General features: G+C 37.0%; 8 protein-coding genes and 1 long non-coding RNA gene across 16 annotated transcripts in view; 4 read left to right on the forward strand and 5 right to left on the reverse strand.

Annotated features, from left to right (window-relative positions):
• LOC130216499 (uncharacterized) overlaps nt 1-1,977 on the reverse strand; it is a 12,295-nt gene extending 10,318 nt beyond the window's left edge. For all 3 annotated transcript variants that reach the window (XR_008835809.1, XM_056448399.1, XM_056448398.1), the window contains exons 1-2: nt 1,551-1,977; nt 182-517 (exon numbers count right to left, since the gene is read on the reverse strand). Coding sequence is in view for 2 of the 3 variants with exons in the window: in XM_056448399.1 (XP_056304374.1) it covers nt 182-517; nt 1,551-1,596 (382 nt within the window). In the remaining variant the exon portion in view is untranslated. The remainder of the gene's footprint in view (nt 1-181; nt 518-1,550) is intronic.
• Nucleotides 1,978-13,016: 11,039 nt separating this feature from the next.
• Nucleotides 13,017-15,052, forward strand: si:ch73-27e22.7 (Immunoglobulin domain-containing protein). Its single transcript, XM_056448400.1, has 3 exons — nt 13,017-13,130; nt 13,260-13,574; nt 14,756-15,052. The coding sequence occupies exons 1-3, from the start codon at nt 13,064-13,066 to the stop codon at nt 14,911-14,913; spliced, it is 540 nt and encodes a 179-aa protein (XP_056304375.1). The 5' UTR covers nt 13,017-13,063; the 3' UTR covers nt 14,914-15,052.
• A 2,465-nt stretch (nt 15,053-17,517) lies between these two features.
• Nucleotides 17,518-47,423, reverse strand: LOC130216498 (uncharacterized). Of its 3 annotated transcripts, XM_056448395.1 has the most exons (14): nt 47,186-47,423; nt 45,568-45,879; nt 40,966-41,274; nt 39,446-39,559; nt 39,034-39,084; nt 37,715-37,759; nt 36,130-36,438; nt 32,465-32,773; nt 31,209-31,517; nt 29,873-30,181; nt 24,285-24,584; nt 23,646-23,948; nt 22,897-23,199; nt 17,518-21,864 (listed from the first exon to the last, which is right to left on the reverse strand). In XM_056448395.1, the coding sequence occupies exons 1-14, from the start codon at nt 47,229-47,231 to the stop codon at nt 21,542-21,544; spliced, it is 3,342 nt and encodes a 1,113-aa protein (XP_056304370.1). In that variant the 5' UTR covers nt 47,232-47,423; the 3' UTR covers nt 17,518-21,541. The 3 variants fall into 3 exon arrangements, with proteins under 3 accessions (XP_056304370.1, XP_056304371.1, XP_056304372.1); XM_056448396.1 differs by lacking the exon at nt 39,446-39,559; XM_056448397.1 differs by lacking the exon at nt 31,209-31,517.
• Nucleotides 47,424-48,252: 829 nt separating this feature from the next.
• LOC130216323 (uncharacterized) lies at nt 48,253-50,204 on the reverse strand. Of its 3 annotated transcripts, XR_008835787.1 has the most exons (7): nt 50,175-50,204; nt 49,878-50,007; nt 49,422-49,480; nt 49,269-49,328; nt 48,954-49,064; nt 48,812-48,876; nt 48,253-48,369 (listed from the first exon to the last, which is right to left on the reverse strand). It is a non-coding gene; the product is annotated as an uncharacterized LOC130216323 (long non-coding RNA). The 3 variants fall into 3 exon arrangements; XR_008835789.1 differs by lacking the exon at nt 50,175-50,204 and having other exon boundaries at nt 48,954-49,039; nt 49,878-49,984; XR_008835788.1 differs by lacking the exon at nt 50,175-50,204 and having other exon boundaries at nt 48,954-49,042; nt 49,878-49,984.
• A 7,400-nt stretch (nt 50,205-57,604) lies between these two features.
• On the forward strand, nt 57,605-65,044 carry LOC130216638 (SLAM family member 5-like). The gene is made up of 4 exons (XM_056448526.1): nt 57,605-57,668; nt 57,799-58,101; nt 64,481-64,768; nt 64,863-65,044. The coding sequence occupies exons 1-4, from the start codon at nt 57,623-57,625 to the stop codon at nt 65,042-65,044; spliced, it is 819 nt and encodes a 272-aa protein (XP_056304501.1). The 5' UTR covers nt 57,605-57,622.
• An 11,853-nt stretch (nt 65,045-76,897) lies between these two features.
• On the reverse strand, nt 76,898-87,001 carry LOC130216296 (uncharacterized). Of its 2 annotated transcripts, none has more exons than XM_056448195.1 (7): nt 85,829-87,001; nt 84,587-84,922; nt 83,730-84,053; nt 83,529-83,654; nt 81,672-81,983; nt 81,196-81,486; nt 76,898-79,164 (listed from the first exon to the last, which is right to left on the reverse strand). In XM_056448195.1, the coding sequence occupies exons 1-7, from the start codon at nt 85,881-85,883 to the stop codon at nt 79,070-79,072; spliced, it is 1,539 nt and encodes a 512-aa protein (XP_056304170.1). In that variant the 5' UTR covers nt 85,884-87,001; the 3' UTR covers nt 76,898-79,069. The 2 variants fall into 2 exon arrangements, with proteins under 2 accessions (XP_056304170.1, XP_056304171.1); XM_056448196.1 differs by having other exon boundaries at nt 85,727-87,000.
• A 597-nt stretch (nt 87,002-87,598) lies between these two features.
• On the forward strand, nt 87,599-90,347 carry zmp:0000000652 (Immunoglobulin domain-containing protein). The gene is made up of 4 exons (XM_056448209.1): nt 87,599-87,676; nt 88,246-88,560; nt 88,684-88,818; nt 89,400-90,347. Exons 1-4 carry the CDS (start codon nt 87,628-87,630, stop codon nt 89,618-89,620), a joined length of 720 nt encoding a protein of 239 aa, XP_056304184.1. The 5' UTR covers nt 87,599-87,627; the 3' UTR covers nt 89,621-90,347.
• A 1,112-nt stretch (nt 90,348-91,459) lies between these two features.
• On the forward strand, nt 91,460-93,024 carry LOC130216699 (uncharacterized). Its single transcript, XM_056448579.1, has 3 exons — nt 91,460-91,802; nt 91,920-92,054; nt 92,649-93,024. The coding sequence occupies exons 1-3, from the start codon at nt 91,520-91,522 to the stop codon at nt 92,867-92,869; spliced, it is 639 nt and encodes a 212-aa protein (XP_056304554.1). The 5' UTR covers nt 91,460-91,519; the 3' UTR covers nt 92,870-93,024.
• Nucleotides 93,025-98,326: 5,302 nt separating this feature from the next.
• On the reverse strand, nt 98,327-120,659 carry si:dkey-182g1.3 (uncharacterized). Its single transcript, XM_056448232.1, has 7 exons — nt 120,299-120,659; nt 114,296-114,619; nt 112,727-113,053; nt 109,180-109,311; nt 106,291-106,590; nt 103,491-103,778; nt 98,327-101,251 (listed from the first exon to the last, which is right to left on the reverse strand). Exons 1-7 carry the CDS (start codon nt 120,339-120,341, stop codon nt 101,172-101,174), a joined length of 1,494 nt encoding a protein of 497 aa, XP_056304207.1. The 5' UTR covers nt 120,342-120,659; the 3' UTR covers nt 98,327-101,171.
• Between the last annotated feature and the right edge of the window lie 4,309 nt (nt 120,660-124,968).

Raw genomic sequence — 124,968 nt, forward strand, 5'->3', positions numbered from 1 at the left:
ACATTTACCTCTCTCAAGTGTTAACAAACAAGCTTTAGCCTTTACAATATGGCAGATAGTGTATTGGTTTATAAATTCATCTCTGTAAGAGTGTTGAACACAGTATAATTAAAATTCACTGGTTGAAGTTTTGTTTAATTTTGTTTAACAAAGCAAAACAATTAAATAAATTTATCCTTACCATTGACTGTAACTTTGAAGAAAAAAATTAAATTCAAATTATTACTGTTGATCTCTGCTTTATAAAGTCCAGCATCTGAGGTTTTAATGTTCATGATGGTCAGAGATCCGGTCTGATTGTCCAGCTTCAGTCTGCCTCTGAATATCTCAGTGCCATTGGGAGGATAGGTGATTCCATTTCCACTGATTTTAGCGATTAGTTTATTTCCATTTTTTAAAAACCTCCATATCAGTCGATTGATTTCCTTTATATCAGTAGTGTTAAGGTCCACAGTAAGAGTCGCAGACTGTCCCCCTATTACTGACATTGACACATTCCTTTCAGCACTAAACACACCTGCAGAACAAACAAGAATCCGTGATTGAAACACTATGTTAGTAGGACACATTTTGTCTTGTCTTATAAACATATTGAACTGAATTTTTGGTTTTGGTTTCTGTTTACTTGACATTCATCTGTGAGAGTCTGCGGCTGCATGTTTGTTTTCCGTTTAATCATCAGTTAACCTCCTTTTTAATGTCTTGAAAGCCGTCAACTTCTTTCCAATAGTGTTTTAACAAAATTATTAGAAATAGCAAGATTAAAAAAAAAACAATTGTCAAATGCAAATTTTTTGAAGTAGACATTTACAAAAAAAAACAGCTTTATATAAATACATTTCGATTCAACATACAATTTTTATACCAAAATGTAGATTACAAATGCCACACATTGCCATGCAAAACAAACAACAACAAAAAACGCTTTAAACATATTAGTTTTTGACCATTTTCTGCTGCTCCAGAACAATTTAGTTACCAACATTCTTCAAAATATAGATTAATTTCTGCAAAACATTTGCCAGAATACATTTGCCATACCAATGAAAATATTTGAAAAACATCTATATATAATGATGCAATATTTTAAATCATATATCATGAGCATGGCAGAATTCAATAGAGGTAAAATCATATCTTAAATTATTATGTTTAACTGATGTGATTACATGTTTACATGTTAGTAAAGTATTACATTTTAATTGATGTGAAGGGAGAAAAAAAACAGTAATACTGGTGACACAAATGAATCACCAGTGAGAAACACAGTGATCTTCAGTGGTTTGAAAAGTAACACCAGTGACAATTTTCATGAAAAATGCATTTTATAAAAATGTGTGCTCCAAGGTATCGAACCAGATGTTAAAAATAATTACTCATTAAATTAACTAAATTAATCCACTTATATTGTATTTTATACTCCTTGTACTTTATAAAGGAGGTCACACCAACAAGCTTCATGAAATCATGAGATGACACATTGCTGATAACTGACACAAATAAAAGTGAAAGCGAAAGAAGGCCTAAATGAAGATAAATCACACACTTACCGCATGTCGGTAGTAGAAACAGAATGATCTTTAAAACGATCTTCATATTGTTGCCGATTGCAGCTGAAACTGATTTCTAATAATAGTTTAAAAGTTTTTCCTGAGCCACATAGCACGCTCTGACAGCAACAAACCTGGAGATTTAAGAAAAGACTCAATAAATTAACTTAAAGACAAAATATAAGAAGTTAAATTATAAACTTGAGTTCATCGCAACTTTTTACAGTCAATGACTACAACGCAAAACTTTTGTCCCTCCCACAAAAATAGGCTGAACCGTTCAAAAAAGTTAACGTCTCGAGTAAGTATCCACAAGTTACTAAAGCTACTAAACCTGACAGCAACTACGACTCAGAAAAAAAGCTAGTATCCCGCAAAATATGCTAATCTAATTTGTAGTAAGACATGCCCCTCCACGCCATCTTCTTTCGGGCTGGTCTGTGGATACAGAGCATGCGCCGAGGGAAAAAAAAGCACGCAACAGCTGACATTTACTTTCGGGGATGACTGGACAAATGGGAAAAATCGGGGGTTTCTGAGTTGGTTCATGCGTGTCTATGCCCGCTGTCGTTTGCTTTTATGGGGGAAAATAAGTCCAGAATAGATTCATGTCTAAGAAAAGCAATAACAAAATTAGGCATTTCAGAGAAACTGATTTTAACAAAATCCCCTTTGATTATTGTTTAATATAAGAGGTAAAACATAAATGGGACAATCAATCAGTCAAGTGACAAAAAACCTTGTGAAAGAATTATCAATATCTAAATAATAAAAAGTAGGCTAAAGCATATAGGCATATACAGGAGTGAAATTATAAAACATGTGCACACACACACACGCACGCACGCACGCACGCACACACACACACAATCACAAAAAAAATGACATAAAAGAAAAGTACAATTATTTACTAAGGCCTTTCTGGTGAAAATGAAAATTTTAGAGATGCATGATTTATAAAAGTGCAGAAGTGTGGAGTTATTGTTTTTATAAGTTATTGTATAACGATGGTTTGTTCTGTAGACTATCGAAAAAAAAAATATAGCTTAAAGAAGCTAATAATTTTGACCTTAAAATGGCTTTTTAAAAGTTTAAAACTGCATTTATTTTAGCTGAAATAAAACAAATAAGACTTTCTCCAGAAGAAAAAATATTATCAGACATACTGTGAAAATTTCCTTGCTCTGTTAAATATTTGCTCTGGAAATATTTAAAAAAGAAAAAGAAATTCAAAGGGGGGCTAATAATTCTGACTTCAACTGTATATATATATATATATATATATATATATATATATATATATATATATATATATATATATATATATATATCCCCATGTTTGTGTGGGTTTCTTCAGGGTGCTCCAGTTTCCCCACAAGTCCAAAAACATGTGGTATAGGTGAATTGGGTAAGCTAAACCGTCCGTATAGTGTATTTGTGTGTGAATGAGTGTGTAGCATGAGGAGAAGCACTGTAGCATCGAGAGCAACACCGAGTAAGTACATTTAGACCTGTTTTCAGTTGCTGTGTTTGGTTAGAGAACGCTTAGACTTGTTTCAGCTGGTTGTGTATTGGTTGTTGGACATTTAAAATTGTTTTCAGCTATCTGTGTTTAGTGTTTGGTTAGAGAACAGTTAGACTTGTTTCAGCTGGTTGTGTATTGGTTGTTGGACATTTAAAATTGTTTTTCAGCTATCTGTGTTTAGTACTAGCAAGTTTTAGCCACTGTTTCCTTTTGTTTACTGTAAGAGCTTGCGTGCAGAGCCGGAGGTTTTTTCGCGCGCCCCCGCGGCCGCAGTTTCGGGTGTTTTTACTCTCGAGGCGTGTCCACCTGAGCTCAATCAGCAAAGCGCTCGGGGTGTATATAAGCGACTAGTCTCACCGCGGCAGCGGTCGCGGCAGCCTCGTGTGAAGACCGGCGAGGGTAAAGACCATCGACTCTACCTGTGCGACTCCACCGAGCAAAGACACCGACAAAGCACTTGAGTACTTCTTACTTTATTTTTTTTCCCTTTTCTCTGCACTCATTATTGTTTTGCTTGCACTTTATTATGTGTTTACTAATTCCTGTTGTTACTAATACTCGCAGAGCACGGGAGGTACGCTGCAGGCGCAACCCTCACAACCTTCGATCAATTCATGTATCCTCTATTTCACAACTCTCTCTCTCTGTGGGCCTCTGGAATTGTCAATCTGCTGTTAACAAAGCAGATTTTATTACCTCCATAGCCACTCATTCTGACTTTAGTCTCATGGCTCTAACTGAAACCTGGCTGAGACCGGAGGACACTGCTACACATGCAGCTCTTTCTACTAATTTCTCTCTTTCCCACACCCCTCGTCAGACAGGGAGAGGGGGTGGGACTGGACTACTGATTTCCAAGGAATGGAAATTCACTCAGAGACCGTCCCTGCCAAAAATCAGCTCTTTTGAATTCCATGCAGTCACCATTATCCACCCCTTTCGCATAAATGTGGTTGTCATCTACCGCCCACCGGGTACATTAGGTCACTTCTTGGATGAACTGGATGTTCTTCTCTCATCTTTTTCTGATTATGACACTCCCTTGTTGGTGCTAGGTGACTTCAACATCCACATAGAAAGACCTCAAGCTGCTGACTTCCAGACTCTGCTTGCATCTTTCGACCTCAAAAGAGCACCTACTTCTGCTACTCACAATTCAGGTAATCAACTAGACCTTATTTACACTCGACAATGCCTCGCTGACCAAACACTAGTAACTCCACTACAAACATCGGATCATTTCCTTCTCTCTCTCAACATCCACATTACTCCTGAGCCGCCACACACTCCTACTCTAGTTGCCTTTCGCAGAAACCTACGCTCTCTCTCACCCAACAGACTATCCACCATTGTTTCTAACTCTCTTCCTCCATCTTGCAAACTCTCTGCACTTTATACGAACAGTGCAACTGATACACTCTGCTCCACGCTAACATCATGTCTAGACAGACTATGCCCTCTGACATCCAGACCAACCCGAGCCAGTCCTCCTGCACCCTGGCTCTCTGATGTTCTCCGTGAGCATCGCTCAAAACTTCGGGCTGCTGAGAGAAGCTGGCGAAAAACAAAAAATCCTGAACAGCTCATAACATACCAAACTCTTCTGTCTTCTTTCTCGACTGAGGTTACTTCTGCAAAGCAGACATACTTCCGTCAGAAAGTCAACAGTGCCACCAATCCTCGCTTGCTTTTTAAAACATTTTCATCCCTCCTTCACCCTCCTCCTCCACCCGCATCCTCCACACTCACTACTGATGACTTTGCTACATTCTTTATACCAAAACTGCAAAAATCAGTGCTCAATTTGCTGCACCTACAACAAACACGCAAGATACACCACCAACACCACACACGCTCACCTCTTTCTCCCAGCTCTCTGAGTCTGAGGTGTCCAATCTCGTGCTATCAAGCCATGCAACCACCTGTCCGCTAGATCCCATTCCCTCTCATCTCCTGCAAGCCATTTCTCCTGCAGTCATACCAACACTGACTCACATAATTAACACATCTCTTGACTCTGGTCTATTCCCTACTTCATTTAAGCAGGCTAGGGTAACCCCTCTGCTAAAGAAACCCAACCTGGATCAAACGCTACTTGAAAACTACCGACCGGTATCCCTGCTTCCATTCATGGCCAAGATTTTGGAGAAAGTAGTGTTCAATCAAGTCCTAGACTTTCTTACTCAAAACAACCTCATGGACAACAAGCAATCTGGTTTTAAGAAAGGCCACTCAACTGAGACTGCCCTGCTCTCGGTCGTGGAGGACCTCAGACTGGCTAAAGCAGACTCTAAATCATCTGTCCTCATCTTGCTGGATTTATCAGCTGCTTTTGACACTGTAAACCACCAGATCCTGCTATCTACGCTTGAGTCACTGGGCGTCACAGGCACTGTTATTCAATGGTTCAGTTCCTACCTCTCGGACAGGTCATTCAGGGTGTCGTGGAGGGGAGAGGTGTCCAACCTACAGCATCTATACACTGGGGTACCTCAGGGCTCTGTGCTTGGACCACTTCTCTTCTCTATCTACACGGCATCTTTAGGAACAGTCATCCAGAAACATGGTTTTTCCTACCACTGCTATGCTGATGACACCCAGCTATACCTCTCTTTCCACCCTGATGATCCCTCGGTTCCAGCTCGCATTTCAGCCTGCCTGTCAGACATTTCACTCTGGATGCAAGATCATCATCTCCAGCTTAACCTCATGAAAACGGAAATGCTTGAAGTCTCTGCCAACCCGACCCTTCACCATAACTTTTCAATCCAGATGGATGGAGCAACCATCACTGCATCCAAAATGGTAAAAAGCCTTGGAGTTACGATTGATGACCAACTGAACTTCTCTGACCACATTTCTAGAACTGCCCGATCTTGCAGATTCGCACTCTACAACATCAGAAAGGTCCGACCCTTCCTATCTGAACATACAGCTCAACTCATTGTTCAAGCTCTTGTCCTCTCCAAACTGGACTATTGCAACTCGCTGCTAGCCGGGCTACCAGCTAGTTCTATCAAACCTCTTCAGCTGCTTCAGAACGCAGCAGCACGAGTGGTCTTTGATGAACCCAAAAGAGCACATGTCACTCCGCTACTCACCCGTTTGCACTGGCTTCCAGTTGCTGCCCGCATCAAATTCAAAGCTCTGATGTTTGCTTACAAAGTGACCTCTAGCTGTGCTCCTTCGTATCTGCTCTCACTCCTGCAGATATATGTGCCCTCCAGAAACTTGCGTTCTGTGAATGAACGTCGCCTCGTTGTTCCATCCCAAAGAGGGAAGAAATCACTTTCCCGAACTCTCACATTCAATCTGCCCAGTTGGTGGAATGAACTCCCTAACTACATCAGAACAGCCGAGTCACTTGCTGTCTTCAAGAAACGACTAAAAACGCAACTGTTTAGTCTCCACTTTTCCTCCTAATCTGCAATTGCCTCTCTGGCTATACCACTAACTGAGCCCTCTTTCTCTCTCTCTCTCTCTCTCTCTCTCTCTCTCTCTCTCTCTCTCTCTCTCTCTCTATTAAAAAAAAAAAAAAAAAAAAAAAAAAAAAAAAAAATTCTACTAATGTTTTTGCTTCTTAGACTTTTACACGCCTGAAACTTGTCTATAGCGCTTGTTCACTGCTGCTCTTATAGTTGTGTAAATTGCTTCCTTGTCCTCATTTGTAAGTCGCTTTGGATAAAAGCGTCTGCTAAATGACTAAATGTAAATGTAAATGTAAATGTAAATGTATAGATGTTTCCCTGTGATGGGTTGCAGCTGGAAGGACATCAGCTGCCTCAAACATATGTTGGATAAGTTGGTGGTTCTTTCCACTGTGGCGACCCCAGATTAATAAAGGGGCTAAGCCGAAAAGAAAATGAATGAATGAATGGATATATACTGTACAGTTGAAGTCAGCATTATTAGCCCCTAGTTTATTTTTTCCCCCAATTTCTATTTAATGGAGAGCAGATTTTTTTCAGCACGTTTCTAAACATAATAGTTTTAATAACTCATTTCTAATAACTGATTTATTTTATCTTTGCCATGATGACAGTAAATAATATTTGACTAGATATTTTTCAAGACACTTCTATACAGCTTAAAGTGACATTTAAAGGCTTAACTAGGTTAATTAGGTTAATTAGGCAGGTTAGGGTAATTAGGCAAGTTATTGTATAATGACATTTTGTACTGTAGAATAGTGAAAAAAATAGCTTAAAGTGGCTAATAATTTTGACCTTAAAATGGTTTTCAAAAATATTATCAGACATACTGTGAAAATGACCTTGCTCTGTTAAACATAATGTGGGAAATATTTAAAAATGAAATAAAATTCAAAGGAGGGCTAATAATTCGACTTCAGCTGTATATATATATATATATATATATATATATATATAAGCATCACACAAGTAGCAGTGTGATGTGGCTGTATATCAGCACACTGGTGTATGGCTGTATATTGGCACACCAGTGGCTATATACAGCCACCTCGCACTGCTACGAGTGTGATATTGCGTTTATACAACAGTTCGAGGGCATAATCGTGTGTAAAAAAAACATGCATGAAGAGTCTCAAAACCCTTTTTTAAGAGGAACTTCTTCTCCCATTCTTTCAGATATGTAGCTGATGTCAGAACAGCAGAAACCTGTATGTCTATGATATTAAGATGAAGGGTGTAGGAGTCAAAAAAGCTTAATGAGACTATCATAGCGGTGTGACTACATTGCACCTTTTGCGCATTAGTTGACACCCACAAAGCACACATTTTACCCATGTAATGCACTTTTATCCAAATATTATATACATTATACTGATATATGCACCTTTTGAAAGAATGTGTGTGAAGACATTTGTCACTTGTTTTTTTTTTCATCCTGTGCATCGTCATTGTTTTGGAATGATTTAAGTTTATATTGCTGTTCCAAGGTTAATATTAATAGTTTTCTGAAAACAAAAACAAGTCATTAAAAGCCAATGTGAACTTTTTTATACTTGCTGGGAAATTTTACTTTCACAAATAGAGTTTCCTTTAAAAAGTCCAATCTTTATAGACTTCCTATGTGAAATAGAACATTTTAATTAAAGCACTTAGATTAATTGAAAATAAGAAATGTGCTCTTTCTTGAGTAAATATGACTCATATTTTCATGCTACTTGAATATTTATTTTTTATTACATTATTTCTTTAAATTAGTTTTGCTCTTTATCTTGTGTATCTAATGTAAATATTGTGTAAAAGCACTGTTCTCTTTTACTGTATTATAAGTTGTATTATACAGTTTCTTGAAATTAATAAAAAAAACCTTTGACAATGAACATTTTTCAGGCTGTGCCTTTATTTATTTATTTTTTTATGTTTGCATGTATTATAGTTTTCCTTTATTTTATCATTATTTTATTTATAACTCTTTGTTTTTTATTTATAAATTTGCTCATAAATATTACACTACTTGCCTAGAAAAATACCATATTTACAATTATTTATGAAATGATAGTCCAGTGTTGCAGCGGGTAGCATGATCGCCTCACAGCAAGAAGGTCGCTGGTTCAAGCCTCGGCTGGCTCAGTTGGCATTTTTGTGTGGAGTTTGCATGTTCTTCTCGTGTTGGCGTGAGTTTTTATTGGGTGCTCCGTAGTTTTCATTTCCTGACTTCAACTTGTGGCAGCTGATATTAACAGGTGGAGTTTAGTGGAATTCTTCACTTGTCAATCATTCTCCAGTCCTCTATTGGCCACACCCATACACGCATCCTCTTTTTCTATGAATTCTCTGAACACCATTAAAATTCTAAGCTTTTTTCAACTGCACATATTCTGTGTTCAGTTTTAACTTATTTCTGCTGACAGGAAGTTTAGCTGCAAAGCTTAAGTTTTAGCCAATCAGGCCTGTGCATCTCCATCAGCTCCATCTACTTCTGCAAAAAATGCTTCATTAGTATGCAAAGCATATCACATTCATACAGAAGTTCAGTTGATATATGACCTTTAAGCAAGACAAATACAATTGTTTTATGAAAAAGAAAAAGAGACAAAAAATATATTTTTAAAAATTCTTTTTAAAACACTACCTGTTATGATGAGTGTGAACAAAAGTAGTAAAATTTCCAAATGCAGCTTGATTTAAGCAAAGGATGGTCATAACAGGCGAAGACAGAAAAACGTGGTTACTTTCATAACCCTTGTTACCCGAAGGAGGTAATGAAGACATTATGTTGAAAACATTATGAGGAAGCGGCAGATGACCAATCACTCTGAAGAGTAAGAAAACAGGCCTTTCTTCAGGGAACGAGGGTTACGACAGCAACTGAGACATTCACTCTCAGGTCAGAAACGGCAGCATTATGTTAAAAACATTATGGGGAAACGCGTGGAAGGCGCCACAGTAGCTGTTACACATAGCGTCTAGACACATAGAGTCACATAGACCATACACATAGAGTCTGTTACACATAGCTGAATCAGTTACAACCAGGAATGAGGGCTGCTTTATGTTACAAATAACTACTAGCAAAACATAACATCTAAGGTTTCTAAAATACACACTGATGTCTATGGAGATGGCAATAATAATACCTTTTAAATATAACTAGATTTAGCTTTATGCTATATGCCAAATGTACGCAACATCGGTTGTCTTTGTATAACAATGTCAAGTGTATTGTCCCTGCTAAATAAGCAAATAAAAAAGAATAAATACAAATTTGGTGAGGAGCTTGCCAAGCAAATAGTGTTTTCGCACGTCACCAAGGGAGCAACATTCCAATGTCCCCTTATATCACCAGAATCTGGGAATAGAATTTTCAAGGGGGGGTCGAAAATGCTTTGAACCTAGTAATATGCTAGGATTTTTTTAGTATACGACAGCTCAGTCTTGAAGTGGGAGGGCGCTGCGGAGGCCACTGTCTAGCCGAATGGGGCTGAGGATTTGGAGATGTGTTATCGCGTTCAGTGGCAGATGTGATCTGCAGAGTGTCTTTTAATGGGTCTGGTGGGCACTCAACTTAGTAACCATGGCATTACTTAGTTATTAATAAATCCTTTTCACATGACTCCACGTAGTGTATCTTCCAACACAGGCTCATTATGAAAAGTAGCCCTATAGATGTTTCTGGAGACCGTGAATTATGTAGCCAGAGGTACGTATGGCTCATTTTTAAACAAACGCTGCAGGGTGGTATGACGCCATTCCTTTTCACGCTTAGCTGAGCGCTTACCTTCGTATGGACTGCTTTCCTGCTGTAGCCAGTTTGTCCCCTAGCTTGCCATGTACGTTGGCAGACTTGAGACGCAGATAGGAATTGACCATGACGACGAGGTTTGAGTCCGGTGGAGATAAATAAAATCAATAAAGTTGGTTGGGTTTAGGGAAGGAGGAGGGTGGGTCAGTCAGTCAAACAGTCAGTCAAACAGTCAGTTGACAGCGGCCTCTGGTGGGTTTACGCGAGAAAAGCAGACACGAATAGCACAAATGAGAGAAATTGGAGATCTCAAAAAGCATACACAGCGGCCTCTCGTGGATTCGAGAAAACAAAAACTGCAAAAAAAACTTACACCCCGGGACATATTTCACGATCTCCAGAAACGTCTATAGGGCTACATTTTCAGAATGGTATCTTTACTTCCCCTACACTCAACTCCCCATAGAGAACTCACCCAGTCAGCTGTATATTTACTACAGATATGGTTAGATGATGACTACGGCTGTTTTCTGTTGACTGCATTCAGGGTAAGAAGTCAGACTGTCATGGTTGCAGGTTTGTGCGCTTTCCGGAGTATCTGTTTTGTCACATGGGTTTGTGTTGTTTGTTTTTCCATGTGTATTTGTTTGGTCACGTGTTATGACGGCACTCAGCTGTTTGATTGATCACCAGCTGAGGTCATATATATATATATATATATATATATATATATATATATATATATATGTATATATATATATATATAGTGTATATATATATATGTATATGTGTATATATATATGTATATGTATATATATATATATATATATATATATATATATATATGTATATGTGTATATATATGTGTATGTGTATGTGTATATATATATATATGTGTATGTGTATGTGTATGTGTATATATATATATATATATATATATATATATATATATATATATGTGTGTATATATATATATATATATATATATATATATATATATATATATATATATATATATATGTGTGTGTGTGTGTATATATATATATATATATATATATATATATATATATATATAATATATATATATATATATATATATATATATATATATATATATATACACACATATACATATATATATACATATTACTCATATACATATATACACATATATATATATGTGTGTATATATGTGTGTATAGCTGTTTGATTGATCACCAGCTGAGGTTCATTATTGTGCCTATATCTGGGCTACGTTTCTATGTCTCTTTGTCAGTTCGTTGTGTTTGCTTATGTGTATCTGTGTTGTGCTCAGGACTAGAAGAGGGACTGCTGGTCTTCGTTTCGTCCTTCTGTTCCTGCCCCAGTGTTCCAGTGTCCTCACCCTCTTTTTGTAGCCCTGTTGGCTTATTTTCACTGTGACCATTAAAATCTCACTTGCATTTTGGATCCATCTCTGTACTCTTATTTTACACGTGACACAGACACCAAAATAAAAAAACCTACAGGTCAGCCAGACTTTAGCTTGAACAGAGAAAATGGGACTTTAAACTGAGTGTATTGGTTTGTGCTGCTGTCTTCTCTGCAGATGAAGTCGGTTTGTATTTGTCAGTATTTGTCAAATAAAGATTTCAGATGTTTACAGGGGTGCTGAACATTTTATTTTTATGTCAAATTTATTTTTAATACTTTTTTGTGTCCTGAAGAATAAGTGATTAATAAAACTGGGTTGTTTACAGTGGACAGCTGATTCACCAACACATTATTTACATTCTACTGCTCAGTTCTCTGACCTTTTTTTCTATACAGTATATGGGTGTTTTAATATTATTTTAGGTCTATTTAATATTCAAATGACATGAAATACAATAAACAAAATTGTATGTGACTCCTAATAATCAAACAAAATGATTCTAAAAACTTTTTTTAAGATCTACAGTAACTTTGCAGTGGATAGATGGACCTAAGTGTTGTTAGAAAGTAGAATTAAAGTATTTACCCTGTATTTTCAATTGCAAAAATAAAACAAAGAAGAATGTAATGTAGTTTCGGGGTCTGTATGTTCTCAGAAGATAACATTAGCCTAAATTATATTTTGTATGTGTTTTTTTAAAGGAGGTAAATCAAGGTGTAGGTTATATGGTGTGTTGTTAATTGCAGAGCTTCTCTATTTTAAAAAGTAGAACATAAAACCCTGAAGTTCTGAAAGAGATCAAGCCTCAGCAAATATCAGGATAGGTAACTCAAAAGTAATGTAACACATTAACATAAAAGGTAACTAAGTAACACACCTACTTACTTTTTTAGGGATTAACTCAACATTGCAATGCATTACTTTCGAAAATAACTTTCCCCAGCATTCCTGATTAGCTATTTTCCTGTAAAATCCTCCTGCCTAGTTATAATAAGGTAGTTTGCACTGTATAATCATGCTGTATCTTTATGTTTATCTTTACATTTATATTTCACACTGATAGGACAATGCAATGAAATAAGAATATTCGGGAACATCACAAACACAAAAGCAGAAGCGCACTGTAGGATTTTTTGATAAGGTATAAGATGAACTGATAGATGCAGCTATAATTTTGTGCTATGGTGGAAAATTCTGACTGTTTAGGACAAATTGATATAACACTAGTACGGAAATATGCAGAAACACTAAGACTAAATAAGACAAGACTTTGACAGGAGGTGCTTAGGGGTATTTTTTCACACATCACTTTCATATCTATTTCAGCCAGGGCCCATTTCTCTGTTTGCCACAACTGATCTCCGGCTTCACAACTGAAATCTTCCATTTTATAAATTTGCTCTGATGCTCAAACTGCTGAAGAAAATGATTCACTTGATGGTCTACAGTTTGACCCTATTGCACCTGTTTGGTAAGTTATACATTTGTACAGTGGTGTTGAAATCAGCGAAGTTCTTTGAAAAAGTCAACTTCAGGCAAGTGTGCATTAGTTACATTTTCTTAAAGATATTATCAAACTATCATTATTTTTATTCTCCAGGTGAGTCTGGTGCTGTTATAGTGCAGACAGTGTCAGTGGTGGATGGAGATTCGATCACTTTAGAAATACAAAGAAACAGGGACATCGAGTGGAAGTTTGGACCTCAGAAGATTCTTATAGCTGAGATCAGCAGTGGTCCGTTTAAAATCACATTGCATGAAGACGCTCTTGATGGGAGTTTCAGAGGCAGACTGAAGCTGGATCAGACTGGATCTCTGACCATTAACAACATCAGAACAACAGACTCTGGAGATTATAACGTATTCGACACCAACACAGAAATGCTACTCAACACATTCAAGCTGACTGTGCAAGGTGAGAACACCCTGTCTGATATATATATTCACATTTAAATACTGTAAATCAGGGTTGGAATAAGTCTAAATGACTCAAACCCACTAAGGGCATGTTTACACATCCTCCGAAGTAAAAACTATATGAAAGCGTCAGTCCAAACTGTAGTGCTTAAAACTTGCCAATTTGATAGGCCATTTAAATTGATACAACTGATGGACACTTCATGATCCATTGAGCAATACATGACGATGTCTTTTGTAAAAGTCTTGAAGTCCATCATTGGTCTAATACACTGTGTTTAATTCAAAATAACTCATCCCTATGCTCTGATCCCTTCAGAGGGATCTTGGGGAGGGATTAGGGCAGAGGGATGAGTACTTCCGAATGGAACCCAGTGCAATCACACTGGTGTGATTAGGACGTTTAGAGCGCACAGCATCAATTTCTCAATTCAAATCTGACAACATGCACTGAGACATATACACAGATGCACGATGCAAGTCAAAAAATTGCAATTTATCAGTGTTTACAAACAAATAACATTAATTTTAGGTTTCATACATTTAAATACAAGTAACTACTAGCGAAACATAACATCTAAGGTTTCTAAAATACATACTGAAGTCTATGGAGATGGCAATAATAATACCTTTTAAATATAACTAGATGATGTGCTTTATTCACATAATATACAAACTGTTTATATTACTAGAATATTTACCCCATTAATCTTCCAGTTAAACAGCCACTTTTAAAGTTTAGAAGAAAATTATGGATTAACATAATGTAAAACCAACAGCTCTGACCGCTTCAGCAGTGTAGACCAAACATGGCCGGTCTTGTCACTCAGTTAGTCACTTAAAATTTAAAATTAAACTTCTAATCATCTACACAAATAAACTTCTCCCAGCTTTCCCTTCATTTAAATCTGCTTAATCTAACTATACCCTTAATGTACATACTATATTTGGGGAATAAATGTGATCCTTTGAGCAGAAAAATTGCTTTTTACCCGCTTCTTGGTCTCATTGTACCTTCTTTTGTTAACCCTCATCAAAGTTGATCAGGCCAGAGAGTGTATTCTTTATTTAAATCAAATTTATTTGTAATTTTTTTCTAGTTAGTTGGAGTAAATTCTACAAAAAAAATAATAATCAAAGATTTTAACACTGCTAACAGTTTAACACTTCATCCCTCAGAAGATGGCCTCCCTAGTGGCGCTGTGATCCTTTTGGCTCTGACTGCTGTGGTGGGCGTGGCAGCAGTGGCTATACTAGTTTACGAGTTCAGATCCAGAAGTCTTCAAAAGAAGAGGCATGTGCAAAAACAAGCAGACAGCAGCCCTATTCAACTGTAGATGTTCTTGAATGATTCCAGGCATTGGGGTAAACATCATATAGCGAACTCATTCACAGTTTACAGATTATTTTTCTTGATACCACTTGAGGTAACCTTAACCCTTGACGTAAAAGACTAACCAAATGACTAATGTTGAAGTGCAGTAAATATTAAAACTTTTTGTTAGAAACCAGTTTGTTTCATATTAATATTTTACAATTATTTTATTTTGTTATGGGTTTTTTAAGTGTGTAGCTTAACCAAAAAAAAAAAATGTAATTATAAAACATCATAAATTGGGAACCATTCGTCACTGACTTAATTATCTCAACTGATTAGAATCTGTGAATCAAGCCAAACAAACAACAATAAAAATATCTCAAATTTTATTGTCATTATTTTCTGCTCTTTTGCCATTTTTGCAAAAACTGCTTTGTGAACTAGTCCTAGACTTTTTGTCCAATCTGGACCAAACTAGTGCTAAAATATTTGGTGCATTCCAAATGCAATATTTCACCCTCTGAAGGGCACTTCAAAGTGAAAACAAAAATAACTTCCATATTGAAGTGTCGTTCCAAACTGAATTGCCTAGAACTGGCCACTTTAAAGGGCCCTTCTATATGACGGATTTTGAAGGGTGCACTTCAGGCATCCATGATCCTTTATGTTGAGAATTTTTATTTATTTCTATTTGTACAACAGTGAACATACTGAGGTGGGGCAATGAAACTGAAACACTGGTCATTTTAGAGCTGAAGGTTTCATGGCTAAATTTGAGCAGCCTGGTGATCAATCTTCATTGATTGCACGTTCCACCAGTAAGAGCAGATTGTGAAGGTTTAATTAGCAGAGTAACAGCACAGTTTTGCTTCAAATATTGCAATGCACACAACATTATGTGTGACATATCAGATTTCAAAAGAAAACAAACTGTTGACGTATGCCTAGCTGGCACATCTGTGACCAAGGCAGCAAGCCTTTGTGATTGTCAAGAGCCACAATATCCAGGTGAATGTCACTATACCAAGAGAAAAGAGAAAGAAAAAGCTGTCTGAAAGTGTTGTCTGGGTGTTAACCCAGATTGTATCCAAAACACATAAAAGAACAGCTGCCCAACTCACTGCAGAATTAAATGTGCACCTCAACTCTCCTGTTTCCACCAAAACTGTTCACCGGGAGCTCGACAGGGTCAATATACATGGCTGATGCGCATCAGTTTCAATGGTGCCAGCAGTGACAATCTTGGGCCGTGGACAATGTGAAACATGTATTGTTCTCTGATGAGACCACCTTCACAGTGTTTCCCACATTCATTAGAGTTACGATGTGGAGAAGCCCCAAAGGAGCGTACCAACCGAAACTGTTGCATGCTCAGAGTGAAGCAAGGGGGTGGATGAGTGATGGTTTGGGCTGCAATATCATAGCATGTGTGATAGATGGGTGGATACTGCCAAGGACGACCGAACCATACTGGAGAACCACATGCACCCAGTGGTTCAAACATTGAATCCTGAAGGCGGCACTGCGTATCAGGATGATAGTGCACCAGTACACACAGCAAGACTGGTGACTGAGTAGTTTGATGAACATGAAAGTGAAGTTGAACATCGGCTTGCACAGTCACCAGATCTGAATATTATTGAGCCACTTTGGGGTGTTTTGGAGGAGCGAGTCAGGGAACGTTTTCCTCCAGCAGTATCACGTAGAGTCCTAGCCACTATTCTAAGAAAAGAATGGCTCAGCCACTGCGCAGGACTTGTATCATTTCAAAGAATTGATGCTGTATAGGCTGCAAAAGGAGGCCCTACAAAATACTAATGAGTTAGTTCTCTAAAACCAGGCGTTTCGGTTTCATTGTCCAACCCAGATACAACAGCAATGACAGAAACTCTAGTAAAATGACATGTACTTTAGTAAAATAAAAGAAAATATAAAGACATGACAAATCCATTTTCAAATTTAGGTGCAAATAGAACCAAATTACTTCAAAAATAAGTTTAAAGCGTCAAAATAATGTATTTTTCTGTTTTATTATTTGGTGTTTTTATGTATAAAGGTTGTGATTCATTTCAATCTTAAAATGAGCAAAAAGCAGGGACAAACCTTGACAACCAAGTTTAGGTTTTCAATTCCTTTATATGCTTTCTTAGTCAAATTTTTAGACTATACAGTATGTGTGGGGATGTTTTAGTGTAAACTGAATTTTAAATGTCTGCTTTTAAAAAATAAACTGTACCATTTTAATGTATTTGTATTTTATCTTAGACAAGACTTGTGTTATTAATTTAATGTCATGTGCTCTTAATGTTATTATTAAATTAATATTAATAATTACTAAGAATTTACTACATGTCTCTCTCTTTTGCTGTGAAGGTGACATCCAAGATATCTTTTATTCAATTGCATAGGCATTCAATTGTTATTTGTTACATTATTAAATAAACTTGCTTTCATTTTAATTCTTGTGCCTCATACTTTACTTTGGGGGAAAACATAAGGTTTGCAAATACAATAATTCAGCTCTGCTTTGGGTTCATTTTACAACTTTAGACTGTCAGTCAGCACATAACAGCTTTGCAAGTTTGCATGTGTTAACTGGAAATAAAAGATGCACAATAATAGATATTTTTAAAAAGACTTTATTATTGTCTCTGAAAACATTTTTAAGTTAGCGCACACTTTATTTACATCAAGAAAACCAATTCTAAAGATGGTACCTGGCCATTAAAAATAAAGTAAAATAAACCATTGATGGAAAGAAACCTGTTTAAAGCGGTCATATCTTAATAGATGTGGCTGTGTTTGTTAAAACAGCATTCTGGGAAGCTGCTGACCTCTAGATCATAACAGCACTGAGGGTAAAATTAGTCAAAAGGAAAACTGAGCACACTCACAAAAATAAATATGCGCACACACCTCAAAATATATTCATGCTAATCTTCTTCTGGTCTGCATGCAGCAAAACTATATTCATGCATATTTAGTTTCAACATAGAAGCTCTTAGCGATGCTGATGTGTGCATCAAATTCTGACTCTCTATATAAATGTCGCAGAAATTGAGATTTAATTAACATTTAGCGCACTCTAAAAATGCTGGGTGTCATAACACAACATTGGGTCAAATATATGGGTTAAATATATTGGGTTAAACAGTGTCATTTTTATTTTTTTATTGCAATTACAACACACAAACCTACAGCATAAATGATCTCATACGTTTATATCTTGTAGTCAACAACTTACAAAAGAAAAAACTAAATAGCAAGGAAAATAAAGACAAATAAAAATAACAACATGTGTGCTGTCCACATACATAAATAAAATAAAATATAAAAAATTGCTTAAATAAAATTGTTTTAAAATAAAATAAAAAAAAAATAGTAATAAGTTGAGCCACCTATTACAAAACATGGTCGCCATTTTTCACCAACAGTACATATCTTCTATTTTCTCATCAGGTATATCCCTGCTATTTTCTTTTTTGAAATAAGACATAAAAAGGTTCCAAGCATCTTCAAAAACCTCTTCTTTAATAGTATATGTAATAGTAAATTATCTTTAATAATATATGTAATTATCTCTAGTGACATATTTACTGCGATCTCCTTAAACCACCTCTCTACACTTGGAGCCTCCAAATTTTTCCAATAAAGTGCTAGAAATTGTTTAGCTTAACAAATATATATATATATATTCTCTTCTCAAATAATGTAATATATAACTTTTTGGTTCAAGAGGGATAGTGACATTCATTATTTTATTATGCACTCCTTTCCAGAAAATCAGGATCTCTTTACACTGCCACACAATGAAAGAGCGTTCCTTTACCTGAATGCCATTTAGGAGTGATCAACGATATTGTCATTGAATTTTAGTAACAGTGGGGTTATATAAACCCGCATTAGCCAGTTATGTGTTCATTTCAATCTTACTGTGTTCAGAGTTTGTGTCTGAGCCTCTCTACAGGCTTTCTAAATGAAAGTTCCTGATTGAGATCTTTTTTCCATGCTTCTGACAGAGTTTGCAGATTCCTGAGATCCTTCAACACATGTTATATTGTAAAATGTGTAACTTAACAATAAAGTGTCTGGGTTGTCTATATTTGACCCAGCGTTGTGTGGTGAACAGACAGAAAGTCACTGGTGGAGCATCAACTATACTTTTGCTTAATTCACTGATATGTGAAAACTTTATAACTGAAATACAAATAATTTAACACGCACATTTTATTAAATCACACTTCACGATATAGCAAACCTATTTAATGAACATTTCAACTAGTAATTTAAAGGGACATTTCACCCAAAAATGACAATTCTGTCATCATTTACTCTGCCTTCACTTGTCACACATCTGTTAGATTTATTTCTTCTGTTGAAAACAAAAGACATTTTGAAGAAATGTTGGATATCTCTATCAGCTTTTCCTATAATGGAAGTCAATGTTTTCAGCTTTCCAACATTTTTCATGGACAAAGGGAAATCAATAAAGGTTTGTGACCACTTGAGGATGAGTAAATGTGAATTTTTGTGGGGTAAACGGTCTCTTCAATAGCCATCCATGTAATGTAACACATATCAAACATTGAGATCACAGCCAAAGTTGTTTACAACCCAAAAAAAGAACAGACCTTTAAGGCCCTCTGCTGAATAAATAGTCAAAACACTTTTTCTCAAACTTACAAACCTGCCAATAGCTGCACTCGCATCCTACGGTATTGACCAATGATTGCACATCAATAACATGCACAGGTTTAACTACACTGCAAAAAAAGGCTTTTCTTACTTAAGATTTTTTGCCTTATTTCTAGATTTCTTTCTTATTTCTATCTAAAAACAAACAAACAAAAAAATCCCCAAAATGTTTTTTCCACTGTATCAAATCTAAAGTTTTCAAAGCGATTATGAATTTTCAGGAAGGTCTGTTTAACTCACAAATTACTCAGGATTTCTAGATCTGTATTTTAACTGATTCATTCAGTGCGTTTCTGCTGTCATCTGGAAAAAAAATCTGACAAAAAGGGAGAAGATCTTCATCTATTCTGTAGTTACCTACATTAATGTAGTACATTATCAATATCACTTCTGATAGAGACAAGTAACCTTGTCACAGTTGTGTCCTTAATTATTGTTTTTACTGGACTCAATTTAGTCAGGGAATTTGTACTTTTACTCAAGTGTTTGATTATTAAATTTCATCCACACTGCTAATATATGAGAGCAGAGCACACAACCAGAAGTTGCACAGATACATTTAACAATTCATAAATGATCTTTTAAAAATGATGCAAATTTCTTACCATAAATATATTAAAATAATTTGTAATATGTGTTACTAAGAATTTAATTTTAAAGATGATTTTTCTCAATATTTCAGATTTCAGATTAATTTTTAAATACTTGAATATCTGACTAATATTTTCCAACAAACCATACATCAATGCAATGTTTATTCAGCTTTCAGATAATTCATCCCAGGTTTTTGTTTTTAAATAGGCGTTTAATGACTGGTTTTGTTGTCCAGGGTCCGTATTTATCAAGCTTCTGTGAATTACTCATAATCAGATGTACTTTAAGTGAAGTGTAGTAAATATTAAGCATCAGTTTTAAAGGTGACTTAGATATTGCTTAATAATATTAGCAAGTTTGGCATGTTGTCCTTGGAGAGAACCCTGAGCTCGGAGATAATTGAGCACAGGGCTGCCTGGTCGAAAAGCATGTAAGGGGGTACGTGATCAGGTAGTTCTCGAGAGTTCCCCCTGGTAAAAGAGGGAAGATGGGGTGGATGCGGGATTCTTTGAAAAATTAAGATAAGTGAGTAATGATAGACGGGCTACTTACAGTGAGTGTGGATTAATCTGATTGGCTTACTAATGATTGGATGGGAGACCAGCTTTAAATGTGCAACTTCACTTCGCTGTGCCACAACTGTGATTTTGGATAATGACATAGAAATAGAAAAATCTAAAATAGCCAAATATAAATTATTAAAAACAAAACAACTGTTATTTATCTGGTGCACTAAAGCAACATGGACAACTACTGTAGCACAAGGCTGTACTTTTATATTCCGGCTTCCAGCAAATCACTGGAAAGAGCTGTTAGTATTTGTGGTGACAATCAAGCAGGGACACATAAAAAAAATAATCTGTTTCACAAGGTTCAGATTTTTTTCAAACTGCAAGTTAACTCACGTGTACCACTCATCTTACTCTCTTAGCGCATCACTATTCAGTCAACAAGATCACTGAAAAATATGCATTGTGCAGTTGTCTACTCTACAGCCCCAACACAAACCCTTACTACCAACTCCAAACCACTTGAGAGAGCGGACTAAATAACTGGAAGTGGAAGAGTCATTAGCTTTAAGAAATGTGATAACTTGCTTTTATACTTACTGTACGTGGTGCGAATTCATGAATTTACTTTCAAACTTAAGACTAAAATGGCACTTTGAGAAGCTTGATAAATACAGCCCCAGGGTCACAAATGTAGTGAGATCTTCCAGGCCCTGTTTAGATCCGTTAAGATGCAGATTGTCATTTCAAGGCTTTAGTTGAGCAAATATGTTAGAAAATTTGATTTTAGCACTTTTTAAAAAACCAATAATAGATTTGAGTATCATTTAAAAGTTAATTAGAGTTAAGTTACCCACCAGAAACGGTAACATTGACTTTCAAGCAAACGTTTTTCTTGTGTCTATTCCAGAGTTTTAGCTGATAAACTCCAGAGTGATATCTTCTGGTGTTTTTCACGGTCAGAGATGCGGTTTGATGGTGCAGCTCCAGCCTGCCTCTGAATCTCTCATCATCCCCGTATGAAGTCTTACTGACGTCTCCGTTCATTCCAGATGCTAGCGTCACACCTTCAAATGTCCACTGCAGTTGGTCATCTCGCTCTACATTAAAATTAGTGATCAAAATTAAGCTTTCTTCCGCCGTCACAGACACCGTGTTTGGATCAGAATAATCTGGAGAACAAACAGAGAAAGTTACTCATATTGAGAAAAAAATAAAGATATACTATCTCTTCGCATAGGACGGTGTGTCCTTCAGTATATCTCCTTTGTTTTCAAAAACGTAGACAAAACATGCGGTTAGTTTTTTTAAACCCACATGAGTCATGTAGATTTTAAAATACACATCGCTCCAAGCGGAGAACCATTGATTTTTCAAAATATTATAACATAACAAAGGCCCATTTACTGAAATTATGTAACCTTGCCAGTAAAGCTTCATGAAGCACTGCTTAGAAAGCAGCCATCACTATTTAGTAATATGAAGTAACATGACAGGCGGCTCAGTGGATAGGACGGTTGCCTCACAGAAAAAAAAAAAAAATTTAAATCACTGGTTTCTGTGTGGGGTTTACATGTTCTGGTTGGGTGCTCCATGTTGTATGTGTATGTGTATGTGTGTGTGTTAATGAGAGAGTGAATGGGTGTTTCTCAGCAGTGGTTTTGGTGTACTCTCAGTGATGGTTTTGCAGCTGGACGGCATTTGCCACATAAAACATATGCCAGAGTAATTGGTGGTTCATTCCACTGTGGCAACCACTGATAAATCTGTGACTAAGCCGAAGGAAAGTGAGTGAGTGAAGTAACGAGACTAAAGGCTAATTTCTTTACACATAATTAGACCTATAGATTAATTATCAATGAGCTGTTGGCTCCTAATAACATTCTTGTTTTTCAGGTTTTAAAACAAAATATTTCTTACATTGTAATCAGGATCATAAGATTGCTTGAATACCGTCATTACACTGCATGACTATTTAAACCCGGAAATGAAAATTTCTGCAATATGGACATTTCTTTGACATTATATAACATTGATAAACACAAGGCATCACTCTAAATTTAAATAAGTACCATACTTTTTGTCTATAATTGAGCTTTTAAGTGATTTGCATCATGAAAACTGCTATACAAATCAATTTGAATTTAACCTAATTTGCCAATGTTGTATTTTGATAGTAAAGTCCGTTAAGCTGGAGCACTCACCACACACAAAAATTCTGAATGTGCTGTGCGTGGACTTTTTGCTGCTGACGATGTGTAGTTTATAAGCTCCAGAGTGTTCGTTTCTCGCGTTTCTGATGGTCAGAGATCCAGTCTTCTCGTCCAGCAGCAGTTTGTTTCTGAATCTCTCGTCTTCAGTAAATGTGGTCTCTTTGGTTTCTCCATTCATTTGAGCTATGAGATTGTTTTCGTCTTCAAACATCCACAGGATCAGATCATCTCTTTGTAATTCAGCCTGAACATTCAGAGTGATGTTGTTTCCCTCCTTTTCTAATATCATCCTCGCTTAGAAACAAACAAACAAAAAAAAGTTGAAATTAGATCAAGTCACAATGGGAAACTAAATGTTGACTGTAAAAGACTGGAGGTAATAATACTGAACCACTGTGATGACAGACTTTGGGTAAAGCATTTTAGTATGACCAAAACAACATTTTAGATCCTTTACAATTTGGTTAGTCTGCTGGTTTGTCTATTATTGTGTCACTAAAATGCCATTTATCTTATCACATGATATGTTAAAACAAAATCTCATACATATTTGATGCATATACTGTGCGCATGCATGTTTCCATCATAGTTAATGTAAAATGTTTCCTATTGGAAAAAAAGTTTATCCTATTCAGTTGTCCACATACATTTATGGACATTTGCAAAATTCATGTGATTTTAGGATTTCCATTAGGTATGTTTCAGTTTTCATCCAGAGAGGAAGTCTGAACATGACTCACCTCTGACAAACATTGAGAAGTGTTTGTAGGAGGTCCCTTTGCTGCTGTTGATCTTTAGTGTATAAAGTCCAGCGTGATCGGGTCTGGTGTTCTTGATGGTCAGAGATCCAGTCTTGTCATCCACCATCAGTCTGTCTTTAAATCTCCCACCTCCAACATAATTTTTATCTCTGCCCCTTCGCTTCATTTCAGCTATAAGAGTGTTTTCTTCTTCGTACAGCCACTGTATCTCATCTTTTTTATCAATTTCAACATGAACCTTTAGCGTGACAGGGTTTCCCTCCATCACTGACACTTTCTCGACTTTGTTGAAAAAGCACACAAAAAAATTGATCGTCAGTCACTTGACAAAGGGGAAAAAAAAAAAATCTATTATAATACAGTTACAATTATCAAATTACTTTCTAAAAGCAAAATAATATTTTAAGTGCTTTCTGAATGAAAATAACGCCAAACAAAGCCAGAAGGGAACATTTATGCGGCACTAAAACAGACACACACATTACTTTTTTATTATTAACAAAAATCCCCCAAAAATATTGAGTCAGTTAATATTACAATGCACACATATTGTGATTCCATGATAATATTACATTACATGCTTGCATTTCAACGCATCAACATCACTAAAATACTCACAGTTTACCAGCACTTTGAAGGTCTTGTTTGTGGTCGCCCTGCTGCTGTTGCTGATCTGTAGTTTGTACAGTCCTGCGTGATACTCTTTGATATCTTTGATGGTCAGAGATCCAGTTTTCTTGTCAGAGATCAGTCTGTTTGTAAATATCGCATCAGGACCATCGAATGTCTTTTTCATTTCAGCTATCTTTATCTGACTATCATCCTCTCCAAACATCCACAGGATCAAATCGCCTTTCTGTATTTCAGTGTCAGGGTTTAAAGTGACAGAACTTCCCTCTGTCACTAAAATCCCATCCTCTTCATTTGTGACAGAAGCACATAGAAACAGAGAAATACAAATACAAATTTAATTCAGATGCTCTTTATCAAAACTGAACAAAAACAATGAATTGATTAAATTAGTTTGTGGCAGTTAAAAAAAAAATGCGGCAGTAAATATTTAATGGCTATTAAAAAAAAATAGTACCACTAAAGCGATTATGAAAACTCTTTAAAGACTGAGTTGAAAGATTCAATTTTACCCGTCACATAAGCATTAGGAATACACAAATAAAATGAAGTGGATCTGAAAAGCATGGGTGTAATTATTAAAAGTTTCAAATTTGACCTCTATAGGTTTATCAATAAATTATTTAAGAACAAGGAAAAACATTAATTATTGCACTCATGTGATAAAAAAATGAATGTTTTCTTTGCGGTTATAAGAGTTTTAAAACTAGGTATGTAAAAATGTGCTGTAAAATGTACTCGTCAATTTGCTTTGCATAAGGTTGAGGTCATCTAACAAAGGCAAATATTTATGCAATGTTATTTTTTCCACAAGATATTTTGAGCTGAACAGTTCTTACTAACATGTTTAATATTACTAAAAGGTAACAGTTATTACAGGGTTCTTGCACCATTTTAAAGTTAAAATTTTATGCTTTTTAAGACCTCAACAAATATAATTTAAGACCCAAAAATTTCATAATTTCTTTGGAATAGGCTACTCAATTAAATGTCCTCATTAGATTTAAATTAATTGTGCGTCATCACAGTATAAATAACCGACAGTACCTGTCTTTTGGGTGTCTGGCGGTGGAATGAAACTGTTATAGCTGACTGTGAGGTGGCGTCTGAACTAGAGCTGTAATCGGGCCATAAAAGTTAGGCTCGATAGGGCCTGAGCCAGACAAGTACATTTTGATTGACAGCTTTTAAAAAGCCCGAACCCGTTTATAGCTCGACATTATTGCACATGCACACAGCTCTTTTGCCTTTTTTCATGAATGAGTCGTTTATACGTGTTAACATTACTTATTCAGAACATAGCCTATAGGCCACATGGAAGTTGGAAGATTAAGACTCATGAAAATTTGGCTATGTATTTTTGTGGGGGAACATCATTGAATTCACTGTAAATGGCTTTCGTGCAGTCCTGCGCTCACTGAGCATTATTGACCTGGCTAATTTAGCATGTTTTGGGTATGGCTAAGATTGTTTGTTCATCTTCCACCAGTCAAGAACATTCATTTCATCTTCCCTGTCAGCTCGCTGTACATTGCCGTTTAGTGCTCTACTGTAATACGCAGTGTATGAGCGACCGCTGAAATACCTTGGTGGCTAGAATGACTGTTCATATTGAACTAGCAGCTGGCCTGACCGCAGTCAAAATTCATTCTTTTTGGCTTCTCCGTCATCATTTGTTTCACCTTTGCAGGGATGGATTTTAATGTTGTAACAAACGATTTGATTACTGTCGCGCTAATCGAAATGCATTACATGACTGTTCATTTACTGCCCAAGCCCACCCGGCCCGACCCTGTCTAAAATGATAGAAATTAAGTCTGAACCCATCCGTCGGGTTCGGAGAAATTATATCTTCAGCTCTAGTCTGAACTAGTAACATTGTTAGGTCTAGCTACAAACAATGCAGGGATTAACCTGGACCCGCTATGACTAGCTGTTGCAATGTAAGTTACCGCTGGTGTTTTCCTCCTTTCATGTGCGACTCGACGGCTTTGAGCCCCATGGTCTCTAACGAAAAAGTGTTTTTGCAGAATTTACACAATGCCTAATTGCCACGTCGTTAAATTTACACTTTCCCATCTTTGCATTTTGAACCTGACCTCGACAACTGCGTAATGTCAGCACGCAGGTGCAGATCGACGTAAGTGTCTGTAGCCGACCTACTGCAATAAGCTAATAAATCACGGAGACTGTCATTTCTCTCCTGTTTCACACATATTAAATTAATCAACTATTAGATAATTTTCGGTGGACCACTGTGCTTCCCTATCGTCATAGAGTGGAGGAACTATGACGTCAATTTGTGTGCAAAAACCCGGAAGCAAGTTAGCATTTTAGCAGTTCCGGTTGCCTCATCCCAAAGTCAATTGGTTTTTTTCAATGGGATTTTAGTAAAATCGCTTAAATAAGGTTCTTGGCTAACACAAACTCAAGATACTTTCATATTTTATTCTACGACATGAAACACATCATTTACATAACACTCTTGATTTTTTAAATGGGTTACGCTTCTTTAAAAAGATGGTTGCTATCTAGTTGCTAAATGGCACTACAGGCGGTGTCGGAGACATTATACGTCATCGAGCTGAACTGGTCTGGAGCGCAGCCCGCTTGTGTTGGGCATTTGGATTAGTCTTTTATTTAAGTATTTTCATGAATAGTATTTTATAGTTTGTAGTATTTTTCTAATTGGGAATTCATATTGTGTGTAGATAATGCCTTCACTTGTAAAGACTGTCAAGACAGATTCATTTGTTGATCCTTTATTTTAATTAAACAATATTATGAAGATACAGCTTATCAGTGCAGCCTGTCTCTTTCCTGCTCTCAGTAATGCAAATATGTGAATAAATGTGTAAAAATACATACATATTATCTGTCATTTTAACGTGATCAATACATTTTTTCAACGGGTTTTTTTCTTCATCTAAACACATTTATCTCTGTCATAACTGCAGTATTTACGCTACTCCCTAAAATGTATAGCAGATGTGATTGTATGGGCTGCTTTTCGCTGTACTTCGTGACAAAAAAAGAATACTGAATGTTGTTCTGTGTCCATGATGGAACTTGCAGGCATATAGACTTGTCCCTCACGCCTCATCTCTGTCGTCTAAGGTAAGCGAGCTGTATGCACATGAGCGATACACTTATTTAAATGTCTTTAAATGCCATCTGAGTTTTAATAGTCATATCAAAGCAGTTAGTAAATCAGCATACTATCATCCCAAAAACATTGCAAGAATTAGATGCTTTGTTTCCAGTGAGGACTTAGAGAAACTTGTTCATGCTTTTATCAGCAGCAGGGTGGATTACTGTAATGGCCTCCTCACTGGCCTTCCCAAAAAGACAGTCAGACAGTTGCAGCTCATCCAGAACGCTGCGGCCAGACTTCTGACCAGAACCAGGAAATAAGAGCACATCACACCTGTCCTCAGGTCTTTACACTGGCTCCCAGTTACATTCAGAATAGAGTTTAAAGTATTATTACTGGTCTATAAATCACTAAATGGCCTAGGACCTCAATACATTACAGATATGCTCACTGAATACAAACCTAACAGATCACTCAGATCTTTAGGATCAAATAGATTAGAAATCCCAAGAGTTCAGTCAAAGCAGGGTGAATCGGCTTTCAGCTACTACGCCCCTCGCTGCTGGAATCAGCTTCCAGAAATGATCAGATGTGCTCCAACATTAGGCACATTCAAATCAAGACTGAAAACACATCTGTTTAGCTGTGCCTATACTGAATGAGCACTGTGCTACGTCCGACAGATCGAACTACTATGTTTTTCTCTTCTTTTTAATTCTTTTATAACACATTTTATCAGCTTTTATTTATTTTATTTTATTTTTATTCTTACCATTTTTATGTTTGTTTTATTTCTCTTATAATTGTTTCTTTTATTCCTGTTTATGTAAAGCACTTTGAATTGCCACTGTGTATGAAATGTGCTATAGAAATAAACTTGCCTTGCCTTGCCTTGCCTTTAAATGTACATACAGTTTTAAAACTTTTACAACAACCGTAAAGCAAAACAAAACGTATTTCCCACGTAAAAACTATCCAAAAGGCACGTAGGTTTACGTGTATTTGCGTATTTATTTGTTTATAATATATAGCGTGGATTATAATATAATAAACCAAGAGAGTAAATCTGTCATGGACCTTATTTATAAAAATAAGCTTGAGAAGTTGTCAGAAGCAGGGTGGTGCTGACGTCACAGACGAGCGCCCTGAAAGCACTGTAGTCCGTTTATAGCCTAATGTTAGCTTTTCAGTTCTTGCGTTTGCATTTAGCACTTTTGGATCTTAAAAGTTGTATTTTTGTGTGAGGATTATCCGGCTGGACAAAACGTGTAAGTGTAATGAACTGTGTTTAAACACAGAGCTTACAGATCTTATTATTTTCAATCTTCAAAAAGCCTATGGGAAAATCCTATGGGGATTTTATCGACTGAACCAGTTTTATGCTAGCAGCCGATTCACCTACAAGGTGACATCATAGTTCCTCCACTCTATTAAGGACACCGGCTAAAAATTTTATACCCAACAGCCACTTTACGATAAATTTAAGACAATTGAAGATCTTAATTTCCAGGATTTAAATTTTTAAGACTTTTTAAGGACACGCGAGATTCAATGATTCAATGCATGTGATTGACTGTTTGCTCCTGATGTCCCATCTTAATGTGCACACACTTTAACAGAGTTAACAGAGAAAGTTGTCAATCACGGTCATGGTACAAATAAAGCCTGATTGTACTGGTTTGGTTTGGTTTAGTAAACCCCTAATCCTATAACTCTGAGCCCTGTTTACATTAATATGTTTTAGTTTTAAAACGCATAAGCTCTGCGACGGTTACGCCATACATCCACACTACGCTGGAGTTTTCGAGCGCCGAAAACAGAGTTTTTTGAAAATGCTAAAGAGGCCGTATTCATTCTAAAACACTGCTGCTCCGTGTGAGTGTGGATGTGGAAAAACGGAGACATCTGAAAACGGAGGCGGGGCTGCAGACATTCGCCTCTCTGATTGGGGCTTTTTCCTGAATATTAAGTAGCCTACACACAGTTCAGTCCTGCATCCTCTCCTTGTAAGTTCAGACTTCGCAAGTTTGAGATGGAAAACAAACTCCTGAGAACTGTGTGCATATTTATAACAAAACTGAGCCTAACATCACTGCTTCCTTTCATTTTCAATGTTTTAATAAGCAATAATGGCCATTATAAAAGTATAACGTACATCAAGTCTATACTTTATAGGAAATAAAGGCAAGCAATTGGTCAAATGTGCAGTTACTATTGTAAGAAAATATCATTAGTTGGTACATACTGTACATTCAATAACACCTTCGTTTCAAATGACACAATCTAATACTGTTAATATGAAATAAGCCTGCTGCTCCTGAGCAGATTTGAGCTACCAGAACTGTTGGTATAACAACAACTCTCAGATCAATTCAAATCATCAATAACCAGATCAAGCTAAATGAGTAATCCACATATGAAGAACGGACCCCTGAGTTTTCAACACTGACATTCATTTCATTTAAAGACTTGAGATACTCACGTATGAGAGTAAAAATGAAAGTTTGGTATGAGGTCCCCGTGTTGCTGATGATCTTCAGTTTATAGACTCCAACATATTTGCTTGTTGTGTTTGTTATTGTTATAGATCCAGTTGTAGCGTCCAGCCTCAGTTTGTCTCTGAATCTCCCATCAGCACCATCACCTGTGGAGATCTCTCTGGTATTGAATTCATTGATACGAGTCTCTTGAGGTCCAAACGTCCACAGTATCTGATCGTTTCTCTGAATTACAGCATCAGGCTTTAGAGTGACAGATTGTCCCTCCTTCACAGACATCATCCTTGCTTCATCTGTCACAGCAGCACATAAACATGGTCAAATGTGGATATTATGAATTAATCTTATTTAGCATTTGATTAAATGTTAAACTAAAACCAATGACCAATAATGCTACATGAACTGACTTGCTAGTAGAGATGAAGACATTCCAATTCTCCTGCTTTTACTGCTGAAATTTGAGTGTAATGCACTGCGTGAGCACTAATCTTCCTTTATATGGAAGTGCTCCGGTACTTAGACTGCTGATCTAGTGGATGATCAGTAACATAAAATGTGCAGCACACTGCTCTTTACTAATGTCAACAAAAGGCAGTGCAGTGCATCTTGCTTATGAGCCTTTAGGTATTGAAAGAAGACAATTAAAAATAAATGTATTTCCAATCTGACATGTAATGGGGAGAGAGGACGAAAAATGAGTTAAGCAGATGGAGGATTCAAACAGTTGATAATTGATTACGTCAAAACATGTTGCTGTGCCCTTTACGAGCTACGCCACTCAGACTGCTGTTAGTGGTGCTCTTTAGTTATAATGTCTCTGTTAATCAGAGATTGAAGGATGGGAATCATGTAAATAGTTTATTCCAACGAGGTGCGCTATTTGCAATTAGCCTAAATAGACACTCTGAAATTTTCCCCCCTTGCAGGGGCTCCAAGGGCGCACAGGCCCCTGGGTCCATTCCCATGATGCCCATTGTTTAATCCGGCCATGGATAGGGGTAAGTGGAAGGGCTAAGTGATACAATTGGGATTGGGCCATAATTTTTGCTTGTAAACCGAGCTGTCAATCACAGTATCTTTTGTTTCAAGGCACGTGATGCACACACTCATGAACTCCAAATCAAATTTTGAGTTAACAGAGAAAGTTAATCAGGGTCACGGTACAAACAAAACCAGACAGCACTGGTTTGATTTAGTTTAGTAAACTTAAAAGTAATCATCCTGAGATTTTTTAGCCACCAGCATGGAACAAGCACCTAACCATCACCTCTGAGTTTTCAACACTCACTATTATATCAGTTAAAGACTTGAGATACTCACATGTGAGAGTAAGTATGAATGTTTGGTATGAGGTCCCTGTGCTGCTGATGATCTTCAGTTTATAGTCTCCAACATGTTTGCTTGTTGCGTTTCTTATTGTTAATGATCCCATCATAGAGTCCAGCATCAGCCTGTCTCTGAATCTCCCATCAGCACCATCACCTTTGGAGATCTCTCTGGTATCGACTTCATTGATATGAGTCTCTTGTGGTCCAAACGTCCACAGTATCTGATCGTCTCTCTGAATTACAGCATCAGGCTTTAGAGTGACAGATTCTCCCTCCTTCACCGACAACATCCTTGCTTCATCTGTCACAGCAGCACATAAACATGGTGAAATGTGGATATTATGAATTAATCTTATTTAGCATTTGATTAAATGTTAAACTAAAACCAATAACCAATAATGGTACATGAACTGACTTGTTAGTAGAGATGAAGACAATTCAATTCTCCTGCTTTTACTGCTGAAATTGGAGTGTAATGCACTGCGTGAGCACTAATCTTTATTTATATGGAAGTGCTCCGGAACAAAGACTGCTGATCCAGTGGATGATCAGTAACACAAAATGTGCAGCACACTGCTCTTTACTAATGTCAACAAAAGGCAGTGCAGTGCATCTTGCTTACGAGCCTCTAGGTATAGTTAGAAGCACAAAACTGTACTTTGTATTTTCACTATTCTCATATGTAAGCATCCACAAGAATACAAGATTAACATACCAGACATGCTGTAGAAAGCATTTTCACAGTCTCCAGGCTTTTCTGACAGACAGCCTAGGACATTTCTCAAACCTCTTCGTTTGTAGTGTGGTGTTGAAAAATCTTTGTTTATAGGGCTACATGGCCCTTACCCCTACACCTTCAAGCAGTGGAGAATCAAGACACCACTACTCCTTCACATGAATGTGCGAAACAAGAGGTAGAGGTGAGTGGAAGGGCTAAGTGTTAGAATTATGACTGGGCAATAATTTTTGCTTGTAAACCGAACTGTCAATCACAGTCTCTTTTGTTTCAAGGCACGTGATGCATACGCTCATGGACTCCAGATCAAATTCTGAGTTAACAGAGAAAGTTGATAATCAGGTTAATGGTACTAAATTAGCCCGACAGCACTGGTTTGATTTGGTTTAGTAAACTTAAAAAGTAATCATAACCTGAGTTTGTTTAGCCACCAGCATGGAACAGTCACCTAATCATCACTTCTGAGTTTTCAACACTCACCATTATATCAGTTAAAGACTTGAGATACTCACATGTGAGAGTAAGAATGAATGTTTGGTATGAGGTCCCTGTGCTGCTGATGACCTTCAGTTTATAGACTCCAACATGTTCGCTTGCTGTGTTTGTTATTGTTACAGATCCAGTCGTAGGGTCCAGTTTCAGTCTGTCTCTACATCTCCCTTCAGCACCATCACCTTTGGAGATCTCTCTGGTATTGACTTCACTGATACGAGTCTCTTGTGGTCCAAACGTCCACAGTATCTGATCGTTTCTCTGAATTACAGCATCAGGCCTAAGAGTGACAGATTCTCCCTCCTTCACCGACATCATCTTTGCTTCATCTGTCACAGCAGCACATGAACATGGTGAAATGTGGATATGAATTAATCTTATTTAGTATTTGATAAAATATAGTTGAACTTAAACCAATAACCAATAATGCTACATGAACTGACTTGTTAGTAGAGATGAAGACATTCCAATTCTCCTGCTTTTACTGCTGAAATTTGAGTGTAATGCACTGCGTGAGCAATAATCTTCCTTTATATGGAAGTGCTCTGGCACTAAGACTGCTGATCTAGTGGATGATCAGTAACATAAAATGTGCAGCACACTGCTCTTTACTAATGTCAACAAAAGGCAGTGCAGTGCATCTTGCTTACGAGCCTCTAGGCATTGCTAGAAGCACAAAACTGTACTTTGTATTTTCACTATTCTCATATTTATCTGAGATTATCATTATTCACCGCTTCTACGTAAATGTGGTTGTCATCTACCGCCCACTGGGTACATTAGGTCACTTCTTAGATGAACTGGATGTTCTTCTCTCATCTTTTTCTAATTATGACACTCCCTTGTTGGTCCTAGGTGACTTCAACATTCACATTGAAAGACCTCAAGCTGCTGACTTCCAGACTCTGCTTGCCTCTTATGCCCTCAAAAGAGCACCTACTTCTGCTACTCACAAATCAGGTAATTAGCTAGACCTTATTTACACTCGACATTGCTTTGCAGATCAAACACTAGTAACTCCACTACAAACATCGGATCATTTCCTTCTGTCTCTCAACATCCACATTACTCCTGAGCCACCACACACTCCAACTCTAGTTGCCTTTCGCAGAAACCTATGCTCTCTCTCACCCAATAGACTATCCACCATTGTTTCAGACTCTCTTCCTCCATCTTGCAAACTCTTTGCACTTGATACGAACAGTGCCACTGATACACTCTGCTCCACACTAGCATCATGTCTAGACAAAATATGTCCTCTTACATCCAGGCCAGCCCGTGCCAGTCCTCCTGCACCCTGGCTCTCTGATGTTCTCTGTGAGCATCACTCAAAACTTCGGGCTGCAGAGAGAATTGGGCAAAAAACTAAAAATCCTGAACAGCTCATAACATACCAAATTCATCTGTACTCTTTCTCGTCTGAGGTTACTTCTGCAAAGCAGACATACTTCCGTCAGAAAATCAACAGTGCCACCAATCCTCGCTCACTTTTAAAAACATTTTCCTCCCTCCTCTATCCTCCTCCTCCACCCGCATCCTCCACACTCACTACTGATGACTTTGCTACATTCTTTTGCACCAAAACTGCAAAAATCAGTGCTCAAATTGCTGCACCTACAACAAACGCAAGATACACCACCAACACCACACACACTCACCTCTTTTTCTCAGCTCTCTGAGTCTGAGGTGTCCAAACTCGTGCTATCTAGCCATGCAACCACCTGTCCGCTTGATCCCATTCCCTCTCATCTCTTGCAAGCCATTTCTCTTGCAGTCATACCAACACTGACTCACATAATTAACACATCTCTTGACTCTGGTTTATTCCCCACTTCATTTAAGCAGGCTAGGGTAACCCCACTGCTAAAGAAACAAACCTGGATCAAACGCTACTTGAAAACTACAGACCGGTATCCCTGCTTCCATTCATGGCCAAGATTCTGGAGAAAGTAGTGTTCAATCAAGTCCTGGACTTTCTTACTCAAAACAACCTCATGGACAACAAGCAATCTGGCTTTAAGAAAGGCCACTCAACTGAGACTGCCCTGCTCTCGGTTGTGGAGGATCTCAGACTGGCTAAAGCAGACTCTAAATCATCTGTCCTCATCTTGCAGGATTTATCAGCTGCTTTTGACACTGCAAACCACCAGATCCTGCTATCTACGCTTGAGTCACTGGGCGTTGCAGGCACTGTTATTCAATGGTTCAGATCTTACCTCTCTGACAGGTCATTCAGGGTGTCTAGGAGGGGAGAGGTGTCCAACTTACAGCATCTAAACACTTGGGGTATGAGTGATGACCAACTAAACTTCTCTGACCACATTTCTAGAACTGCTCGATCTTGCAGATTCGCACTCTATAACATCAGAAAGGTCCGACCCTTCCTATCTGAACATGCAGCTCAACTCATTGTTCAAGCTCTTGTTCTCTCCAAACTGGACTACTGCAACTCTCTACTAGCCGGGCTTCCAGCTAACTCTGTCAAACCTCTTCAGCTGATTCAGAACGCAGCAGCACGAGTGGTCTTTGATGAACCCAAAAGAGCACGTCACTCCGCTACTCACCCGTTTGCACTGGCTGGCAGTTGCTGCTCGCATCAAATTCAAAGCTCTGATGTTTGCTTACAAAGCGACCTCTGGCTTTGCTCCTTCTTATCTGCTCTCAGTTCTGCAGATTTATGTGCCCTCCAGAAACTTGCGTTCTGTGAATGAACGTTGCCTCATGTTTCCATCCCTAAGAGGGAAGAAATCCCTTTCCCGAACTCTCGCATTCAATCTGCCCAGTTGGTGGAATGAACTCCCTAACTGCATCAGAATTGCAGAGTCACTTGCTGTCTTCAAGAAATGACTAAAAACTAAACTATTTAGTCTCCACTTTCCTTCCTAATCTGTAACTGCCTCTCTGACTATACCACTAACTGTACTCTCTCTTTCAAAAAAACATTTTACATTACTAATGCTTTGCTTCTTAGACTTTACACACCTGAAACTTGCCTATAACACTTATTCACTGTTGCTCTTATGGTTGTGTAAATTGCTTCCTTGTCCTCATTTGTAAGTCGCTTTGGATAAAAGCATCTGCTAAATGACTAAATGTAAATGACTAAATGTCATGCAAGTAGACATGCTATAGAAAGCATTTTCACAGTCTCCAGACTTTTCTGACAGACAGCCTAGGACATTTCTCAAACCTCTTCGTTTGTAGTGTGGTGCTGAAAAATCTTTGTTTATAGGGCTGCATGGCCCTTACCCCTACACCTCCAAAGAAGTAGAGAATCAGGACACCACTACCCCTTCACATGAATGTGTAAAACAAGAGGTAGAGGTGAGTGGAAGGGCTAAGTGTTAGAACTGGGATTGGGCCATAATTTTTGCTTGTAAACTGAGGTGTCAACCACAATATCTTTTGTTTCAATGCACGTGATTGGCTGTTTACTCCTGTTGTCCTGCCAACCTGTGCACACACTCATGAACTCCAGATCAAATTCTGAGTTAACAGAGAAAGTTGATAATCAGGTTCATGGTACAAAATTAGCCCGACAGCACTGGTTTGATTTGGTTTAGTAAACTTAAAAAGTAATCATATCCTGAGTTTGTTTAGCCAGCAGCATGGAACAGGCACATAATCATCACTTCTGAGTTTTCAACACTCACCATTATATCAGTTAAAGACTTGAGGTACTCACGTATGAGAGTAAGAATGAATGTTTGGCATGAGGTCCCTGTGCTGCTGATGATCTTCAGTTTATAGACTCCAACATGTTCGCTTGCTGTGTTTGTTATTGTTACTGATCCAGTCATAGAGTCCAGCGTCAGTCTGTCTCTGAATCTCCCATCAGCACCATCACCTGTGGAGATCTCTCTGGTATTGACTTCAGCGATAACAGTCTCTTCAGGTCCAAACGTCCACAGTATCTGATCGTCTCTCTGAATTACAGCATCAGGCTTTAGAGTGACAGATTGTCCCTTCTTCACAGACACTATCTTCTCTTCATCTGTCACAGCAGTACATAAACATTGTGACGTGAATATTATTAATTAATTTCATTTAGTATTTGATTGAATGTTAATGAAATAAAACTAATAACCAATAATGCTACATGAACTGACTTGTTAGTAGAGATGCAGACACTCTCATTCGCCTGTTTTACTGCTTTTATCTGAAAACCAAACATCCAGTGCTGTTAATGTCAGGGAAAACTCTGGCAGGCAGTATGTTATAGAAAAAGGGTAACAAAAACACAAGAAATCCCAAGGCCAAACAAAAACCTGGCAAAAACTAGACCACAATGAGCAAGCAACAAAGAAAACTAGGAATGCACTAGAATGAAAATTTAAGGTCAGAAACCCAGTGTTCTGGATGCACTTTGCCCAATATCAAAACTGCTTTAAACTCATCTAGATAACTTAAATTCTGACACTGATTAAAAAAAGGCAATAAAATAATTACAATTTACGAGAGGTGTCATTTTACCAATGTTGCCATGTCAGAAAGGTAGCACTACTGCGAGCAGCAGGAACAAGCATACAACATAGAAATGTCCTGTCAGTGCATTATTTGAGCAGACTTTGCTTTTCCAGTGAGCATGTAACACTCATGCATAGTTAAGTATATGTGTACAAGAGCGGAATATCCAAAGTGTGGTATAGAGTTATTTTAAATCGTCAAGCTTGTGCAAGCTAGTTAACAATACACTCTGTTGTTCTCGTGGTTTGATCAGCGCAATAATAAACCAGCATTGTGTTGCACACATCCTAAAAATGAATGGATCTCAAAATCCCAGCACTTTTCACGTCCAGGGTAAAAGCTGTTTCAAATGGACATTAATTATGGACATACTAAAAAGCAAAAACTAATATGTACACAGGGAACAGCTGGAGATGATCAGACTGTGATAGGTGCAGTGGTATATGAGATATGCAGTTTGGAAACACACAACCAGAATGCCCTCTAGTGGCCATAAATGGCAAGACTAGAGGTGACTGTAACAGTTAAGAAGATGAATAAAACCACATACAGTGGCACAAACAAAAAGATGCAAGTCAGACTGATCAAATATACACAAACTAATCGAATTTGTCAATATCATGCAGGTCAACACTGAACAATCACAGACTTCAGTTATTACTTCTCAAAGCCAATTTCAACAGAGCTGGTGTTAAAAATAGTTTATACTGACTATGAAATCTTCAATGTGACGCCTCTGCTGTAGGACAATGAAGTACACCACACACAGCTCCATACTTTACATAGGGTATTTTAATACTTGCTTTTCAGACTTTGCTGTTCGGGGATCTCCACTTCATGCAGCTCCACTTTTTAGCAGCACAAAGAAACAGAAGTATTATAAATACTTGAAAAAACTTATGCATTTGGACTAATCAGACAGAACACATTTTGAACACGGTATAGCTTTAAACGAAATAGAGAGACTGCTTGATAAATCTAAAAAGTATCTATGGACAATTATGTAAAACATTTGTTTTATTGTAAACTACAAATGACATTTCTTCCAAATTTCAAATATTGTTGTCACTTAAATCCTTTTCATTTGTAATTTTTTTGGCATCAAATGACAAAATGACCAATGTTTTAACTTTAAGAAATCAGTATTTGGTGGAATAATCTTGATTTTCAATCACAACAAATAAAGGAAATAAACATACATTTTCTAATGACAACAATAAAATGACAAATTATATTTGAAATTCAGAATAAAGCTAATTTTGCTGTAAATGTGAAAAATATGTATTAATCTAATAAATGCTTGAAATTATGCAATGCAATGATAATTGCTGAATGTTTTGGATAACAGACCTGATGATACTGATAAAAGTACTGTACTAAACATTATTTGTTTTATATTTAATATATTTAAGTGATCAGAAATCTCAAATTCATATAAAAATCAAAGCCATGAAAAACACAATGATTATGGTTCTCAATTTAGATTTTTGTTTACGTTAAAATCTATTCTTTCAGAAACCCACAAATTGCTGTCACTGAATATCTTGTCTATCACAAAACAGTTACCAAATTTGAAACTTTAACCATCAAGATTTTTTATATACTTTCTCAGGATTAGAAAATATTTGATTTATAAAATATTAAACACAATATATGAAATATGTAAATATGAATCTCAACATCATAACTATATACGACCCCAAAGAAAAAGTTGGGACAGGATGGAAAGCAAATAAAAAAAGAAAGTAGTGATTTTTAAATTTACTTTGACTTGTATTTCAGAGTTCAATACAGCAATATTGTTCATTTCAATATTGTTCTCATTAAATCTTTTTTTATTTAGTAATTTTTGGGCATTAAATGACAACATGACCAATGTTTTAACTTCTGAAAACAAAATCAGTGTTTGGTGGAATAACCTTGATTTTTAATCACAACAAATTAAGGAAATAAATGTACATTTTGTAATGACATTAAAAAAATACAATTTATTATAGAAATTAGAATAAAAAATAAAGCAAAGGTTAACACTGTACTCAAACCCAGACCTGAAAATATGAAATATAAAATATGTCTTAAACTAATAAATGCTTGTACTTCATGGTAGTTTTGGATAACATACCTGGTCTTGTGTTAAAGATTCCACACAGCGTATTATCAGCAGAGAGAAAGCCTGAGAAGGCAAAATAGTAGAATTCTGCTCTAAAATATAAGTACTGTACTAAACATTATATATTTTATATGAAATAAAATTATTTAAATAATCAGCAATCTGAAATTAATTTAAAATCAAAGCCATGAAAACCACTAGGATTAAAGATCTCATTTTAGAATTTAGATTTTAGAATTTTAGATTTAGACAAATTTTTGTCACTGAATATCATGTCTATCACAAAACAGATATGGAACTTTAACTGTCAGGATTTTTATATACTTTACAGAATTAGAAAATATTTGATTTGATTTATGATTATACAAACTTTCCTGTAATACAATACTTAATTTTCTCCTGTTGTCTTGACTGTTATACTCACGTCTTATATCAGGTAATTTATGGCGATAGTAAAACGCAAAAGCCGCTGCTCCTGCAAACACCAGCAGAACAATGACAGATATTCCTGCCGCAGCACCTGGAGATAAACCTGAACCTGATCAAGAAAAACAATCAGAAATAAACATCGTGAAAATCAACGGCACCATAAAGTGTAGTAGACAAGACTACACTACTACAACAGTGTAGTAAAAAGAGAGATGAAGGTGTCTGTAATTTAAATCAGCTTCAAACAAATTAATGTATCCGTCATCATGAAATGATCAGATTGTCAGCAGTCACTGTAAATTTTCAGGGTAAAATTCTCCTTTACGGTTTTATTTTTTAACATGCTAGTTAAGGTGAAATGTATTGCATTTGTTTAGCAAAATAATCTACTGAAGTTTATTCAGATACACACATGCGTTCAATCAAGTGTTAACAAACAAGCTTTGGCCTTTACAATATGACAGGCAGTGGATGTATAAAAAGCTCACAGAAACAGCCTCTAATAATGCATGGTTTCCGCTACATTCATTCTGCCATGGCGGGGCACCACACCAGAATTCATCCCGCCACGGCTACATTACAGCTTCTCATTCAAAACATTCAGTCATTGTTGTTGTTGTTGTTTTTTTTATAGCGGGTTATAATCGCACCAAAACGCATTAAAAGGTAAGTGAATTATAACAGCACAAACTTTTCTGTAACCGTAGTAGTGCAATGCATTATTTGTTTAACCCTTTAAGGTGGCGTCCTGACTGACTGACAGGTGCGTGATGCGTGAGGCCAGCAAACACGACGTAGCTTTCAGTTAAGATGAACACGGTTTCCATAATTATACTTTATTTATAGATAAAGGTCTGTGGCTCTGCATACAATGACTTTTTATCTTGCTGGAGTTTATAGCCGTTTCACTTTACTTCAGGACGTGCTAATGCCGCTCTGTAGGTCTATTGGAGACATTCACAAATATTCCTATCAAACCGTATAAATGTTGGAGACATACTTGTTACATAAACGCACTTCAGCAGTGTTTATTTGAGAGCGCACAAGAAGATCTGTGCTTAAGCAGTGTATATTTGAGGGCGTGCAGTGCAAGAAATTTTGTGCACAAGCAGAAGAAATAAGCGTGCAAGCAAAGAGATTCGCATGCTCGTATTACATAAATGTGATCTCGACTTGTAATACTGCACTCACGACATTTCTATATTTGTCATTGAAAATAACGCCATAGGTAGTTGGTAGATTTGTAAAAAAGACCTGCCGCCACAGCTGGAAAAAATCCTAGAGGAAACACTGTAATGCATTCGTTTGTAAATACATTTATGGAAAACATCAGTATATGTTGAAGCAAATTCTATGACTAATGTTGTGAAACTAACTTTGTATAAGTGTCCAAAACAGTATAACTAAAATTCAGTTAAATTTGTAAAACATAAAACATGTATATATATATATATATATATATATATATATATATATATATATATATATATATATATATATATAAAATATCCTTACCATTGACAGTAACATTGAATAACCACTCTGAAGTCCCATAATGGTGGTTGATTTCTGCTTTATAAACTCCAGTGTCTGTGGTTTTGATGTCCATGATGGTCAGAGATCCAGTCTGATTGTTCAGCTCCAGTCCATCTTTGAATTTGTCCCTGGTGATCTCACTTCCATTGGATATAGCAATTAAAAACGACTTATTTTTAAACCACCTCATTCGAATTATTCTCTTCATATCAGTAAAATTGGTGTTAAGAGTCACAGTCTGTCCCTCAATCACGGACACTGACACGTTAATTTCAGCACCAAACACACCTGCAGAACAAACAGAAACAGCATCTCAGAGACTGAAACACTTCTGGGAATGTTATAGAAAAAGAACTTAAAGAGAGAATTTAGTCTTGCCTTATGAACATAATAAACATAAGTGTAATTTTTCAGCTAATAATCATGTTGTATTTTGACCGATACAATGAAAAAAAAAAGTATATTATATGCACTCATGTAATTCATAAAAATAACTTCTGGGCTATGTACGTAACCCTCGTCCCCCAAAAGAGGGAACGAAGATGTTTATGTCAAATTGTTCGACTAGGGGATTCGTTTAGAAGCACTAATCACTCTAATTTTATAAAAACAGACCAATGGAATGCCCATGAAATTGGCAAGTGCAACTCTCACAGGTGTAGCCACTCCGCTATTAGGCATATAAAGGTCTGACCTTGCACAGCGTCTGTGCGAAAGGACTCACTGGGATAAAAGTGTATTCTTCCGCATGCTTGCTTTCACAGTTTCCAGCTGTGAACCAGTGCACCCATGCCAAGTGACCAGGGAAGACACAGCTGGAAGTGGGTGGATTTCTAGAAAACACACAGGGTGACCTGGGTTTTCCTGAATCATGCCCATAGCAACAGGACCGCACCAGGGGGGGGCCACCATTCTGCTGGTACCACAAGCTGCTGTGAGAGCATGTAGGCTACGCGTTGAGCTAACCCGGAACGGTATATGTCCCAATCAGAGAGGCACATAGTGCCTGCGGACGTCATACCAACGGATTATACCAACAGGTCAGCACTGACACGGGGGCCCACCGACATACCGTTTTAGTTCAGCTCCATCCCAAGAAAAGATCAACTCCACACGAAAGGGAGAGGACTCTTTTTTTCAGTTGACCTGAATGTGATACCGGAGCATCATGTCTCTGTGCTTCCTCGTTCAGACCTGAAAACGAGCTTGAACAGCCAGTCATTGGGATAATCAAGACAGTGGATGTCTGCAACCACAGAGGTAACAGTGCATTTTCACAAAATCTTTGTGATGACCCGTGGGACGGAGAGAGGTTGACTCTCTGTACTGAAATGTTCGACCATCGAGCGCAGACAGAGGCACGTGGTGTCGAGACATAAGCACATGCCCTCAGGTCAGATGCTGCAGACCAATCCTGAGGATGGACACATCCAGGAATGTGCTATTGCACAGGCTTAGGGCGTACTCACACTATGTACAGTTGCCTTGAACCGGGCCGAAGAACACTTGTCCCCTCTCCCGTCTCCCCTGATGGCCCGCACTCAAATGGCATTCGGGCCTGAGCACGCTTACATCATCGATGTAAGATGGAGATTTCTTTATTTATATCGTTTTAGTGGTTTGGGATGCAGTGATACACAGTCAAATATATCGTCGAAAACTTTTGATGCTCATAAACAATCATAAAGTCCTCGTGCTGCAGGAATTAGGAGGTTTGCTGAAGGTGCAACTGTTGTGCAGTGAGGGGTTGCGTCTTTAATAAACTACGATAGATTGCGTTTATTAAACAGTAAGAATGAGTATTAAACACATATGAAACGGTCCATTAAAAGTCAGGTCTCGCCTTCAATTTCGGACTCAGTCATGCTTTTAGTGCTCAATCACACTAAAGCGTACAGCGTCAATGCCCAAGTAAACCACGCTCTGGCACACCTCTTCCAACCGGGCCAGAGCCGGCCAAATGAACCTTGCCTGAGCCCAATTCAGAGCACTCACACCTCTCAAACTATCTGGGAAACGGGCCTGGGCACGGTTGGAATAGCATAGTGTGAGTACGCCCTAAGTGAATGGCCACTTGCGAAGAAGATAACCATTCAAAAAGGGCACAGAACCAGGATCGGCCATTAGCCACTACCCTTATGGGATGCAATGAAGAAAGGTTAAGAAACACACACTCCATCTTGGCTGGAGGAGAGGCTTGATTGTGTCCTTTGCCAAAGAACAGCAATTCCTTTACAAGACAGAGGCAGCTGCGGATTTTAGCTACACTAATTTCGCATAGTCGAGTCTGATCGTCCCAATGAGCCACTATGCCAAGCTGAGCAGTGCTAAACAGGCTGACATAGCCAGTGCCAGTGACACCATCTGAGCTCGGGTGGGAGTACCCACTTTGGAAAACAGCATGTCCTGAGGAAGAGTATGCAAGCGTGTTGCTACGCTCACCTGCTCCGAGCGTCCCGTACGCAACCTCCTGGCCATTGGCGAAGTATTGTGTCAAGGCTGAAAGCTGGAACGCAGTGCGTCCCCGGCTCCCAGCACTCGAGGGTTCACACCCAGTGGGAAAGAAACTGCTTGCATGGGTGTGGGACATAAACTCATAGTGATCAACTGAGGGGGAACTAACGTCTGATTACAAGTATATCAAAAAGTAGCTTTTAAAAAATATTTAATAATGTAAAAATAGACTACAAATAAATCTATTATTTCGAACTTTCTTTTTTATTAAAGAATCCTAAAAAGTAAAAAAGTTTCATAGTTTTCTCAATACTATGAAGCAAGAAAAATATACTTTCAGCACTGCTAAATTGTAAGAATCATTATATCTGCTTTAGTGTTCAACAGAAATTCAAACTGGTTTGAAACAAGAGGAGTACATGGTAGCAGAATAGTAAACTATCCCTTCAAATATTTTATTCTGAGACTTTTATTCATATTTTTCTTGTCTTTTGTCATATTGTTTTTCTACCTCAGATTGTGATGGACCTGGAATGCGACACCAGTTAAGACTGATTTATACTTCTGCGTCAAGCGCACGCGGACGTGCACTTCTCAAAAAATGTAGTAGCACGTAGCGCAAGCTCTGTGATTGGTCAGCTTGGTAGCGCTTACGAGAGTAGGCAGAGGTGATAGCCCAAAGCAACGAGCACAATGCAACTTATGTTTACAAGTGTGGAGACCCGTGAAGGAGCTCTAGATGGAGACTGTTGTTTTGTTTATCTTATGATTAAAGTTGTTGCAGGTCTGCCGATTCCCGCCTCAAAATGAGCGAGTTTGAGCCACTGGTACATTAAGGGTGCTTTCACACCTAGACTTTTGTTTTGGAACCAGTCTCGTTTCCCCAATTAGCATGGTTTGTTTGGCATATGTGAAACCAGAAATCGTGGTCGGATCTGCGCCAAAACAATCGGTCCGAGATCGCCTGAATGAGGTGGTCTTGGCTCGATTGAAACGATCTCTGGAGCAGATCGATTGTAGTGAGAAAGCGATACGATCAAAGCCCCGCTATATCACAGTGTATTATGGATGTGTCATAGGCATATGGCTATATGAAGAGAGAATTATGAGCAGGGCGGGAGGTCATTCCAACTGGTAAATGTGCGTTTTAAGTAAAATACGAAAGTGAAAGCATGTTAACTATTAATGAGAGCTGTTTATCCATTAGGAAAGTTGACTGAACAGCAGTCTTGGTTCATCTGCTATTTCTCACTATAATGTAAAGCCTATAATGCATTAGCCAACTGCTATTTATGAGAAAGTCTTACCTCTGCTCTATATTTAGTGACGACATCTGTGGGTGTCACCATTCAAAATGAAAGCGCAGCTTTTGCTTATTTTGTCTTATTGCTCATCGTTACATATTAAAATAAGGATGCATGACAGCTGAGCGGGACAAAATAAACCGTGAAACTCTGACCAATGTGAGGAGGAGGTTTACTCACACATGACTTGTTTTAGCTATTTTGGTCCGTTTAGAAACTTTGCCATGTGAAAGTGAACCGTATCAAGAACAAAGAGCAACATTGTAACAAGTTTAATCCCTGTTTCGGAACAAATAAATCGATTCACAGGTGTGAAAGCACCCTAAGGTAGCATTCAGAAAAAACACCAGCGAAGAAACTCGATACAGAGGAAGATAAATCACTGCCAGATAGTGTTCGGAAGGGTTACTGCAGAGCAACCGAAACAGCGCAAAAGTATAAATGCACGGCTACGCGCATTGCATGCGCCGCGGGTTACACCGATCACTTGACAATCTCACTGTAGAATTACAATTAATGACAAAAATAACGTTTGGAAATGTAAATTGATATTTTAAACTCTCTACATGCTACATAAAAATATAGACATAACCATCTTTAAACCTTTTTCTGGTGAATATTAGTGGCCTTAGACTTTTGCACAGTACCCTATATACTACTGAAAAATTCAGATGGCATTTAGAGGTTTTTGCATCTGCACTCTTCAAATAGTCATGGAGTATAACAGCACTGAACAACTGTGATATTATAAAAATAAAATCTCTAATTCAGTTTAATTTGTAATAAAAACAAACAAACATGAAAACAATTTTAAAAAACTCACTATAGACGGTAACGTTGAATAACGTATATGAGGTCCTGTGGTTGATCTCTGCTTTATAAAGTCCAGTATGATTGGTTGTCAAGTTCTTGATGGTCAGAGATCCATTCTGATTTTCCAGCATTAATATATCTCTGAATATCTCTGTTTCATTGTTATATGAGGTGTAATTTCCAGCCAATTTAGCAATGATTAGATCTTCAAAAATCCACTGTATAACATTGATATTATCTATTTGAGTATGATGAGGTTTTAGAGTCACATAATTTCCCTTCTTCACTGGCAATATCTGCACTTCATCAGCAGCAAACACACCTGCAGACAAAGAGACACAGTCAATAACAGATTCAACTCGCTGCTTTAATAGTTAGAAATCATTTAGAAAGAGATCATTTAGTGCTTATTTAAAAAATGTATTGAACCTTATATCTCTTTGTATGTTTAAAATGTAGTTAAATAAAGAATGTTGCCAGATTTAAAGGTTTTGGAAATCATCCACTAACACTTAAGTTAAAGCAAAAGTTGTTCACAGTTAAGTTAGTGTAATTCACAAACGCAAAGGTTCACTGTTTTCGCGCATTAAATTGTAAATTGTTCTGTTGGTTCTAAAAAAAGAATTTCACATTTAAAGAATAAGATGATAAAGAGTAGCATTTCTTTTTACAAATGTAAGAAAAGTGGGCACCATTATGCATATCTTTAGGCCTGTAAACAAGCTCTGGGAGTTCTCTGTGATGGAAATGGAGAGAAAATTTGACAAGACCCCTGTAATATATCTCTTTGGGATGGAATTAAAGTCTAAATTGAAAGTGAAATTAAAATTGATAAGATATTCGATCCCTGTATTTAACAAAATTATAGGTTTTATTTCTTATGCATCTAATGTACTCTATTAAATTGGTACCCTCCAACATTTGCTCAATCTCAACATATCATAAAATGATACATTGCATGTGGGATATTTAACCTATAGTAAAAAAAAAATACCCCAGTTTCTTCAAGAGCTGGCATATTATGTTTTAAATCCTTACCTATTGACACAGTAACACAAATGAATCACGAGTGGGAAACAATCCTGATACTCACTAAATTAGGAATTAATCCATTTATATAAATATATATTTATTTTTATTTTTTTTTAATTCCTCAGCAAAAATAACAAGGTCACAGACAAACTAAAGGCTTCATATCTTACCTTAACTCTTAAGATAAAAGATATTTCTAAAAATGACAATGGAGTTACAATGAGCCTATCTTCATAGATATTTAAGAAATAGAAATTAAGTCAATTTATATCAAAAGAGTGATTTTTATTATTATTATTACCAATATGTATTATGACCAATGTTATGGACAGAATGAATTCTATAGATTGTGTACCTGTATGAAATTATTTTTAAAAAATCATAATCTAGAGCCAGAATAAACATCTCTGTAGAATGACCCGTAAATTTGTCAGTCATGAAACAATACAGCATTACCCTATTGGTTTAAAATGCTTTTTAAGACTTTTTCAACTTGTGTTTTCCCTTAAATAGAACATCAAAAACAACTTTTCGGGGTCAACGTAAAACCTAATGTAGGCTATTAATAAAGAGAGAAAGAAAAATCACACACTTACCGTATGTTGGTAACAAAAAAAGGATGATCTCTAAAATGTTCTTCATATTATTGCAGACCTAACGTTACATATACTTTATAAAAACAGCCACGTCCAACGCGTTCAGACAGTCAACAAACTTGGAGATTCGTGAAGACGGGACTTCATTTATTATAGTATATAGTTTAAGTATAAGAAGTATAAGAAAAGTTTGTTAACAAATCGAAGTCCACTGAAACGTTTAAAAGCTGCTATCTCATTCCTTTTTCTTCTTGTTGTTGTTGTAGTGTTACTGGCGGCAGACCAACTTACATGGTGCATTCCGCCACCTACTGGATAGGAGTGTGGCGCGCATAATGTAGAAAAAGCACGAGATCATAGATAGATGATAAGAATGGAGGGGATGAGATTACCAGAGGGAAGAGAGAACAGGGAGGAGGAAAAAAAACATTTTAATACCTAAATAAATTTACAATTCCTTTATTTTGATAAACCATTCTTAAATTATATTAATCAATTTTATTTCTTTAAGTACTTAATTAATTGCAGTATTATTTTAACTTGATTTGAACCATTCCCAGCAAACATTTGGACGTCCGATTACCGTTGAAAAGACGTCGCTCCGCCACGTTGCGTCCTGGTTGAAAAGTAGTGCCAAAATGAAAATCCAACCGACGTCTTTTACGTCTTCTGGCCGTGAATCGCACGTCTTTTCTACACGGTCCCTGCACGTCAAAATATGTCATGTTCTGGACGTTTTCTGGCTGTTTTTAAAACGTGTTATTTCTTTATAATAAGTGTTTTAATAGCCTAATTATACATATAAAACAATCTAACTTATTATTTAAAGCTGTGAAATGCAATCAGGTCCAATTTCAGACCAGTTATACCTGAACGTCTTTATAGCATTGTAATCACGTGAAAATCATAATTAATACATTATGTAAGGATGCAATAGTGTTACGATTAAGCAAATTATTTATTGTGCATATAGTAACATAGTAACAGATGTACATCACTGTTGAACAGACACGTCTAATAAGAATAAACAAAGCAACAACACAGAAATATGGACAACACAAGTGAAATGTTATTTTAGAGTCTTTATTTCTAATATTCTTCAGCTCTTCCTGGAAGGTGCTTGCTGTGTTCCTCCATTGCAGCATCTTTTTCTGTGTCTAGCATCTGGACTCACTTCACAGCATCTGAGGGAGGAGAATATGATTTTGTATTATCCTACAACTAAAAACGTACAATATATCAAGAATTACTGTCATGTTTTGTGAATGAACAGCAATGCACCGAGCAGTATCTAATGTCAATACATACACATTCCCTACTACTCATCATTTTACAACTGTCCATATCCACACATCCACAGTTTTGTGACAAGCAAAGACTGTCATTCATGGCTTACACTAAAATTATAATTTAATATTTTTAGTCTGCTTGACAGCCTGAGTCTGTACAAACATTTTAAAACATCTTATAGACATGCCTAATGTTCAGGAGACGTACAATGATGAATAACAGATGAAATCTATAGTTTAAATAATATAACATACGGGGTTAATTGTTGGGGTAGTAAAACATATTTTCCTGAAATATTGTGCAGAAATAAACAAACAATGCAAGATAACTATGTACCTGTTTATCAATATTTTAAATCAGGCTCGGACAGAACATCCACCAACTCCGGACAGTTGCTGAACCTAAATGTGACACCAAAATCACAGTCAGAGCGATCCAGACAGACAGAGACACACATTCTTTCACATTTCAAACTTACACAAATGCAGTTCTTCTCTTCAGCTTTGATGAACACTTCACAGGATCTCGCTCTCAGAATCCAGTCTCTTAACTTAACATGTAGACCTGCTGGAGTCCACAATGACAATTACTGTAACAGAGCAATAGCTAACATCAGGCTTATGATGACGTTAACGTTTCTAGTTGCAATTATTTACTAAAGCGTTTATCAGGATACGCAGTAATAAGATCACAATACTCACCACAGGTATAAAACTAGCTCTAGGTTTGCAAATGTGAACTCATACACATTATACACCTAAATACACTTTTAAGCAGTCAACAAGTTTCTCACCTACTCTGGAGTGTCCTCAGGGAGTGGGATGACAAAGGATCATTTGCACTGGAGACAATTCTACAGACAAACAAAACAACAGTGAGAAAGGTAATAATGAAATTATTTAATGAACAGCAAATAAATAAATGCAAAGCCTTATATGATTCTTACAGTTGGCCTGGAGAAAGAGTATTGAATTCTGTCTGACAGATGACTGACTGTTATTCACCCTGCAAGACAAATTTGAACCTTAATGCAGTTTAATTAATTACAGTACAAAAACTATTTTACAGGAGCAGTTAAAAGAAAAGTGGTTAGACTTTACCTGTTAAATCTCCACATGAGCTAATAACACCTACATGCATTTATTTACCATTTAATGTTAGTGTAAAATATTAAGTAAATAACTTTTTTATATACATGCTGATAAGTTTTGCTCTTATTGTTAATGACAGCCTATTAATGTAGGCTAAACTAAATCATTAATACTGGTATGGTAATAAATGCTGGAGACATATCTACAATAGAATGATAGTATATAGCTTTTTGTTAGCTTTTCTAACAAATTTGTGCATTATTATCATTATTAAATTGTTTTATTTATACACCATTCCACTCCAAACTCACCTGAAATGGTCATTTTCAGCTCTGACTGAACACACAGCAGGTGGATGATGGACAGAGATGCTGGAAAACATGTTGACCAGCTGTCTTCGAGGACCAGTGTAGGGAACCCCTGATAAACTGCGCCAGATTCCTGTAATAACATGACATATTGCTCAAACGCGACTTACTTTTAGCATAACGGCTAATTTTAGCCAAATCAAAGCAACTCCACATCGCTACTGGCAATGTGCATCATTTATTTCAGTTCCTTCGTGTAAAACTCAATAATTTTATTAAACGAATACAAACTGTACTTACACGGTAGAAGTCTTGTGATCATTGTCCAACTTTTCGCCGCGTCCTCATGTTCTCGTGGTGCTGGACAAAACCGGAAGAAAATTAAATTTGAAAACAGTGCCCTAGAATCCCGCGGCTGCGGGATTATGTTAGTCATATCGCGAGATTTGTTAGCGTTAGGTGCAAAAAAATTAATAAAATTGCATTATGGTTTTAGAAACAGTGACTTTACTATCCTTTCACCGCACAGGACACTTTATGAATGTAATTGGTCAGTTGACAAGATGTAAATAAAAGTAATTTCTGTATTTCATAAAGATAAATCTGTTTTTAATGAGTTTAGATGCCTGAAATCTGTCCACGTACCCACTTGGGACACACATATATTAAGTGTATACCCAGATGTAAGTGCAATACTTTTTAATATTTCATAATTTCAGCAAGGGTATATGATGGACTATAAATGCACATGTAAAGGACGTCATTTGTGGACTTAATCAGGACATGGTATATATTAAACTACATGTACATAAAATCGTAAATACACGCAACCCCAATATAAATAGACACGTTTAAATGTTTACAAGCATATATTAATGCATTTTAGGACATGTTGTGCATTGGTGCCGTGCGGTCGCGACGAATTTTGGCTGTGGAAAGCACGTCGCTTTCAGACCATCAGTACACAATTGATGCCGTCGCGGAGCGACATCTTTTGGCCGGGGAAATCACGTCGTCGTCCGACCAATGTTTGCTGGGTTTCCTAATAAAGTCTGAAGTGACAGATTATTTATCCCGTATAAGTTTAAGACTTGAACTAAACTCTTTGTTTTTCATATGCAACACATTCTGTAATTACATGTTCTATCATTTCTGTTTTTCCGCATTTATCACAACAGCCTGTCTCGTGCTTTCCTATTCTGTGTGTGGAAATATACATTTTTATAATCTAGTTTCCAATGAATAATAATCTACATATAACTGAAAAGTTATATTCTTTGGTTCTTTCTGACTACTGGCTAAACTAAAGTGATGCAAATGCTCCTGGCAGGCTTTTAACGACTCTGCCTTTGTCTTCGGGTGATATTTCAGGCCAAAGAAACCCCATTTGTCGATTAACTTGTGTGGTCAGTAGCTGGGCAGGTTTCTAACACCTATATGCAGGTTCTCATGCTGACTCCAATACTTAATTTGCATGCTTTGTTTAGCCATCTCCCCTCCTCCTAAGAAGACATCAAAGACAGGACATCTTTTTGTCCCAAATCAGACTTTGATAAAACTCGCAGACCTCCAATAGGCTCTGCAGACACATGCACTTCTTGAAGACACTATATGACGGCAGATTAACCAACACGGTTCAATAAAAGAATTCTGCTTGTTTCAAGTCTCCTGAACTGAGTTCTCTTCTCTCTCTTCACTAATTAATTTTTTTACAACATGTACCTATAATGATTTAACAAACAATGACCAACACGCAACCTAGGTCTCACCACATCATTCCTTACTGAACTTATTTCTAATACCACCTATATCCTTGAATATAATGCATATGCCTTTTCTCCATTATCCCACTCCCTCTGCCATTTCCTACCTATTTCCTTTGCAATCATGTCTTTCACCTCTGACTTATTGTGATTTTAATCTCTATTTGAGAAATGTTGTAATGCTTTGTGAGTTGATCTGCCTCTTCATTGCCTACTACTCCCATGTGACCAAGAATCCACAAGTTCACAAAAAGTCCACACTGTCTTATTCTAAATAAACTTTGCATCACCTCATTCACCATGTCCTGTCTTGCTATAAGTGTTCCACTAATTAAGCTATTTAGTACTCACAGAGAGTCTGTGTTATGGAAGCAGACGGACAATCAAGGTGAGTAAGTATTTAACGATGTTTATTCCAACAGTAGAGCATATAAGGATAATTTATGAGAACTGAATGGAGTTCAGTGGAACTGATGATCCTTTGTGGCAGGTGGGATGACAGACACGGAGGATGACCGAATGTACACACCAGAGGGCAAGACAAACTGACAATACACACAACGCTGACAGGACACCGGGAACACTGGACAGACTGGAAGGAAACAGAGTTTAGGTAAGTACAAATGCTGAGATCGAAGGGTAGTGATAACCAGGAGGTGTTCACTCAGAGTCCGCTTCGTTGGAACGAGACCGGACAATGAGTGAGGTGAGGTGTGCGCTTATAAAGTGTGTTTGCGTGATTGGGTGCAGCTGTGCGTGATTAATACTCAGGTGAAGGTGCTCGTTGCATGATGCTGGTGGAAGAGCCTGGCCAATCCATGACAGTCTGTGCATATTACTGATCCTGAAGGTGCGGTCACACTTGACTTTTCTTCCCATAGACTTCCATTCATACGCACGCGAATGCGTCAGACCGGAGACGCGGGGTCATGCGTTAAGTTTCGCAGGTTGCTGCGGTGCAAAGTTCAAGCTTGGTGAACTCTAAAGCTACGGTCACACCGGGCTTTGTGTGTGCGAAATTCTGTCGTGCGGCGCTGCGAAAATTGGCGGGATTAAACAAGATGATTAGACATTAAAAAAGCGAGCGATTGCTCCATGTTTAAAATTTCTGTCCAGAGAGGTCCTGTTTTGATAAATATGGGTCTCACGCAGTCAAATGATGCGATTTCGCAGGTCAGAGTTCACCAAGCTTGAACTTTGCACCGCAGCAACCTGCGAAACTTAACGCATGACCCCGCGTTTCCGGTCTGACGCATTCGCGTGCGTATGAATGGAAGTCTATGGGAGGAAAAGCCCAGTGTGACCGCAGTTTGAAGCTACGGTCACACTTGACTTTTCCTCCCATTGACTTCCATTCATACGCACGCGAATGCGTCAGACCGGAGACGCGGGGTCATGCTTCGAGTTTTGCAGGTTGCTGCAGTGCAAAGTTCAAGCTTAGTGAACTCTGACCTGCGAAATTGCATCACTTGACTGCGTGAGACCAATCGAGGATCAAAACACGACCTCTCTGGACAGAAATGTTAAACAGGGAGCAATCGCTAGCTTTTTTTAATGTTTAATAAGCTTGTTTAATCCCGCCCCTTTTCGCAGCGCCGCACGACATAATTTCGCACACACAAAGCCCAGTGTGACCGTAGCTTAAAGGTTGCACTTCCTCTATCCACTGAAGAGCGAGAATCATAGCTACTATTTCTGTAGTGAAAACAGATGGACAGTCCGAAATTCTTTTTGATATTTTAACTCAAAATTTTGGGATGTTTACTGCTACTGTGGTTTTCTCAGATTTTGGATCTTTTGAACCATGTGTATGTGTCTGTACATAGTTGTAAAATGATTGATTTATGTGTTGTTGCAGTGCTAATTCATTTAACATATTTATTTTCCAAGTTGTGTTTTTCATCATATAAATATAAATCAACTACTGGCATATTTGATTTGATTTGATTTGATTTATTTATTTTCGAACAAAGTATCATACATAAAATATCATTAACAAAAGAATACATTTCAACATGGTCGAAAATGGAGTGGGATGAAGCACAAGCTTATTATTTTCCCACCCCATTACCACATACATCATTCGTCTATTACTTAAACTTATTTCTTCCTTTACTTATCTCGTCCTTTCACATGAACACATTCTATCCTTTTGGCATATCCGACATACTATATGTTTGCTTCCATTTTGTACCCGTATACCTTGTAACATAAACCCAGAGAAAAAAACAAAAAAAAAAAACCTAGTACTGCAAATATCCATTAATTAAAATTAAAATTTCATCATACCTTTCTCTTTTTATACCTTTTCAATCACCTTCATCGTTATACTCCTTTAATAACATATATTTATACAACTTTTTAAATTGAATAATTAATATGAAAAAAGCCAAGGAGGAATTGCAGAAGTTAGCACAGCAGGGGCTATATTGATGCCACATTAAGCTGTTATCACATCTCGCTTGGATTTTTGCAATTCTCTGTTCGGAGGGCTACCAGCTAATTCTCTCAAGATTTTACAATACATCCAAAACTCTGCTGCACGTGTGTTGACACATACATTATCTCGGTCTCACATCACTCCTGTACTCCAACAGCTTCACTGGCTGTCCGTCAAGTCTCGTATTGATTTTAAGACATTGATTTTAACACATAAAGCGGTTCATGGTTCTGCTCCAGGTTACATTTGTGACTTGATATCTAATTCCTCTGCCTCTCACTGTCTACGCTTTGCCTCTTTTCCTACGCTGTTTCAGCCTCGCTGCAGACTCAGCACCATGGGAGGTAGGGCGTTCTCTTTCCATGCACTCAAACTGTGGAATGCTCTTCCCACTAACATTAGGAATTAAGAATCTGCTTAAAACTCATCTTTTTAGGACTGTTTTTAATTTGTGATATCTCTTTTATTCTTACTGTATTTTTTGTATTTTTTTATTGTTTTACTGTGCTTTGCTGTTTTTACTTTCTTGTAAGCGCTTTGGGTTTTAGAAAAGCGTGTTATAAATAAAATGTATTATTATTATTATTATTATTATTATTACATAAACCCATATTTTAAGCCTCCTCATTTGCTGTCCATCCAAAACCATACATCTTTTTATGGACATATTCCCAGCATTCCTTCAATACTGTCTTTAATGGATGACTCTCTGCTTGGCTTTTTATTTTTACCCAATATCTAATCTTTATCTTAAGCCTTCGAATTTTAGAGGTATTTCACCCATCTCTACTTGTATTGCTGTTATAAGTGTTGTTCTTAATGCTACGCAGCATATTCTCAATGCTGGAGACTGAATTGCTTTAATTCTCAACAATTGAGATTTGGCTGCTGAACTATATACCATACATCCATAATTGATAGTTGATCTTACCAGTGCTTATATATATTCTTATATATAAGAGGGGGGGGGGGGGGGGGGGGGGGGGGGGCAGCTGTATGAAATCCAAAGGTTTACATTCTAAATCACCTGTTACTAAATGGTCTGTCTCAAAAAGTGCGGGGGATGTATCCCCCTCGTCCTCCCCGGTTGCTACGCCCTTGCATACTAATCCCCCGTTCTCCTTCTTTCTTCTTACTTGTTTTAAGTTGGATCGCAACCAACTTGTTAAGGAGCACGCTACCACCCACTGTACACAAATTAAGCCCTGATTCTATGCTTTAGCCCTGTATCTCTAAAGAAGTTTAAAATAGCCTTACTAGTTTCCTACATGTTCTTAACTGCCCCAATAGTCCTTTCAAGCTCCATTGTTGTTCTAATTTATACATTCTTTCCTTCAAGATTTTTCTTTCTATGTTATAGTATTTTATACATTTTATAAGCATATGCTCTACATTTTCTGATACATTTCACACATCACACTTATCTGATCAACATTTTCCCATTAAAGCAGGAGTGGATTTTAAACCAGTATCCTAATCTTAATCTTGTTATTATCACTTCTCTTCTGCATTTGCCTTTATAAATCTTTTCTACCTTTGCTATTTTAATCCCATTTTTCTGCCATATTTCTTTTAACCGGTTCTTTTAAGTGAACAGTTCACCAAAACTGTCTGAATTGTTCAAATGATTTGATCCTCGAGTCAGTAGGCTACTACACATTCAAGTTACTAAAGTTTGTCACTTTAAGATGAACCTGACAGTCGCTTCGACTCAAGACAAACTAGTATTCAAGAAAATATGCCTAATCTGCCATGCTGAGATGACTGATGAACTGATTTCATTTCCTTCGGACTGGTCATACGCAGCATGCGCCGAAGAACAGCTGGCATTGGAGTCATCGGGGGATTTCCTGGTGCCATAATTATCCAGCTATCCTGTTTCTCTATGTGTAAAAAAATAAATAAATACAGAATAGGGTCACGGTTTTAAAAAAGTTTATAAAAAAAATAAGCATTTCAGGGGACCGAATGGCTATTTTTAATATACACACAACACACAATCAATTTATGTGACAAAAAATTTTGATAGAAGGACCCATATCTAAATAGCCTAATGCTAATGCTAAAAGCATTGGCAAAATAGGAGTGAGAACAGATCGAAAAATAAAGTTTTTCTACTATAAGGCCTTTCTGACATTGAGAGACGCATGTTGTGATTTCGAAAGCGCACTGAATCATGTGTTATCATTATGTCATGTCCCAGATATCAAACCACACTCTGCCCATTTCCAGCAAGACAGCCAGCTGTTTTTCTAAATTTGTGAGGTTGTCACAGACACCCAATAGTATCTGGATGCAGATTTGGATTTGCACGCTGAGATTGTCAGACACAATGCCAAGGGACTCAAACCAGCGACCTTCTCGCTGTGATTTTTGTATTACTGGACTCCCATCACTCTTTGCTCCTCTGATCATTTCATTGTCTACAGAGGTTTGGTTTATTTAAGTGAGACACCCAATAGTGGATGCATCTAAAAATAATCTAAAGGCATGATTTTTTATTTTATTTTTCATTCATTTTATTTTATATTCAGACTAGTCCCTGGGGTCGCCACAGCGGAATGAACCGCCAATTCAATTCAATTCACCTTTATTTGTATAGCGCTTATACAATGTAGATTGTGTCAAAGCAACTTCACATAAAAGGTCATAGTAAATTGGAACAGTGTAGTTCAGTTTGTAGTGTTTAAGTTCAGTTCAGTTTACTAAAGATTGTCACTTTAAGATGAACCTGACAGTCGCTTCGACTCAAGACAAACTATTATTCAAGAAAATATGCCTAATCTGCCATGCTGAGATGACTGATGAACTGATTTCACTTCCTTCGGACTGGTCATACGCAGCATGCGCCGAAGAAGCATGCAACAGCTGGCATTGGAGTCATCGGGGGATTTCCTGGTGCCATAATTATCCAGCTACTTTATTTTCTGTTTCTCTATGTGTAAAAAATAAATAAATACAGAATAGGGTCACGGTTTTAAAAAAGTAATTCAGCATATGTTTTACGCAGCAACCCATCACTGGAAAACACCCATACACACTCATTCACACACATACACTACGGCTAATTAAGCTTACCCAATTCACCTATAGCGCATGTCTTTGGACTTGTGGGGAAAACTGGAGCACTCTGAGGAAACCCACGCGAACGCAGGAAGAACATGCAAACTCCACACAGAAATGTCAACTGACCCAGCCGAGGCTCAAACCAGCGACCTTCTTGCTGTGAGGCGATCGTGCTACCCACTGACTGCGTCACCGCCACGTCCTTTTTATATCTTACTGTTGTCATGTCGTTTATAAAGGAACACAAACTGGTACTGAAATATCACAATACAGAAACAGAGACATCACCCTTGCTAAATAAGACAAGGTGAGAAGACAAAGACGCTCTGACAGGGGGTGCTGCTCGGATGTATTTTCTTACACAGCACTTTCATATCCGTTTCATTCAGGACATATTTCTCTGCTACAGTTACCAATCTCTCACTTTGTACAGCTGAAATCTTCTGTTTTTATCTATTCTCATTCTCAAACTGAAGGAAATGATTCACCTGACTGTCTTCAGTTGGACACTATTGCATCTATTTGGTAAGTTATACATTTATACAGTGGTGTTGAAATCAGTGAGATTATTTTACAATGTCACCTTAATGTGCAAATTAGTTTATTTTATTATTTAAAAAAACAGTATCAATTTATCATTCTCTTTATTCTCCAGGTATGTTTGATGCTGTAACAGTGAAGCCAGTGATGGTTGGAGAATCAGTCACTCTAGAAATACAGAGAGACGGGGACATCGAGTGGAAGTTTGGATATCAGAAGACTCTCATAGCTCAGATCGGCAACAATAAAATCACATTGCATGAAGAAGTTCTCGATGGGAGTTTCAAAGGCAGACTGAAGCTGGATCAGACTGGATCTCTGACCATTAACAACATCAGAACAACAGACTCTGGAGATTATAACGTAATCGACACCAACACAGAAATGCCACTCAACACATTCAAGCTGACTGTCTATGGTGAGAACACCCTGTCTGATTTATATATTCACATTTAAATGCTGTTATGATTAGAATTAGACTGATGATGACTTTTTTTTGTAAATTGACAAATTTGTGTACATTTTGTTATGGAAACTTAAACTGTTATTTATGTTAGAAATAATATTATCATATAATGAAATATAAAATAGATCAGAAAATTGTATATATATATAAAAAACTCTTATTCACAGATCCACAGAAAGTCATTCAAATTGTTTTGTACATATATATTTGTATATATATTTGTATATATATATAAATATATATATATATATATATATATATATATATATATATATATATATATATATATATATATATATATATATAATATATATATATATATATATATATATATATATATATATATATATATATATATAGAAAAGGGGGCAAATCCTATAACAACTAAAAATACTGTGGACAACAGAAAAAAGCAAAACAAAAAGGGAAACAATGCGTGTTGCCGTGCGTTCATACTTCTGCGTGATGTTTATGTTGCTCTGCAATAACACTTCTTAAACACTAGCTGGCCTCTGTGTCAAGTTTCTTCGCTGGTGTTTTGTATTTTTCTGAACACTACCTTAATAAGTGGCTCAAACTTGCTAATTTTGAGGCTGGAATCGGCAGACATGCAACAACTTTAATCAAAAGGTAAACACAAAACAACAGTTTCCATCTGGAGCTCCTTCATGGGACTCCACACTTCCCACTCACCTCACTCTCACCTCATCATCACCACACTCATCAGCGCTACCAAGTCACACAGCTTGCGCTACGCATCGTTGCGACGTGTAGTTACATTTTTTGAGAAGTGCGCATCAGTGTCACGACGGCCACGTCGAAGGCTATGCGTCCATGCATAGGCTGCGCCGTAGCATACGTGTGTGGTTGACGCAGAAGTATAAATCAGCCTTAAGATTCACATAGTTATCGATTTTAAAGCTTTAACATTCCTTTGTGTGGTCACATACCCCTCGCCGTGGTCGTCGCCGACTCTGATTCAAACCTCTGAAAAAATGTAGCTACATATCGCAATGACACATAGCACGAACTCTATGATTGGTCAGTTTGGTAGCGCTGATGAGTGTGGGCGGAGGTGAGAGTCGTGCAAACACATTGGAGCGAGTGTTCACAAGTGTGGAGTCCCGTGAAGGAGCTCCAGATGGAAACTGTTGTTTTGTGTTTACCTTATTATTAAAGTTGTTGCACGTCCGCCGGCTCCTGCCTCTGATTGAGTGAGTTTGAGCCACTCGTACATTAAAGTAGCATTCAGAAAAAACACCATTGGAGAAACTCGACAGAGGAACATAAACACCTACTGCCAACCAGCATTTCGGAAGTGTTATTGCAGGGTAACATAAACAGCACACAGAAGTAAAAATGCACCACAACGCGCAAGCCATGTGCCGTGGGTCACGCCGATCACTCGACGCAGAAGTATAAACCAGGCCTAGGGCTGATTTATACTTACTTCTGTCAAGCATACGCGTATAATACAAATAATGTGCTAACTCATATGTGACGGCTACATACATTTTGTCACCACGCTACAGACTGCAGAGAGTGGTGTCTCCGAAGATGATTAAATTTGCTGTATTTTGCATGCCAGGCCAGTAGGTGGCAATGACACTTTGCAAAGAAACACACTAGGTGCGTCCCAAATCGCATACTTATTTACTATTTTACGCCATTTCATAGTATAAATAGTGTAAGTAGTGCGTTCACACTGAAAACTCTAAAAATAATAAGTGCGCTTTAATTACCCGGATGATGCCCTTAATCAACTGGTATAATGAAGTGTGGCATGATGGACACTTCACACATTCACTCAACACATTCAAGGAGAGTGATTATAGCGCCTACCGATGGAGAATGCGGTTATACTCATGGCAGGTATTATTTGGTAATTTATTTCACTAATTTGGCCACCGTCAAACATAATCAGGGAAACGATTTGAAGTTACGCTTAGTAAAAGAACCATTAGTGTTCCATTTGAGACAACACTACATGCTGTGCATAAGTGCATAGTGTATAGTGTGCCATTTGGGACGCAGCAGTCTGTTACAGTCTGTTAGTCCTCTATTGTCATTTTGGTTGTGGAGCACTCACAAATGCCCGCTCACAAAATTTTATACACATGGAAATGAACGTATTTGTGAAGTCTTTATTTTCTGTTTTTTTTTTTTTGTAAATATATCAAGACAAAATATGGTTCTCAAAAATGTGCAGTTTGGGAATGTTTACACCACAATGATTTCAACTAGTTTGTTAAATGTGTTTTGCCCATTCATTTTCACAACAACAAATTTTTGAGGGCCTGAAAACCCAACCATTAGTCTCAAGTGCCGAATGGTTCTCGTTCCAGTCAGTAGGCTACAGGAAGGTTTAATTTTATACTGTGGTGCTGATAATGGAACTCCAGAATGTAATGCAAATCTGCCAGTTGTTGCCTTGGTAACGCAAGTGTAATGTAAACTGTAATGTAGTTAATGAACAGATATTTATATTTTTAGGAAACGATTAGCCAGCTAAGGAGAAACTGGCAGCCAGCCAACAGAGTTGCAACCTTAGGCTATGTTTACACTGAATTTAAAAACAGCATTTTTGACTAAAAACTCTCCATATCTACTCTATCGATTTCAATTCTTTCTGTCATTCACACTAAAGCGACTGAAATGCTTTTGTTCATGTACTGTGTAGGCGCACAGACACAAGATGTTTTAATCTGCATCATATGTGTTTATTTACTTTCCGTCTCTTTGAAACATTGCGGCAAAATGTCACAACTGTGGTCTGCTTCTGCCACTGAAAAACAGCTCCCAGTAAACAGAGAGGGGTCTGGATGCAGAACTGGTGCAGTGCAATCTGAGCTGCATCCAATGCTTTTTAATACGCTCACCTTACCCCACCCCTAACCCTACCGGTCACAGTGACGTCACTCACTCCATTGAGTGCATTGTGTCTGACATTGCATCGCTGAGGGATGCAATCTCAGCTTGCATCCAGATACTATTGAGTAAACATGCCATGTCTTTTAAGAGAGGCAATATGGAGCAAACTGACATAAATCTTTAATAAAACTGTCAAAATAGACAGCATGCAAAACATCTTCTCCACCTGAATTGCTGAACTGTGTCACATATCGAAGGCACATATCTTCAACAGACAGTGGATGGAAGGCTAAAGAGGAGAGAAAAATATGCATTTTTAAACTAAAATATATTATTGTGAACATAGCCTTACTCACACACTCACTCCACCAGCACAGTTCAGCACAGACAGAGAATGGTTTGTAATCGTGCCATACTGTACCAGGTTCACATGGAAATACAACTGGAATCACACCTGACTGTTTTAAGAAGAGTTTGGCACAATAGAAAAGTGGCTATATTTGTCTCTGTGAAATCTACAAAAATATGATTGTTGTTTATGACATGTATAGTATAATAAAGGTTGAATCTATAGGCAATCCTCTGGCCTCGCATGCATAATACTTCTTTCAGCCATTTTTGTAAATCTGCATGAATGGGGATCATGTTGACAATGCTGTGTGTAATCTCTGTACAGAGAACCAAACGAATAATCTTCTAATCTTCAGTTTTTAAATAAATTGTTGACATGAAATAAAAAAATTAAAAAGTGTATTTTCCAGGCATGCAAAAAAATTTTTTTTATTGCTGAACAGTCATATTTAGGTTTCAAATTCACTGTCAAAATATTCAGTCTTGTCACTTCGTCAAGTTTCACCCAGCTTTCAAACTTGTCCCAGCTTTCAAATTCATCTAATCATACTATTCCCTTAAAATATATACTCCTTTTGTAAATAAAAATAGCAATCTTTTAAGCAGAAAAAAAACATTCCCCTTTAGAGGAAACTTCGACTTGTGTCTGAGACCCTTTGGGAGTGCGCTATAGCACCAGTTACTCTGAAGAGTAAGAAAATGGGCCAATGAATTCCTATGAGTTGGCAAAGCTACTCCACAGGTGCTGGTGATTAATCATTAGTAGAGTATATATAACCAGCACGTGCAGAGAGATCTTTAGACTTTTTGCTTCAGTGCCTCACAAGAGACTGAAGAGAGTATTCTACAAGACTGACTTCCAGAGTGAAAGCAACAGATCTGCAATCAGTGCGAATGACGAGCAAAACAGTGGCAATTGATCTCCCATCCCTTAGGTGTGCACCGTGGGACCATCACCCCACTGTGCTTTCCTGGCTCCCAAACTCACACTCCTCGCAACGGCCCCCTCCCTTGTATATTCGCCTGATGAAAGACCTTCCTTCTCAGGTATGGAGCACCCACTGGCACCCACGCCCAGATCTCTGGAATCTCCACGTGTGCTCCTTAGATGGAGCGCTGAAGACATAGGTGACACAATGGCTTTGGTGGTTAACACCATCACTCAGGCTAGAATGGAGTCTATTTGCTGAGTGGTGTGCTTCTCACCAAAAAACCCCCCAGACATGCTGGATTAACATCATGTTATCCTTCCTTCAGCATAACACATTACATTGCTGCCATCTTGTCTCACCATTATGCGGTTAATGGCAGCACGCTCTGGAGACATAACCTAATCATCTGGTTCCTCAGAAGCGCGAGTTAATTAAAATCATCCTTCCCCGCTCTCATGCCCTCTTGGGATCTCTCGGTAGTTCTAGCGTGTCTGCAAAGACATCCATTTAAGCCACTTGACTCAGTATCCTTGAAAATTCTGCTGGTCTTGTTGGCATCGATTAAGAGGGTTGGGGATCTGGAGGCATTTTCGATCAGCTAATCATGACTGGAGTTTTGGCTACATGCTCAAGCTTCCTATACCAATCACTTTAGAGTTCTATTGGTGAACCTGCAAGCGCTGCCCACGGAGGAGGCAGATCCAGCCCTTTCACTGCTGTGTCCAGTTCGCACTCTGTGATGTTATATGGACCGCACTCAGAACATAAGATCTTCTGAGCAGCTCTTTGTCTCTTATGGTGCTCGGCAAAAAGGAAGTGCTTTATCAAAACTGAGGTTGGCCCACTGAATAGTTGATTCCATCACCCTTGCTTATCAGCTATGTCCCCTTGGAGTAAGAGCGCACTTAACAAAGAGCACTCACGTGGCGCCTCTCTAGCAGACATTTGTAGAGCAATACCTAATACATTTGCAAGATTTTATAATCTTTGTGTGAAGCCAGTTTCCTCTTGATTACTGGGTAATGCCAGTCAATCGGGAGGAAACTGAGCTTGGTGTCCAAAAATGCTTGCTGTGTTTTTTCCCTGAACGAGTTCCCCGTCTAACGTACCTTAAAGAGTTTCTCCGAGGCCCCCAGCACCCGGTTCAGTGGAGGAGCTAGGTGCCTGGCCTAGTACGATGTCTAGTATGCCCACTTGGTATAACTAGGTGCTGGGGATCGGTGCGAGTTATCTTCCCTACCTGTTAACCATTTTATCATATGCAGCACTCCCCCTGCTTAGGGCTAGCCCTTATGATTGTATTGTCACCATTTCTCCCCCTTTGGGTAGCAGGTGGCCTCTGTAGTGTCCTTCCCCCTTGGGACTGGCATGCTTTCCCAACATACTGTCATATTTCTAATATCCCTAATCTACAAATAGCTAGGTACAGAGATAATATAGGACCCCGAAATTCTAAATTATTCCCATATTCCAGTAATTAAAGAGCCTGGGAATGTTGAAAGGTTGTTTGTGATTAAAGTTCCGTCTGGAAGGGAACGTCCTGGTTACAATTGTAACCCATGTTCCCCGAAGAGTGGTACAGAATTGTGTGTCTCCTTTGCTAAAGCAGCTGGGTCTCCAGCTGGTTTGGCTCTTAAGCGGCTAAAGCAGGGGTCACCAATCTCGGTCCTGAAGGGCCGGTGTCCCTGCAGGGTTTAGCTCCAACTTGCCTCAACAAACCTGGCTGGGTGTTTCAAGAATACCTAGTAAGACCTCGATTAGCTTGTTCAGGTGTGTTTGATTTGGGTTGGAGCTAAAATCTGCAGCACACCGGCCCTCCAGGAACAAGTTTGGTGACCCCTGGGCTAAAGTCAAAAGGTCTCTCTGCATGCACTGGTTATATACTCTAACAATGATTAGTCACCAGCACCTGCTGAGCTGAGCTCTGCCAAATCATAATCATTCATTGGCCTGTTTTCTTACTCTTCACAGTGATTGGTCGTCTATCATACTCTTAAAGTGTCTCAGACACACATGTCCATTCCTTTCTTTGGGGACCGTCAGTTATGTTCATAACCAGAAAATTTTACACATGCTTCCTGTTTTCTGTGGTCACTGTAGCTTCTGTTGCCAAATCTTATTGTAGTTTATCAGGCAATTCTTTATTTATATTTAATATATTCTTTAATGTTTTCTAGCTCCTCTTCCAATTCCTGTCATTTCCAGTTACAATATCTGCCCAACTACTTCTTCAGAGTCCAGATGTGTGTTGCTGTGTTCAGTGAATGTGAGTGCTGTGAGTCTCTCCTGGTACAAAGGAAACAGTTTATTGTTCAACATCAGTGTGTCTGATCTCAGCATCAGTCTCTCTCTACCTCTGGAAGTGGAAAATCAGGATAAACACACCTACAGCTGTGTGGTCAACAACCCCATCAGAAACCACACCACACATCTGGACATCAACACACTCTGTAGCACAGGCTCAGGTATGGCAGATACAATACTAGCAATTATTAGTTAATTCCACATAAAACGCAAATATTTAAACTGCTAACAGTTTAACATTTTATCCCTCATAAGATGGCCTCTTTCAAAAAGCTGTGATCCTATTGGCTCTCTCTGCTGTTGTGGGCGTGGCCATGGTGGCTGTACTGGTTTTTGAGTTCAGATCCAGAAGTCGTAGAAAGAAGAAGAGTGTGCGAGAAGAAGCAGAAAACATCACCTATTCAACTATAGATGTTCTTGAACGATCCCAGCCATAGGGGTAAATATCATTGACAGATTGAATCCACCTTAGTTTGCTACAAAAGATTGGGCAATTTTTGATTGATTATCCGATTCTACTTGACTAATGAGTAACCAAGAAACATTGCTGAAATGCAGTTAACAATAAAACTATTTGTTCAACCTATCAGCTGATTTCACATACATATTTAACAAATATCATTTTTTTAGGGCTTCACGGGTGTAGCTGGACCAAAACAAAAAAGAAATTTGATAACTTTTGAACTGTTCACGAGTTCACACTTGCAATAGTTTCAGAATAAAGCGTATTTGGCGTGCTGTCCGGGGACAGGGCTCTGAGCTCGGGGAAGACACCCAAACTCGAGTTATTCCTCTTATTAGGAAACAGAGAGGAATTGGGATTCAAGCGAAGTATCTAGCCCGGCCCCAGAACGCTCCCCCCGGGATTGTAATGCTTAAGAGGTGAGGTGACGGGGTGGTGGAGGGATGCTAAAGTCGTAAGATGCTGCAGGTAAGAGAGCTTTGGTATATATAGGGGTTTGGTCAAGAACTGATTGGATAATAGAATAATTGTCAATGACGTATTTCATACTGAAACTTCTGCGCGTGCTCCTCCCGAAATTTGTTTATAAAACATCACTTAGTTACAGACTGAATAAGTAATTTTTTCTGTAATATCTGTAAATCAAGAAAAAATGGCTATCTCAATATTTTTTTTATGTTATTTAGAAATTTAGTAGAAAGAGTCCTAGCCCTTTTGTCCAATTAAAACCAAACTACTGCAGGAATATTTCCTGGAAATGAAAATATAGTAACTATGTACTCCCCCTCACTGCAAAAAAAAAAAAAAAACACAAGAGCACGCAACTGAAAACCAGCAACCAGCTTCAGCACATTTTTTAGTTTACTCAACTTAAATAGAGTCAAGTGCAGTGCTTGGGTTGAACTTGAGTAAACTCAAAAATGTGCTGGTTGCTAGTTTTAAGTTGCGTGCTCTTGTGTTTTCAAACTTTGTTATTTTTGTTTTATTGCTGAACACAAAAGAAGTTGTTTAAAAAACAAATGTTAGAGACCTGTAACCATTGACTTCCATAGTAAAAGAAACAAATACTATGAGTTAGGTTTTTGAAAGAGGTTTGGGAAGAAGAACACTCTCTCCATCTTCAATACCCGGCTGAGGGGCCCTTGAGAAAGGCACCTACACCCCTGGGTAGCCATACTTGACAATAGTCACTTCACTTTACTTCAGAGTAAAAAACAAACATGACCTCCATAATTAAGTTCATTCCAATCTTCAGTGCTCAAAACTGATGCTGTCCAACTGATGGGCACTTCAGGCACCCATGATCCTTTGCACAGGAAAGTGGTTTGGTGTCACAGAATATCAACTACTGTTGCATTCACAAATTTATAAATAAAAATAATGATATATAAATTACATACATAAATATATACATACATACAAACATAAATAAACAAAGAATGAAGCACAGTGTGCACAATGTACCTATTATATTGTGTGTGTTCTGTGGGTGCCAACTAGAGAACGTGCAATGGTGCAATGATCGTCCCATTGTGATGACTGGAAGTGCATTCCAAAAACATTTTTTTTTGTCTCCTACACCCTTCATTTCTTTGAAGCTGTCACTTAAGAGCATAAACCCTTAAGGGGGTCACACACTGGACCCGCTGTGACACACCATGCTTTTTAGAACTGTAAACACAGTTTTCTCTGAGTGTATCTGTTCACATTGCTTAGTAACGTATAGACCAGGGGCACCAACCCTATACCTGGAGATCTACCCTGCTACAGATTTCAGTTTCAACCCTGGCCAAACACACCTAGATCTCGAGGAACAGGGCTGGTGACACCTGGTGTAGACAAACATGTAAAGACAGAACACACCATAGTGTGCGATCCGCTTTTTAATGGATTAGGGCATATGGGATGAGGCCTTCCGAGTAAAATGAAGAGTATATTTCTGCAACACTTTGTCTTATTCAGACAAAAATGGGCATTTGTAATGAGAACTATGACCTGAGGTTACCTGCATTATTTCTGCATAGTGCCACATAGTGTTCAGGTGGACATCAGGCTGTATTTCCTCAAAGTATTATCATATTCAAATTTGTAGTTTATAAAGATAAGACAACCATGACCCACCATTACCTGTGCTGTTTTGGCACAGTGCCACCTAGTGATCAGGTGGACATGAGGCTGTATCTCCTCAATGCTTTAATGTATCAGAGTCAAACTTAGGTGTTTATGATGGACATGTGTTGTCATTAACCTACCCTTCTTGTAATTTAAAGAGGTGGTCCACTTCGATGATATAGTTTGAACTTTAGTTGATGTGTAATGTAGCTGTGTGAATAGAAACAACATATCTGAATGTAAAATTGGTCAAAGTTCAATGCAAAGGGGGAGGTTGGCTTTTTCAGAGTTAGCTTAGCAAAGCCTACAGCGAATAAAGTTTGTGGACTACAAAAAAATACATCCAGTATTGCTAGTGAAATCACAAATACTTCAGGTTATGCACATACACTCTGCGCAGTGAAGGAGCGTGGCAAGAGGCGCTGTAATGTTAATGCAGAGAAAGCTAAAATGCCATCCAAACGCTTCTATTTCCACAGAGCTTTTTCTGTTTCTGTATTTGGGCTTCCAAAGGACATGACACAAAGAAAGAAGTGTTTACAGTTTAATATTAATTATGTTCCAGAATATATATATATATATATATATATATATATATATATATATATATATATATATATATATATATATATATATATATATATATATATAGCTAGCATTTGACAAAGGAGAACTTTCAGAATCTCTCCCAGTTCAGTGCTGGATTCGGCTAAACTCCTCAAAGAAGGAGTTGCTCCAACCATAATAGACGAAGCTGAGAATTGTGAGCCACAGCCTGTAAGTATTTTTATTTGTTAAAATGTAACTGTTACATACACAGTGTCTAGCGTTAACGGTATGTTGTAGCGAAGCAGTAAACAAGAATGTAAACAAAGGGAAATGCTGTTTGGCACTGCTAACAATTTAGCTACAAATTCCTATTTATGAGTCAAACCTCTGTAAACACACACAAGCTTTAGCAGCGCTGCAGTGTCTCTCTGTGCAGACACTTTTCCTGCATTCTACATCTCAAATAATGAACTCGCAAAATATATGAGAGCGTTTCATATTACATACACATACGGAATATATGTGAAAGACACTTATCAGATTTTATTTTAGAGAGGAGGCGTGAGGTTCAGCTGTGTCCTCTGTGTCATTTTCTGTTTAATTGAGGCTCAAACTGGCACGGCTAACAGCTACTCTGACTCACAGTATTTACACAGTGCAAAAGCGCGTGCTTAAAGGGTCATGATGGTTTTCCTGGTGACTTGGAGCTGATCCGCGAATCACAGCACATTATGTTAGTGTGCTTAAAGGGTCATGACGCTTTTCCTGGTGACTTGGAGCTGATCCGCGAATCACAGCACATTATGTTAGCTGACCAATCAGAGCCTCTCGAGGGCGGGCCTTTCAGAGGAACTAGGAAATATGACAGTCTTTTTCATGTTAGCTGAGTAGCTGTATATAATCAAAGTAATATATATGAAAAAATAACATGATTTTCTACAAGTGAAGCATGAGCACACATTGCTTTGCATCGTATAAACACAACCAAGCCTTCAAACTACGCTCTGAACCACCCCTTTAAAAAAAGAAACTTTTTGCTTATAAACCCCAAACTGTCTTTTAATACTCAAAGTAATTGCTGTTTGCAGGTATATTTCTTAAAGCATTTGTTTTATACAACCATTAACATTCCGCTTTATTATACAAATGTGTCATGTAGTTAATATTTTTGTGTTTTAGATTTGGTTTTCCTTTGTTTGCTTTCTTAGTGTCACATTTCTATATGTGTAATGATTTTATTGTAAACAGATTATTAAATGTCTGTCAAACTGTCCCTTTTTTGAATAATTTTTGGTAACACTTTACAATAATAGTACATTAATAATAATGTGTTAATATGCAAACTAAACAATATTATGGACTAATGATGAGTTAATGTATGCGCTAATCATGAACTAACTTTAACTACAACATGAGTCACATGATTTCATATGTGAATAACGGCTACCTTAATTACTTGTTAGTGCATGATTGTTTGTTAATTAATGTATTAATTACCAGATTAGTTTATGCTTAATTTAAACATCATGAACTCGTGAGCTCTTAATATATAATTATGTTGTTAATTATTGTATTAATTAACATTTAAGTTTAAGCTAAATGTAACCAATATACGAGTTTATGTTGGTTACATTTAGCTTAAACTTAAATGTTAATTAATACAATAATTAACAACATGTACTAACAAGTAATTAAGTAGTCGTTATACCCACATGAACTCTTGTGACTCACGTTGTAGTTACTGTTAGTTCATGATTACCACACACCTTAATTAATCTTTAATTCATAATAAAGTAATGTTTAGTGTACGTATTAATTTATTCATGTACTGTTATTATAAAGTGTAACCTCTTTTTTTTTTATCTCACACAAGCCGAATAGTATTAAGTCAATTAAGGGCATTATGTAACTTACTGAATGTTAACAATATACTATTACTAATAAATAATTAAAGTACAGCTCTCTCTTGCTGTGAAGTTGACATGCAAAATAACTTTGTAATTTAAGGCATTGCATTTTGTTTTGTGTTACTGTATGCCTTATTTACATTATTAAATAAACTTGCTTTCATATAAATTTAATTCTTGTGCCTCATTCTTCGGATTCAGCTTTGTTTAGCTCTGTTTAGTCTTTTAGACTTATAATCAAGAAACCTGTTTAAAGCTGTCATATCTTAATAGATGTGAGTGTGTTTGTCAAAACAGCATTCTGGGAAGCTGCTGACCGCTAGATCATAAAAGCATCGAGGGTAAAATGAGTTAAAAGGAGAACTGAGCACAGTCACAGAAAATAAATGTGTGAACAAGTCAAATTGTGTTCTATGCTAAACTTATTCTGATCTGCATTTTGCTGGACTATCTTTATGCATATTTAAGTTCAGCAATGATGCCAAGTGCTTTATTTATTATACATCAAATGCTGACACTAAATGTTGCAGAAATGGTGATATTAATTGATGTTTTAACATATATTGCAATCTAAAAACTGCCAATGTTGGGTCAAATATGGATGCACCCAACCATTGAGTTAAAAAGTGCAATTTAATTTAAACTGAAAGAATTAACCAAATGTTGGGGTTGTCCATATTTGACCCAATGTTGGTTTACAAGGACCCAGCTTTATTTTTAGATTGTAGTTTACTAATAGAAAATCTTTGCTGAAGTCTCTGCTGGTGAAACAACTACTGATGCCCAGTTAATGTGTAAAAACAGAAATACAAATTATTAAAGCGCACAAGCAAACACTTCATGTAGTTTATATTTTAGCAAACTTTATAAAAAATTATAATTCAGCCAGTAATTAAAGTGATAGTTCACCCAAAATCTTCATTTACTCATCCTCTATTTGTCACAAACCTTTATGTGTTTCCTTTTTCTGTTGATCACAAGAGGTTATTTTGAACTGAGTCTGTAATGTCTGTAACCATTGACTTCCATAGTATGTTTTTCTTACCATGGAAGTCAGTGTTTACAGGTTTCTAACATTTTCCCGAATCTCTTCTTTTGTGTTCAACAGAAAAAAGGAAACACATAAAGCTTCGGAAGAGTAAATAGTCAGTGAATTTTCATTTTTGTGTGAACTATCCCTTTAATAGCTGGCAATGCAACGTAACAGTGGATCAAAACGTTGAGATAGAGGAAGCTGATCACAACTGGAAAAACAGATGTCTCTGTGGCCCTCTGCTGGATGTACGCAGTCAAAACACTTTGGTTCTCAAACTGACAAAACCGGCCATTAAATATGCACATTTCCCCGAAAAAAACTGCACTTCAGCTGGCATAATTATTACATTTACATCAACATTTATAAATATTATTTATAAATGTAAGTCATATGACTTGCCCTAGTTGCCACATTTTCATCTTTCGTCTCATACTGCAACTTGCAAAAATTAAAACCCCCAAAACTCCAAACAAATCTGAACATTTGTTTAGCGAGCACGGTGGACGTGTCTAATCTGATTTAAAATTCACTAGTCTCATTTTGAATGTTCACTCCATCAGGATCATCTCCACCCATCAGTGGGGTTTTCACATTTTTACTTGTGGAATCAAAAAAGCAATAAAAAAAATTAACCAATATTTTTTACAGATGCATAAACATACAGTACACATAAAAAAATGACGTTTGCTTATTTAAATGAGCTGAAACAACACAATTCTTGAGTTTTTTAGAGGGACAACTTAATTCTTTTATGTTTAATCCACTTTGATTGAGTGGAACCCAGCATTTCTTTACAGTGTATGGATGATATTGCAATAAGTCATTTACGTTTTTACGAAATTGACGAATTAAATGACGTTTTTAGACCACAGGCCTCTATAAACAGTGTCAAATGGTTATTTTGTTGCTCATCATCCGTGACCGTGATAGGCCAATCACATCTGATGCCACTTTAACCCACTGACAAAAGAAAAAAAAGACGAGAAAAACGACATAATTCTATAGTCATTTACAGAACCATTCTACCGAAAAACATTGAGGGACAATAACATGTGCAATAACATTAGAGCATTCAAAGAGGCAGATGCATCCCATATGAAAAAAAAACTAGTAAATACACTCAAAAAAGCAATTTTTTTGCTTGTTGAAATTAACGTTACTTATTTAAAATGAGCTGAAACAACACAATTCTTGAGATTTCATTGGGACAACGTAATTTTTCATGTTCTATCAACATAAATCTGTTAAAAGTGTTAAGTTAACTTAATTGATTTGTGTTGGACCAACATGAATCAATTGTCTGGAACCCTGCATCTTTTACAGTGTACTAGTGTTTTAGAATCATACAACAGTAAAGTGTATTATCCTAGTTATATTAATTAATTTATTTATTTTCGCTTAATTAGTCTCTTATTTAGCAGGGGTCACCACAGTGGAATCAACCACCAACTATTCCGGCATATGTTATATGCAGCAGTTGTCCTTCCAGCCGCAACCCTGTACTGGGAAACACCCATACACACTCACATTCACACACGCACTCCTCAATAAGGCCAATTTAGCTTATTCAATTCACCTGTAGCTCATGTCTTTGGACTGTGGGGGAAACCAGAGCACTCGGAGGAAACCCACCCAAACACAGGGAGAACATACAAACTCCACAAAGAAATGCCAACTGACCCAGCCGAGGTTTGAACCAGTGACCTTCTTGCTGTGATGCGACAATGCTAACTACTGAGCCACCTTGCCACCACTGGTTATTTTATCATTAAGTTTATTATAGAGTTATTTATTATAAAGTTTTTTTCTTTTTGAAAATGAATCAGAACAAAAATCACATGCCTGTTTTTGTTTTCAGTAACTTACATAATTATTTCTGTACTTAATCTGGACTTTACTAGAACTATGTTAAGCTGCTTTGACACAATCTACATTGTAAAAAGCGCAATAAATAAATAAACATGAATTGAATTGATTTTCAGATTAATCTGATTGCTTAAGGTAATGTGACACTGTTTCTCTTATTCTCCCCCCAGATTTGTCTGAAACGGAGATTGATGAAGCTAAATCCATTTCAGCGATTGAAGGGGATTCTATTACTTTACACACGGGTCTTACTGAAATACACAATGATGACAAAGATCTCAAAACTTAGGGCTTCTGGTAGTACCTAGAATAGCAAAGTCGAGTAAAGGAGGTCGAGCCTTCTCATTTATAGCTCCTAAACTCTGGAATAGCCTTCCTGATAACGTCCGAGGCTCAGACACACTCTCCCAATTCAAAACAAGATTAAAGACCTATCTGTTCAGTAAAGCATACACTTAGTGCACCACTTAGGGGGCTTCCACACAAGTTATGCATCTTGTTTATATACACTATGAACAGCAGCTACACTAATTATTTTCTTTATTCTCCTTTTCCACCTGGGGATACTCTTCCCGAGGCCCTCAGGCTATGCAGAGTCACTGATTCGATCCAAGACCAACGACGAGATGATCCCAGGGTTTCCATATCCTGGACCAGGCCGTATCCTGAGCAGCTACTGTGGTGGTCATGGAGGAGTGGAGAACATGAGACTGATTCCTGTGACGCTCCAGAGACAGACAAGTCTTCGCTGAGGCCAGCTTCCAGCCTCCGCCACTGAGACTGCAGCTCTGCACAAGACGTTTGGCCAGCGGAGAAATTAAAATGATCGTGCCCAACTGAGTCTGGTTTCTCTCAAGTTTTTTTTTCTTCAATTTCGCCATTTAGTGAAGTTTTTTTTCCCTCTCCGCTGTCTCCACTAGCTTGCATGGTTCGGGATTTATAGAGCTGCGCATCGTTGGATTTGCTCTTCAGTATTTGGACTCTCAGTAGTGATTATTAAACCACACTGAACTGAGCTAAACTGAACTGAACTTAAACACTACAAACTACACTGTTCCAATTTATTATGACCCTTTATGTGAAGCTGCTATGACACATTCTACATTGTATAAGTGCTATACAAATAAAGGTGAATTGAATTGAATTGACACCATACTGTGGATGTTTGGACCTAAAGAATCTTTCATCTCTCACATAACAAGAAAGGCAGATTTTACCTCAGAGTTTGTCACAGATGATGTTGAAATTAGTGGCAGGTTAGAAGTGAAACTAAACACTAGATTTTAATGAATTAACATTGTGCTTGTTTTCCAGAGAAGTCGACGTCAGTATCAGTGATGGAAGTATACATTACAGGCAACCCATACATGCGGTTTAGTCTCAGAATAGCCTGAAGCTTTACCTCTGAAACTTGGAGAGTTTTTAATATGCGAAAATTACGAGTAAAAACAGCTAAAAGCCAGGTATACTTAGAATACGTAATTATACTTATAAGTTTATGACAAAATGAACAAGTAGGCAACATATACTGAGACTTTTCTGTCAGTAAATATGTTTTCCATCAAATATACCAGTGCAACGTTAATTATTTTTCTGAGAAGTGCCTAAAGTAAATTACCAGTAAGTACTTACAAGTAGACTGAAAGTGTACTTTCCTATTTTTAAGTTTAACTGAAGTACATTAAAAACATACATAACTAATGAACTTTTTTAAAGGGCAGCAGCATGGTAAACATGGTAAAAGTTTCAAATTGATACCGTTTTATCATATTGTTAGCATAATTTTCAAAAACATGCTACACATACAGTATTCTAGCAATGCAGTAAAACATGATAGCGTACTTCTAAAATGTGCTGTTAACATGATGGTATATTTAACACATACATATGTTAAAATGTGCTGGTACCATCCCAAAACAAGCTAGCTACATGCTAAAACACACTCTTTTTAAAATCAAGCTTGATCTAATGAGCAAGCATGTTCTCTGTTTCTATGTACAACTGTGACAGTTGAAGTTAAAGAGGAGGAAGGAAGAACTCTCTGTCTAATGACTGGAATGAAACTGCAGAATGATGATGAGATAAAGTGGTGTTTAACACACTGCCTGTATACCTCGGTTTGCCCCTGTGTTGAATAAACCTGCATGTGGATCCTCACCTCTGTTGTCAGTGTCACATCCCCTGGTTACAATTGTTAACTTCACTCTTCTAATACCTAAAGGCGTTTCTCCCATTTCAACCTGCATGGATGTGAAGTTCTGAATGACCCACTACAGATTCTCAGGGCCTGCGCCTGCAATATCTAGTGACCATCACCAATATGAGAGGAGCAATTCAAAAACGTAATTGCTTGAGAAATAAATGATCATTTTAACCAATTTCTTAAACATCTACACACACGATGTCATCAACCTGATGGTAACAATTCAAAGGTATTTTTTAAATCTACATATTTCATAAATGTTCATTATATGACATTGTTAAATACAGTTGAAATTAGAATCATTAGACCCCCTGAATTATTAGACCCCCTGTTTATTTTTTTCCCAATTTCTGCTTAACAGAGAGATTTTTTCCGCACATTTCTAAACATAATAGTTTTAATAACTCATTTCTAATAACTGATTTATTTTATCTTTGCCATGATGACAGTAAATAATATTTGACTAGATATTATTCAAGACACTTCTATACAGCTTTAAGTGACATTTAAAGGCTTAACTAGGGTAATTAACTAGTCAGGTTATGGTAATTAGGCAAGTTATTGTATAATGATGGTTTGTTCTGTAGACTATCGAGAAAAAATATAGCTTAAAGGGGCTAATAATTCTGACCTTAAAATGTTTTTTAAAAAAACTAAAAAACTGCTTTTGTAGCCGAAATAAATCAAATAAGAGTTTCTCCAGAAGAAAAAATATTATCAGACATACTGTGGAAATTTCCTTGCTCTGTTAAACATCATTTGGGAAATATTAAAAACAGAAAATTAAATATCAAAGGGGGGCTAATAATTCTGACTTCAACTGTATGTGAACTTGATTTGCATATATTGCCATATATCAGATCTCAATAGGATCTGCTGGATATGTCTATCAGTCTGGTCTAGAAGATCTTGTTAATTTTTTTGTTCACACAGACCTGTCATAATTCATTTATCCCAATTCTGCTCTGAAGCGGTTGGTGAACTGCAAAAGGACAATTTTGTTTTCATCAGACAGAAAGTCCTAAACTCATTGCAGGAGCAACAACTGATAACAGAATATAAAAAAAATGAAATGATCCTGTATGTGAAAACTTTAATATAATAATTTATAAAAGCTTTTTTTGCAAAAGAAATCTGCACATTTTATCATAATAAACTTTTTTTCTGATAAAACACCATGAGAAAGCTTTTTTCAGATAAACATACAAAGAAAGTAGTTTCAGCAGGTTTTGAATGCATTAGTTTCATATCACTTCGCTGAATGAATTCAGTTATTTTACAGCTACAGCAGTCAAAAATCAGTCAAAGCACAAGAAGGAGTGTAAGAAACCTCCTACACTCAGGAGCAGTTTGAGGACAAAAACCTGACAAATGTCCTACAACATCTGAACAGTGGATGCAGCTGAGGGAACTGTATACATTATATAAGTAACTGACTCTGGTTTATTGAATTATTTGAAAATAATGCACACACGAGGTCTGCTTTGTGCCTTGGCTACATCACCACTTCAGGGGCATCATTTATAAAGTGTGTGTAAGCTCAAATCTGATCTTGGAATGTGTGTAACATTAGCAAACACATAGCCTTAATCTAAAACAGGCATGCCCAAACCTTTCTTATGACAGGCCGAAAACCAAAGTTGAGTGATGGCTGTGGGCCCTCAATGTAGTAAATTAAAGTTTCCATGAGTAATTTTTCTAATATTTAAATAATTACAAGTAACTACAACACATTGCTTTAAATTATAATAACTAATGCTATTCATTCATTTTCCTTCGACTTAGTCCCTTTATTCATCAAGGGTCGACAAAGCGGAATGTACCGCCATCTTATCTAGCATATGTTTTACACAGCGGATGCCCTTCCAGATGCAACCCAGTACTGGGAAACACCTATACACACCCAAACACACACACACATGCACTACGGCCAATTTAGTTTATTCAGTTCACCTATAGCGCATGTCTTTGAATTGTGCACCTAGAGGAAACCCACGCCAACACAGGAAGAACATGCAAACTCCACACAGAAATACCAACTGCCCTAGTCAGGATTCGAAACAGCAACCTTCTTGCTGTGAGTCGACAGTGCTAACCACTGAGCCACCGTGTTGCAACTAATGGCGTGTATTTTAAAAAGTAATAATAACCCTATTACAGTAAAAACATAAACAATCCATTTAATAACACAATGGAGTTCAATACTGAATACACTAATACACTGCACCTGCCTTTGCCTTGATTTGTTTGCTGATGTCTTATGCATTCTATTAGTCAAGTGACAGTACTGTATTTACATTTTTAAAAATCTGATTCATTTACAAAACAAAACAAATTACAAAAGCACACAAACAAAATGTTACATTAAAGAGCCCATATTATGGGTTTTTGAAAATGCCATTCCATGTAGTGTGTCACACAGCTCTAAGTGAAGTGAAATGTCCAGCTAAGGCTTAAATCTGTAACTGTACAGTGTTTAAAACCATTAATTAATCTATAAAAGAGTCGACTCACAGTGCTTCAAATGAGTCGTCTTGATAACGAGTCATTAGGTGTTTCGTGATGACGCGGCCACGAAACACAAGTAGTTGCGGGCGCAAACCCGGGAGATTTGAAACCTGCGGCCCCGCCCACTAACAGAAAAAAAGTCTCACACACAGAGACACACACAGACACACAGACAGACACCGGTCGAATGAAGTCACGCTGTGCAGATGGATATTATTGACAGTCTAATTAAAGATGAAACCTCAGCAATATAGCCCAGCCTTGAGCAGATTGAGTGCTTCTGGAAACTACATGCTTACAAAGAAGACTTCATCAGTTTGTTAAAGGAAGGATCAGTATAGACTGTCAGAACATGGATCAGTGCATCATGAATCAGTTTCTACCCCCATTTCACAAGTGTAAGTACGTGCGATTAAAATTGTTGCCTCGTTTACTCTATCTTGCAAATGATGTATTTAGTTGTGTTTTGTTACTTGTAACCGCGTGTACTGTATCAGGTTAACTCTTTATTTTCATATCGCGTGTAAAGTCACGTTGAAAATGTGATGCGTGCCGCTTTGTTTATACATCGTCAGCTGTTGCTACACGCATGCAACGGTCAAGTTTCAAAATAGTTCAGCTCAGGTTCGAGGTGAGGTGTATAAATTGCACCCAGCAAGCTGAACTGGCGCTCTAGGCGTGTGTGTCGTGTCCTCGGGGATGAGTGTAATGTGTGTGTGTGTGTCTCCTCTGAGGGTAATGTGTGTGTGTTTGTGTTTCTCCTCGTGTGTGTAACGCTCTAGGCTGGATGATCACGCCGCCCTCGACCCAATAGTGAAAACGAAAGGGACCCGCTAGTACAATGATGACCGGGGGGTGTCGCGGTTGAATTTGAAGACCGGGGGGGATGGGATATAACTGAGCGCCGCGGATATAACGGAGCGATTCTCGGATATAACTGAGTGCCGTGCCATCTCTATTCTGCCGCCCTAGGTCTCCTCTATGGACGCGCCGGCCCTGTGTGTGTGTGAAAAGAGCAAGTAGTCTGCGACGGGCTAGGAGATCTCCTCGTCAGTTCTTGGACTTTTTGCTCAATAAAATAGTTAGTCGTCAGTATTTTCTAGTCCATCGTCTGTGTTTACATTCACCCACTGGCAGCCAAAATCCACGCCTTACACTATAAAGCGTGTATGAACTGTGACTACTTTTATATTGTTGATTAGCTGCTGGGCATTTCACTCTGTCTTGCGCTGAAGCCTTGTCCGTGTCGACCAATCGCAGCAGGCTGTCATCGGTCCAATCAGCGCAGATTAGCTTCGCGCTGAGGAGGGGTTTGGGAACAAATGAATCGCTGAACGATTCATATGGGAGTCGCTGGGATAATTAGGTAAAACTAAATGCAGATTTTAAGAGCATGAAAGTGTTTTTTGACCTTGCATGCATATTAGACTGTTGTTGGAGACCCTTACAACCTACATATGACCCTATTTCATGTATAATATGGGCTCTTTAAATTTTGAAATGACGATCTGTCAAAGATAATTGGCCATTTTCCCTCTTTTCTCAAATGTCATGGTGGGCCATATCAACAGACCACAGGCCCTAGTTTGGGCATCTCTGATCTAAAGTAACTATACAGTTCCAGTTTTGATTCCCATTTGGTTAATTTTTGGGGAACCAAGTAAGAATGTTCGGGAAGCCAAACACTAACCTTCCCAGAATGTTGCAGGGGGTTTTGTTTTTCCAGGATTCCATTTCATACTTTAATAAAGGTTTGTTGCTGAGGTCGGATGTTGATGATGTCCCTGTGATTGACACTGGTGGGTGTGTCTTATCTTATTAAAGTGAACTTGTCTGCTGCTCATTCTCTCCATCCATAACATCTCCACCTATCAGCGGTGTCAATACAGTCGCTGATCCAACTCCTGTGGAAGCTAAAAGAAAACACAGAGACAATTAGAAAATACTTAAAAACTCAAAAAAACTAATTGGTTAAAAATACATTAGCATATGTGTCACGATCACTGCACATATACCAATTTAATGAACTGCAACTCCCATCATGCAACTCACACACACCAGTTCCTGATTCCTCCTGATTACACGCACACAACTGGAAGCTTGTGATTGTCTAATGACTAGGACTATAAAGACATCTCATTAACACACACTCTTGGCTGAGACTTGCAAATCTGTAAAGCAGGTCGCACACCGGATGCGCCGCTCAGCACCGCACATGATAGCTGGACGTGTTGCACACCAGACATGCACATTCGTATGTTATTTTATATGAAACTATTTAGATGGCCCTCAATGGCACAGCAGAAATATGAACAGTGTCCTGAGTCGTAGCTGGGCGCCGCAGACAGCTGCCGACTTGCGGCACTGGTTTGAGTACACTGATAGAAAATTTTCTCCAAACCACTTGAGAGCAGTGTCAGCAGACTGTATGCAGTATTGTCACAGTGGCTATTTTCTTGCATTCCAGTTATTCTTTTCTTGATGACATTGTTAATCCAAGATGCCTGACAATGATGGCCATGTGCTAAATGCCTCAGGCATATCTGTGAAAAACTATTATTCAAGGTCAACTGAGGTAAAAATAAAATAAAATATGTAAAGTATGATGAATATGTTAGTAATTTATAAAATACAATTTAGGGTAAAATGTAGATTTTATTCACCAAAACCCAACTGTCCACGTATGTGGACATCAAGCAACAGTAGTCAGATTGCATAAAAGTCCTTTTTTCTTTGACCTGCTAGTATATCTATTCTATTTTTTTCAAAGATGTTATAAATTGTCTTGAATTGTAATAAAACAGACATTTAACAAATACATCAACATAAATAGTCATTTAAAATTACACATTACAGCATTAATTGGCAATTTCACACATTCAAATGGAAACACATTTACATTTTGCCTTCTAAACAGGGAAAGAATTTGTCAAAAAGTCAGTACAGAATAATTGAGAATATTCAGTGGCAGTGACCGTGAGAGCAGTGATGAGTATGTGCTATAAAATAGCATATCTATACTGTAAACGTTTCAACATATATATAGCTACTGTTATTATTGTTCTTACAATATGTGTTTTTTTTTTGTTATTATATTGTACTATTATTATTTTTATTAAATGAGCTGATATGAATAGAATAACAGGCCTTTAAAGAAACACAATATTCCATATTGTCTTTATGTCCCATTTTACACCTTTGTTGCATGGTGTCCACGTATGTAGACAAGTAAATAATTATTAAATAAAACAAAATTTTGTAAAAATGAAAATGGATTTCAAGTTTAGTGTCATATTAAAGTATTTTAGTGTCATATAATAATTTAAAAAATCCAGATAATGTTTTTTCTTAATTTGTGCTTGAAAGGGTTAATAAAGCTGCACATGGATCATCACATCTTTTTTTTTTTCGACTCATTACAATATTGATAATGTTGTAGCTTCACAATCTCTAAACATGCAGCAAATAACAGAAAACATAAATATTAAAATCAGGCCTCTGCACACTGGAAAATATATTGCTAATGGCAATTGCTTCTGGCATTTTCCCTGAATATTTTAAAACAAATACAGCTGGATACGGAGACACATTGTTCATATTAATAATAATAATAAATTTTGCATTAATGCAAAAAAAAAAAAAGAATAAATGAATATTTATTTGACATTAGATGGTTTGTAAAGCCATTTTTGATCTTTTCGTTTTTTTGTGAAACTTAAATATTACAATGGAAAAAATAAATAAAACTTACGGAAATATACCACATTTTATCCCAAATCTAATAAAAAAATCTTTAAAAAAAATAATCATAGACGTTTGTTAACATAAACTGTTACTTTTTTGAACTTTATTTTATTATCATGACCAGCCGAATGTACACTTTAGTTCATGAACACACACAGAGAGAGAGAAGGGTAGGCAGATCTGAATGTTGTTTTGCTCACCAGTAATCTTCATATTAAATCTCCTGAATCTGGTCTTCTCGCTGTTGGTGATCTGTAGTTTAAAAAGTCCAGAGTCTTTATTTGTGATATTTGTGATGATCAGAGATCCAGTCTGATGATCCAGCTGGACTCTGTCTCTGAATCTCTCTCCAAAACTAGTGTTGTCTGAAGCGGCTCGAACAACAAGACAATTTTCAGCTCCAAAGGTCCACAGAATCAGATCATCTCCCAGTATTTCAGCTTTAGTCTGGAGAGTAACAGTACCTTGCTCCTGTACTGACTTTGAATTCACTGAATGTCACAGCGACACAAAGACGACACATACAAAACAAAACACAAACTTTTTTGATCGGATGATTTGAGTCTGGAGAACTGTATGAGCTTAATTAATCTCACAACACAATGACATTAAGATAACAAAGCAACTTCATTTCAAAAACCAAACATTATTGCAATGGAAGACTTGATATACTGACCACTGATGATGACAATGAATCTACTGTATATTGGTTTAGTGGTGGTTTTGGTCCTGATCTTCACTATATAGAGTCCAGAATGTATGGTCCTGGTGTTACTCATAGTGAGATCCCCATTGGCGTTCAGGCTCAGTTTACTCCTGAATCTTCCATCAGCACCATCATGTGTCTTCCTGGTCTCTTCTTTTATTTCAGCAATGACATTTTGTTCAACTTCATAATACCACTCTATTATCTCATTCTGCTGTATTTCAGTATGACCAGTTTTCAGTGTGACAGAATCTCCCTCCATCACTGTAATTTGCTCTTCGGCTGTCACAGCAACACAAAAAAACGATAATAGAAATGCGTTCATGAATATGCAGATCAACCTCTTGGTTAATGTACAGTATGGTGCTTTATTCCAAGTCCTCTGAGAAAAAAAAACTTATATGTATATTATTTATTTTGGAAATGGTAATTTTGTCTTTGTGCCTTTGTGAGCTTGTGGCATCTGGTTGGTAAATTTAGAGAAGTTTTAGGAAGTGTCTTCAAGGATCTTTACAACAAATGCATTCCATTATGAATGTCATCATAAATGCTTTTCCAAATTGCTCATCATATTTATGCTTTTACAAATTTAGTTTTAGCAGTTAGTTTTGTTACCTTCTTAAACATTTATTAAAAGGAATTCCTAAACAAAATGGACTTGTTTTAAATTAGGCCAAAATTCATTCATTTTCCTTTGGCTTAGTCCCTTATTTATCAGGGGTCGCCACGGCCAACAATCCCAGCATATGTTTTACACAGTGGATGCAACTTCCAGCTGCAACTCAGTATTGGGAAAAACTCCAATACCTTCTTGCATTCACACACACACTCATACAGTTTTGTTTTATCCAATTCACTTATAGCACATGACTTTGGACTGAAAATGCAAGCTGTGAAGTGATAGTGCTAACCACTGTGTAAATACATATATTGTAATTGTTTATTTTAACTTCGGTGTTCACCAAAATGTTTGCTCCCGAAATCTGATAATACTGTATATACATATGAAATACATTATATTATATTATATTATATTATATTATATTATATTATATTATATTATATTATATTATATTATATTATATTATATTATATTATGTGTACAGTAGTCAACATTTAAAGTGTATCAAATATACTTTTGTTTACTGAATGAATATTTATAGTGTATGTTATTGTAAAAATAGTTATATTGCTCAATATTCATTTTGCTTTTAGGATAACTTTCATGAAAGGAACTTTTATCCACATCAAATGTCCACTACTGTAATTTGTCGTTTTAAAAAAAAAATCATAAACAATGCAAAATATCTTTTTTTGCATGAACTTATTTGCATTATAAGTTTAGTTATTTAGAAAAGATCAGCTAACTAAACCAACAAGTTCAGTAAACTAAACGTAAGTTCACTTAACTTTAGTGAACTAAAATTAATGGGGGTTTTTTAACATCACTGTAGTTAGCAGAAATTGTTGGATGGTTTAAATTTTTTTTTACTTTTGTTAGCTGAACTTTTCTAAGTAAGTAAAACTCAAAATAATCCACGCAAAAATATATTTTTTTTAACTTGAGTCAACATAAATCTTTTACAGTGTACTGTATAAATGAACATCTGTGCAATATTTTGAAATCTATTCTGCAGATTTGTACATAATGACATTATTTTTCTTTGTAGATCTGTGAAATCAAAACATGGACTTGTAAGTTAAGTATGTGATTTGCATATATTGAAGATACCAGACATTTGTGTAGGAAAATGCCATTTACTGGCCTAACAGACATTTTACAACAACATCTTAGAGTTTAGAAGTCAATCTTGCCTATTTACTTACCTTGTTGCTTTTTTAATTTAAACATCCTCCACGGGTAGTAAATCAGAGCTGAGGCCACAATCAGCAGAGAAACACCTATTACTATTCCTGCAATAGCACCGGAAGAAAGACCTTGATCTGGATGCGCTAAAGAGACAGTAAAGATGTCAGTCAATGTGATGATTTAAACTGCTACTAATGTCATTACAGTGAGTTACTCACCACTGACAGAAACAACGAATCGCTGTAAACGCTCAATGCCTCTGATCTGTAGTTCATAAAGTCCAGAGTCTGTGGTTTTAGTGTTTGGGATGGTCAGAGCTCCCAGTTGATCCACCTTCAGTCTGCCTCTGAATCTTTCGTCATCATTAAGTGAAGTCTGATTGGCCTCAACATCAACTTTTGCAAGGAGAACGGCATTATCTCCAAACCTCCACAGCATCAGGGCGTCTTTCGGGATTTCTTCATCAGTGTGTAGAGTGACAGACTCGCCTTCCTTTACAAATCTTGAAACTGACTTTACACCATCCATCTCCCCAGCCACAACTGGGGGAAAAAGCAGAATGTAAATGAAATATAGACATGTTTTACAATACAATCCCCCTGCTTATAGAGCCGAAAATCAGGAAACTGTTAGGGCCGCGACACACCAAGCTGATGTCAAACAACTAGCACCAACAAAACAAAACTGTGTTATCGTCTCGCGTTGGATCACATCTGGACCAAAAATCTGCACGTGAACACACCAAAGGAAGATTAATGACTTAAATCAGAGTTGCGTTCTGCACCTGCACAGGGGGAATAGTCTTTCTGCTCCATGGGGGCAGTGTGTGTTTTCTCAATCCGCAAAGGAAAACTGTTGCACACAGACAAGGCATAAACAAAGCAGCATTTAGTGCCATCAACACGGTAATTTTCACTCCCCACAGAGGGATTTGCACCTGCAGATATGTCTGATAATCTAATAATCCATATCGTTTGCAAATATTTAAGAAATGTAGCCAAATCTGATGAAGCTTGGTGTGTTCTGGCCCTTACACAGTCATGTGTCAAAAGAATGAAAGACTTGAGATACTTACCAAGGACTGTAACATTAAATATCTTGGTCATAGTCTTTTCTCTAAAAACAGTCAGTTTATATTCCCCTGAGTGTCTGACTCTAGTGTTTCTGATGGTGATAGATCCAGTTTTTTGCTCCACCTGCACTCTGCTGCTGAACTCCACATCCTCGGTAACATATTGTGAGGTAAAATCTTTTGCTCTTTGTATGTGACAAATCATAGTCTCTTTGGGCCCAAACAGCCACACTATTGTATCATCATTTAGTATTTCAGTAAGATTTGTTTGTAGAGTAACAGAATCTCCCTCCATCAGTGATATGAATTGAGCGGCACCAATCTCTGTACCAGACACCCCTGGAAAATAAACAGAAACGGTGTATCACTTAAGCAAACAGATTCAACCAAAGATAATTATGACAGCTACTGAAAAAAAACAGTTATGAGATTATTGCTCAGATTGTAAAGGTGAAAAATTGTTCCATTTACTTTAAGATTACAATTGCACTAGTTTTTTTCACATGAAAAAATACTATACCTTACAACATATTGTAAATTTGACAGTATTTTTACTACTTCAATTATTCTGTAGTAAATCTACAGTTGTGTATTTACCATGGTAACATAACTATAGTATATGTAAATATAGTATTTTACACTGTGTTTTACAAATATAATACAATACCAAGCAGTTCACTCTAGTAAAAACAAAAGTATCCGTTATAAGTATATCAGTTCAATATCACCAGTTTGCGGTAGCATTCTTTAGCAAAGAATTGTAAATACTATAATATGGGTTTTATAATATAATAAACTGTACTATGGTTTTAAAACACTATAGCATTTACTATAAATTACTACAGTATTTTGATGTTGGTTGCATTTACCTAAACGAGCTCGTGCATATATTGTAATTGTCCTTCCGTATATTTTGTTGTTTATAAGTGACGCTAACTAAAGAACAATGCGTGTGTTTTGTCAGCTTAAGTGCGATAAACCACGAGCTATAAAACGACCGTTTAACTACACGTATAAAGTCGTATAGTGGTACTCGCATTAATCTCTGTATTTTCTGACAATTTCGATGTATTTGACGCATAAATTGTAATTTACAAACTTTCAAAACGAAACCGAAAGTTATACAGATAACCAACAACTTACCGGCTATTAAGAAAAATAGACTTGTTAACACGATCTCCATGTTTTGTAGAGGTTTGACAAAACGTAACTCAACAAAGACAATCAATAACGTTCGTTATTTACATTTTTGTCCCAAACAGGGGCGACATCCCGGCTGTCCTTTTACAGCCGCACCCATACGCTTATTTCACGCGGCCGCCATTTTAAAGAACCAAAGCGAGGCTGCGGTGGGAAGAAACCCGGAAGTATAGGACAAGGACTGTACACATTACAGTAACATGATGTGGAGTACACACCTCCAGCTGTTGCCGAGATTTCAAAATGCAGAACTGGTGTAAACATCACTTTAATATCATTCAGTAAGTTTAATTTAGAAAATTAAAAGCAATTTAGCATCAAACAACATCACAATCTCTTTAAGAGTAATATGCTCAAGTGTCCTCCTAGGCTTCAGATCATGGCAGCAGGTAAACACCGTGGGGACGCTTCCCTGCTTCAGTCTATGTTACCCAGTGAGCGATAAAACACTGCAGTCCTCTGTAGCACACCCTCGTGTTGTCTGTAATAGTGTTGTCCCGGTACTGAAGTTTTAAAACCATCTATTTCCCGCTGAGTTAACATTGAAGCGCCGCTGAGCGCAGATGACTCGACTGATCTTCACGGCTGCTTCGCGTTCCAGTCTCCTTGTATCTGTGTTTGCACTCAGTTTACTGCCCTTCACCCAGTGCAAACACAGATACACGGAGACGCGAGCGCGAAGCAGCCATGAAGATGAAGATCAGTCGAGTCATCAAGCAGATCGCTCGTCTGTCTGTGTTTGTACTCGGTAAACAGCGGAGGGTGAACTGATGACCTTCTCGGCCAATCACAAGCTATTCTGTTGATCACGTGAACACAATGGCAAATCAGCGCTGTTTTAAGAAAGCCATCTACAGTGCTTTAAATGTTAGCGGGAAATTGATGGTTTTTCTTTTAATTCAGTATCGTGACAAGTCTAATATAGTGAAAGAATAAGTTCATTAACTCGCGTTTGATAAATGGCGTCTAAAACGTGTGTTTGGGAAAGAAAACGCTAGCTAACTAGTGCCATTTCCCTTAACTTAGCTGAAAATAAGCTCTGATATCCCTTTTTATTTTCACCATTCATTCAGAACGGACCTTCGGGTCACTCGGAAGGCGGTGAAATGATAAATTTGTGTCACTTTCTCTTCGCTGATAAGATATACAGCAAGCTACACAACGTTCCAATGTAACTCCCAACGATACTTCCGGGATTCTTCCCACCGCAGCCTCGATTTCGCTTTTAAAAATGGCGGCCGCGTGAAATCAGTCTATTGAGTCCAAGAATTCGAAAATACACGGATCCCGTTCATTTAAGTTGAGCTTGAAGTGCGTAGCTTAAGCACTAGACAGAACGAATCGTTTTATCAGCGTATTTTTATTTCTCACTTTCACATGCTCTCTCTGTACAGCATGAACACGAGACGAACACTTCTGCTTAACAAACAGCACAACGTGGTGACGTACAGCACGTAAACAACATGACGTCATCATTATAGCGCCGCAATACACTGAAACACAACTATGAACCCCTTCAGTGATTACATCAATACAATGAGCAAGAGTGCCAGTACTTTAACATATGCACTTATTGTTATGTATGTACAATACCCCATATGTTATTTAACGATGTTCTCTTATCGATACACATAACATTGAACAACTTTACTGGATAACAGTAAAAAAAAATTGTTTGATAATATTGGATAACTTGCGCGACGTCACCAGTAGTGGAAGTCTGGAACGCCTACTGGCTAAAAAAAAAAAAAGAAGAAGAAAAAAAAAGAAAAAGCCTACTAGTTACTGTAGCTTTGTCAGTTTGTTGCACTCGAACGGATTTTATACACAAACAGGCAAGGAATATGGATAACGCTTTTATTTTGTTCTTTGTGAGCTTGTGGCATCTGGTTGGTGAGTGTTTTTATGACGTTTTACGAAAATTAAAAAATAATGAGCTCATTGTACTACAAATGTTCTCATAAATGTTGGACCAATTCCTTATCTTTTTAATGTTTACAGTTGTGCGTAGCCGTTTTGTTGTTTTTTTTTTTTTACATGTGTAAACAATTATAAAATATATATTATTAGTGTAATTGCCATTACTTTTTATTTTTATCTAATAACAATTATTGCCCATATACAAAAATCTGATAGTTTTTATAATATATGCATATGTTATATTATAATAATGTTATAATAACATATATGTGTGTGTATGTGTGTGAGTGTGTGTGCTTATTTGTCATTGGAATTGTTGAAAAATTCACCTTTAAACAGCCGACAATGCTTTATTTTAAATTAAATATATGTTGTTCCATATCTGTACACATATGACATATATTTGAATATCAGTGAAATCAAATCAAACGTCTATGTTAAACATTTCATATAACTGTTACCTGTTATTCATCTTAAATGCATCTCGTTTCTTCATTCATTTGCATTTTAGCCGTTTAAAAATGATGTTCTTTTATCTGCAGATGTGACAGAGGAAATAAAGTCAGTATCGGTGATGGAGGGAGATTCTGTCACTCTGCACACTGATATTACTGAAGTACAGAAATATTTATTGATTCAGTGGATGCTCGGAAACTCTCGAATAGCTGAAGCCAGCAAACTCACACAAACTAACTCCACATATGATGGTCCAGATGGAAGATTCAGAGATAGACTGTATCTGGATGAGATTGGATCTCTGACCATCACAAACACCAGAATCACTGATTCAGGAATTTATAAACTGACACTTATCAGAAGCCAAACCAGTTACAGGAGTTTTAATGTTACAGTCTATGGTGAGGTTACTTTCTAAAATATTCCATAAATCTATATTTTATTATATCTGTGGCTTTTAAATCCACTTAAATTATGAGTGTATTGTAAATACATGTCAGAAGTGTAAAATCTGTCATTAACAGTGGCTCCACAAAGTACTTCATCTCCAGAAAGTTCATCAAACTCAAACTTTTTGTCATCTCCGTATGCATTGAATAATCCAACCATAAACCAGACTGAGGATGCCAACAGTAAAAATCTCAATCAGTCAAGTTCAGGTATGCTGCATGTAAGAATTGTCACACACCAACACACAAGTCTGTATTTGTAAAGCTTTAAAAGATTAACTCTGAAAGTCAAGCTGAAACCACACACATGCAAAGTTGAAAAAAAAATATGGCTGATGCTTTGTGTCACTGCTGATAGTGTGAAAAACACACACACACACACAAAAAAAAAAACAATCAAAGTTGCAGCATTTTCTTTACATTTATGCAATTGGCAGATTTTTTAAAAAGTTTATCCACAGCTTGCAAACTTTGTATTTGATCAGCTAATGTGTAAACAGGGCTTGTTAGTCTGTTTGTGCACCAGGATGCCTTTTTTTTCTTTTGTGTTTTCTCTGAAACAAAGAACAAACCGCAGGTGTGCAACAATAGCAGGCACCTATTCTTAAGAGCTGTGGTTAAAGAGTTGTTCTTTAGTAGTCCTAGGGCGAAGCAAAAAAAAGTAGCTCTAAATATAACCAAACAAGCAGAGTTAATCTTGAACACCCTCAGAATTTCAGAACTTCAGTTAACATGTCTACAAGTCTGTATAAAAAAGGCTCAATCTTCTAACTCAGCGTTTGTTATTTCAGACCACATCCACTGTTGTGGTTTCCCTGAAATTGTGATCCGTTTGGTCGTCTCTGCTGTTGTTAGTGTGGCTGCTGTTGCATTTCTTGTTTATGATATAAGATCTACAAGAAATGAGCTGAACTGGGCGGAAGAGACTAGACGACACCAGCAGATGCATGCAGCAAAATCACACCAGCGCTATGAACCAACCAGAAGAATAAGCTCCAGATATGTTTGCTGAGTGTTACTGGTATAATCTTAACCAGATAAATTGACATATTAACACACAGTATTTTACATTGGACAATTTATTGATTGTACAGAATTTTAACTGATCTATTACATATGACTGAAGATCATCTCATAGATTGTTGCTGTGAATTTTCAATGGAATCTCTTTTTCCTCTCATTCTCTGTCCATGTTTATATCTTAAACAGTTTTGATACAAAAGCCTTTCCCTGAGAATCACAGAATTCACCTGATTATACACCAGCGGCTCTGATTGTGAGTTGACATGTATGACAATATTCACATTTACACATTGTGGAATAATCTGATGATTGGTTGATAGACAAATTGGTTTTAAAAGAGTTCAGTTAGTAAAGCAAAGACTGGGAAGAAAAAAAATACATTTATTTAAATGCAACAGACCTTATTTCTAGGATTTTCAGTTAATCAGCTCATTTTAGTTTCCTATAAACACTTAGAGCCACTAGATGGAGCTCTCGCTGTGTTATTTTCAAGCGGCAACCTCCCGCTCTCCCTCGGGAAGCCAATACGGAAGTAACTGAAACTGCAATTCATCAAAATTCCGCTAGTCCTGGCTCCATAATAGAGCAAACTGCAATTGAGTCCACTGTTAGAATGGCCAACTTTACAGCAGAAAAAAAAGTGTTTACAGCCTGGTACAAAGAACGATTTTGGTTCATATAGCTATTATTACCCTCCATGACTACTGTGAGGGGGTGAATTTTTTTATAACTCATCTTGCAGTGTTCAGAAACCTATGGGTGACGTCACGGATACTACGTCCATATATTTTACAGTCTATGGTTATTTTGGAGACTTCAGAACTAATCAAAATACTGTAATGGATGTCCCATTTGAACGTTTCAGTGTCAATTTTTATATAGGCCTGTCCTAATGAAGGTGGAAGTGGTTTGTTAAAATAAACCAATCAATCAAATCCTGTTGGTCTTTTACCCAAAATAGAAAATAGAGAAATGGTATCTGAGAAAACTGCAATCTTTACAGAGATGAACAGAAGAGTGTTTCTACAGGTGGTTTGTCAAGCCCACTCACTTGTGTGAGGCATGCTCTGAATTGCATAGCATTTTTTGAGGTTGTCATGTGGTGTGTTGGGGGAGGAGTGGAGGAGGTCCTGGTTGTGTTCATAGGGGTTCAGGTGTCCATAAAAGAGATGGGTTTTTAGTTGTCATTTGAATGATACTGAATCAACAGTCCATGTGAGAATGGGAAGATCATTTCACCAGCTAGGAACATTAAATGAAAAGGTTTTGGAAATTGACTTATTAGCTTTTCCTTGATGGTATCACAAAGCCTGTTAAACTATATTTGTGGCCTTGTATAGCCAGTGAATGAGGGTATAATGCGAGTAAATGATGGGTGAGTAAATTTTGGGTGAACTGTCCCTTTAAGAGGTCTACTGTGCAGCCAGCAGTGGAAACGCCTAGTGTTTTGCACTTAGCTATACATGAAGTGAGGGGGACTTTTTTTTTTTTTACATTTACTGCATGGTTGAAGGGGTGACAAGTTGTCAAGGAATATGATATTTGCTTCTCTTCTGTTCTTTGTGAACTATTGTCATCTTATTGGTAAGTAGAAAGTTTATTTCTGTGCAATTATGTGGTGTTTTCATTATTTTATTGAGGTAGCTGTTAAAAGCTTCTTAGTTCCTCTCTTTAATAACTTTATAAACATTCATCTTTCAAAATAAGTTTTGATTAATTAAAATAAGATATTTGTCTTAAATCTGTATAATCCAGTCTTTTTTAATTCTGTTAAAATGAGTGCTGAATATAATAATGTTACTTTCATTCATTTTCACAAATTTTTTTGTGTTATAAATTATATTTTTTTTATGTAGATGTGACAGATGAAATAAAGTCAGTGTCGGTGATGGAGGGAGATTCTGTCACTCTATACACTGATATTACTGAAGTACAGAAATATTTATTGATTCAGTGGATGTTCAGAAACTCTCGAATAGCTGAAGTCAACAGACTTGCACAAAGCAACTCCACATATGATGGTCCAGGTGGGAGATTCAGAGATAGACTGTATCTGGATGAGATTGGATCTCTGACCATCACAAACACCAAAATCACTGATTCAGGAATTTATAAACTGACACTTACCAGAAGAGAAACCAGTTACAGGAGTTTTAATGTTACAGTCTATGGTGAGGTTACTTTCTAAAATATTCCATAAATCTATATTTTATTATATCTGTGGCTTTTAAATCCACTTAAATTATGAGTGTATTGTAAATACAAACTGTAAAATCTGTCATTAACAGTGGCTCCTCAAAGTACTTCATCTCCAGAAAGTTCATCAAACTCAAACTTTTTGTCATCTCCGTATGCATTGAATAATCCAACCATCAACCAGACTGAGGATGCCAACAGTACAGATCTCCATCAGTCAAGTTCAGGTATGCTGCATGTAATATTGACACATCTCTGTTAAATGTGTAAAATCTGTATTTGTGAATCTTTAAAATACTCACTCTTAAAGTAAAACTGAAACCACACATGTGCAGGTGTGACCAAACCCATAGGTGATGCTTTGTGTGACCGCTGGTGGTGTGAAATAAAAGACACCACAATAATATTTAACAAAAAATAATCATTATTTCTTAACGTTTATGCAATTTATGCTGTTACATTTATGCATTGAATTTTACTCACAGCCACTTTGAATTTGATCAGATAATGCTTCTTTTGTCTGTGTGTTTTCTCTGAAAAAAAGAACAAACCGCAGATGTTCATCAGAGGCATCAAGCAGGCACCTATTCTTAAGAGCTGTGGTTAAAGATTCACTGAAGCCTGTAATAGTATATTTTGAGTGCAATAGTTTTACAGTCTTAGGGTCAAGCAAGTAAAAGCATTTGATGTAATTAAACTCAAACATGCACAGTTAATCCTGAATATGCTCCCAATTCCTGATTTTACTCCTAATTTATACTGAATATAGCACTACAAGTCTGTATTAAAAAGGCTCATAAGTGTTTCTTGTTTTTTTTCAGACCACATCTACTGTTGTGGTTTCCCTGAAATTGTGATCCGTTTGGTCGTCGCTGCTCTTGTTAGTGTGGCTGCTGTTGCATTTCTTGTTTATGACATCAGATCTACAAGAATTGAGCTGAACTGGGCGGAGGAGACTAAACGAGACCAGCAGATGCAAGAAGCAAAATCACACCTACAGTCTGACCTGAGCAGAAGAATGAGCTCCAGATATGTTTGCTGAAAGAAGTAAACAGATATATTAACAGATAGTTTTATACACTTGACATTTTATTTATTGAGCAGAATATAATTCTGACTGATCTATTAAATAAGACTGAAGATCATCCCATAGATTGTTGCTGTGAATTTTCATTGGAATTTTTCCTCTCATTCTCTGTCCATGTTTACATCATCAATAAACAGTCTTGATACAAAAAGCCTTTGACTGTGAATCACAGAATTCACCTGATTATACACCAGTGGATCTGATTGTGAGTTAACCCATTTAATCCCAAATTTTTCCTGGAGATGACATATATGAATTTGTGCGGTATTTGTAATGATATTAAACAATCAATGTAAATTTTCTATAAAAACAATTGAAAAGTCCATGAAAAAATGGGTTTCAACTTTGGTCACAATTGTGACCGGTAGTGGAACACAGGGAGTCTTGGTCTATAGTGTAAATGCATGTACAAAATTAAAAATCTCTAGCCAGCAATTAGTTTAAAGACTGGATTTACTTGTTGAAATTTGTTTTATTCCAATAACAAGAAGCAAACATTGTCTGGCTCAGTTTTAAAAATAACAAAATAGCAATCTTATGCAGCAGGTATTTTTGCCAAATATTTGCCAAAAGTGGACCACATATGTTTTAGGATAACTGGGCCACATTTGCCATATCTTCTCTGGGCCACTATAGGCTCAAATCCACATTAGCCAGAGCTTACTGTGCCGAATATTTGCCAAACATTGCCCACATATGTTTTAAGATAACTGGGCCACATTTGCCATATTTTCTCTGGGCCACTATAGGCTCAAATCCACATTAGCCATAGCTTACTGTGCCGAATATTTGCCAAACGTTGCCCACATATGTTTTAAGATAACTGGGCCACATTTGCCATATCTTCTCTGGGCCATTATAGGCTCAAATCCACATTAGCCATAGCTTACTGTGCCGAATATTTGCCAAACGTTGCCCACATATGTTTTAGGATAACTGGGCCACATTTGCCATATCTTCTCTGGGCCACTATAGGCTCAAATCCACATTAGCCAGAGCTTACTGTGCCGAATATTTGCCAAACATTGCCCACATATGTTTTAAGATAACTGGGCCACATTTGCCATATCTTCTCTGGGCCATTATAGGCTCAAATCCACATTAGCCATAGCTTACTGTGCCGAATATTTGCCAAAAGTGGCCCACATGTATCTTAAGATAACTGGGCCAAATTTGCACCAACACATTTAAGCCATTTAAGGTTTAGACCCAGATTACCCTTAAATGACTGTCACATTTTTGCCAACTGTGGCCCACATTTGTCATTTGGGCCAAATTGATCATTTTCTACATGGGCCCACAGTCGGATTACATTTTGCCATAAGTGCAATTTTTTTGCCCTAAATGGCCCATATATGAATTTGAATCTTTGGCCCCCTTTTGCCATTGTACAGATGGGCCACTTCAGGCTCACATTGATTTTGTCTGGGCCGAAGGAGGACCACCAGTGTCAAATAACTGCCTAAAGTGGTCCACATTTGTATGTTATCTGGGTAGCATAGAAAAAAAAAAATAATAATAATAATAATAATATATATATATATATATATATATATATATATATATATATATATAAATATAAATTAAGGAATAAATATTACAAACTAATAAATAAACAAATGATAAAATATGGAATGACATATGGGGGACATAGACTCCCTGCGTTATACCACCGGTCACAATTGTGGGCGTCTTTAATTATCAGCATTCTGACAACAGAAAAAAAGGAATGTAATAATAAAATTTTAATATGTATGTATAGATAACCCTTTCATGATGATGCATGCGCAAGATGTATTGCCTATTTAAAAATTCACTTAGAAAACATACCTGTCATTTTTGAGCTTTGACATTATCCTTTCACTCAGATGGCAGTACTAGGAAATAAATGTTTATGGTCACATGGCCAAACTACCCAATCATGTTAGACCTGCCCTGAACTCATTTAGACATCTTAAATGTTCATTATATATGAATGTGTGCTTTATAATAAGAGTTGCTTTTTAATACTACAGAAAAATATGCAAAAAATTGTGGTCACAACTGTGACCGGTGGGATTAAATGGGTTGAAAATAATTCACATTTACGCAACCTTGTGGAACAATCTGATGGTTTTACCAATTTGTTTTAACAGAGTCCTGCTAGTAAATCAAAGACTGGGTAAAGAAACGTAACAGACCTTATTTCTAGGATTTTAATTAATCAATTAATTATAGTTTCCTATAAACACTTACAACCACTAGATGGAGCTCTCGCTGTGTTATTTTGGAGATTTCAGAACCAATCATAATACTGTAAGGCTGGATGTCCCATTTAAATGTTTCAGAGTCAGTTTTTATATATGCCTGTCCCAAGGGTGCAAATTTGCTCTTGAAATTGGTGGGGACTTACACCCCTATAGCGCATGCATAGAACAGCATTCTTCTCTTTCGTGCATTTAAAAACATGAATAAAGACTTTAAACACTTATAATATGAATAACAATTAATGAAGCACGTCCCATTCTGCAAAGTCAATTTAGATGATTTTAATGCAAACTGGCTTCAGGAGGTATGAATGTAGAGAAATTTAAAGAGTTTGACCATTTATCCCGATTATTATTTTCTATAATCATGAAAGCAGAAATTAAATCAAAATTTTGATTAATTGCACAGCGTTGGTTGATATCATTATGGTGGACTTCAACCAAACTTGACTTTTAAAACCTGACACTTTGAAAGGTAGCTACTTATGTCCACATCTTGTACAGTAAAGGAGGACTGGAAAGCCTTGTTTTAGCACTTCTCACATCCAAACATAATTACAGCTGTCATTAACAGCATAAATAGGCCCAGCCAATCACATTGTCCTTATGTGTTTGTGACCCGAGAATAACCCTTTCTACGTGTCTAGGTTACTAAGGGTTGATGGAGCATTATTTTAATTTGAAGGTGATTCAATTATTGGTGGGGACATTTCAGTAATTGCTGAATATTGGTGGGCACACCTCCCCTCCGTCCATGCCAAATCTACACCCTTGGCCTGTCCTAATGAATGTTAAAGTAGTTTTTTAACATAAACTAATCAATCAAATCCTGTTTGTCTTTCACAGAAAAGAAAAAAATAGGGAAATGGTATCTGAGAAAACTGCTATCTTTCCAGAAATGATCAGGAATTAGAAAAATCCTAATATGAAGCAGGAGCAGTACAGGAAACAAGTTCACATCTACATTTGTTATTGTCATCCTAGTTTTAAAAGGGGCCTATTATGCCCTTGTTTACAATATGTAAAGTAAATGTCTGATGTCCCTATAGAGTATGCGAAGTTTCAACTCAAAATACCCCACATACAATGTTTTATAACTATTTTGAATCTTCCCCTGTTAGGCTTTGATGCTAATTGTTCTGTTTTGGTGACTGTCTCTTTAAATTCAAATGAGCTACAACTGCCTATGTGTCAGCATAATGGAAGTTTCAAAAACAAGACTAACCTTGTATGCTAATGAGGGAGAGATCGTTTATAATGGGCGGGGCTTTCTTCTGATGACATGTACAAGGGGAAAATGTCAAACAAAGTGTTTATGCAGGCTGTTTTTATCAAGTGTCATTCTAAAAATAAAATGATTTTTTTTTTTACCATTAGAAGCTTGTTATATTCACAGACTATTGCCATACAACTGTGTTTAAAGCCCTTATACAAGTGATTTTGCATACTATTTAGCATATGCATATGTTAACATTTTGCATATATAATTAGCACACTAATTAACCTACTAATTCACTTATATAAACAATTAGTCATATGCTTTTATCCAAATCAACTTACAGTTGAAGAGGCATTCAGCGATTCAACAAGAGGCAACACACACAAGATGAGATAATTATACAAAGGAACTGTTTGTGCTCAGAGAATTAAGTGGTAGAGTAAGGAGAGAGGGAGTTGTTTTTAGAGAGAAGACATTACAGAGCTCCATCAGACATGTTCAGGTATGCTGCATGTAAAAATTGTGACACGACCACACCCATGCAAATATGACCAAACACATTGCTGAGGCTTTGTGTCACTGCTGATGGTGTGAAATAATAAACCACAAAAAAAAAAAACAATAAAAGTTTTAGCATTATCATTATTTTTACATTTATGCAATTGACAGATCTTTTTATGCACATTGCATTCAACTTTTGCTTTTGATCAATTCATGCATTCATACAGACCATTCGCACTTATTATACTAATTAGCATTTCCTGCTGTTTTAGCGAATGTGTCGAATCTGCCGATTCATTTACATCATTCGCATTTTCCATCGTAAAATGTCAGCCAATCATCATTGAGTATTTCACTTTCAGTCACCGTGGAAATGTTTGTAAATGTCTGATATAGCTAATCATGCGGCAACAGTTCTGAGGAGAAAAGGTTTGCCAAACTTTGGTCAGAAGCAACAGGAGGACCTTTACCTTAAGTTCGTTCAGCTAACGTTAATATGTGAGTTACATTTTCTTTTAAATTATTTATAGCGTCTGACTGGATGAATATGAACAAAAATGTAATAAAGGCTGGCAGATAATCAGTTATTGTGGAAGGGACGGGTGAAGTGAAAGCCTATGTTTTCCCAAAAAAAAAAAAATTCAGATTGTAGCCTGTTTAGTTCATAATAATACAATATAGATTTAGAAAATGTCTGGTTACAGGATTATTTCTGACTTCATATTTGAGGCTCAATGGTTTCACCTCTAGTTTATAAAGTCCAGACAGAGTCTCAGCTTTTCTTGATGGCTATGATTCAATCTGGTTCAGCTGCTGTCTGTCTCTGAATATTTTATAACTGCTTTGTGTGTGTGTGCGTGTGTGTGTGTGTGTGTGTGTATATATATATATATATATACATATATATATATATATATATATATATATATATATATATATATATATATATGTATAATGTGTATATATATATATGTATGTGTCAATAATTTTGATATGGTGTTTATGTTATTGTGTCTATTTTTCTACAATATATATATATATATATATATATATATATATATATATATATATATATATATATATATATATATATATATATATATATATATATACTTGATACTTACGGCATTTATGTTACGAAAGTGTAAAAGCGGAAGTCTTTTATTTTGAATTGATTACCATAACGGATATAAACGGATACACAGAAAGATCGCACATGATCACATTTGCTTACATTTTGTTTCATTTTCTCTCTGTATACAAAGCTCTTACGGTGTAAGGAGTTTGGCTTACGGTGTGAGATGTACGGCGACGGTGAAGTGAATGCTGCACTGAAAATAAATCATGGGAAAACACCAGTGAAAGAGTCAATACTTATATATATATATATATATATATATATATATATATATATATATATATATATATATATATATATATACACAACACTCAGATTTAGGTTTCAAGAATTACTGAACCTTTATTTCCAAACCACAATGCATAATATACCATCCTTGCAGTGCACGTTTTATTCATTCACAATACATGCATGCGTTGCTAAAAGTGTTTGTTACATTACAATAATACAGTCCAAAAATTGTAAAACGTTACAGTACTGTTGAGATACTTTTACCATAGTAAACACAGAATTATGAAAAGGCATTCAAAGTGAAGGCTCATGGTGCAAAACAGTAAATTGCTATTACTGTTATAAAGAATATATACACAATAGATTTCTGTTAATTATGTTAGAAATACAAACAACCTATATCGAGTTCATTATAACACAACCATAAAGCCCAATGACAGCAAGGAATACATGTCAAACATTTTAGTGTAGCTTAAAAGTTAGCATGTAAGCTTAACATAAATTTTATTTTTAAGTGCTTTTAAGCCTTTAAATGCTACCTTCTCTGTGAAGTCATAATCATCATATTGCTTTTATGGTTCCCCTTATCTGATTGGATGTTAGCATGTTATTTTTTTCTTGAATGTTTCTCATTATACCTTATTAACCTTTTTAACCAGTGAAAATTTTGCTAGGCCAAGTAAAACTCAATCGTGCCAGTAGAAAAAAATTCTTAGCATTGAACCCTGGCCCGATTGAGTTTTTACTTGGCCTAGCAAAATTTTCACTGGCCAAAAAAAAGGTTAACAGCTATTTCTTAGCCACTTATTTAAAAATAATGTGTCAAAAATAACGTCTGTGAATCTAGAATTTAAATATTTAAAAAAAAGTTTAATAAGGTATAATGAGAAACATTCAAGAAAAAAATTAACATGCTAACATCCAATCAGATAAGAGGAACCATAAAGGCAATATGGTGATTATGACTTCACAGAGAAGGTAGCATTTAAAGGCTTAGAAGCACTAACTATTTCTGGATTCTAAGAGTTTATTCACACACAATTGACAAATAGTCACAGGCTATATAAACTTAAGTAACAAGGCAGCATTGGCCAGATTGAGCCACGAACGATCCTGTCTACTGTCCCAAGTCTCTCTCATGCTGGCCCCAGGCCATCGGGCAGTGCTTATTGTTGAACCCTATATATAAAGAAAACCCTAAAATTTTGTATTTTGAGTTGTTCATATATGTACAATCATCTGGTCCCTTTTGGCAACTGTAATGTAAATATCCTTTTTTTAAATTTAATGATTAATATAAATCTTCCAAAACTGCATTAAATCCATATGGAAATTATTCCGTTATGAGCTTCATCTTTCAGATGAATTTACACTCTGCAGTAACACTGAGACAGGAGAACAAAAATGTCACGAGAAGAAGAGTGAGTTATAAAAATATGATCTGATTAACAAATGAATTTCTGCATGCCACAAATTAAATAAACATGCCAAAAAGACCATTTCTTCAAATAAGTACACTGTATATACAGTATATTGAGGAGTTGTTTTAATATACAACATATGACATTCATTCATTCTTTTTATTTTCGGCTTAGTCCCTCTATTAATTCGGGGTCTCCACAGCGGAATGAACTGCCAACTTATCCAGCACGTTTTTACGCAGCGGATGCGCTTCCAGCCGCAACCCATCTCTGGGAAACAATGTATGACATGTTAGCGATTATTAATTTTGCACACCTGACCTAATTTAAGAAATTGCCGAGGGGTTTTATCACAAACAGTGGTCAGATATTGAAGATAACGTTCTAAAGTCAAGTAAATGTGTGTTGCATCAGCTTGCAAAAAATGTATTTGCAGGACAGTCTTGGGTCTCCAGTGATATTAATGGCCTAAGCTTATATTTAGAATCTAATAAATAGGTTTAGATTGAAATGAAGTTGCTCTTTGCATAAAAAAGCATATTAGACAGCATGTGAGCAAGTGATCTGTACTGTACATGAACCATAAATCAGCTTAAATTATAACTGTTGATTTTGAAGTTTTCTAAAAACTTATGATTCGGCTGGTGACAGAAGCTGCAAGTAAAAATATTTACATCATGATTTGCGCTATGAAAAAAGCGACATGCTGATGTTTATATGGGGACTATAAAAATTTCAAACTACAATAGTTTGAATAGACAGAGAAGACAAAATAGGGCTATACAGCATTTGTGTATCCTGTTTTGTTTTGCCCAGTGTGTTGTTTCTAGTGTGTTGTTTTTTTTGTTGTTGTTGTTGATCACGTGGCCTGGATCATGTGCAGTATTTAATTGGCCTCACAGCTCTCACTTATCAGACCACCTTCCCCAATGACTGCTTGTCTAATAGTTTGCTGGACTGAACTCAGCCCTCGATCGCAGCTAAGCAATGAGGGCCCTTGAGAGCTTGCCCAACTTTGTGAAATGGGTGTCACCTCAAATGATGACACCAGCACCTTTTGAGACCTCTGGAGTCAGCCATACGTGACCCTTCTGCTGTTTGTGTGAAATGCCAATTGTCTTTCACTTCTCAGAGTCCGTAAGCAAAAATAATTGAAAGAGATCACATTGGAAATAAAGAAAAGTCTGTAATACTTTAGGATAATAGTTCATTAGTTATTGTTAGGTAATGTATTTATTTACTAACATTAACTAAGTATGAATAACGTTGTATGGCATTTATTAATAATAGTTCAACATTAACTAATGCAATATTAACATCCAATGTTGTGCTTGTAAACATTAGTTAATGCACTATGAGTTAACAAGAACTAACATATAAATAACATTAACAAAGATGAGTAAATACCATTATAAAGGTATTACTAGTTGTTTGTTTAGACATTATTAACATTAGCTAATGGAGCATTATTTTAAAGTGTTACTGAAATGTCACATTAAGCCTAGGGGTCGCTGGATGCTCCCTGTTGCAGCAGTTTCATCTCTTCAGATTGTTTTTTTGAATGATTCCCTCTTGAGGTTTCTGAAAGAAAATCAAGACCACATGACTTAAAAAAGGAAAAATGAAATGTTTTTGCAGCAAACGTCTACAAATATAAAAGCTACACTTGAGAGTATCCAAACAAACTGAAACCAACAAGAAAAAAAATGTATATTAAAAAAACAGACCTAATATTCTCCAGTATGAGGATTCTGTTTTTTTTTTTTTTTTATTAAATCAAAAATCAGTTTTTCAAATATTTCCAAGACAAAAATTAGTCTTTAAAATCTTTGGAACAACTCTGAAGGTTTTGATCCACTTAAAATGTTGAATACTGTGTGTGTGTGTGTGTGTGTGTGTGTGTGTAATTAACATTACAAAATGATTGATAGATAGATAGATAGATAGATAGATAGATAGATAGATAGATAGATAGATAGATAGATAGATAGATAGATAGATAGATAGATAGATAGATAGATAGATAGATAGATAGATAGATAGATAGATAGATAGATAGATAGATAGATAGATAGATAGATAGATAGATAGATAGATAGATAGATAGATAGATAGATAGATAGATAGATAGATAGATAGATAGATAGATAGATAGATAGATAGATAGATAGATAGATAGATAGATAGATAGATAGATAGATAGATAGATAGATAGATAGATAGATAGATAGATAGATAGATAGATAGATAGATAGATAGATAGATAGATAGATAGATAGATAGATAGATAGATAGATAGATAGATAGATAGATAGATAGATAGATAGATAGATAGATAGATAGATAGATAGATAGATAGATAGATAGATAGATAGATAGATAGATAGATAGATAGATAGATAGATAGATAGATAGATAGATAGATAGATAGATAGATAGATAGATAGATAGATAGATAGATAGATAGATAGAGACTGTGTCCACATTGCTCTGCTGGAGTTGTGGAGGATGAGCTGCATTTCCTCACTCACTGCAGCAAATATCAGAGCATAAGAGATGCTTACTTCACACAAATATCTCTAATTCTACCACAATTCCAGCAAGCCACAAATATGGAGAAACTCCATTATATTTTGGGAGAAAATGAAAAGTGTCTCCACCTAGCAGCGCAGTACGTGTCCTCATGCCACCATATGAGAGAAAAAGGCTGAACCCCCTTATCCTTATTAAAGCTCTCTGTCCTTTTCATTTATTATTATATAGTTTTATGAATCTTTTTAATGAACTTGTTTATTGTGACAACAGATATTTATAATATAGCGATATATATAAATGTGTTTGTTTATTATTACTTATTTTTCTTTTATCTATATGTATGTTCTGTGTTTTGTTATTGCTTTGGCAACATTGTGATTTGTTTTACAGTCATGCCAATAAAGCTCTTTGAATCTGAATCTGAGAGAGAGAGAGAGAGAGAGAGATTATTTCTGTAAATATTGCACACCCCTAATGAATTAAGCCACTAATAATAAAGTAATGTAAACATAAATAATATCCAAAATAAAAAAAGTGTTTCAGGGGTAATTCATGTGTTAGTGGTCTTTGGATAAGGAATTCATAAAGGTCAACAAAATCATAAGTCTAAGGCACTAAAGTAAAAAAAAATGAACAAGCCTTTATTAACATGGGTATTATTAAAAACAAAAATTCCTGTTAAAATATTTTTTTAATCTGGCTGTTATTTTAAAATAACAGCCATGTTAATAATGGCTTTTGTTTTACCTTTTGAGTGCCTTGGATGTGTGCTTTTGTTTATAAATAATATCATTTAAAAGTTATTAAATTAAATATTAAGTATTACTAATAAATAAAAGATAGCACAGTAGCAAAAATGTTGGTCTGTGCCTACTTGTGCATGTTATGCTTTATGAGCTGAAGTGTTTAGGCAAACCCTTAGTCTGAACGATCTTTGACATGTGAATAAAACCAGTTTCAGCACCCAGGGGGTGGGAAAATTTGATGAGAAACTGAAATATGACATGATGTCAAATGATGTGTTGATTCACTTTGAATGTTTATATCTTCTATATAAAACTGTTGTCACTGTTTTTGAAGCACACTAGCTTATAGATCACTTTAAAAGATAACTGATAATTACCTTTTTTATACTAGCATATTTCATTTTGGCTTGAAATATGTTGCACTTGAGTGGAAATGTATGCACAGATTCACAGATTCAAACTGTCATACATATACAGTGTAGGAAAATGGCACTTATGATTAAATATAGAGTTATTTGAATAAATATTGGTCTACTTACTTTCGATCACTTTGAATCTCCTGAATCGGGTCCGTTCTTTGTTGATGATCTGTAAATGAAAATATCCATAGTCTTCATTTGTCATGTTTGTGATGGTCAAAGCTCCAGTCTGAGGGATCAGCTCCAGTCTGCCTCTGTATCTGTCATTATTAGAACTGATCTCTCCTGATTCAGCTTTAATGAGTTGATGTGCAGCTCCAATCGTCCACAGAATCAGATCACCTGGCAGTGTTTTAACACCAGGGTTAAGAGTCAGAGTACCTCCCACCTCCACTGGCACTTCATTATCTTCATGTCAAAGCAACACAAAAACAGAAAACAGTGAATTAATTAAGATTATTTTTAGTGTATTTTCAACATCAAATACATTAAGATGGCATTCATAACAACGATTGCTATGTTCATAGTTTGGGTCATCTGCCTTGGAAGAGATTACCTCATTTCACAAATCATAAATTAGTACAGTATACTGTATGTTTGGCATTTCAGTTTCATTGAAGAGAGAAATGGAGTTTACTTTCATTTTCTCAATCACAGCGAAATAGGGGTTTCTGCTGTGCTGTGTCTGCTTCTGCTGTGTCAGTGAAAGTCTGTCAAACAAAGACACACGCTGTGAAATTGTGCACAGTTTCTCTGTTTTTTCAAGAGTTCACACTTAGCTGATAATCAATAAAGCGTATTTGGCATGCTGTCCCGGGAGAGAGGCCTGAGCTTGTAATATCCTCGAGCCCGGGGCTCCCTCCCGTTAGAAGGGCGAGAGGGGAGTTTGAGCTCTGGTAGGTCTCGAGAACTCCCCAGCTTGTCGCCGCGTGAGAAGTGTAAACTAGGGTTGTTTTCGGTGATAATTTGGTTTAGTCGATTGGCTATGGTTTATGTTTTTGGACGGTGGGAGGAAACCGGGGGACCCGGGGGAAACCCACGCGAACACGGGGAGAACATGTAAACTCCGCACAGAAACACCAACCAGCCCGATAGGAGGTTGGACCAGCGGTGTTCTTGCTGTGAGGCAACAGTGCTAGCCACTGGGCCACCGTGTCGCCCTATCAGAAAAAAGAGGGAGGAAGTAGGGGTGGAAGGAGGGGGAAGCTTCAAGACGAAGATAACTGGAGTGAAAAACTCTGGTTATTTATAATGCTTCCGTAATCATCCAATGGGTCACATTGCGGAGCTAATGAGGAGCCAGCCGTGTTGATCATAACCACGTGATCCTCTCGAAATTAGTTTATAAATAAACCACACTAAGTAGTTGGAGTGTTGTGAATACCCTCGCTCGCCTCCCTCGCCATAGTAAGCTATGGCGACATAGCGCATTTGAGATAAATGACGTCAGTACATAATAACCGGTTATGATGTATTGCTGAACCGATACCGAATTGTCTACGCGGACAATTCGGTATCGGTTCAGCAATACATCATAACCGGTTACATACACCTGCATCGCGGTGCACCGAAGAAACTATTCATTTTAACACCCCTATTTTTTCATATATGGCACTAATTCAAATAGAAAAAGCATCTGAAAATAACTAAATCTGTTGCATTTTGAAAATCAGGGTGTCCGAGTCTTAAAAAGTATTCAAAATTGAAAAATCAATTAAAAGAAATTTAAGGCCCTTAAAAAGTCTTAAAGGGTTTTTTACAAGGTATTAAATTCAGTATCAGTATGCTAAAGTATACCTGAATTTAATCATTAAATATTGGGATGCTGTGTAGTTTATGAAATCCTGCTGCTGTAAAAACGCCACCTGCTGGATTAACATTTTTATTCAGTATATAAATACAGTTTTAGTTTAGGATTCGTTTCTTGCAATCATTCATTCATTCATTTATTTTCTTTTCGGCTTAGTCTCTTTATTAATCTGGGGTAGTAGTAGTAGTAGTAGTAGTAGTAAAACTTTATTGTCCTTGACAGGAAATTTGTTATGGGCATCGCCATATTGCTGCAGACATTCACTAAAAACAAGCAATAAAAACAATACAAAATACAACAGTTACAAAATTTATAATGCTAATTAAGATAGACTCTTATTAAATAAACCCACTGATACAGGTACAAAGGATTTCTTATAACGGTTTAACCTACACTTTGGGACTCTATATCTTCTACCAGAGGGAAGCAGTTCGTAATGAGGAAACAAAAAATGAGTTGGATCGTTTACAATCCTTTCCACCTGATTAAGGACACAATTCTCATGTAAAACTCGAGGATTAAAATATTCATCGTGCCCAACAATTTTCCAAGCTGTCTTTAAGAGATGCATCAATTTAGATTTACACTGAACAGATAGGTTGCCAAACCACACTGTGATACCATATCTAACAATGCTTTCAAGAACTCCAACTTAACCGCCAACTTATCCAGCACATTTTTACGCAGCAGATGCCCTTTCAGCCACAACCCATCTCTGGGAAACATCCACACACACTCGTACACTACGGACAATTTAGACAACCCAATTCACCTGTACCGCGTGTCTTTGGACTGTGGGGAAAACCGGAGCACCTGGAGGAAACCCACGCGAATGCAGGGAGAACATGCAAACTCCACACAGAAATGCAAACTGACCCATTTACTAAATCAGTATTTAGTAAATATACTGTAAGTTAAAGTGTCTGCAGTTTTACTGGTTGAAATCTGAAGTGGTGATGAAATCTGAAGTGGTCTTGAAATGTAGGCAAATAGTCTTAAAAAAGGTCTTAAAAGGTATTGAATTTCAATCTCTGATTCCTGTATATACCCTGAAAATCTTAGTCGAGTACAGATTGTCTGAACAGTTGACTCAGTTAATGATGTACTCACCTTCAACAGTAACGATGAATATCTTGGTTTTGCCTTTGGCCTCAACTTTATAGACTCCAGAGTGAATGCTCCTGATGTTCCTGATGAGGAGATCTCCATACTTGTCTGCTGCCGACAGTTTGCCTTTGAATCTCGCATGATCACCTTCATTTGATGTAAACTGTTCTCCACTGAAATTAGCAATGAGCTGTGTGTTAAACCACCACTTTATCTCATCATCCTTCTGTGGATCCATTCCAGTCTTTAGACAGAGAGTTCGTCCTTCCTTCTCTATCACTTTATCTTTAACTTTAACTTCAACTGTCACAGTTGCACATAGAAACAGAGAACATACATGTTCATGAGATCAAGCTTGACTTTACAAAGAGTATGTTTTAGCATGTAGCTAGCTTGATTTGTATGGTACCAATACATTTTAACATATTTATGTGTTAAATATACCATCACATTGACAGCACGGTTTACAGTGCATCCAGAAAGCATTCACAGAGCTTCAGTTTTTCCACATTTATTTGTTACAGCCTTATTCCAAAATGGATTAAAGCTCTAAACTGAGCTTAGGTACATTCTGTTTCCACTGATTATTCTTGAGATGTTTCAGTTGATTGGACATGATTTGAAAAGGCATACACCTGTCTATATAAGGTCCTAGGGTTGACAGTGCATATCAAAGAAACAGGATTGTCTTGAGGCACAAGGCTGGGGAAGGTTACAGAAAAATTTCTGCTGCTCTGAAAGTTCCAGTGAGCACAGTGGCCTCCATCATCTAACAGTGAAAGATGTTTGGACTCACCAGGACTCTTCCTAGAGCTGGCCGGCCATCTAAGCTGAGTGACCGGTGGAGAAGGGCCTTAGTCAGGGAGGTGATCAATAACCCGATGGTCACTCTGTCTGAGCTCCAACGTTCTTCTGTGGAGGGAGGAGAATTTTGTGCAGCAAACCACCAATCAGGCCTGTATGGTAGACTGGTCAGACGGAAGCCACTCCTTAGTAAAGGGCACATAGCTGCCCTGGAATTTGCCAAAAGGCATCTGACGGACTCTCGGATAATAAGAAACAAAATTCTCTGGTTTGATTAAGTGAATGCCAGGCGTTAGGTTTGGAGAAAACCAGGCGCCGCTCATCACCAGGCTAATACCATCCCTACAGTGAAGCATGGTGGTGGAAGCATCATGCTGTGGGGATGTTTTTTCAGCAGCAGGAACAGGAAGACTAGTCAGGATAGAGGGAAAGTTTAATGCAGCAATGTACAGAGACATCCTGAATGAAAATCTGCTTCTGAGTGCTCTTGACCTCAGACTGAGGCAACGGTTCATCTTCCAGCAGGACAATGACCCAAAGCACACTGCCAAAATATCAATGGAGTGGCTTCACAGCAAGTCAGTGAATGTCCTTGAGTGGCCAAGCCAGAGGCCAGACCTGAATGTTATTGAACATCTCTGGAGAGATCTGAAAATGACTGTACACCACCGCTTCCCATCCAACCTGATAGAGCTTGAGAAGTACTGCAAAGAGGAATAAATAAAAATTCCCAAATACAGGTTTGCCAAGCTTGTGGCATCATATTCAAAAAGACTTGAGGCTGTAATTGCTGCCAAAGTTGCATCAACAAAGTATTGAGCAAAGGCTGTGAATACTTATGTACATGTGATTTTTCAGCTTTTTTATTTTTAATAAATTTGCAACCATTTCAATTTCTTTTTTCACTTTGTCATTATGGGGTATTGTGTGTAGAATCTTGAGGAAATAAATGAATTTAATCCATTTTGGAATAAGGCTGTAACATAAAAATATGTGGAAAAACTGAAGTGCTATGAATACTTTCCGGGTGCATTGTTGAAGTCCGCTATAATGTTTTACTACATTGCCAGCATCTGTATAGCATGTTTCTGTATATTATGTTTTTGAAAATTGTGCTAACAATGTGGTAAAAAATGGTAGCAATTTAAAAATGTTGCCATGTTTTCCCATGCTGCTACCCTTTTTTTATTAGTGAAGTTGTTAGTATACTTCTTTTAAACTTAAAAATATGAAAGTACACTTTCAGTCTACTTGCAAGTACTTCATTGAAAATTCAGAAATATGATTAAAATTGCACTTAAGTATACTTGATAGGAAACATTTATACTGACAGAAAAGTCTAAGTATATGTTGCCTACTTGTTATTTTTTTCATAAACTTAAAAGTATAATTACATATTCTAAGTATACCTGGCTTTTAGCTGTTTTTAATCTTTTAATTGAGTGGCCTATTTGTTTTATGGTCACACTTTACAATAAGGTTCATTAGTTATTGCATTTACTAACATGAACATATAATGAACAATACTTGTACAGCATTTATTAACCATAATTCAACATTCACTAATGCATTACCTTTCAAGTTCATGCTTGTTAATATTAGTTAGTGTACTAACAATGAACAACTATTTTCAATAACTAACATGAAAAAATACTGTAATGTATTGTTCATTGTTTGTTCATGTTATTAAATGCATTAACTAACTAATACAACCTTTTTGTAAAGTGTTACCATTTTTTTCCACATATAAAATAGCTCTCCCAGTTTCAGAGATAAAGCTTCAGGTTATTCTGAGGCTAAACTGCATGTTTGAATTGCCTGAGCTGAAAAAATCCCAAATGGTATTCAGTTAGTGGACTTATTACATGCTGTATACTTAAATATACACTTCAACATTACTTTAGCATACATCAACAATGTACTTAAAACACACTTTTTCATACTGTTTGTTTTAGTGATTTTAACATATCAGAAACAAGCGATTTGAAGCGAGGTGAGAATTATTTTCCAATTTATAATTTTTAATAATAATTATGCATTTATGTAGCTGTTTGTTTTTGTTCTGCTTGTATTAGAATCAATACTTACCCATATGTTCTAGTCGAGAGACCTTGCGGCGATAGTAATATACAATAATTACAGTTACACATGCAGCCACCAGCAGAACAGCAATAATTATTCCAGCTATGGCACCTGCAGGTAGACGTGGTTGAGGGGGGGCTGAAGAGAAAAGTGAGTGTTTGTTATAAACTCTTCACATATTGCCAATTAAAGAGTCTCAATTCTAGCATAAAGTTTTGCTATAAACAGGCATGGTATTGTCACTGTGTGCACTTTAAAACAGCTCAATAATTGTTACTTTCATAATGTTGTTTCAGATTGTTGCATTTACAATCATGTTCGCATTACATCATGTAGAGCAATGGTCTCAAACTCAATTCCTGGAGGGCCGCAGCTCTGCATAGTTTAGCTCCAACCAGCTCCAACTCTCACCTTAAACACCATGATTAGTTAGATCAGCTGTGATTGATTAGGGTTGGAGCAAAACTGTGAAGAACAACGGCCCTCCAGGAATTGAGTTTGAGACCTGTGATGTAGACTGTATATTTTCAAACATATATTCACATGTTTGATTAGCATTAATTTGCTTTTTGAATATTTCTTTGCATTTAGCAGTCATGTACAATACATACAAAAAAATGCAGAGATCTTATTATACCTGTTTATATAACGTTTATGTTAATATTATTATAAAAGCTAGCAACAAGAAAATGTTATACTACCATGCATAGTAACATCCTGGTTACTAACGTAACCCACTCCTTTTTGGGAAATGGAGACGTGTGTTCACACTTTGGGAGTTCACTACACAACCAATCTCTCTGAAGAGTAAGAAAACGGGTCAATGAATGCCAAGAAGTTGGCAAAGCTCAGCTCCGCAGGTGCTGGTGATTAATCATTAGTACAGTATATAACCAGCGCACAAAGCGAGCAGTTAGATTTTTAGCCGCTGAAAAGTCGAACTCTCAGCTAACAGCTGGAGACCCAGCTGCTGTGCACACACATCTCCGTTCTCTCTTTGGGGAATCTGGGTTACGTTAGTAACCAGGATGTTCCTCTCTAAGGGAACTTTTAATGTGTGTCTTCACACTTTGAGAGTGTATGAAAAATGCCACATCAGCTGAGCCCGTTGCACCTCTGATGTAAAGTTTGCCACGCATAGCATGAGCGCACAAGCATCACCAAGGGCGTAACCGTCCAATGTCCCATGGGCCCTTTAATTACCATTATATGGGAATAATTTAGAAATAATTTAGATTGGGGGTGGTAAATGTGCTTTTACCTAGTGTAAGAAAATGAGTCTGCGTTTACCTAACTTCCACTATAAATGGTGTGTTGATGCTCATTTTCCAAAATGGCTGAATTAGGATAGAGAAGACAGGTCAACAAATTGTGGTCTCTGCATTGTTTGAGATGACAAAATGGTAACAATTGTAGAATGGGGATGGGTGTGGACACAAGGAACCATCTCACCAATGGTGGGAAAACTTTACATTAGAGACATTAACATAGAGAGAACAGCTCAACAGCCAAGGAGCAACTTTATTAACATTTAGGTGCTAAGTAACATTTTACATTTAGGTTTTAGGTAAACTAAAACAGTATAAAAAGTTTGAGTTTGGGAATGTTCAGGGTCCATTCTGACTCCAGCAAACTCAAGGTACTGCTGTGTACTTTGAGACTGCTATGCTGAATAAACATCTTCATTGAGATCTTCCACATCCTAATTTTTTCGTACACTAGCTTACTGTAGTTTAGAGATTTTTAAAATACAACAGTACGCTGGGAAAAAGTGCCAAGTCCCAAAGGTGTAGGATGCTGCAGAGGCCATTTGCTACCCTAAATGGGGAAAACTAATGGCAATGGACATATGGGCTAGCCCTATCCAGGATAGCGCTACATATGATAAGCTGGTAGGTAGGTAGGAAAGACACAGGACACATGTACCCGGCTCCTCCAATGAGTCTGGTGCTGGGGACCGTGGAGGAACTCTCTAGGGTTCACCAAAGCGTAAGGAAGAAAATACAACACTAATCTGGCATGTCTGGGATTTTTCTCAGAGAGAAGCGATCCACTCAGCGAATGTATTCCACTGCAGGACGTACACAAGCCTCATACAGGGTGCTCTAGCTTAAGTGATGGTGTTAACCACCGAACTGGTAGGTCACCCTCCACGGTCTCTCTAGAAACCATCGATGAAGGTACCAGAACACTGCAGGGGCAGAAGCGGCATGGCCCACATTTACATTTAGTCATTTAGCAGCAGTGTGGGCTCTGGCTATGAGAGATAACCCACCCGCCTTGGACAGGGTTTTGAGCCTACTCCTCCAGGTGGTGACGCCCACCGCCTGAGGAATAGTTTCGTACCCACTGGCCACCTTGCCATCAAGGTAGGTGAAAGCGGAAGCGCATGAGAAAAATGCCCTCTTTGTTTGCGTGTGCTCACTGTGCACCCCCGCACATCGCATCCCTCTAGTGGGTCCGGTGGTGAGACTGGGGGACAAGACATCTCCAACCCCACTGCTAAAGCAGTGACCACACATTGCACCCCATAGGGTAGTAGCAAGCCTGTTCTGTCATCTGAACATGACAGCTCACCCTCCGATGTTGTGATGGGCATCTGATCTCTGGTGTTATCAAGTGGAGGTGTGGGCATACCAGGGGATGAACCGCCACAACAGCTTGAAGCTTGGATAGGGCACGCTGTGGAGGAGTGGGGGGTCAGCGAGACCGGAGGCGAGGAAAAAGTGATCCGCAGATCTCCCTGCATCTAACTGCATTCATGGGGAGCAACAGGGGTGGCTTGCAAGCTGCAATCTCAGCTGCACAACAGATGAGACCGTGAGAGCATGAGCTGTCCGTGACCACTGCATCAACAGGCTGGACCCTAGGACCTGTAAGGCAGTACCCGTGCCCATCATCCAGAGATGGGAACCACCGCATCAAGAAACGCACAAAAAGACGTTGCCTGACCATGTTGCTCTCTTAGGGGAAATCTGTTCTTTTTTTATTAGGTTGCTCATTTAGAAGTACCCAGCAATCGCCCAGAGACAGGAATCACCCGCACTGGATACATGAAGCTTGATCTCTATGGATTCAGTTCAGCAGATGTTGTCTCTTCAGTCACTCTGTGAGGCTTTGAAGCTAAAAATCTAACTGCTCACTCCGTGTGCGCTGGATATATACACTTCTAATGATTATTCACCAGAACCAGCGGAGCAGAGCTCTGCCAACTCATTGGCATCCGTTGGCCTGTTTTCTTATTTACTCTTACTGATTGGTCATCTAGCGAACTCCCAAAGTGTGAAGATACTTGTTAAAATTCCTCTGAAGGGGAAATTTTGATACTTGAGCATAAACTTATTGCAATTATTTGTAAATGAAAAATTATTAAGACGAATTAAGTATGTTTTTACCTCTGATATATATATATATATATATATATATCAACATTATAAAATCTCTCTACATTTAAAAATGATTAATCAAGTTCCTAATGTATCAAACTTAAGAAGTTAGTCTTGTTTGTTTGTTTTTAATATATTTTTATAAGTCTTCATGATGTGATACTCACTGCTGACAGAAAGCAGGAACTGCTGTATGCTCTCGCGGCCTCTGATTTGAATTTCATAAAGTCCAGTGTGTTCGGTTCTAGCATTTCTGATGGTCAGAGATCCAGTCTGATAATCCAGCTTCAGTCTGTCTCTGAATCTCTCATCATCAGCATTTAATGAAGTCTCGTTAGTTTCTACATCCAGTTTAGCTAGGAGGAGGCCTTTATCTCCAAACCTCCACACTATCAGATCACCCTTCTGTAATTCTGTAGAGTCCTTCTGTAGAGAGACAGAATCTCCCTCCATCACTGACAAAGACTTCACTCCATCTGTCTCTCTGACTACAGCTGGAAAACAAATCAAATCAGAACTAGTCTTTAAAACATGCAATATTTTGCTGTTCCACAGATTTTCATGTGCAATGACTAACAAAAATTTTCATACAAGTAATAAGGTCAGGATGATAAACTGATGCATTGTGATTCATGAATTGTTAGTTTTTAACAACAGGTGGTGCTCTATGCTAGTTATTAACAGCAGAAAACACTCTAGGCTCATTTTTAACAGCAGGTAGCACTCTAGGCTAGTTTATACTAACCGATGGCATTCATGTTTTTTTTTACGGCAGATGGTGTTCCTGGCTAGTTATTAACAGTAGAAAGTGCTAATTTTAATAAATTTTTTTATTGATTACTGCACATTCTAGTAAGAATGTAACAATAACAGATATTTTAGTGCAGAAGAAATGCTTGCATTGTCAGCACACAGATTTATGTGAAGTTATTTCATAACAGCATAACACACGAAAGACAAAGGCTATAACGTTAAGCCTATTTTCACTGTCAGAGACTTACTCAGACGCATATTTTACGCTCATCTCAATGCACATCTTCATGAGCGAGAGTGAGACATAATGTCCCAGATGTGCTCAATTGGATTCAAATCTGGTGAACGACTGGGCCAGACCATAGCATCAATGCCTTTGTCTTGCAGGAACTGCTGACACACTCCAGCCACATGAGGTCCAGCATTGTCTTGTAAAAATACAATTATAAAAATGAAAAAAAAATTGATTAATTAGTTATGTACAATAATAATGGAGTGGAATGGAATGGAAGTGCCGAACTACTAAAATGTAATTAATACTTTATATGAAAAGGCTTTTATACTGACGGAAGCTTAAAGTCGACTCTCATGTGAAGAATGAAGTCACATGAATTGCTCAGGATCATTGCTTCATCCTCCTGATAATGTAGATGTTGGACTGAAGAAGCAAATATTAATTTAAAATAAGGAAGGGCAGAGAGTTGCTGAAGAACTACTGAGAGATTTTAACTGCTGTCTGGGCTTTCACTGCCTTTCTACACCTCCCTTTCTTCATGTGTTCAATACTTTTTCCCTGTTACACTAAGTGCAAATAGCCACTCCGTATATGGATTTATCTGGTTGTTACAACATCCAGTGACAAATTACGTCCACAACACCTTTAAAAATATGTTTGAAATATGTTTGTAGAAATAATGTATCAGTTTATCACCCCCACCCTAATAAACATGCTTGAATAAAAGAGATATTCTTGAAAAACTCACCAAACACAGTAACTCTAAATGTCTTGGTTGTAGTCTTTTCTCTAGAGATGGTCAGCTTATATTTGCCAAAGTGTTTGATTCTGATGTTTCTGATGGTGATCGATCCAGTTTTTTGATCCACCAGCACTCTGTCATTGAATCTCTCATCCTCTGTTATGTAAATGGAGGTTAAATCATCCTTCCTTGTTATTTGAGAAACAGCAATTTCTTTAGCCCCAAACGCCCAAAGTAGCGTGTCTGTGTTCAGTATTTCAGTGAGGTTGGTTTGTAGAGTCACAGAATCTCCTTCCATCACTGATACGGTCTCTTCTGCACCAAAGGCCCCTGGAGAGCATAAATGGACCATAAAAGATTAGCGAAAGCTGATGCAACAGAATCAATCTCAGCAAAGCAATTTAATGGGAAACATTTCAGCAAAAACAAATCTTTCGGCAAATCAACTTGCACGTAGACCAGGCTTGCAATGCCATATTCAACTGGATAGTTCTCAAAGATTGAAAATTCTGACATTTACTCACCCTGACGTTGCTCCAATCCTGTAAAAATGTTTTTATTCTGCTGAACATAATGGAAGATATTTGGAAGAAGGTCTGCAAACAAAAGATCTTCCACCTATTTACTCCCATACTATTTATTTTCCTTAGTATAACAGTAAATGAGTGATGAGATCTGTTTGGATACTGGCATGCAAGAGTAAATGACACTGTTCTTTTTTGGGTAAACTCTCCCTATCTGTTAAAAATAAATCAAGTTGTTTTTCTGTTGGTGATGCTGAAATGTAAGCCTCCATGTATAATAGTACTTCTGCAACATGTGACATATGATCAGTGATATTAAATGGTATGGGAAATGTCTCTCAGGCATTGGTTTCCATTGTTTTAGCAATGGTATTACTTCCGTATAATTACTTCTCACATCTGAAGTAGAATACAAGTAGAAAACACACCTTAAAATTAGAAATGCTTGGGTCACAATGGTTTACAATGTCTGAATAAAAGAGTTGGAGAGGAGTGGAAGAATATTTGCACTGAACAGATGTAGTTGACTTGGAAAAATTGAATGGACACCTGTTGCCGTCAACCCTCTAAACAGCCCTAGTTTAATTAATATACAGTACAGAGCAAAAGTTTGGACACACCTCTTTCAAAGAGTTTTCTTTATTTTCGTGACTGAAAATTGTAGATTCACACTGAAGGCATCAAAACTATGAATTAACACACGTGGAAATCTATACGTAACAAAAAAGTGTGAAACAACTGAAAATACAGTATGTCATATTCTAGGTTCTTCAAAGTAGCCACCTTTTGCTTTGATTACTGCTTTGCACACTCTTGGCATTCTCTTGATGAGCTTCAAGTGGTAGTCACCTGAAATGGTTTTGGTAGTCACCTGAAATGGTTTTGGTAGTCACCTGAAATGGTTTTTGGATACACAGCAGACAAGTCTTTAGTCTTACTAAATAGACTGTTAGAATTTGTATTATGGCAAGAAAAAATAAAAACAAGTGGCCATCATTACTTTAAGAAATGAAGGTCAGTCAGTCCGAAAAATGGGAAAAACTTTGAAAGTGTCCCCAAGTGCAGTCACAAAAACCATCAAGCACTACAATAAACTGGCTCACATGCGGACCGCCCCAGGGAAGGAAGACCAAGAGTCACCTCTGCTGCAGTGGATAAGTTAATTCGAGTCACCAGCCTCAGAAATCACAGGTTAACAGCAGCTCAGATTTGAGACCTGTGATCTCATGTATCAACGCTGCATATGCACAAAAACTTTGCGTACGGCAGGTTTCACGCTCGCATTTGGAATTACTAACGATGAAATTAACATAAGAATGTGCGTTGGTCCACGCCAACTTCATGTCTGGCGTACGTGTATTTCTTGTGTGTGTTTATTTCCATTGGCGGCTCCTGGAAGCAATTAAATTGCACACTACAAAGTATCGCACCAACACGTGAAAAACTTTCTCCGAGGTGGCAGGGTGCGCGAATGGTGGCTTCTTGGTGAGTGATGTAGTAAAAGATATTATTCCAGCTAAGTTTTTTATTTTATTTTATTTTATTGAGCGTAATAGTTTAACTGCATATAAGGAGACTGTAGTTATCCATTAAAGACGTGGCTGTTCTCCTCTTAACCTGTACCTTTACTTTTTTAATTCACTCACAGTGCGATGTTCAGACCCCACTGCGTTTACCGTGTCAGCTAAACTCTCCCATTCTATTTTTTTTCTTTTGTTATTAATTCCGGAGGACAAACTTGCAAGTAACAGTTTTTCACCAATTCACATTCTGTGAAGTTTCTCTTTTTGCTTGCTTTTGCCATTGCTTTTTCGTTTGGTTTTGCCAAAGTGGAGTCACTAGCCCCTTTCACACAGTAATACCAGTAAATATCCGGAAAATTTCCGGAACGACTTTACCGGTAAATTAAAAAAAGCACTGTTCACACAGGCGAGGACGTTACAGAATTTTTCCGGAAAATACCTTTCACACATCCATTCCAAAATACCGGTAAATTCTGACATCATTAACCAGAAATTAGCTTTAAATGGCTGGGCTTATATTTGTAAACATTTGACTACATTACAAACTCTGTGGATGGATCAGTACTGTGAACAACTTTTATGAAAACAAATAGAGAAACACTTACACATGTCGAGATATACATGATAGGTGTTTGAGCTGGCGCTCACCAGCTGCTTCACGAGCACATGCGACGCATCAAGCAACTGGAAGCAGAGCTTGAAGGTAAACAAACAACAGCTTATCATAAGCATCTTATCGATAATTATTTACACAGTTGGCATTAAGAAGGAGCATAGAAACGTTATCTGAATGCGTCTGACTGTTCTGATTGGCTAAAGTAGACATCTCACGTCAGCGCGTTCTAGACGTGCACATGCTCTTTTCAGCAATCTTCCTTCTGTGTTCACACAGCGCAGCATTCTACCGGCAAATTACCGGGAATGTTACAACTTCTCTTTCTGGAAAATAGCTGGAAGCAGGGAAGAGTTTTGCGCTCGTGCACATGTGCTAATTTTTACATTAATTTGGATGTACAAAGAGAATGTGCGTGGGATTTTTTTTTATTGTGTACGCACATTTACAGCTTTGTTCGTACGCAATGTTTTAGTATTAATTCAATGCAAGTCTTTGTACATGAGGCCCTAGGTAAATGCCACACAGAGTTCTAGCAGCAGACACATCTGTAGAACAACTGTTAAGATGAGAGTGTGCTAGGAAACCACTGCTAAGAACAGGCAGCAAGCAGAAGAGACTTGTTTGGGCTGAAGAACACAAGGATGGACATTAGACCAGTGGAAATCTGTGCTTTGGTCTGATGAGTCAAAATTTGAGATCTTTGGTTTCAATAACCGTGTCTTTGTGTGACACAGAAAAAATGAATGAATGGACTTTACATGCCTGGTTCCCACCGTGAAGCATGGAGGAGGAGGTGTGATGGTGTGGAGGTGCTTTGCTGGTAACACTGTTGGGGATTTATTCAAAACTGAAGGCATACTGAACCAGCATGGCTACCACAGCATCTTGCAGCGGCATGCTATTCCATCCGGTTTGCGTTTAGTTGGACAATCATTTATTTTTCAACAGAACAATGACCCCAAATACACCTCCAGGCTGTGTAAAGGCTATTTGACCAAGTAGGAGAGTGATGGGGTGCTGCGCCAGATCACCTGGCCTCCACAGTCACCGGACCAGAACCAAATCTAGATTGTTTGGGGTGATCTGGACTGCAGAGTGAAGGCAAAAGGGCCAACAAGTGCTAAGCATCACTGGGAACACCTTCAAGACTGTTGGAAGACCATTTCAGGTGACTACCACTTGAAGCTCATCAAGAGAATGCCAAGAGTGTGCAAAGCAGTAATCAAAGCTGCAGAGACTGCAGCTCTGCACAAGACGTTTGGCCAGCGGAGAAATGAAAATGGTCGTGCCCAACTGAGTCTGGTTTCTCTCAAGGCTTTTTCCCTCTCCGCTGTCGCCGCTAGCTTGCATGGTTTGGGATCTGTAGAGCTGCGCATCGTTGGATTTGCTCTTCAGTGTTTGGACTCTCAGTAGTGATTTTTAAACCACACTGAACTGAGCTAAACTGAACTTAAACACTACAAACTGAACTACACTGTTCCTATTTACTGTGACCTTTTATGTGAAGCTGCTTTGACACAATCTACATTGTATAAGTGCTATACAAATAAAGGTGAATTGAATTGAATTGAATATCTTCGATATGTGCACTGTTTAATAATTGTGCACAATATATACATGTAAATGTGTAACTAAAAAAACATATACGGCTGATTTAAGTGTTGTTTATAAATCACACAACTGTGGTATACAGGATTACTTCTAACAACACTGTAATTGTGACATAAAATACTGTTTTTCATATTTACATTCAATGTGGTTCTTTACTATCCTACAATACTTTTGTTGTGTTACTATTTAAGTGTGTTCATTTTTTGCTCTGACAATGTAGCTGTTTTCTATGGTTCTGTTTACTTTGTTATTTGCACAACAACACAGTAGTGCTGTGTATAGTGTTAAGCAGGAAAAACCCTGTACTGTATTTATCAAAGATTTTGTTTATAATTTGAAATGTCGTGCAACTTATAGTTTTAAGCAGGAGAAAACCCTGTACTGTATTTTATTTATCAAAGCTTTTGTGCAGCTGTTATTTTTTGTGAAGGGAGGGAAATGTCTGTATCTGTAACTCTCAAGTAACCATTTATGGGAAAATACCAGATATATATCGTCATTCCTCCTAAAAATACCAGGATATGATATTTTGCCCATATCGCCCAGCCCTAATCTAAATGCAGCCTTGAATATGCAAGCTAAAGTTGCAAGTTTCAGACTTGCAATGTCAGACACAATGCACTCAATTTAGCTAGTTACATAACTGTGAGGGGAAGGGTTAGGTGTGCGCATTAAAAAACATTGCATGCAGCTCAGATTGCAACTGCACCAGACTTTTTGGTGCATTTCTACCAGTGGTGTTGATTGTCTGAATTACTGAAATGTACAGACAGAATTTTGTCATGTCGCAATTCTGAAAAGCACCTAATTATTAACAGTTTTATTATTCATGATAATCATCCTAAACACCCTGTTAATGTACAACAAAACAGTTCATAAAACACCTATTCATGCTTCTTCTGTATTTCACTTTAGAAATATACTATTAAATATGAATGTACTGAATAAAAGTCTATAGGCCACCAGAGCCTTTACATTAGCCTAACCTTTTACACACGGACACAACGATCAACATTAATAATAATATTAATAAATTAAAAAAAATAAATAAATAAATGTTTACATCTGAAAAACTCAGCGTTTTCCTCATTAACGTGTGATTAGCACTGCAAAATGTAATGAGTGATCTAAAAACAAAGTCACTGAATGGTCAACTTAAACACTTATAATAGTTTTAACACATTTGTTAAATGTAGTCTATTGTGCATTTTACCAAAATGTCCGTCATTCATGATTGAATGACGCCTGCCGGTTTTATACGAGAACGCTTTCGCTTTCGGTTTCAGTTGACTGAAACCTTAAACTTAGCAGATAATATGTTAATTCGATAAATCCATCATGCATTTTTATTATTGTTTCCACGTTGTTTATAAATAAAGGACGTGTTTTTTCTTCGGTATCAGTTCAGGCATCTCCGAAAATAGAGGTAAAGTTGGTTTTATATTCGCACATTCGTTCATTTAGAAGTCTCTGTATTGTTTACCATGTTACTTTGAATATTCGATCGGATTTAACATGCAAGTGTGACTTGAAAACAACATTAACACTGTTTATTTGACTGTGAACAATGTTGTACTTTGATAGTCATTGGCTGCTAATATGATTTCGCTATTTAGAGTTAGCAAATAATACTTTTATGAAATTATATTAAGGGGAAAGCCCGAATGTGCGAATATAAAACCAACTTTCCCTCTATTCTCCGAAATGTGAAACCGAAACACAGAAATCTACTTACCTCTCAAAAGCAGAAAGCAAACAGACAGAAAAATCATCTGCATGTTTTTTTTTTTTAGTCTTGTGTACGTGTTACAGATGATCGATGTGGATACGTCAAGCTTATTCTTATTCTGTTCTGCTGATTCTCGATTGCGTTGTTTTTGTTTCCTCTGCCGCACCCAGGTCCAACAGATCGAGCCGCAATCCGGTGTTTCCCAACAGACTGCGACAGAGACTACCGCTCCATTTTTTTCAAATATCTCGCGTCTAAAACGTGTACATTTATTCTACATTCATATAAAACTCCGACTGTCAAAGTATTCAGCATCAGTTGGTGGGATGTGTCTCTCTTTCTTTCCCTCCTTCTCCGTTCCACCCAATTCAATGGCTGATTGTAACTAAGTGTGGCACACGTCAGGTCATAAAGCCCGCCCCTCCGTGTTCACGGAGGAGACTTGAAGTTTCTTAAAGCAAACGTCGGAGCTTCGAGAAGAGATGGAAGTGTTATTATTCGATTTCTGTGTAACTTTACCATGATAAAATGGGTTGTTCAGCAGTAATCTTCACTGTCTGGCATACAGGATCTGATTGAACACTGGTTATTCAGTAAGGTCAGGGCTTTATTATTAGTTTGCTGATACACGCCTAACCTAGCCGTGGGGAGAATACATGTGATCGCTATCTAGCAGTAATTGTCTTTATGGGTCTGAATTAATAATTAGGAGGACAAAACTAATGTTAGCCGATCTCCACATTGATCTCCTGAAAGGTTATTTGAACTTGATTTAAAAACCGTCTCTGCATTTTGAGTTTCGGCATGTTATTGAGTTAATCTACTGAATTTGCTGTTATAAAATATTAATGTTCTATAAACCGAATCTTAAATAATAAATAGAGCTGTAAATGTTAGATATTATTTATATACATCATTTACTATGCAGGCTTTTTATTTGAAAACTCATAATAAACATTAAAATGAATGTAAATTCCTCTTTGCCTGATATAATGAAGGCATCCAATAAACCAAATAAAAACAGACAAAAAAAGATAAACAATGTACAAGCGATGTTTAGCAGCTGATGGCCCTATATCATATAGACACCAGTTGATGTATTAATACTATGAAATTCATTGTACAAATTGACAAGGATTATTGCGTATAGTGCATTGATTTCAAACCATTGTCCCCTCGCCTATATGTTATGCTCCAGTCCTGTATCTCTAGGGGAATTCAAGAGAGCTTTGTTAATTTTCCACATTTTTTTCATCTGACCCAATGATCCTTTCAAACTCAACTCTTGTTTTAAATCATACATTTTTGTCTTTTAATGTTCTCCTTTCTGTTTTATCTTTGTTACACTTTGATAATAATGTGCCCTACTTTTTTTGGAACATTACACTCATCACACTTATCTTATACGTTTTCCCCATTAACATGAGGGTGGATTTTAAACCAGTATAACCAAGAATCTAGACAAGTGAATGTGGAAATAAAATCAGGGTTCTTACACCTTTTCCAACTTCAAATTCCAGAACTTTTTAAGCACTTTCAAGATGTTTGTGCTTTTCCAGCACCTAACAACCATGGTTAATTAAGTTTATATATGTTGTATGTACTTTTCATATTTGAATAACTTGTCCAATTTAAAAAAAAAACCACAATATGACATTTGAACTTAAATTGTTGAATTCTTTCGAGCATAGATTTATTGGGATAGTTCACCCAAAAGTGAATTAAAAATAAAAAAAGTTCAGTTATTGGATGAAGTATGTTTTTAAGTTTGGTCTCTTTCTACCTAAAGTTGATATCTCAAGAAATGAGCTTACAGTCAGATTTTGTTTGGGTGTAGTACCAAACTTTCATGACCAGTTGTTCATGATATTTCATGTGCATTGCTATTTTTTACATTGATTGGTTTGGCTGGGTAAATGACTACTAAATACGTGTGAAGCTAACAGTATGCCAAAACAATCTGAATTTGAATTATTGACAATTATAAGTTAATAAAACTGATTATTATATGCTATTAAAATGTTTTGAATTACAATTTCTTAACTAAAAAGATAAGGTTACAGTACAAAATCAGCTCTTTATCCACCAAAACACCAAAAGCTTAAGTTTGATTAACCAATGAGATGTAATTGAATTAAATATATGAATTTGGTTCACTGAAGCATGTATAGTTATTACACAAACTACTGAAAATAGCTGACCCCCGATAGTCAATTTGCAGACGAATGGTGTCCTCCTGAGCCAAACAAATGCCAGCAAACTCATGCAGCTCTGTGATTGGCCAAAATGCTTAGTTTGACATTTCGGTGATCATCTACTGGTCCCTGTTGATGACCCCTGAATTTCATTATCTTGAAAACTTAAAACTGTATTTTTACATACCCAATATCTGCAGTCTATGAATTCAGAACCAAAAAAAAATCTGAAGTTTGAAAATATGTCTATAAAAATCTGACTTAAAATAATTCAGTTATCAAATTTCAGATGTTCAATAATCAAGTTAAGAAATTCAAATTCAAAACATTTTTAATAGCATAAAATCAGTTTTATTAAATTACAATTGTTAATAATTCAACTGAACACAATTCAAATTCAGCTTGTTTTGACATATTTTTAGCTCCATAAATACGCGCATGCCGTGAAAATTTTGTAATGAAAACTGGTTGCACGGCAACAATTTTTGCACTCGCACATATGCCACTAAATATATTTTGAGGTCACATAGATAAAATTGTGCGTGCATATGTAATCAAAACCGTCACAATTTCGACCCCTGCAATTTTAAATTTAAGCAGGTTCAAGCACTTTGTCCAAAATCCAAGCACTTTTCTAACCTTAAAAACACTACATTAAAAATCAAGCATTTTCCAGGATTTCCACTGTTCTGTAGCCATTTGACAAAAATGTTAATTTATGCGCTGGCCATATTTAAATACACTCTCTCAAATCTTTCTCAAATGTCAGTCAGACAAGCTCAACCACTCAACAACTGGATGGTTAAATGTCTGCGGTCCCCACCAGCAGAAGTCATAACCCGTTGTTGCTGAATAAATTAGTTCAGAATTTGTCATTTATTTAGCAGCACAGCGCAGTGGTTAGCACGATCACCTCACAGCAAGAGGGTTGCTTGTTCAAGCCTCGGCTGGGTCATTTCTGTGTGGAGTTTGCATGTTCTCCCCGTGTTCACATGGGTTTCCTCCTGGTGTTCTGGTTTCCCCCATAAATCCAAAGACATGCGGTACAGGTGAATTGGGTAAGCTAAATTGTCCGTAGTGTATGTGTGTGAATGAGTGTGTATGGATGTTTCCCAGTGATGGATTGCAGCTGGAAGGGCATCCGTTGCGTAAAACATATGCTGGATAAGTTGGCGGTTCATTCCGCTCTGGCGACCACAGGTTAATAAAGGGACTAAGCCGAAAAGAAAATGAATGAATGTAATTTATTTATTCTTTAAAACTTGCAATGCCTAATTTTAGTGTAAGTGTTACACTTGTGTAAACGTTTGAGCGGTTGGATTACCATACATTTTTCTAGTAAAGTCAGCTCCTTTGGTTGATAACAGAGCTTTAATTGTTAGGCTGCATTTCTACCAATGGTGTTGATTGTCTGAGTTACTGAAATATATAGACAAGATTTTGTCATCATGCTGTAATTCTGGAAAGCACCTAATTGTTATTATTCAGGATAATGATCCCAAGCAATCCATTAATAGACAACAAAACAGCTGATAAAACAACTTCCTGCATTTTCTGTATTTTACTTTGGAAAAAGAAAAATTTTATATGAATGCTCATATTCCATAATGCTCATAGGCAATATTTTGTATCTTTTACTTCGTCAAATTATAATACTAGGCTAACTACGTCTGTCCTTCTGATGATTGGCAAAGCCTATCGGTTTTGAGACGCTTTTGCTTTCACTTTGTTACTTCAAAATATAATTGTATATTTGCTGTAAATCATCAGTTTGCGTGTTTGTTTCAGTGTCAGTTTAAAAAAAAATAAACCGAAAGACAGAAATATACTTGCCCTCCAAAAGTAAAAAGCAAACAGACAGAAAAATCATCTGCATGTTTTTTAGTCTTCTGTACGATTCAGATGATCAATGCGGATACTCTAATCGGTCTTTGTCACTCACGTGCGTTTGTTGTGTGTGACGTCACACCTGCGCCATTTTTGTGGTATCGCTTCCCGAGACAACTTGAGAGACACATAATAACGCAAGAGGTACATGCCTAAAAAAAGGATAAAAGCGTCTGCTAAATGACTAAATGTAAATGTTTTCAACAAAAACCTTTATTTGTTCTAGAAAAGAAGTCGAAAATGTACTTTTTGACAGGGGGTGAGTAAATCAGCAAATGTAAGTTGTAACTAAGATTTTAAAAGTATTTTACAATATTTTAACAATCAATTACTTCACAATCTTAAATCCATACGCACTAAGTTTACTTGTTAAGATTTAAATGCAGTTCTACCCCAAAACTAAAGTGTTACACTGAATTAAAATAAGTATTTGAAGCTGAAGCAATGACAATTGTAAAGTTACTTAAATATTCTTACGTACTTACCTATATGAAAATGTCGAGAGCATAAACGAAGATATGCCAGCAAAAGATGTATTTTGCATCTCAATGCTGCAGGCCAGGGCACCCGATGCACCGCTACAGTCTGTCAAAA

This window comes from Danio aesculapii, chromosome 22 (assembly GCF_903798145.1).
Source record: "Danio aesculapii chromosome 22, fDanAes4.1, whole genome shotgun sequence".
NCBI lineage: Eukaryota > Metazoa > Chordata > Actinopteri > Cypriniformes > Danionidae > Danio > Danio aesculapii.

Coding starts and splice junctions, on each gene's coding strand:
- LOC130216296 (XM_056448195.1), bottom strand. CDS start 85,883: ATGGGTGCGGCTGTAAAAGGACAGCCGGGATGTCGCCCCTGTTTGGGA. Junction 84,054..84,586: donor ATTTAATGTTACAGTCCTTG/GTAAGTATCTCA, acceptor TTTTTCCCCCAG/TTGTGGCTGGGGAGATGGAT. Junction 79,165..81,195: donor ATTTAATATGAAGATTACTG/GTGAGCAAAACA, acceptor GTTTTCTTTTAG/CTTCCACAGGAGTTGGATCA.
- LOC130216699 (XM_056448579.1), top strand. CDS start 91,520: ATGGAGGGAGATTCTGTCACTCTATACACTGATATTACTGAAGTACAG. Junction 91,803..91,919: donor TTTTAATGTTACAGTCTATG/GTGAGGTTACTT, acceptor TGTCATTAACAG/TGGCTCCTCAAAGTACTTCA. Junction 92,055..92,648: donor TCTCCATCAGTCAAGTTCAG/GTATGCTGCATG, acceptor GTTTTTTTTCAG/ACCACATCTACTGTTGTGGT.
- LOC130216498 (XM_056448395.1), bottom strand. CDS start 47,231: ATGAAGAACATTTTAGAGATCATCCTTTTTTTGTTACCAACATACG. Junction 39,560..40,965: donor ATTCAATGTTACTGTCAATG/GTAAGGATATTT, acceptor TTTCTTGATCAG/GTTCAGGTTTATCTCCAGGT. Junction 32,774..36,129: donor ATTCATTCTTACTCTCATAC/GTGAGTACCTCA, acceptor CTGCTGTGACAG/ATGAAGCAAAGATGATGTCG.
- zmp:0000000652 (XM_056448209.1), top strand. CDS start 87,628: ATGGATAACGCTTTTATTTTGTTCTTTGTGAGCTTGTGGCATCTGGTT. Junction 87,677..88,245: donor GAGCTTGTGGCATCTGGTTG/GTGAGTGTTTTT, acceptor TTTTATCTGCAG/ATGTGACAGAGGAAATAAAG. Junction 88,819..89,399: donor TCTCAATCAGTCAAGTTCAG/GTATGCTGCATG, acceptor TTGTTATTTCAG/ACCACATCCACTGTTGTGGT.
- si:dkey-182g1.3 (XM_056448232.1), bottom strand. CDS start 120,341: ATGCAGATGATTTTTCTGTCTGTTTGCTTTCTGCTTTTGAGAG. Junction 114,620..120,298: donor TTGCTTTCTGCTTTTGAGAG/GTAAGTAGATTT, acceptor TATGCTCTCCAG/GGGCCTTTGGTGCAGAAGAG. Junction 113,054..114,295: donor ATTTAGAGTTACTGTGTTTG/GTGAGTTTTTCA, acceptor TTTGTTTTCCAG/CTGTAGTCAGAGAGACAGAT.
- LOC130216638 (XM_056448526.1), top strand. CDS start 57,623: ATGATTCACCTGACTGTCTTCAGTTGGACACTATTGCATCTATTTG. Junction 57,669..57,798: donor GACACTATTGCATCTATTTG/GTAAGTTATACA, acceptor TTTATTCTCCAG/GTATGTTTGATGCTGTAACA. Junction 64,769..64,862: donor ACTCTGTAGCACAGGCTCAG/GTATGGCAGATA, acceptor ATCCCTCATAAG/ATGGCCTCTTTCAAAAAGCT.
- si:ch73-27e22.7 (XM_056448400.1), top strand. CDS start 13,064: ATGCTCAAACTGCTGAAGAAAATGATTCACTTGATGGTCTACAGTTTG. Junction 13,131..13,259: donor GACCCTATTGCACCTGTTTG/GTAAGTTATACA, acceptor TTTATTCTCCAG/GTGAGTCTGGTGCTGTTATA. Junction 13,575..14,755: donor ATTCAAGCTGACTGTGCAAG/GTGAGAACACCC, acceptor TTCATCCCTCAG/AAGATGGCCTCCCTAGTGGC.